The 121,896-nt window shown below is 45.4% G+C and overlaps 5 protein-coding genes across 9 annotated transcripts in view; 4 read left to right on the forward strand and 1 right to left on the reverse strand.

Annotated features, from left to right (window-relative positions):
* Nucleotides 1-17,556, forward strand: part of Cdc5 (cell division cycle protein 21) — a 22,539-nt gene extending 4,983 nt beyond the window's left edge. The window contains exons 5-14 of the mRNA XM_089570409.1: nucleotides 879-1,207; nucleotides 2,261-2,566; nucleotides 4,091-4,271; nucleotides 5,787-5,932; nucleotides 10,238-10,415; nucleotides 11,756-12,069; nucleotides 12,731-12,928; nucleotides 15,248-15,331; nucleotides 15,970-16,098; nucleotides 17,028-17,556. Of these exons, the coding sequence (XP_089426535.1) occupies nucleotides 879-1,207; nucleotides 2,261-2,566; nucleotides 4,091-4,271; nucleotides 5,787-5,932; nucleotides 10,238-10,415; nucleotides 11,756-12,069; nucleotides 12,731-12,928; nucleotides 15,248-15,331; nucleotides 15,970-16,098; nucleotides 17,028-17,147 (1,985 nt within the window). The 3' untranslated portion in view covers nucleotides 17,148-17,556. The remainder of the gene's footprint in view (nucleotides 1-878; nucleotides 1,208-2,260; nucleotides 2,567-4,090; nucleotides 4,272-5,786; nucleotides 5,933-10,237; nucleotides 10,416-11,755; nucleotides 12,070-12,730; nucleotides 12,929-15,247; nucleotides 15,332-15,969; nucleotides 16,099-17,027) is intronic.
* Nucleotides 17,557-20,499: 2,943 nt separating this feature from the next.
* On the forward strand, nucleotides 20,500-83,343 carry LOC149358358 (activating signal cointegrator 1 complex subunit 3-like). Of its 4 annotated transcripts, none has more exons than XM_089570411.1 (39): nucleotides 20,500-20,587; nucleotides 20,818-20,888; nucleotides 21,380-21,518; nucleotides 21,594-21,709; nucleotides 22,114-22,670; nucleotides 24,118-24,300; nucleotides 24,562-24,692; nucleotides 26,480-26,627; nucleotides 26,866-26,991; nucleotides 27,065-27,262; nucleotides 29,194-29,334; nucleotides 30,302-30,466; nucleotides 31,260-31,508; nucleotides 33,695-33,829; nucleotides 35,089-35,280; nucleotides 37,046-37,270; nucleotides 38,063-38,182; nucleotides 42,731-42,985; nucleotides 45,843-46,019; nucleotides 49,754-49,979; nucleotides 51,259-51,509; nucleotides 52,327-52,495; nucleotides 53,208-53,428; nucleotides 55,719-55,971; nucleotides 57,054-57,199; nucleotides 58,119-58,239; nucleotides 58,603-58,745; nucleotides 59,730-59,867; nucleotides 61,209-61,329; nucleotides 62,680-62,812; nucleotides 64,039-64,164; nucleotides 64,355-64,466; nucleotides 65,079-65,269; nucleotides 67,247-67,415; nucleotides 69,300-69,451; nucleotides 71,310-71,418; nucleotides 73,362-73,470; nucleotides 79,882-80,135; nucleotides 83,099-83,343. In XM_089570411.1, exons 3-39 carry the CDS (start codon nucleotides 21,382-21,384, stop codon nucleotides 83,228-83,230), a joined length of 6,531 nt encoding a protein of 2,176 aa, XP_089426537.1. In that variant the 5' UTR covers nucleotides 20,500-20,587; nucleotides 20,818-20,888; nucleotides 21,380-21,381; the 3' UTR covers nucleotides 83,231-83,343. The 4 variants fall into 4 exon arrangements, with proteins under 4 accessions (XP_089426537.1, XP_089426536.1, XP_089426539.1 ...); XM_089570412.1 differs by lacking the exon at nucleotides 20,500-20,587 and adding an exon at nucleotides 20,690-20,708; XM_089570410.1 differs by lacking the exon at nucleotides 20,818-20,888 and having other exon boundaries at nucleotides 20,522-20,587.
* A 623-nt stretch (nucleotides 83,344-83,966) lies between these two features.
* Nucleotides 83,967-95,659, forward strand: LOC149358359 (akirin-2-like). Of its 2 annotated transcripts, XM_089570414.1 has the most exons (5): nucleotides 83,967-84,105; nucleotides 84,233-84,481; nucleotides 89,194-89,460; nucleotides 90,268-90,339; nucleotides 93,864-95,659. In XM_089570414.1, exons 2-5 carry the CDS (start codon nucleotides 84,304-84,306, stop codon nucleotides 93,872-93,874), a joined length of 528 nt encoding a protein of 175 aa, XP_089426540.1. In that variant the 5' UTR covers nucleotides 83,967-84,105; nucleotides 84,233-84,303; the 3' UTR covers nucleotides 93,875-95,659. The 2 variants fall into 2 exon arrangements, with proteins under 2 accessions (XP_089426540.1, XP_089426541.1); XM_089570415.1 differs by lacking the exon at nucleotides 90,268-90,339.
* Nucleotides 94,345-100,171, reverse strand: Fdx2 (Adrenodoxin-like protein 2, mitochondrial Ferredoxin 2). The gene is made up of 5 exons (XM_089570416.1): nucleotides 99,851-100,171; nucleotides 99,354-99,466; nucleotides 99,041-99,173; nucleotides 96,980-97,691; nucleotides 94,345-95,878 (listed from the first exon to the last, which is right to left on the reverse strand). Exons 1-4 carry the CDS (start codon nucleotides 99,997-99,999, stop codon nucleotides 97,592-97,594), a joined length of 495 nt encoding a protein of 164 aa, XP_089426542.1. The 5' UTR covers nucleotides 100,000-100,171; the 3' UTR covers nucleotides 94,345-95,878; nucleotides 96,980-97,591.
* Nucleotides 100,172-104,217: 4,046 nt separating this feature from the next.
* Nucleotides 104,218-115,196, forward strand: Dlish (Dachs ligand with SH3s). The gene is made up of 3 exons (XM_089570417.1): nucleotides 104,218-104,589; nucleotides 108,512-109,249; nucleotides 111,557-115,196. The coding sequence occupies exons 1-3, from the start codon at nucleotides 104,541-104,543 to the stop codon at nucleotides 111,883-111,885; spliced, it is 1,116 nt and encodes a 371-aa protein (XP_089426543.1). The 5' UTR covers nucleotides 104,218-104,540; the 3' UTR covers nucleotides 111,886-115,196.
* The last annotated feature ends 6,700 nt before the right edge of the window (nucleotides 115,197-121,896 follow it).

Raw genomic sequence — 121,896 nt, forward strand, 5'->3', positions numbered from 1 at the left:
CCTATAGCTATGGCTGACAGTCATGTATGAGCATTCACAGTTTTTAGGTTGTCTGGTTGTACCATTTTGTGTAGGCCGCTTGAAAATTGGTGCGAGTAGAGTGATGTTTTGTGTTTATAAATTCTGTATAGGTGCACCCGGAATGTGTAGGCATTTAAAACTGATTACCATGTTGTTTTCTAAACGTTTGAGGTTGTAATATATAGGTATACTTTATCACTGTGTTCGGAGAGACTCCAGGGTGGTGCAGATTTCTAATTCAGGCTTTTTATTTTCATAGTTTGTGGCCACCTGAGAGGAGCCCCAAGGCTGGTAGTGAAAGCTTAACAATTTCTGAAATATTTAATATGGGTCAGGGAGACCTGCACTTCTCTGTGACCCGGAGCAACATTTATGCGAAACTCTTGGAGGCAGCTGTTGTAGGTGGAAAGGTCCTATTTGCACAGACGATTTCTTGAACTTAAGCCGCCGCGGTGGCTCAGTGGTTATGGCGCTCTGCCACTGACCCGAAAGACGTGGGTTCGATCCCGGCCGCAGCAGTCTAATTTCGATGGAGGCGAAATTCTAGAGGCCCGTGTACTGTGTGATATCGGTGCATGTTAAAGAACCCCAGGTGGTTGAAATTTCCGGAGCCCTTCACTACGGCGTCCCTCATAGCCTGAGTTGCTTTGGGACGTTAAACCCACATAAACCGATTTCTTGAACTTTGTTTTTCAAAGCGAAAGGGGACAGTGTGGTCTTTTGAGGGAAATTTTTGGGGGGTGGGTTGGGGAGAGGAATGAGAGGAGAGGGCTGTTGTCTTCGGTAATTTTAGGTGCACGTGAGCAGCACCCACGATACATATGAGATGCCCGCATGTTCGCCAAATCCTGTCGCAGAGCTGGAGATGCTGTCCGAGGCCCGTGCCCGATTGGCCAACACCCAGGGCAAAAAGGCCAAGCGGAAGGCGCGCGAGAAGCAGCTGGAGGAAGCCAGGCGGCTGGCGGCCCTGCAGAAGCGCCGGGAGCTGCGCATGGCGGGCATCACGCTCCCCCCAAGGCGCCGCAAGCGCCATGCCATCGACTACAACAAGGAGATCCCCTTCGAGAAGCGTCCGGCCCCGGGTCTGCACGACACCTCGGAAGAAGTCTACGACCCGACTGAGACAGACTTCAGGCGCCTGCGGCAGCAGCACCTGGATGGGGAGCTGCGCAGTGAAAAGGAAGAGGTGAGGTGGCCGAGCATTAATTGTCAGTAATAAGAATTAGTAGTAAGTTAGTTACGAGGAAAGGAAAGGTGCTAGAACTGTCTCAAGGTGGACACCTGAACTGCCGTGCCATAGGGGAAGGACTGAAGGAGGGAGTGAAAGTGGAGAAGCCCAGATTAATTTCTACCACCTGAGGTTTTTAAACCCAAACCTCCTAATGGACAAATTTGTTTTCTAAAGTGGTACCGAAATAGTGATATAGTACCCGTGCTGCCGTCTGTCAGGAAAATGAAAAAAAAAAAAAAATGCATGACAAGCTGGACTCGTAAGGAGCAAGAAATGATAGTCGGCTTATGACGAGCTTGACTCATCCAGATGTGGTAGGGGTTAACATGTGCTGACATTGCACAGTACATGGCCATCATTTGCATTTTGTCCCCACTGATATGCAACCAGGACGGCCATGGCAGTTATATGCATTGTTCTGCAGCCAGAAATGTGTGCGCAGTTGGGTGAGGCAGTCGTGCTGTTTCTTAAACCAGTCATGTGCAGGGCCTGTGATGAAGCAGTCCGGTGATTGTATTACAATGTGTGTGTATATGTGTTCTTAATTCAGGGCTTACCCCAACACGACGGGAGGGTAACAATTAGAAAAACATGTCTTCATCCCACACTTGCTTTTCTGACATCCATTTTTTTCATAGCGTAAAAAAAACATACAGTATACATACAGGTTCTGGTGGTGTTGTGTTCCAGAATCTTGAAACTGTGATCAATTTATACTGGGAAATGTAATGAGCCGTATCTGTTTCTTATGTTTTACCATTAAGTATTAGAAGTAGAAGTGTTAGCTGTAATTTTCCTTACGGAAAGTAAAGAGTGTATGCACATTGCTCTATAGAGTTGTGAAGCTTGTATGAGCTCACTTGTGGAGACAAAATACAAGAACTACTGGTACTGCTTTTTCCAAGGCAGCACACATCTTGGCATCGAAGTGACATACAGGGTTCGGCCAGGTTGTGACTGTCCCCCCCCCCCCCCCCCCCCCCTTCCTTCTTGTTTTTTTTGTTGTAGCGTGAGCGGCGCAAGGACAAGCAGAAGCTGAAGCAGCGCAAGGAGAACGACCTGCCGCCCTCGCTGCTGACGGCGGAGCCCGTGCGCAAGCGGAGCAAGCTGGTGCTGCCCGAGCCCCAGATCTCGGAGCAGGAGCTGGAGCAGGTGGTGAAGCTGGGCCGTGCGAGTGAGACGGCCCGCGAGGCTGCCCAGGAGGCCGGCCACCAGGCCTCCGAGCCACTGCTGGCCGACTACAGCCTCACGCCGGGGGCCGCAGCCGGGACACTGCGCACGCCCAAGGCCCCCGCGCTGAGCCGGGACACCATCCTGCAGGCAAGTGTGGCGCCATCTGTGCGCTTCTTCCGCACAGGTCCGCGTGCGGCACTGAGCATGGCACTGTACAGTGACAGGAAAGGCAGCACACTTGTTGAAGGTTGTTTGGTTTGGTTTGGTTTGGTTTATGGGGTTTAACGTCCCAAAGCGACTAAGGCTATGAGAGACGCCGTAGTGGAGGGCTCCGGAAATTTCGACCACCTGGGGTTCTTTAACGTGCACTGACATCGCACAGTACACGGGCCTCTAGAATTTCTCCTCCAAAGAAATTCAGCCGCCGCGGCCGGGATCGAACCCGCGTCTTTCGGGACAGCAGCCGAGCACCATAACCACTGAGCCACCGCGGCGGCTGTTGAAGGTTGTGTAGTGACATTTGACATCTGAGAGAGTGCACAGCATTTAAGGCAAAGACTTGGGAAGGGAAGAACCTGACAGTGCGCATCCTGTTTTTTTTCCTAAGCTTTCATCTCTCTTGCCATGTGTTTCTTGAGATGTCTCCATGCCAACTAGCCCAGGGGTCTTTTAGCCTCCCAAATGGAATCCAAATGGCTTTTAAAGGGTGCGCCTTGGCATCTGTGCCTTCCTGCCTAAAATGTATCTGCACCTGCATTTTTGCATCTGCAAAAAAAAAAAAAAACAAATAGCATGCAGATGAACAACCCATCAAAAATTGTGCAGATTCAATTAGTATTGACTGGCTGTATAACGAAACAGTCTGCTAGAGGCACTTACAGTATGATTAGTACCAAAATGGAGTTGGCAGAGGAAATGGGGGGGAGGGTGACGTGTCCATGCATTTAAAAATTTGAGAGCCCACAACCCATTCTAAAAAAAGCCCAGTTTGAGAGCCCGTTGTCTAGTTCAATTGTTTCTACTGCTGCATCACCTTTTGTGGTGTTTTTACGGTGCTTTGTGATGGTTATTTTGTTCTCAAAAGGTATAAACTTTCTGAGGACATGCAGGCCCCATAAAGTGCACTGTGTGATTCATTTTGCTTCAGTTTTTATGGGAAAGTATAGTGCAGGAGGCCTGTCTCTTATGCAAGCCTCCTGCTTGCAACATACCACTTCTGTTTGCCATTTTGTGTTCATAAGTAGAAACACAGTTGCAGAGTTTTCTCGCTTTTCTTATATTTATCAATGCGTGCAGATTAATGCAACAACTCCAGATTTCACAGTATTCATGGAATACTAAATGTAAGGAGACCAGAAAATTGTAGAACCCAGACAGCCTACAATTTTTTGTGCATGCTGCACACAAGGGAAATAGCAAGCGGCACCTGTGGTGAAGGTCCTGCCATGTGTGTTTGTTTTTTAAAGGAAGCATGTGCAGGGGCCACACGTAGTTGACACACAATGTGCTAGCATAGCAACTAGTGTGCTTAGAGTGTGCTAGTGAAGTGAAGTGAATGGCGCAATGTTAGCTTTGTATTTCATTCTGCTGTATTGGGTACCTTTGTGTGCTTTTCATTTCCATCTCCTGAAGACCTTGCTTTGCCCCTCCTGTGCTTGTCTGTACCTGCAGGAGGCCCAGAACATCATGGCCCTGACCAACGTGGACACGCCTCTGAAGGGCGGCCTGAACACGCCCCTGCACGAGACTGAGCTGAGCGGAGCGACACCAAAGAAGACCCCATCACAGACACCAAATAACCTCATTGTCACCCCTTTCCGCACGCCCACCGGTGGACCATCAGACGGTGAGCCTGTTACTCAGCATGCGCGCGTCACAGTCGTCCAGACACGACGCCATGGAGTGAGCACAGATGATAGCAGAGCTTCCACAGAGGCTCATTAGTATGACATGTATGGATGGCTCAGTTACCTTACACTGAAGAGTAGACTGGTGGAATGAGTGCGTGTATAAACTTTGTCGTATGTGCCGTAGACTCCCTTAAAGACGTACTCGGGTAAGACGCATTCTTGGATAAGATGAACAATGTGAAATCATTTGGTTAGTTCCCCGTAGGAGTCAGTGTAAAAAGAACCTTTTAAGATGAACTGTTGCTCATGTGTATTTGTTAAGATTCACAGTGGCCGTAAACCACGGCAGCCCCGCCGTCGTACGTCTCACACAACAAAGCAAGTGATGTGGTTCTATGTGCTACAATCCTTTTTGTACTATAGTTCAAGTGATTCTGCAGCGTGGCGCTGATTTCCTGAGAAATCACTGATTGCATGTTTTAATAGACTTTTGAAGGTGAAAAATTGAGACGCAGCCTTAGATTATAGCATACTACTTTTTCACAGTTTATGCACTTCTGTACTATTTGGGGTTGACTCAGGTTGCGACTGCGACCCGGACCAGGGTTGGGAAATAAATATTTTTTTTCTCTCAGGTTTAACTGAAATGAAAGCTTGGTGCAGCGTTTTATCAGAAACGTAAGATGACATGCTGCACCTGCAACAAAAGCTTAGTGAAGTAAGCAGCTCCAGCTTCACTTGGTACAGCCATGCTCCTTGGCACTGCCATCTTTGCACCTCGAGATTATGCCTAAAATTTCTGGCTTGGATTCTCTGAAAACTCCTAGCCAAACCATATTTTGCATTATTTGCATGTGCAAACTAGTGAACCGCTTTTTGTTTTGGGCTCAGCAAGCGGTCCAGTCCTGTTCTCGTATTTTTCTTTTTAGTGCGGACATCAGTCAAAACCAACTGTGCTTAGTAGTGCCCTAGTCTTGCAGTAGTTTCAGGACCACAAAAAATGTAAGAAAATATAAACTCTCTATTGCTGATTTGCAGGCAAAAAGAGATTTGTAGTCTTCCTGCATGCCAGCAAGTAACATTGCAGTGGGAAATGTTACAGTGCTGCTGAGTACCGGGTTGCTGTGTCTTGACAGCATTGGAGTCGGGGGTGGATTTATGGGTCTCGCTTGGAGGGGGTTCCATTTGAGCCATGTATTTATCTTGTACTTTTTTGGTCGAGAAAGTTGGCTTCAGCGTGGTTTTTCTATGTGAAATTTCTCGCCTAGGGAAACAACTATGCCCCCCCCCCCCCCCCCCCCCCCCCCCCCGCCACTAAATCTGCTCCTGATTAGAGTCTGAAGTTTGGTAATCACTGCTGTATTGCTCGTGTAGATGTCCCTGGCTTCAGTGACAAGTGTTGCTTACTTAGCCAGCAAAAGACCGAAGAGCCAGTGAATGATGCAGCGACGAATGATCAAGCAGGGAATGATCTAATGCAGTGACACCCTTTCATTGTTGTGTCCCCTCAGGAATGACGCCGAGAGGAGCCCGGACACCAGGCAGCACAGTCGGTGCTACGCCACAGACCAGTGCCACACCTCTCAGGGACAAGCTGAACATCAATCCAGAGGACCACTTGGATTTCGACTCCAACCAAACGGCCAAGCACTTCCAGGTCAGGGCAGTGTAAAATGACAGCAGTGCACATTACTGTTGCAGCTGGTCAGTGCACCCAATTGTCATGTGCCTAAAGAAGGCCTTCATGGGGCTACAGCACAAGAGTCAGTCCATTCATACACACTTAACTATTTTTCATGCTGCATTAAGCCATTGAGTCTGTTTTTCTGTGCAGCATGCTGGTTTTTCTAGTGCTGGTAAATCTTGATGGACCTTACATTTGAGGTTTGGTACCTAAACTTCTGTTTGGGGCTTAGCAACCGACACTGTTTTTTTCTGGTTATTAGCTTACATCACATGGAAAAGAATTACAAGCCATCAATCAAAATGAAGAATATGAAAATTGATGTGCCACTTGTTACCGTATTTATTTGCATAATAGGCACACTCGCATAATAGGCGCCCCCCAGTTTGGTCGCGAAAAATCAGATTTTTTTATTTCCGCGCATAATAGACGCACCCTGAACTTCGCCTTGTGATCAATACTGTGCTGCTGCGGACCCACAGCACGTTCAACATTGTGTGGAACAGCAGCACACAGTTTTCAGGGATGCTCACTTTACACGACTGTTTGGAAAGCTTTATCTCCAGCCTGCTGCACGCATGCCATGTTCGAGAGCAAACTTTCAGCCGTGTAGCTATTAAGGTGCCTGCCCGTCGTGCTAAAATAGCAGCGCTTGGCGGCAGCACACGAAAGCCACAACTACGAAGAACTAACATGCTACCACACATGCTACCTCAGATCCCGGGCCTTTGACAGCCACAAGAAAACTGGAACTGGTGATGATGATATGGATAGTGAAAGCGCGCAGTGGAGAAAAATGATGATTATGATGAGCTTGGCCTCGGGCGTCATCCATGGGCAGCACCTGGAAGCCCCTGTGCGCGTGTGGCCTCTGCCATTAAGCGCCCGTTGCTCGTAGCCCGAAGCTGATCGCGGAGGCCAGGGCGCGTGCATTTAGAAGGCTATTCCCACCTGGGTCGTGGAAAGTTTAGGTCGTAGCCTGGAGCTGATCGCGGAGGCCAGGGCGCGTGCATTTAGAAGGCTATTCCCGCCTGGGTCGTGGAAAGTTTAGGTCGTAGCCCGGAGCTGATCGCGGAGGCCAGGGCGCGTGCATTTAGAAGGCTATTCCCGCCTGGGTCGTGGAAAGTTTAGGTCGTAGCCCGGAGCTGATCGCGGAGGCCAGGGCGCGTGCATTTAGAAGGCTATTCCCGCCTGGGTCGTGGAAAGTTTAGGTCGTAGCCCGGAGCTGATCGCGGAGGCCATGGCGCGTGCATTTAGAAGGCTCTTCCCGCCTGGGTCGTGGAAAGTTTAGGTCGTAGCCCGGAGCTGATTGCGGAGGCCAGGGCGCGTGCATTTAGAAGGCTATTCCCGCCTGGGTCGTGGAAAGTTTAGGTCGTAGCCCGGAGCTGATCGCGGAGGCCAGGGCGCGTGCATTTAGAAGGCTATTCCCGCCTGGGTCGTGGAAAGTTTAGGTCGTAGTCCGGAGCTGATCGCGGAGGCCAGGGCGCGTGCATTTAAAAGGCTATTCCCGCCTGGGTCGTGGAAAGTTTAGGTCGTAGCCCGGAGCTGATCGCGGAGGCCAGGGCGCGTGCATTTAGAAGGCTATTCCCGCCTGGGTCGTGGAAAGTTTAGGTCGTAGCCCGGAGCTGATCGCGGAGGCCAGGGCACGTGCATTTAGGAGGCTATTCCCACCTGGGTCGTGGAAAGTTTAGGTCGTACCCTGGAGCTGATCGTGGAGGCCACGGTGCGTGCATTTAGAAGGCTATTCCCGCCTGGGTAGTGGAAAGTTTAGGTGCGGCCCTTACACGGATCTTTTTCTTTTTTGATATTTCCTTTGAGAAAACAGGGTGCGGCCTGTACACGGGTGCGTTTATGTGGTATGTTCAATTTTGAGAGTCGAAAAATTTCTGGAAATTTTACCCCACGTAATAGGCACACCCTGAACTTTGAGCCGGACCTTCTGAAAAGAAAAAAAAAAGCGCGCCTATTATGCGAGTAAATACAGTATTAGACGGAATCAAAATAAACGCTTAGCACATACGCAGTAGAACCTCATTGATAGTTTTCTACATGAACGATCAAGGGCGTCCGCAGAATTTTTTGCAGGGGGGGGCCCATTGGTTGTTGGCGCCGGAGGGGGGGGGGGGGGGGGGGGTATATTCGTAGCGAAAAGGCACTATTTGCGGAGTAAATTTATTTATTTATATATAAATAAAAAATAAGTAAAATACACACATGAAAGAAAATTACAAGCAGCAAATTAAAGCGCGGATTGTAGAGATACATTGGAGTTTATCAACAAAGAAACAATTAAAATTAATAAAAATGCAAAAAGATACTATCAATACTCGAAGTGCTCAGTCTTACTGCATACGGGTTCTCGACTCACCCGAATTGATGACCAGCACACAGCGCAATATGTTCACAAACACGCAACTACAGTCACTCAGTCAGTCTTCCTTGAACAGCAACTGTAGGCGCCTCGGATTTTTCTGGGCGAATTGCGTAGTTACACGGGTGATAAATTCATTTCTGTGCTTCATTACACGCTCTCAGTGCACAGTCATCATATATATTGATTGGAAAAATGGTTGAACGAGTACGTTGAAAACAAAAGATGACTATATATACAACGAAAACTTATTTACAAGATAAATGCACGCTCGCAGCTTCATACACCTCGCTCCATCTTGCTCGCGCATCCGCACAGTCGAGCAACCGCACACACACTGCTCGCCGCTCGTCGTTTTCTCGTCCGCTGTCTTGGTTGTTCTCACCTTCGTTGACAACCCGCCACTAAAAACACCGAAGCACAAACACAGAGGCGCGCACACGTGCAAGGGCTTACTTGCCACAATATCCACGAATGCGCACTTTTGGGGTGTAAGGAACGCCGCGCGACTTCCGAGGGGAAGGGACACCCGCAACTAATTCGGCCGGAAAATTTGTTTTTGTGCTTTTATGGGGTTCAGAGCCCCAAAACGACTCAGGCTATGAGGGACGGAGTAGTACAGAGTTTCGGATAATGTCGACCACCTGGGTCTCTTTACCATGCACTGACACGCACAGTACATGGGCGCTGTTGTGATTTGAGGCCCAGCCAGAGGTGACAGGCGAGCCAGGCAGGCGCCATCGGGCTGCGTTGACCAAAGGCGCTGGTTTTCGGAGAAGACGCAAGGAACGCTGGTGTGGGGGCGCCTCTGGAGACTGCGTCGCCGTGAACAAAAGCAGCTAATCCCCTTTGCCGAAGGTTCTGAAAGCGGCGCTTCTACCGCACCGAGCTCTCCCGTGGATCGGAGGAGACAGCGCGCGGCGGCAGCGCCAACTCGTCGCCCGCTTGCCCCTGAGCAGCCCGACAAAGCGGGGGTGGACACGGCTGATTTGTCCTTCCCCCCTCAAGAATTCATCGGTGGCCGGCGTACGAACGTATCATGATTATAGCGAGCGACCTGTGCCCTGTGCACTGTCTGCCTCCGTGTCGCTATCTCTCTATAGATCAAAGAAACAGACACCCATCTCAAGACGGCTCGAAGCACATGCTCGCCGGTGCCGCTGCATCTCTGCAACAGGTCGTCCTTCAGCAGAGCTGGCGGTGGCGTGGTTTGAAAACGGCGGAACGACGCGCGCCCGGACGCGGCATTTCGCAGATGTGACCAAGCGTCGAAGCGGGGCTGCTTTTACCCTTTTGGCTGAGCGCACCACCGCCCCTGGCGTGCGGCCATCACTCACGGTTCGAGTGAGCGATTTTCCAGGGGGGTGCAGCCGCCCCCCCTTGCCCCCCCCCTCCGGACGCCCATGTGAACGATGTTCTTCTCACAATATTGTGCATTTCCGCCAGATTTTGGTCTGCGCACAATGCGACAGCCATGCCATTTCCCGCATGTAGCATAGCACTACTTTGGAATGCCCCATGGTTTGAAGGCCTGTGACCATGCATTGCTGTGCTGATTTGCTGTCTTCAGGAAGGATGAGAAAAGTTGAGGTGCGAAACTTTGGCTGATAACACTGCACTGGAGTACTCCCCATGTCGTAACCCCCAATGTATCTGTGCACTGTCAGTCTGAGTGAGTTGTCAGTCTGCGTTTGTCCCGTGTGGTTCTCTTTCTCTTGTCCCGTCCTTTTGCGCAGTTACTTTTTGTTCTCATAATGACTGAGACTTGTTTCTAGTCTGAGAGCCAAGCAGCTTTCAAGCAGAGCTCAGAAGCACTAATTTTAAGCCAAAAACAAGCAGCTTATATTAAGCGCATGAGCTGTGTTTCTCATGAAACATTGATGAACATCTTGTGTTGCTCTTTGCAGAAGCAAACAAAGCAGCACTTGCTGAAGGCCCTGTCGTCGCTGCCAACTCCCAAGAATGACTACGAGATAGTGGTGCCCGAAGAGGACCCCAGTGCCCAGGAGCCAGCTGCCCCTGAAGCATTTGTTGAGGACCAGGCAGACATGGACACTGCTAAGGAGCAGGAGAGGCTGGAAAAATGTAAGTGAAACTGGTAGGCTCTGCTCTGCAGTGCACGTGTTATCGGGGTTCATCCTGATTTTTGGGATGGGTTAAAGGATAGTTCGGCAAAGAAGGAAGCCTTAGTTGCTGTTTTCTTTTTCATTCAGATCTCGGTGGTGAATTCCTTGGTTTAATAGAAGTGTCTGATGTGGGCACATACATACACAGTTCGGGAATGAACTTGATGCTGCGATGGGGTGTTGTTTTAGTTAATTCTGATTGTGCTACCATTTCATGAGTACGTTGTTGTAGTAGCTGCTTCTAGCAGGAGATTATTGAACTGAGTTGACTTTGCACAGGAGCCATTTGTGTGTGAAGGCTGGCCATGGATTCATTGCCTATGCCTCTCTGTTGAGGTTGGCAGAAAACACATTTGTAAGCCACCGTGATGGCTCAGTGGTTATGGTGCTCATCTGCTGACCTGAACAACACAGCCTTGATCCTGCCCGTGGCAATCACATTTCAATGGAAGCGAAACGCGAGGCTCATGTACAGCCGCCCACAGACTTGACACAAATGACGGAAAGTGTGGCCTGGATTGCCATTAGCGCCACGAAGTGATAGTCATTGGTGCGAGACAATGCTCTCGGTATGTTTGCGGTGGCTGACGATAGCTGGTGCGCAGCTCGCTTTTACTGCTTTTCCGCTTGTGCCTGATCACCGCATGGACAGCGCGCTCGTCACGGGGGCGTTTCAGAGCTTTTTGCTCGGTGATTTGGCCTCCACGTCCCCGGCAACGCTCTTTGCAGTTTTCTTATCGCGGCAGCCAGGAACTGCTCATTAAGCTGCCGCGGTTTGCACCTTCTATCGTCAGACACTGCAAACATTCCGAGAGCATTATCTCGGACCCGATGACTATCGCTTCATGGCGCTGACGGCAGTCCAGGCCATGCATTCCATGATTCGTGTTAAGTCTGTGGGCGGCTGTACAGTGCAACGTCAGTGCGTGTTAAAGAACCCCGGATGGTCGAAATTATCCAGAGCCCTCCAATGCAGCATCCCTCGTAGCCTGAGTCGCTTTGGGACGTTGAATCCCATAAAACTAAACCAGAGAACACAGTTGTGATAGCTTTTCCTGCGGCCACAACACCTGTTCTTGCTAGTTCCCTGTTACACGGAGAAATTGTGTGATGCATGGCAGCAGTTTGGGTCTTCCTGTTGGTCTTACATGCTGGAATGCATTCGAGCGATTTTGTTTGTAGCATTAATTGTGGAAAGCTGGTATGAAAAGCATAGTTGTTGAAAGCTACTAGATTTCTGCAGTTTGCATGTGCCGAAGTAATTATACGGCTGGGAAAAAACTCTGCCTGGGCACGCAGTGGAGGCCGAACGCAAGCTGCAGTCCCAGGCGGTGCAGCGCAGCCTTCCCCGGCCCTTGGATGTGAATGCCTCGGTGCTGCGGCCGGCCCACACGGAGCCCCCGCTCACTGACCTGCAGAAGGCCGAGGAGCTCATCAAGCAGGAGATGCTGGTGATGCAGCACTTTGACGCCGTGCACAACCCAACCGAGGCCCAGCAGTGCGGAGGGGGAGGCCGCAAGGGGGGCGGTGCCAGCGTCATGGACGAGGCACAGCACCTGGCCTACCTGGATAGGCACCCTTACCAGAAGTTCACGCAGGAGGAACTCACGGCGGTGAGTAAACGGCGCGGCACCCTGGTGATTCTGTTGTTGACGTTAACATACTGGTGGCGTTTGTATCACAGTAATTAGGCCAACCTTGCCCTGCCTTAGTGGCAGATGGATCTACTACTTCTCTAGAGGGTTTGATCACAGACGCTTTTTCCAAACATGTTCACTCAAAAGAAAGCTGAGCACCGAGCCAGGGGAAAGCTTGTGCACATCGAAAAACTGGTGGGCACTGGATGGCTCTGGGAACTGAACACAAGAGCCGGTTTAACCATTTGTTGTGTTCCCTCTAAGTGCGACACATACTGTACATCTCCATGCATAGAGATCTCTATGCATTTCTATGCGTAGGGATGATGGGGCATGTCTTTCTATTCATCATGCTGATGTGTAGGTGAAGTTGGTGCGCAGGTGCTGTGCTGCTGAAAAGGGGCTTTTTCTCATGGATCCTGCCTTTAAACCTGCTGGGTGCTTGGAATGTTTGCTCGGCTTATGGAATCTAAGTGTAACTTGTAACCGTAAAGCATTGAGGGTGCCCATTAGGACATCACATGGCAGTGGAGGTGGGAAACATTGGCACATTGGTAAAGTCTGATGTGGAAGAAGGCTTAGTCCCTGATGGTAACGTATGTGTGTGTGTATATGTTTTGCTGCTGGTGCTGCCCAGGCCCGGGAGGTCCTGCAGTCCGAGATGGAGGTGGTCAAGAAGGGCATGGGCCATGGGGACCTCAGCCTGGAGGCCTACTGCCAGGTGTGGGACGAGTGCCTTGCCCAGGTCCTCTTCCTGCCGGCCCAGAACCGGTACACGCGTGCCAACCTTGCCTCCAAGAAGGACCGCATCGAGTCGCTTGACAAACGCCTCGAGGTGGGCACCCTCTGTCCTGTGCACTGTTTCGGAGCGTCTGGTCAAGCTAGCTGCTCTTGAATGGTTTTCACAGAAGCAGAGGACGTGATAGCGTGTTTAAGGAGACACAAATTACGTTATCATTGATTGCAGTTTTGGTTACAGGAAATGTAGTTTGAGTCTCTGGGCCACATTCAGGGCTTTTTGTGTGCATTAGAAGGACACCAAGGACAGCCCCATACAGTTTTACTGAGTTAGCAGTGGAGTCCTCTCTTGGCTAAAAAGAAGAGAAAAATATGGTGTGTGTACGTGCATTAAAAAAAAAAGAAACAGAGAACCCTCCACCCCAGCGTCAGGAGTGGAAAATGCAAGACCTGAGGCGGGGTTGATATCTGCAGCTTAGTCTATAGCATGTTGCTGCGATCTTCACTGCAGTGCTCCTTTAAATTTATTGCCAGCTTCATAGCTGTTCTGTGCTAAAATGACTGTGGTTCCTTGGTGCCTCTAGCAGTCATGGCCTCCTTGCACACAGTCACACTTGAGGTTTGGTACGGTTTACATGCAGCACCCTGTGTTTGTGGCAGTGATCCCACAAGTTGAAGGCCTTGTCACGTTGATGTTCTAAGCTGTGGGTTACTTTGTCCTGGAAGAGTTTTGTTTTTTGGACACACACTGCATCACATTTTGATAGATTCCTCTTGAAGAAATGTTTGCAACAGTTTTATGCTTTACTCCATCACCATGAACATAGTAGAATAACCTTTTCTGCTCAGTTCCTTTATTCCGAATTTCTAGTTTCATTGGCTGTGCATTTGTGATTCTAAAGAAAAAAAAAAAGAATATGAAATGGCAGTGCTTGTGAAAAGCACCTTTGGCTTCTCTACTTTCAGGTAGCGTTAAATTCAGTGCATGCAAATACCAGACAATAGGGGATGTCCTAAGCATCTCCAGGAGAGTTAAATGCTAGCACCTTTTGCGATGGCTGTGACGTTGTGAAACTTGGGGTGTAATTGGTCTGTCCAGCTCTTCATCACACATTTCATTTCTTACTAAGCAGCGTCATTATCATGAGGTGAAAAATGTAAGGCGTTCCTGTGCAGTCCCGGACCATCCTTTTAGGACATGGTAATAGCTTGCAAGAACATGGACAAAACAGGTTTCTTGCTTCAAGGCAGGTGTAGTTAGGGGCTGTCTGAAGCAGGAAAATTAGAAAAGTGCGGGGGGGGGGGAATTAGGGCTACAGTACAGTTACAAAAAAATGCTAACTGTCCTCAGAATGCAACATGTAAGGCCAAGTATTGGAGTATTGGTAATACAGTAGCCGACTGATTTTTCGGACTTCAATAATTGGGACTTGCGTGATATTTTGGACTTCGCTGAGGAACCTTCGCGCACCTCATAGGAAAGTGTACATTTTCACGACCAATACTTCGGACTTTGTGGAGTCTAAAAGTTTGAATTTTCGGACTAAAATAGACGCCAGCAAAATTGTGGTGATCATTTCTCAACCGAAAGTTCGTTATTTCGGTCTAATATAGCTGCAAGCGAGCATCGCTGTCGCAACCAACTCGTTCCCCACCACCGTGAAAGGCGCCTTCTTGGGTTTAAACGGGATCGGACTGGCTTGGATAGGCTTGGCTATTCGTTCTCCATCGTTGCCATCCGAGATAATGGGATGCTCTCCGTTGGCATCGAGGTGTCCTACAAAGAGCACGCGATCGCATTGAAAACGGTAGCACGGGACATTGGCACAGTTGCAGCGTCCGCCGCGGCTTGGACGACGACCGCCGCGGTGCGGGGCAGCAAACGCGGTAGAGGTGGGAAGGGGGGGACTGCATTCGGAGGCTGTCGCTTCCACTCGCGTCTTCCCGTGGGTTACCCATGGGTTACCTCTCGGTCTTCACAAACATCATTGCCCCATGCAAACTGACTGTTCTTGCTTCGCGCAGCGAGGGCATTCATTCGCGGCCGTGTCGCACTGCCTGGTATCATGATGTGATAGAGTGCGGACATGGCTATGACTGAGATAGAGGCTAATATTATTGCTTGCAGGCGGAACATGGGGAGCGGCGATTTTCGCGATTTTTAAAGCCGGTTTTTCATTAACACGTTTTGGCGGGCTAGTTGGTTAAGCATCTTGAATCAACAGCGCGAATGAAGACGAGCACAAAAGACAAGGAAATGGACGAAACGGAGGAAACGGTTTTTTGTAGCAAATTTATTTTTTTTGTTAAGTTCACGGGTTTTTCGGACTGTTCGATGATTCGTGCCATTTTTTTGGGTCCTGCCGAGTCCGAAAAATCGGTCGGTGACTGTAACCACGTTTTTTTTTTCTTTCAGCAAAACCGAGGCCACATGACAAGAGAAGCCAAGAAAGCAGCCAAGGTAGAAAAGAAACTCAGAGTGCTCCTAGGTGGCTATCAGGTAAGATGCTACGCATTCCTGTCTTTTTACTGCAAGGGAAACTTGTTCTTCTTGTAAATCTAGCTGTCACAAGAGTGATTTGAATGAAAAAAAAAAAAAAGAAAACAATCAATCATGATGTTTATTCTGTACCTACATACATGTGGCCATAGTGCATAAAGGAGGGGTCCCAAAGCCAAGTCCTGGATAGGAGACTGTATGTTAAGGTGTTTTAATTCTCTTGTGTTGTATTAGTGATTAATTTAGCATTACTTGATTTTATTTATCAACTGAACAGTTGATATTTATCAACTGAACAGTTGAACTGAACTGAACAGTAATGTATCAGCGTATATATGTAATTTAACATCATTAATTTAAATAGGAACTGAAAAAGTTCATCTGGTGGAAGCTTCTGTTGTGATAGTATCAGCTCTTTTGCAGTGAGACCTATGGGTGCAAAGCTACCTGCAGCCTTTGTTTTATCATGAGGTATTGCCACTTTTAGGGTGGCTCATTTGGAATAACTTCGTTTCACTTGTCTGCTGCTCATTTCTTTTGAGTGCTGTGCACCTTTCATTATGATTTAAGTGTAGGCTGACTTGTGAAATTGGGGTATGAGATAGTAGTGTCATCATACTGTGTCATATTCATTGCAGTCACGGGGACAGGCATTGATCAAGCAGATCCAAGAACTAGCTGAGCAGATCGAACAGACGCACCTGGAGCTGAAAACATTCCGAGCTCTTCAGGAGCATGAGTCACTGGCCATCCCAAAAAGAGTTGAGGTAAGCACGTCTGGCAGGCTTCTATACCGGAGCGACGGAGGCTGTCTGGGAGCAAGCTTTAAACTGTTGCTCAGGGATGTTCCTTCTTCACAATGAGAAACTGGCCATGAAGAGTGCAGCTTAAGTAGCTGTCAGTAATTCTCACTACTATTTGGCTTATGCTTGGTTGGGGTTGGTGTGCTTGCTTGTTGGGTGGAGTACTGCCGCTGCAGGTTGCCATTGAAAGCAACTTGTCTCCGTGGCTGCCCCTGGGGTCTTCAATTATACATGTGACGCCCAGCCTGCTGAAGTGATTAGGTGGAAATTTCTTAGTGTACCCTGTGTCATGTGTGCCATCTGTCATGCTGGGACAAAATATACACTGGTCACTCTCCTTATCATGAGCCTGCCTAACGTGAGCGTTGCACTTTTGCAGTTCACATTAATGTGCATGCCCTGCCCCTTACCATGAATCGATTTGTGATAAGGAGCGTGTGGACATAGCTGTGATCTCTATCTCTTGAACTAAGAGGGCATTGCTTCCGTAGTATTTGCGAGTGAAATGGCAGCAAAATGTTGATGGACTGTGATCGGTGTGGCGCCATCTTTTGGCAGTAGGATGGACTTTGGTGCAGCTTGCACTATATCTTTTCTCTCATGGCCTTACATTTATGGCGCACACAATGGGAGCTGAGCTCAATTGGGAGAGCTCTTAATTACACAATGCCACAACATCTGCCGGGATTTTGTTCATGAATGGGTAATGACCAGGTAATCGTCCAGTGAGAGCATTTTAAAAAATTTGCAAGGTCATTTGGAGGACTGATGCACAGAAACTTAACCTTTACTCCATTTACTATTAAGATAAGCTTTATGGCTGCAAGCTTGGCTTTGTTTTACCAAGGTTCAATGAGGAATGTGGATTTGATATGATTGTTGAAATTTTGCAGGCCTTGACTGAAGACGTCAACCGTCAAGTGGAGCGAGAGAAGGCCCTGCAGAAGCGGTACGATGACCTGCTCCAGCAGAAAGAACTGATTGAAGAGGCCCTGCTGGACATCAGAGCGTAGCGAGGAAATTTATTGTTGGGGATGAAGTGTGTGTCTATTTGGTTGTCTTTGATCCCACAGCTTAATTTCTTCAATGCTAGCTGTGTTTTATGGCAAAGCACAGTAGCCTGCTTGCGGTATGTGCCATTGCCACGACAGTTCTTTATCGCTCATAGTTATGTGCAGGCCCACACACATTGCTGTTTCATGCACTGTGCTCTTGTGCTCAGTATGGCATAGTGCTGAACTGACTGACATTGAAGTGTGCGCTCATTAATGTGAGCATACCTGATGTGATCAAGAGCAGTACATAAGTAGTGCTATTCCTGAAGCAACTTGCAGTTGCCTTGTGACGTTTACACATTTCAAGGCATGTAAAAGCACTGTACATCATTCATCAGTGACATGAAATAAAGAAAAGCAAACTTCATCTGTGGACTCGGTGTGGTAAATTGTTAGTTTACCGCTGCGAAGTGTGCTGTAACAGCACCCGCAGCAAAGTGTATGATATTCAAGAGTTATCAATGCCAAAACGCCGTGGTACGATGTTCTACCAGCACTTCTGAGCCATTAAAGTTAGTTCATAGGTTGCTTAATGTTCGCAAGTCGTTCCCGACCCCGATGTTCAATAACAAGGCCTTCTTGGATAATTTATGTACGTATTTCTTCAAAAAACACAGCCTGCAATGGAATCGTATGTGGCTTTTTCTTGCCAAGCCGCAAGAAAGCGAAGATAAACTTTATCATTCTTTGCACGGCAGGCATTGACTAGCAAGTTGCGGTGCTGCCTGATATAAAAAGTGTGCCATTTTCATTTAACAAAACATTAGCCTGCAGCTTGTATTTACTGTTGAGGCATTTCATGGGTATTCTCACTGAAAGCAGGAGCACCCATAGTTGCACGATTCATGCTCTGCTGTAAGCGACAGAAACCCAATGAACTATGGTGTTGTGTTGTATATAGCGCATGCTTCCTCTCACTGGAAATTGATGGATGGGGGAAGTGGAGGCACGGTGTATTCGCCAATCCTATTACTGATAGCCGCAATGCTTGCTTTAATGTACGAATAAGAGTTGAAAAAAATTGGGGCCAATGAATTTGATCCATGCGGAGGAAATGTGATAGCATGCTTCTTTCACTCGGCATTCAATTCCAGTTCTGATCCTATTCTAATTCTGAGTTCATTTTCTTTCACTCCCCAATACATTGCAGTTCTGATTCTCTTCAAATTTCAAAAACTCAACTAGGCAAGATGCATCACATTCACTGATCGCGGTGAGTCCTCATAGCACTACCATTACCATGGCGCAGCGGCGATGAACCACTGCACCGACACGTGATGTTTCAAACTCAGACACAGGTTGCTCTTCCCGAGCAATGCTAGAAGGAGCAGCTCCGGCAAGCTTCATTTTTGCGCAGGGATAGTTCTTCGGGATGCTGTATATTTTGCAGGTAAGCCTGCTGTGGTACGAGTCATTTTTTTGTTGTTGTTGGTTTCTCTTTTGCCGAGTTATTCTTCATATGGCCTCTTCCCTACAGGTGGAAAGGGGGAAGGGCAGAGGGGCAAGAGGTCGGGGGGACGGTTAACAGGTGGAATGTGGAAATAGGCGAATCTCCCTAAGCACCACCTAGCAGGTGGAGGCTTCATACGGAAGCTGACGTCGCCGGATAGTTTTCTCCTTTATTGCCCTCCTAATGCTGTCAGAGGAAATACAGAGGAGGGGAGGCGGCGTAAAGTTGCGTCGTTTCGAACGGTAGGCATAGCATACGCACGCTGTATGCAACACAGCTCCGCGTTTCGAAAAAAAAATAGGTACCGGCCTGTTTTGTTTTCCCCTTAAACACGCATCCCGCTAACTTCTGTCCATGACTGCACCTGGCACATGGAGGCAAACTAAATAAACAACAAATTCAAAAGAGCAATGCACCCAACAGCGTCTGCATACAGCGTTCGATACAGTTCTTACAAATGCTGCTTTAGCAGTCCCACGGGGGTTTTACTGCACATGCCGTACTACACTTTCTGAAGCTCACATCTATTTTTATTTTATTTCAATACCCTCTATTTGCACATAGTGTATATTGCCACCCTACTCTGTTCCTTCATTTTTTATTTTCTAATTACCAAGAAATAGCTGTTAAACGCTAGGCAATCTCGCACATCGCTCCCACTGGAATCGTCGTTCGATCGCTTCCCTCTGCATAGAATTGGCTCTAAAAAAATCGTGTGAGCATCAAATGAAGGCAAGTTTTCACAATTAATCAGGTCCGCCGGCTATCGGCGGCAGGTTTTCCTATGTCGCTCTTGACTGCGGTTGCCGAGGTCCTGTTAAGGAAGGTGAAGACCGACACGCCAAGTACCCTGGCCAATCCCCCGCCGTGGGTATCATCATCATCATGGGGGTGGCGAGCGAACGTGAAACGTTCAGGCCTGTGGTGGTACCTTATCTGCGTAAGGTGTCTCATCACCTCAAGAGAGTTGCAGGCAGGCATGGCGTCCCTCTGGCATTTTCCGCGCCGAATAAACTGGCAGCTGTGCTCCCGCGTGTGCGGTGATAGGAGTGGCTGCCTAATCAGGCACGGAACATCGTACATCCCTTGCTCCACCGGGGTGGTATGTGCCTTCCCTCTTTCATGTGGAAAGACGTACATCGGGCGGACAGGGCGGTGCATAAATGAGCGACTCAGGGAGCATGCGAATGAAGTTAAGAACAACACAGACAAAGGTGCACATACTGTGTCCCACCTTACGAGACTGTGATCTTGGCAAAAGCAAAAACGAACACGCGTGGCTGGCCTTGGAGGCCTTCCACATAAAGGAAAAAGCAGAATACTGCATTAGTGATATGTCCGTATCTGTGTACGCAGATCGTGTTTGAGTATGCGTGGTCAGATGTAAAAGTATGCGTTCTTAAGAAGAATAAACCAGTTGTTAGTAGTGCCTGTGTGTGTCTCTTCGTTGTGGATCGTCCCGTGTTTGTGCAACCTTCACCTCAACAGCAACATGTACCAACTAGGCCCTAGCCGAAGTTTTATCGTCGTTACCATGGAAGAGGGAGCGCCTTCGCTGTCGGAACTCAAACCATAGAGTTAATGCACTCGCATCAAGGAGGTTATATATATAAAAACTTCTTATATGCAACCTCCTTGACTCAAACCGATTGAAACAAACCCGCGTTGCTACGTTCATACCCGTGTTGCCCACGAAACCCACGTTCTCGCCGATGTGTTCAAAACTTGCCGACCTCGGTGAAGTGCTGTGAAACCTGTGAATCGATAAGTAATATGCAAGTAAACAAAATCACTGCTCCTAAAGACCAAATTTTGATTTATTGTCGCACTTAGAGCGTTTGTCTGAAGATAACAAAACTGAGAACTTTACATTGCCACGGGTGTCGCCACGGGTGGCGGCGGCGACATCGCGACATCTCGTGCCAGCCGGCAGCATGCGGTAGCAGGGGTAGGTAGCTTTCTGCTTGTTGACTGCATTCCTGCGCACGCTTGTCCGTTGTCATTCTGTCATTCCCCGAATTTTATTTGTGTGGGCTTCCACCCTCAACAGAGCCATTTCATCAAAGGCTGTGAGCCCTCATCTTCCTAGCGTTCGTTGTGAGGTCCACGCGAGTTCCGCGCTCATGTTTCTTTTGACGTGTTGAACTGGTGATGAGTGCATTGCTTGACGTGCTTCAGGTTTGGTCTCCCTTTCTGCTGGAGTGTCAATGCTAGTGGTCATGAAGCGCAATCATCGATCTCACCACGCGGTAAGTGATTACACAGGTCGCCCGCATATGTTCGCATCCACTGCAACCTAGACGTGAACTTAAGCGGTTGTCCGGGAAACATCTGGAGAAACTATCGGTAATAGGGACTTCTGTCACTTCTCGTTAGTCGTGTGCTCCACATTGACAGGACCTGTCATTAATAGAAAACAGGCTTTATGGAAAATGCCGTAGCGTATAAGTGGAAAGGCAAACTTTTGCGTTCACCTTGGGTTTTTTGGCATTAGGAAAGCAGTACTTTTATCTTTATGAAAACAATGAAATGTGAAGAAAGGTGTGTGTGCGTGTACTACTTTAAATGACGTCCCATTACCATGTTATCAAAACATGCACGTGTTATCAGAACACGCACGTTTCGATGACACAGGCCGTATGCATGACTGTCGCGCGTTTGCGAAACTATAGAGAAAAAGCTAGATATTCACCAATAGCTCGATGCATTTATGTGGTCACTTTTGTCTGCTGTCGCGCAGGTATGAATCAGTTGGTGCAGCCACAGTTTTCGGAGACTCTTCGGACATTCTCAGGAGTCGCCGCCAACGAGGCATGTTTCGATGAAGCGCCGGACGCGATCGCCGAGAAGAAGCGCTGCCATTCTGAAAAGCGTCTCAAGTAAGGCCCCGCTTATGCGGCGCACACGCCGCTGACATCGACCGCCAGCTTTTGACCAATTTGCTCCTTTCACAGGAAAAGTAGCACTGTTTGGAACTGCGTCAGGCAGACTGTGTTGTCGGTGAAGGACATACCGGACACTGATGTGGTAGTTGGCCTGCGCGAGCTACTTCGGTATGCCCAGGAATTCTGTGAGTACACTGGCTTGATCTATGGTGACTTAATACAAGTGTAGCTTCTGAACATGACTCTAGCTAACTGAATTCGCTATAAGGGCACCCCTCACCATCACCTAAAGAAGGCAGGTGTGACCAGCCATTGATTAATAAATTAACTTGAGGGTTACCGTTGGCATATTTGGCTTTACAATGTTAGCCTCACTCTACCTGTGTGCTTTGTTCGCGTCAGAAAGCTGTTCTGAATGCTACTCATTGTTGCTATTCATTCATATTATTCATTCAGCCATTCTTTCTAGTCCATTTGTCAAATACCATGCCCCTTGCAACAAAGTAGTAAACATGGCTGGGTTCATGTGCAGGTCATTATATTTTGTCTATTTTGCTGATGTCCTGTTTTCTCATGATTGTTTGCACAGCTGGCGGAGAGTGCCTCGAGGAAGTTCTGCATGCAGCAGCACTACAGCTGTTGGATATTTTTGAGTCAGACGAGGATCATGACTATGTCACGGAGCACCAGAGGCAGCAGCTCAAGAGGGCCTTTGGGAGCTTCCCTCCCGACCTGGCAAAAAAGGCCTGCACCTTGGTGCACAAGATCTTCACATGGCTGCCACCAGAGACGAGGGAGCTACTGCTCGAGCAGAGGAACAGTCTGGAAGACACGTTCCCCGAGAGCACAGAGTTTGCTCGGCGCATCAAAGTCGGTGCCTTTGTGCCATTCATGGACGATGAGGTGGATGCGTGTTCCGAGGACGAACTGTTTGTTAGAGGTCAGGCCTGTCTGGACATTGGCTTCAAGGAGCCCTTAGTGGTGACAGAGAAGCCAAAGAGCCGCTATGATGCCCATTGGCTGAGGAGTCAAGTGCAGACGGCTCTGTGCAGTGGAAATGCTTTGGGACTCTCGGTGGAAGAGTGTGTAAACATAATGGCTCCCATGCTGGACTCGCAACGGAGTGACAAGGAGCTTGAAGCCGAAGTGAGTGTCGTACGCAAGTGTGGTGTTGTGGCTGCTTACTGCTTGTACTAATTCCTTTCTTTCTTTTAATGCACTCTAAAAATGTTCACACCAGGCCCTAATCTACAGGATGTGTACTAGTTTGGAACACTGAACTGACTGTACCAATAATAGTCAAATACAACTCAAGAAAGAGGCGAATGCCCCTTAAAAGAGGCCCACTAGCCCACAAACTGTCAAGTGATTGGACTTAAGCCCCTTGCACCCGGTAGCGTGATGCCAAAGGGCTTTCAGATGCAAGGGGATTTTACCACGGTTTAAGTGGATCAACAGTGACTTCACAGCAACTAGTCTGCGCAATTTGCTGGAGAGCCTGCTTTGTGCAGTATTCGCTCCTTTGTTCTTGAGTTGTATCTGACTATAGTGTAACGCATTTCTTCCAAACATTGGCCTCTCTCATGCCAACTGCACAGTGTTGCACTTTTAGTGGTTGATATGTTGTTGTAGTCGTGTGCTTTATCTCAGGTTAAAAGGCACATAATTAGTAAGCTTGGTTTGGTTTATGTATTCTCGTATTCTCCTTTGCATGTCTCCAGCTTATCTGTATGGAGAAAAATTCTAGCGAACTGATGAGTGAGCTTACTTTGGCTGGGGTTTCAAAGAATTATGTTTATGGTTAAAGGCACTGGTTTGTTTATTTACATGCTTAAGGGGGCTCTGAAATACATTCTGAGGAGAGTACATAAACTCACATTCTGCCGTTGTGAGCACCTGAGCCAAATGATACACTTCTACACATAGCAGAGTACCCACAATTGCATATGAAAGTTTGCGAGTTCTTTCCAGCGACTTTTTCATATTCGCGCCCTCCTTTGTCTCATGCTCCTGCATATGTCTGTTCAGAGATGGCTATTGGTTAGATTCTTTGAGACGTCACGTTGCTCCTGTGAATCAGGAGTTCCTCTCTCCTCCTCCAGAATATTCCGCGTGCTTTGGAGGTGGGCGGGTGGTGGAGTGCCGACCTTTGAGTGAGCAAAAAGTGAGAGAAGAGGGAAAGGCGCAAGGGCACTGAAATTCAAATTTTACCACAGATAATTTGGCTCCTGCAGAGCGCATTAGAAAAAAAAATTCTTGCTGGAGGATATTCCTGAAGCACTGTTCTTCAACATCCCAGGCATACGGCACCTTTATTGAAAGAGTCTTTCAGAACCCCTTTAAGTTGTTAACCGAATACTGAAAAAGCTTATGTGCAAAGAAATCAGAGGGTAGTTTGAAATTTTCTACATATTTGCAGAAGGAATATAGCGGTGGTTATTGGGAAGAGTAAATGCCCAAGGTGAAATAAATGCATATACTCCTTGGAAATTTAACAGCATGCTTAACTGATCACCGTTCCCTTTTAAAAAAAAAGGAATATCTATGCTAACTTGCTGGTTTATTATATCTTGCTGTTACTTTCTGCTTTCAGATGTATGAAATTTTTGGAGCTGAGTTTCTTGGTGTGATCCACAATATCCTGGACCACCGTAAAGAGCTAGTGAAAGCCATGAATGCTGATGCTTTAAGCATGGCCGAGCCTTTTGCTCATGTCGCTCCCACATTCAAGAATCAGCCTTCAAAGCCCATATATGGATGCCAAGTCACTATTCAGGTAATATGTGCGGGCTCAATTACATGGCTGTAGTTTAGAATCAATTGCTTTAAGGCAGCCAAGCATTGGAATGCCTGTGGTTAATCTCAACTGCACTTTTCTTTTCGGGCTAAATCAGATTACAGGTCTTACTATTTGTAACTGGGAGTACTTTGCTGAAACTGCCTGAATGCTGCAACTGTTGTGTTCCTTCACACTGACTATCTAGTCTTCCTTTTTCCTACCTCTTTTCTATTGCTTTTAACTTCTTAATCATTTCAGTCTGAACAGGAGAAGAACTTGATGAAAAAGATACAGAAAGAAGAAAAAAGGATAGGACGGGATCGTACGAAGAACACAAAGGAGCAGGAAGATGAGAACCAGTTGAATGTGGAGTTCCTTCGTAGGCAAAAGTAAGCTGCTCCTTTTTTTTGGCATGCTTTTTTTTTTTGTTGAAGGGACCCTGAAATGATTTCGATGGTCATATTCAAGTGCAACAGATCTGTAGGTGGTCTGTGTGGGTATTCAAGTGAAATGTAAAAGTTGTGTGTGGAATATTTTAAAAAATCGCTGCTTGCAGTAGCTCGCAGCCAATTAGGGCGATACTTCACCTTGTGTGGAGGGGTGCAGGCCCGGCCTGTTTTCTTTATTTTGTTTTCTGGCTCATTGGCATGTATGAGTTGAAGTGGCAATGGCGAGCTTCATTTTTAATTGCGGATATCTTTTGTGTTAATGAAGCTAGCTTAATAATTTTTGCCGTGCAATGATGGGCGATGGAATACAGGTCGCTCGTGCGCTTTTCCTAACCTCAGTACATACTATTTTGTGGCCGCTTTAAATGTGCCTCTAGCATTCATCATCATCATCAGCCCCACTGCATACACTTCAAGACCAGGACAAAAGCCTCTGTCATTCAGCTTTCTCAATTAATGCGATAGTGTTAAGGCTCCTGTTTTCAAAAAATCTGGTGTTGGCGTTGTGAGTGAAAAATCCTCTGAGAAGTAATCGTGGCCCACCTATATCACGTGATTTCGTGGTGTCATCATAACCTGCCCACTGGATTGTGAGCAAACTGACCTTCGTAGTGCATGGCAGTAAAATAAATGATTGGTCGGGAGAGGTTGCTCGGGAAGAGTAACCTTGGTCGCATAAACCTCTCCGGTGGCAGCACCTGCAATCTCAGGGCAGTGGCACATTGCTTAACCGCTCCGCCACTACCGTGCCAGGAGTAGTGTGAGGACTCCCAGAGAGCGACGAGTGTAAAGCCGAGAATGACCAGTTCCGCATATATGGTCATTAACCCATTAACGCTATCACGTCATACCGTTATGATGGAGCTTAAGTGTCCCTTCCAGTTTTTAGCCTTGTCTTGTGTCATCTGTGGCCACCCTATCCCCATAGGTTCCCTTATCTCATATGACCACCTGACTCTACGCTGACCCTCGCTATATTAATAGCCTTCAAACGATGGAGCTTGTGCAAGATTGAAATAGTTAAATAAATAAATAACTTGGTTTTGAGAGAAGGAAAGGCGCAGTAACTAACTGTCTCACTTCTCGGCGAGCTCCTCAGCTATGTCGCGAGGGAAGGGATGAAGGAAGAGAGAAAGTGGCTCTGTAGTGGAAGATTTCAGATTAATTTTGACCGACTGGGGATGTTTAATGTGCACTGGCAACGCACAACGCACAGGTGTCCTTTGACTTTCGCCTCCACTGAAATGTGGCTGTGGCGGCTAGGGGTTTGATGCACACCTTAGGCTTAGCAGCCAAGTGCCCTAACCACTGAACCACTCTAGCAGGTCAGATTAAAATAGCTCTGTACCTGCGCTGGCATTGTGGCTGTTGACCCTAAAAAGCTGAAAGTAAAGATAACAAAAATTTTTGTACTGCTGTAACTGCTATGACTTTGTTCTCAAGGGTAGTAGTGCAAGCATACCGCTGTTGTAACCTGTGTGGCATGTAGAAAAAATGAAATGCAAAAAAAGAAAAATTGGACTGTCTGCACATTCACATAGCAGTTGTGTCAGCACCAGTGGAGTTGCTGTCTATGCCTTTTCAGAGAACATGGAAACGGTAAATTAGATTATACTAGTTCTAACAGTGTGTACTTCATGTTTCCCCTAAAATGAATCCTTTTTCCTTTTTGCACTAGTGTATCTGCTTTATCCGTTTATAAGCTAATGTTATCCTGTTTGTTGCAGGCATGCTGAACTAAATGCTGAACTTATGACTGCCAAAGCTACCCCACTCTTGGCTAGGAGGCCACAAGCTCGTGTGGAGCGGTATCCAAATGTTTATGACTCCTACGCTGAGGCCAAGAAGTCAGCGGCGTTCATAGCGGGAGCCAAGGTGGGCATTTCATTTTCTCCGTATGACATAAAGGAGACCAGTAGGTCGTGAAATGAAGGCCTGTGTACCTTCATATTGTTTTCGTGCCTCAGTGAAGCCAGTTATTCTCCTGCTTCCTATAAATAACAGAAATAGCAAATATGCCTTCTGTTATGTTTTGCACTTGTTCTTTCTTTTTTTTAAATTAAAGTTGCTCGCAAGGACTGACGAAATGCTTTCTGCTCCTCGTATCAAACAGATGACCCTGCCTGCTGACTGCAAGATTACCTCCGCTGGGAAATATGAGGAGGTATCCATTCCACTGAGCAAGCCGCCGCCATCGAATGTTGGCAGCACTCTGGTTGAGATAGCCAACTTGGACGAGGTACGTTAAAATAAAATTGTTTGCCTTGTGGGTTTGTAATAATTTTCTTGTTTTTGGCATCTCCACTGAACAGGTCTGCCAGGCAGGCTTCAAAGGTGTGAAGACCCTGAACAAGATCCAGTCCATCGTGTTCGACACCGTGTACAACACCAACGAGAACCTACTGATATGTGCCCCCACGGGTGCTGGAAAGACCAACGTGGCGATGCTTGCCATTCTGCACGAGGTGAAGCAGCACATCAATGGGAGGACTTTGAATACAAACTTCAAGGTGAGCTGCTGAGTGGTTGGTTCCCATAAATTTCTCTGCTGGACCACGGGGAAATACTAGTGCAGGGATGCAATAATCTAACTGGTCAGCACTTTGCCTTTTCCTTCCTCTTTTATTTGCATTGTTCTGGCACTGTTCTCTCTTGATCACGACCACCTCCACATAGCTGCAATTTCTCTTTGCTTCTTGCACCCACATTTAAAGGCATGGTTTTTATTTCCTCTTAGTAGCTGTGAATACATCTTATGTATAAACTTCAGGCTTCATGATGTCTTCAGTCTATTTCATGCTAGTTTGTTTTACACGCTGATAGGCACTAATGCAGGGCTTTTAAAAGGTGACTGTAAGCAGAAAATAAACTTTTCGTGTAACAGATTGTGTCATCTGATCTTTTAGATTTTTTTTTGTTAATCTACATGTTCCAGAAAGGTTTCAAATGGTTTGACATACAGTTGTGCGCATGGTGTAAATAAAGAGGTTGTTGCATTGACAGAATTGTTGTGGGTGTGCAGGCCGTCTAGGTTAGCTTTTACAGTAGGTAGATATCGCACGTTGTAATATGCAGTTTTTCATGGCAGATTTTTGAGCGTGTGAAAATCTTCACATCAAAGTCAGTCTACCACGGGACCCAGTTATTCTAGCTTTAATGGGTTCATCATATAATTAAAAAAATAATTATTCTAACCTTGATTCTTGGCCAGGGATGAATATCTGTGTAGATGGTGTGCTTGATGGTGTGATTGAAACAAGCTGGAATCCTTCAGGAATCAGATAAAACCAAAGGGGCCCTGAAATATCTATGTGTCAGCTACGAAAAATGCCTTGTGTGTCTGTCATGTTATGCTGTCACAGTGAGAAAGAATTTTTCCAAGAGACACAAGAGTGGACAAATAAGCGTGCAACATTTAGCTTCACTGGTATTCTTTAATTAAACTAATTGTTTTGTCCATTTTTCTTTTCTTGCTGTGTGCCACTGGGAGAAGTGCCCCATCCACCAGTGCGTTCTGTTGTAAACCTACCCTTGCTCACATGAAAAAGCTGCTGAAAAAAAGTAAAGAATAGCTTACTCTTCCCTCTGTTTGTATGTGCTACGAGCTGCCTAGGATGATGTGACTTGGTTAGGAAGTTTATGGTGACGTACTGTTCCATCGCTTAATCGCTGCACTGCTGTGCCAGGAGGGGCATGAGGACTCCCAGGGATCTGTGAGTGTAGATAGAGAATGACCTTCTGAATATATAGGAATTACCCCACTACGCTATCGCATTATACCCTAAAGGCAGAGCTTAAGTGTCCCCTCCATTTTTTTTAAGGCGTCTTGCCGCTCCGGTGCGAATGCTCACTTCCCTTGCTTCTGTCCGCGTCGTATTTCCGTTCTTCCAACGCGCTGAAACTCCACGCTTGTGACGTGCTGTTTACCGTTTGTGCGATGAAACCTCTTCACATGCGACGCCACATCCAAAGAAGCTCCAGCACTACCATTTCGGACAATGAAAGTAGCTGCAGAGACCCTCACCGTTGTAGATTAGTTCTGCTTCTGCCCCTCCTGATAGCATGCATAAATTAAATATTTGACGGAACAACAAGAAATCGCTGGTGTCACGCAGTTTTAGTTTTAAAAGTTACCGCCAAATAAATTTAGTCTTCATGCAAACAGTTTTTGGCAGTTTTTAGGGGACATTTGGATAATTCGGACGTTTTTTACTACAATGTGACATGGCAAAAACATGATGTCTACCAGCAGTATGATCTCTTTAATTCACTATTATGTAGGAACTCAGCCAAGCAGTCACTGCTGATAACAAACGCTAAAGCCTGTTATTGGCATTATGTGTTCAGTGTGTGGAGTCTGGTAAAGGCACCAAACTCACCCATCCTGGCCCCAAAATGTGGAGAAATTGAAGTTGTGTTTTGCAATCCTTCTCTTTGTCAGATTGTTTATGTGGCTCCCATGAAGGCCCTTGCAGCCGAGATGGTTCGCAACTTTAGCAAGCGACTGGACTCTCTGGGTGTCGTCGTCCGAGAACTGACTGGTGACATGCAGCTTAGCAAAGCCGAAATCATGAAAACACACGTGAGTTATTTTTTTCGTGTGTGTGTTCTTGCTTGACAACCGTTTCTCTTGGGCTACAGAATGTCCACTGGATTATGTGTGAATGAAAGTTTATAGTAAATGCTACTTCTGGTTTCCCATGTATGATTCATTAAAACTTGCTGGATAAATCAAACTAAAATGTTTTTATCATTGTGACAAGTGGCAGATGTTTTATCTTTGTGGTCTCACAAGCTTGAAATGAGGAAACTGGAAACTCTGAATCTGTTATATAAGCCATGTGATCATAACTCACACTTCTACTAGCAAAATTTGTTGAGGGGAATCCCCCAAGGTCGAGTAGATCTGAATTTAATCTGTAACGGCTCATCATCATCTACATGAACGCAGCCATACATCTAAAAAGGAGACGTATACAGTCGAGCAAGTTGCTGATTCTGATGAGTGGTTGCCCCTTCGATTGAGTTCAAATCTACTCCACCTTGTGGGATTCCTCGTAAACTTCCTCGTAAACTAACGTCGCTCCCACTTAGAGTTGTTGGTCGTTTCGGACTCACCTTGCCATCTGCTAGCCATTGTGGTTAGCTTAGTAAGCTTACTGTTCTGGATAAGCAGTGGCCTGGGTTCAAGCTCCAGAGCGGGGTGAATTTTCCTTGAACTGCAAAGCGTTTAAGAAAGCTCTGTAGTGTATAGGTTTGCTTTGTAGTGTGACTGCACTAATTAGGTGGGTTTTAAGGGGTTATTACTCCCTTGATTGAATTATGTTCCTATTGCTGGTGCGTTTTCACTGGCACTCATTGTTTGCAATTCAAATCACTGCACAGACTAGCTAGAGCCAAATGTATGTAGCAAGGGCAGGCATGCTTTTCATCTGTATCAAGTACACATTTCATATACACATGACATTTTCTACAGTTTGCAGCTTATCGTTAAAAACGTTAGCAGCTGTTAACTGCACCTTTTTGCCCTGCGGACGTCTGTTTTTCAGATGCTGGTGACAACACCTGAAAAGTGGGATGTGGTTACACGCAAGTCCACGGGAGACATTGCACTCAATCAGATTGTGAAGCTGCTAATCCTGGACGAGGTTCACCTGCTTCACGGAGACCGAGGCCCCGTACTCGAAGCACTCGTTGCTCGAACATTGAGACAGGTACGTTGTGCTTGACGTTGAGGTAAACAAATGTAAGCCATTCACAGCCTCCTTAAGTGCATGGTAAAATGAGGGGGGTTTTTTTATTTCATAATTTGCTGCCATACATAAGGAATATCACAGAGGTGTTCCTAATCTTTCTTTTTACCTTTGCTGCATAATTGTCCATTAAGGTGGCAGCTTGGGCTTGTTGGTAATTATCTCAACAAAAACAGCGCAGGAACAGAACAAGGACAAGCAAGGACACACACGAGTGCTCGTGTGTGTCCTTGCTTGTCCTTGTTCTGTTCCTGTGCTGTTTTTGTTGACATGCATAATTGTGCTGTCTAAGTCTAAATGTGGCATTAAATGATTCTGACAGTTTAAAAATTGATCCATGGGGTAACAACCACCTCTTAGTTGTTCTTCGCATTGGAAGAGAAGCCATATTCAAGCATCGTCCACTTCTCTCTCTTGCCTGTCATTTCATGCCTTCCATTCTGTTGTATTCAGTCATCAGTATTATGGCTCTGGTAAGTCACTTCTTTGAGAGTTGTGAGGTCTAGTTTGATGCTGGAGAGCCACCGTGTGAACTAAGGGGTTCTGGAAAGCTGGATGAAGCAAATGTTAGCAAAAAAAAAAAAATTGGGGTCATTGACTCCCTTCATGAAAATTACATCGGCATGAAGACTATCCGTGCCAAGGAAAGATGATGCTCTTCTTGTAGCTTGTGAATGTTGCATATATTTATAAAAGCTTACATATTGCCTTTCTGTCTTCAACTTTCTTCAACTATTTTTTTCCTCTCAACCAGGTGGAGTCATCTCAGACAATGATCCGCATTGTGGGGCTGTCAGCAACGCTGCCCAACTACGAAGACGTGGCCCACTTCTTGCGCGTGAACCCCCGGCAGGGGCTGTTCTATTTTGACAACCGGTTTAGGCCCGTTCCGCTGGGCCAGACTTTCATCGGTGTCAAGGCAACGTCACCCCTCCAGCAGCTCGCTGACATGGATGAGGTCTGCTTCGATAAGGTGTTCTCAGTCGTCCAGAGGGGTTATCAGGCAAGTGAAGGAAAGACCACTCGCACTGTTTTGCACGCAGGTTTGAAGGTTCAAGGGGCTGGTATGATATAGCAGTTTCATTCCATTTTTGCACCTCCATCCTTTCGTCACTGGCTGAAGTGATGCCATACCCCCTCTGTAGACCTTTCCGACTGGTACATCGTAATATTGCTCGCCAGACTGCATTTTACACCTGGCGCTAGCAGCCCACCGCACCTGTGGCTGGGGAACACAGTGGTTTAGTAGCAGTAAGGTGACGCCGAGGTAGCCCTTAGCAACGTCAGGTGCTAAAAGCGGCCCAGCAAGAATATGGTGGCACACAGGTTAGGAAGGTCTGTTGCTGGACTTGAGCCAGAATTGAAGAGCAAATGCAGGGCACGGCCTTGCTTCGCCCAGTGATGAAGGGCAGAAAATACAAATGTGGAATAAATTATTTTCACAGTCTCTTGCTGTGAAGCTATAGGGGAGGCTGCATATTTCAGGTTTTGTGATAGCTGCCTTGTTACACTCTTGAATTAGTATTCGGAGAACAAACGTTCAGAATGAGTGTTGTCGTCCAGCGTAGCTCCTGATTTCCTTTTGTGTTGCAGTCAGATCCCACTACAACGAAATCACTAGACCCGCAAAAATTTTGCGAAAGCGGAAGCTTCGTTGTCTTGAAACAGGATGAGAAAACTGACAGATGGGACTACCTAGGTAGCTCATGAACAATGTTTATTGCCAAAAATTTGTCATCTTTGATCTTTCATTGTTTTGAAATCAGTGGCGTGGCACAATTTTCATGTTACTTCAGAAACCTCAGACACTGTATGTATTGGTTTAAAAGGGGATGTGGGTATCAGATTGCAAAAATCTCAAAAAAAGTCGATTTTTGAAAAGTGCACTTTTTGGCATCCCCAACACTGTTTCTATGTTGTACTGAAATATTTCACCCAAAAGTGCCCCAAATAAATATATTTGTCAGCATCTACACATAGACAGTGTGTGCTAGCTTAGAACTTTCAGGCTTGTTTTCTCGAAAGTTTGTTTTGAAAAAATTAAGAGAGTCTTGATTTACACCACACTTCTTAGTAAATGTTAAAAGCATTTACAGAGCTGTAGCCTGTTTTTTTGTCATGCTAGGCTTTCCTCAAGCAAGCAACATGGGGACAACATATAAACAATTATAAAAGCGAACCTACTAAAGCTGTCATTGTGAAACTTTATATCTGATTGCTTGATGCTGTTTTAAGCCCGTCTGCCAAATTTCATCACACTTAAGTCAAAAAATGTAAAAATCGCTTTCGATCCCCTCATGCCCCCTTAATAAAGGCGCCTGCAGCACTGACTATCAGAACGTGTTTTTAAAAAGATTGCATTAGCATTAGAACCTCCATGTTGGAAAAATTTTTGCCTGTCCGTCTGAAGCCTCACTTGGCAAGCGGAGAAGTGGAGAGAGGAAATCGCTTCAGGGGAGAAAGAGGATGAAGAGACGGTGAAAGTGCCTTGGAACTAGCCATCGCATAGAAACATCTGAACGTTGTCACCTGTTGCCACAGGTGACAACTTTGTGACAAGGTGACAGAATAACTGTACACTGAAATGAAGGCACAACTGATTTCCAGTACGCGTTCACTGGCGAATTGAGCAAAAAGCCGAAAGGCGGAAAGCCAACTTGCATCATCGGCTGCGGTTTGCAAGTGCGGAGTTCGAGCCCCTGACTGAGTGTTGGCAAAGTGGTCACAGGCAGTCGTGCGCTGGATTGGATCTTTATGCGGACATGTCTGCGATTCTGCAGGGAGTGTTAACAGTGCTACAGAAAATGCTAACTGACTTTGGAAAACATTTTCGTTGAAAACAAATGAGATAGGCATATCTGGACGCTCAAAAAAAAAAGAAAGATTGGCATTTACTCTGATAAAAAATTGTTGGATCGGAGCTTTGCTCAGAAAATTGTTCATTGTCAGGGGAAATAATTGCATTGCCTTGTATAGTTTGCTGAGAGATAATAGGAAATACTATGTTGAAGCAGAAATTTTGCTGTAGTGGTATTCGTTGTAGTGGTGTTCATTGTAGCGGGGTTTGGCTGTGCAGCTGTTTACTCCTGGAAGGCTCTGTTGTTTCTAAAGAAAGTTTTATTTCTGTGAGACGCCTGTGCAACTTCTCAGGACATACTTGTAAAAGTCTGGCCCCTCTGTTGTTTTCAGGTCATGGTGTTTGTCCACTCTCGAAACTCCACAGTGAAGACTGCTCGGACTCTCAGGGACATGGCCCAACAGCAGGGAAAGCTTGCCAAGTTCCAAGTCCAGCAGAGTCCTCAGTATGTAGGCGCTGAGAGGCAGGTGGGTGCATCACAACACTTGAAGATGTGCCAGCTGGTAACCTCAGCTGTCCGACCTTACTGTCGCTGCTAGCCTGTCGAGCAGAAGAGAAGGTGCTTGACAGACTGTCTACATTGACCCGACTCTTTTCTGTTTTGTCACCTTGATATCTCGGCAAGTAGAGCAGCTAGAGCTTTAAATTTCTTTCATGATAAGAAGCTTTGGTTTGGTTTATTGGGGTTTAACGTCCCAAAGCGACTCAGTCTATGAGGGCCGCCGTAGTGAAGGGCTCCAGAAATTTCGACCACCTGGGGTTCTTTGACGTACACTGACATCACGCAGTACACGGGTCTCTAACATGATAAGAAGCTTACTGTGGTATGCATGTAATGCTGGGAGCAAATTTTCAGATTTTAATATGCATAATTATTTTGTTGTGATTACAGGCAATTAGTAGCTATACTTTGAAAGCCAAAATTGATTCTCCTTAAAAATGACTAACAGTGGCCATGTCAAAAGTCTGGTTCCAGCGTAGTATTTTTTAGCATTTCTTGCTGATTTGCCTGTCTGTCCAAGCTTAGAAAATGGTTTTTTTATGGGACGATTTTTCTCCTTTGTGGCCGCTAACACTAGAAAGTGATATCTATCTTAAGAACCAGTTTGTGTTGTACAGTCAAATCCACTTATAACAATACTGAAGTGCCATGGAAATACCATTGTTATAACCAATAATTGTTATAACAGGGTTGTGCCGAAAATACCATAGAACACATGCAAAAGCTGACGGTGCCGCAACTGACCATAGTTATATCCGATATATTGTTATAACCGGTATTGTTATAAGTGGGTTTGACTGTATGTGAAAACAAACAGTGCACATTTGAAATCAGCATAAAAACTGTAAAAGACAGTATGTGCAATGTCATTGATGTTCATCCCCCCCTAAAAAAAACAAACAATTGTGCTCCAAATCGAGTCCTCCAAGTCTTCTGTCTTCCAAGCTCAGTGCTACAAGCCCAGGATGTATCATTGATGTGCTGCTAAAGCATGTGTCAATGTTTGGTATCAGTACTGGAATATTAAGATTGGATTGCCTCAGTTCCTTTGCAGCAGCATTGCACGCTACATAAGTGACCAGTTTTAGGAGTGAAGCGTTGCTGTTGTCTGGCCTAAGTTCCTAGGCTTTGTTATCTAATCCTCTTTGTGTACACCAGTTCCTCTGCTCATTCTTGTGCTCTGAATTGAAAGCCTTCCTGCGCGTTTGGTCTCCTCCATTGCAGATGGCCAACTCTCGAAACAGTGCCTTGAAGGACCTGTTTCCCTATGGCTTCTCTGTGCACCACGCAGGCATGCTGCGAAGCGACCGAAACCTTGTTGAAAAGCTCTTCAGTGAAGGCCTCATTAACGTCCTTGTTTGCACATCAACACTGGCCTGGGGTGTAAACCTGCCAGCTCATGCTGTCGTCATAAAGGCAAGTTGCAGGCTTTTACACAGGCGATGTAAACTAAAGCTTGCCAGCTATGCAACTTATAAACATCATTGGCAGAGCTCCTTGGTTTGGCTTACTATTTGCAAACTGGTGCATTTTTTTTTTATCACATGGTAGAAATTATAATGGTGCTTTGGATCTAGTGGGCGGCTCTGTAATGCTAGCAAAAGTGCCCAAGTAACTACCAAATAAAGAGAAAAATTTGGTACTCTCTCTCTTTTCTCTGAAGTTCATAAGCACTCATTTTTAGCCATGATGAACTGCAGTCAGATGCATTTAAATTCAGATTTAAAATTTTGTAATCGTTCAGGCCGTAAAATTCGGTATTGGGATTGTTGATCTAGTGAGAAAGTGATGTTCAGAAGACAATGCGTGTTCAAGGAGTTTGTCAGGTAGACCTGAAATGGTGAGAGGAGCACAAAATAAGAATGGTGTGTGTCCACAAAAGGTGCAGGATGGCTGTCTGAGAACAAAGGCAAACAAGGCCTGCATCACGACCAGTTGACGACTGAGAGCAGTGTCATATAACTGTTCTCACGTGCATATGAGCACCTTAGCCAAAGAAACAGATTCTTTGAAACTACAAAATATGCAGGGCAGTTGTGGTGTTTTAACTGTTGTAAAGAAGTAACGATTGTTAATTTTCTTTATTGCAGTAGATGTCATATTTTTGGTAGCTCTTGGCCATGGTGTTCTTTGTCATGGTCATATATCGGGTGTTTCGCCCGAGCTATTTCTGCGATTTTTACATATAGGAATTGTAAGTTAGAAGTGCGCTTTTTTTGGCATAGCGTTGTCAGCGGTGTAGCGCGTCAGGATACAGCTAAGACATGCTAACTAGTAGTCTGACTGACTAATATTAAATAGTTAACTTTGTAACTATTACTGCTAGTCTCCTTATTTATTGAGAGGCGTGTAGCGATAATATCCATATCAGTTCGTAGAATTTCGAAAATACATTTACCCTCAGCTCTGTGGCCCAGCAAATTTGGCCGTTGCGACGAGTCACGTGCACTGGAGGGGTTGCTTTGCCTGCAAGCTTCTCGAAAGCGCATGTATTTTGGCGTGATGTAGCCAAAATTTGTTGGGCCAGAATGCCGAGGGTAACTGTTTTCAAAGTTCTAAAAACTGTTATGGATGTCACTTACAGTGAACTACGCGCCGCTCAGTACATAAGGAGACTAACAATAAGTTAGAAAGTTAAAAATTCAGTATTAGTTAACCAACCTACTATTTAGCATATCAGCTGTATTCTGATGCACTACACCACTGACAATACTATGGTGAAAAAAGTGCTCTTCTGACTCAAAAAGTTTATTTACTAAAAATTGCAGACCATTTAAGTGAACCATCTGGTATAGTGCTAGTGTACAAGTCATACACATCGCCGCTCACAGAACCAGAAAGGAAGACAGACATTGCTCTAGCTGAGTTAGTAAAAGCACTAAATGTTCTGTACATGAGTTATCTGTTGAGTCATCGCTAGTGCCATGTTGTCTTTTGTTCTATTTTCTTTCACTTTACTGAAAAATCTAAAAAAATTGTTAATAATAGCAGTTTTTTCGCAGTGGCTGCGAAAGTACAAGTAGTCTTTGCTTTCTTATGCCTCAGTGACGGTTGGCTTCGCGGGCTCTCACTTTATGCACCCTTCATATGTGCATGCTTTGCTCTTTGCTGACGATTATGTTGCCTAGGGAATTTTCTGCGTGATCATCTGACCAGCAGCGGCTTTTTCTTTCCCCAACAGGGCACCGACATCTATGACTCGAAGCACGGCACCTTTGTGGATCTGGACATACTGGACGTGATGCAGATCTTTGGCCGAGCGGGCCGTCCGCAGTTTGACAAAGAGGGCCATGGCACCATCATCACAACACACGCCAAGCTCAACAAGTACCTGTCACTGCTCACCTGCCAGTTCCCCATTGAGAGCAACTTCCACCAGAACTTGGTGGACAACCTGAACGCTGAGGTAGCCAGCCCCCCCACCTATTGCGCCTAGAATTCCAGTTAGCCTATTAGAAATTTATAGTCTATATTGCAGGATTTACCTCTGCACTGCTGGTTATTTTTTGTGTACCAGCAGCCTGTTTCACTTATTAATATTAGTTTCATCCAACTAGTTGCAATTACAGCCCTAAGTAACACTTAGTTGCACAAGCTGTTCTTTGTTATCATAGTTTTATGCCACTCAGGCACTGCAGTCTTCATCCCTGGCATCTAGGTGTTCTCTGAAGTGGAGGTTGTTGCAATATACATGTATATAATATTAACCGAGATGACTAGCTTCAAATCTAAAATGTGCTTATGGGCCTTAAACTTACACAACACGACAAAGTATGTAGCACATATGGGAGGTAACATATGAAATGGCATTGTGCTCAGTAATGCGAAAGCTGTAGTCAACAGAAATCACAAACGGTAGCAGATGCTTTATAATTATTAGCTGAAAACTAGGTCGATTTGATTTGTGACTATTTGCAGAAAACTGGGCTTGAACGAATTGTGCTGCACCGAAACACAGCTATTAACAAGGTTTGACGTGGGAGCATCAATTTCACGTTGACATCGGAAGACCTCAGTGTTATTCTACGAGTTTTGCGATCATTTTGTAGTTCAAGCAACAAGCTTGCATGATACACGATTTTAGCTGCAAAGCCAGGGTGTGTGTGTGTCTGCTTGCCTGCATATGCATCTGCTGTACCTTGGAAGAGAAACGACTGATTAGATTTGAGCAAGGGTGCTTTGTTGTTCCTTCTTCCAGGTCTCCCTGGGCACAGTGACCAGTGTGAGCGAAGCAGTGGAATGGCTCAGCTACACATACCTCTTTGTACGCATGCGAAGAAACCCGCTAGTCTACGGAATCAAGTGTGCCTCGCTTATGGTAAGTCACCAGTGTTGCCTGATCTCCTTCGAGGTTGCTGAAAATAGCCTGGTCGAGGGCTGTGATGCTTTGGCTTTGGCTGAATGCAATACCTTTACATGTCTGAAACGGCTATGACAGAACACTTCTTGTATATCCTTTGGCACAAATGGGATTGCCAAAGTACAGGTACCCTATAAGCACAGCAGTAAGTGCTATATACTTACCACCATATATATTGCCACATAGAAGTCTGTTTTTTGTTTTTGAAAAACAACCATCTTAAAACGGGTGGGGGACATATATGCGGAGTCGACCTATTTGACTTAAAACACTTATAACACTGACTTATATTCAAAGTTGGCCTATACGCATCAGTGTACGGTAGTTTTAGCGTGTCTTTGATTGTACTTGGCTGTTAAAAGGAAAGAAAAAAAAACAAACAAAAAACTATCTCATTGCCAGAAGTCGAAGTAAGCATGAAATGGTTAGGTCTTCAACAGCTGTCCACACTAACAAATGGCCATTGTGTGCTCATTGCAACTGCCATCATGTCTCTGTAGTGTGCTCGAATTTTCGTCCTATTCCTGCATGACTCAAAAGAAAACATTCGACAGAAGTCTGTCTGGTTGGGAAATTTAATGTTAGGAGAAGGTAAGTGACGCCAACCAAGTAAAATACAGGAAAAACACGACGTTTCGGGACCGGCTCGGCCCCTTCTTCACGGTGTGACTACGGGCGAGCGCAGCTTGGCTTTTTAAGCCCCTGTGTGGAGGACCTGCGGGTCAATGGCCGCAGCCCATGGACGTAGGATGAGGGGAGAGTCCCCAGGGAACGATTAACATTCTCTCGTGTTTGCTGTATGTGCCACGACTCGAGAAGAAGCCTCCTGCGTGGGTTAGCTTCCGTTTCCAATACAATGGTGCTGTCGAAGTCAATTGGGTGGTCACACCCTTCACAGTGTTCGGCCACGGCGCTGCGTTGACGATTCATGTGACGGACGTCCGCTTTGTGTTGGTTCATCCTTTCCGCGAAGTTCTTCGTTTCCCCTATGTACGACGCCGGGCAGACGGAACACGGAATTTTGTACACGACGCCCTGGGCCTTTTCTCTGGGCTGCCGGTTTTTTGGGCGGGGGAGAAGGCGACCGATAGTGCTGGTCGGTTTGTGCGTTGTCAGCACCCCTTCTTTTCCGAGAATGCGACCGAGCGTCTCGCTCACGCCTCTCACGTAGGGGATGCAAACACGTTTCCGCTTCTTGCATGCGTCTGAGGAAATAATAGACCGGATTTTGTTTTGCCTTTCTTGTTTCCTGATAATGCGCCGGATGAATGAGCTTGGGTAGCCGTTCTTTTGGAGGTCAGAAATGACTCGGTTCTTCTCCTTCCTTTTATCTTCACTTGAGGAACATATGGAGTCGGCTCTCTTCAGTAATGACGTCACGACAGATGCTTTGTGCGGGATGGGATGGTTCGAATCGAAATGTAGGTACCGTCCTGTGTGGGTTGGCTTCCTGTGCACCGAGGACTGCAGGCCTTTGTCGTGCCTTGTAAGTAGGACATCCAGAAAAGGCAGGCTGCCCTGCTGTTCATGTTCAACAGTAAATTGTATGGCCGGTTCAACTGAATTTAGATGACTCTGGAGGTTTTCTATCTCTGAGGTTTTCACCACACAAAAGCAGTCGTCTACATAACGAAGGAATAACTTTGGCTTGGGATTAAAGGAGGAGAGGGCCCGGCTTTCGACGTCTTCCATGGTTAGGTTAGCCACTGTGACTGAAATTGATGCCCCCATAGCAGTTCCGGTTGTTTGCTTGAAAAATTCTCCGTTGTAGGTGAAAAAGGTACTGCGCAGACAGAGGTCGAGAAGGCGACATACCTCATCGACGTTGAGTGGAGTTCTCTCGTGCAGCGTTTGGTCGTTTTCGAGTGCGCGGCGAGCAACGGACACAGCAAGGGGAACCGGTACGCAGGTAAATAGCGACACCACGTCAAACGAGACTAGGCTTTCGTCTTCCTCCACGGTAAGGTTCGAGACAAGTTGGACGAAATGCCGCGAATTCTGTACATGCGTGGGTGTTCTGCCGGCGAGCGGCGCCAGTACCTTGTGCAGGTAGTCAGAGAGACGTCGCAGAGGAGACAGGGTGAAGTCTACAATTGGCCGAAGGGGGACGCCAGGTTTGTGAGTTTTAGGTAGCCCGTAAAAACCTGGAGCTGAGCCGTTTCTGGAGATGAGGCGGAGGTAAAGCCATTTGAAATCAGGATGCCGCTTGAACATCTCTGCCAGGGTTTTGTTGAGTGTTGCCTGAGTGTTTGAAGTCGGATCCGACTTCAAACACTCAGGCAACACTCAACAAAACCCTGGCAGAGATGTTCAAGCGGCATCCTGATTTCAAATGGCTTTACCTCCGCCTCATCTCCAGAAACGGCTCAGCTCCAGGTTTTTACGGGCTACCTAAAACTCACAAACCTGGCGTCCCCCTTCGGCCAATTGTAGACTTCACCCTGTCTCCTCTGCGACGTCTCTCTGACTACCTGCACAAGGTACTGGCGCCGCTCGCCGGCAGAACACCCACGCATGTACAGAATTCGCGGCATTTCGTCCAACTTGTCTCGAACCTTACCGTGGAGGAAGACGAAAGCCTAGTCTCGTTTGACGTGGTGTCGCTATTTACCTGCGTACCGGTTCCCCTTGCTGTGTCCGTTGCTCGCCGCGCACTCGAAAACGACCAAACGCTGCACGAGAGAACTCCACTCAACGTCGATGAGGTATGTCGCCTTCTCGACCTCTGTCTGCGCAGTACCTTTTTCACCTACAACGGAGAATTTTTCAAGCAAACAACCGGAACTGCTATGGGGGCATCAATTTCAGTCACAGTGGCTAACCTAACCATGGAAGACGTCGAAAGCCGGGCCCTCTCCTCCTTTAATCCCAAGCCAAAGTTATTCCTTCGTTATGTAGACGACTGCTTTTGTGTGGTGAAAACCTCAGAGATAGAAAACCTCCAGAGTCATCTAAATTCAGTTGAACCGGCCATACAATTTACTGTTGAACATGAACAGCAGGGCAGCCTGCCTTTTCTGGATGTCCTACTTACAAGGCACGACAAAGGCCTGCAGTCCTCGGTGCACAGGAAGCCAACCCACACAGGACGGTACCTACATTTCGATTCGAACCATCCCATCCCGCACAAAGCATCTGTCGTGACGTCATTACTGAAGAGAGCCGACTCCATATGTTCCTCAAGTGAAGATAAAAGGAAGGAGAAGAACCGAGTCATTTCTGACCTCCAAAAGAACGGCTACCCAAGCTCATTCATCCGGCGCATTATCAGGAAACAAGAAAGGCAAAACAAAATCCGGTCTATTATTTCCTCAGACGCATGCAAGAAGCGGAAACGTGTTTGCATCCCCTACGTGAGAGGCGTGAGCGAGACGCTCGGTCGCATTCTCGGAAAAGAAGGGGTGCTGACAACGCACAAACCGACCAGCACTATCGGTCGCCTTCTCCCCCGCCCAAAAAACCGGCAGCCCAGAGAAAAGGCCCAGGGCGTCGTGTACAAAATTCCGTGTTCCGTCTGCCCGGCGTCGTACATAGGGGAAACGAAGAACTTCGCGGAAAGGATGAACCAACACAAAGCGGACGTCCGTCACATGAATCGTCAACGCAGCGCCGTGGCCGAACACTGTGAAGGGTGTGACCACCCAATTGACTTCGACAGCACCATTGTATTGGAAACGGAAGCTAACCCACGCAGGAGGCTTCTTCTCGAGTCGTGGCACATACAGCAAACACGAGAGAATGTTAATCGTTCCCTGGGGACTCTCCCCTCATCCTACGTCCATGGGCTGCGGCCATTGACCCGCAGGTCCTCCACACAGGGGCTTAAAAAGCCAAGCTGCGCTCGCCCGTAGTCACACCGTGAAGAAGGGGCCGAGCCGGTCCCGAAACGTCGTGTTTTTCCTGTATTTTACTTGGTTGGCGTCACTTACCTTCTCCTAACATTATTCCTGCATGTACTTACTCCCTGTGGTATACTGGAAGCACCAGGCTTTCTGAATGCACACTGGCACATATTGGCTATGGCTCAATCAGTGGCATGCCAGTGTTGGAATTGTTAAACTGGCACTGATTGCTCACTTGACCTGCATTTTTTTATTTATTTATTTTTCCCCTGTGTTATCTCATGACTGGGATAACAAACTCTACGGGCGAGAATGCGATAGCCTTGGAAACTCTGAAGTAGTATGGAAACCTTGCATTACAAGGGATTAATAGCATTTGAGCACGACCTTGTTAGGCTTCTTAGGAGGGAATATGGGGAAAATGTGGGGCTCTGCAAAGAGGTCAGTAAAACCTGGCCTGTATACAAACTTGTGTCCCTTTTGGAAACATCTCTTTTGACCAGTCTGGTGTTGCTGAAAGGGGTGTTTTCTAAAGGGACAGGAGTTGGGGTATGGGCTCTTATAGACTCCACAAAAAAGTATTTTTTGCTCAAAACTGTGTGCCACCTAGTATAGGTGCATGAGGCTCAGTTGCTTGGCAGTGACACTTGCCTTTCAACTGCAGGAGGATCCAACGTTGTCCAACTATCGGCGAGAGTTGGTGATCCATGCTGCAAAGGAGCTGGACAAGGCACGCATGATCCGCTTCGAGCCACGCTCGGAGAGCCTCGACTCCACGAACCTGGGCCGCACCGCCAGCCATTTCTACATCAAGCACGCCACCATGGAGCGCTTCAACGAACTCATCGAGCGCCAGACGCTCACTGAGTCAGATGTCCTGTCAGCTGTCTCCAAGGCACAGGAATTTGACCAGCTCCAGGCGAGGATGCTTGTGGTGCTTTCTTGGTGTTTAGACACTGCAAAAGCATGGTTCCTGATAAGCTCACAACTTACTAGCTGAATGTGATCTTTGAACTGCAATGGAGGCATGACAGCTAAAAAGGGAATTTTTCTTCTTTGATATGGTAAGTTTACAGTGACAGTTTACGTATGCTGCACGACCTCATAGTACAATGTTAACTTGCTTAAAATTTCTGATAACTAGGAGTATGCACATAGTGAAATTTTAGCTTGAATCAAATTTGATTTCAGTCACGGTGGAAAAAAAATTAGATGTCAAAAATTTACCGTATTTACTTGTGTAATTTATGCCATCATGTAATTTCCACGCCCTAATTTATTACCTGGATTTATAAAAAGAACTGAAGGAGGGGGGGGGGGGGGGGGGGGGGTATGCGTAGACTTATGCTTAGAGTCAACTTTTTTTTTAAGTTGCGGCGTCAACTTATATGTGGCAGTTGCGTGTTTGATCTTTGTACAGTTTTTTTTAGGACGTGTTCACAAACTCTTCACATAATTTGCGCACCCCTTTTTTGAAGCCTTAATTTTAGGAAAGAAAGCGCAAATCATGTAAGTAAGTATGGTAATTCAACTGGCAAAAGTTGGTCACCGACAGTTCTAGTTTGAGCAAGTGTACAAAAAAATTCCCTTCTTACTTTAGCGGAATATAATTTTGGTCACTGCAGTCAGTGTTATAGATTTGTAATCAGACCTTATTTAATGTTAGTCTTGTAATTTCTGTGTGCTGTTAGCAAGACGTGGAGCCTCTGACATATATGTAGGGATGAGCACTGTATTTAGAACGAAAGACAGGGGACATGTTAGGTGATGTGTCCAGGCAGAAAAAAACAGTGGTGATCAGATGCTATGCAGTGTCTCAAACACGACTTATTCTTCATCCCATCTGATCGCATGGCCAAACCAACGGAACCCTGACTGTTGTAGCCTCGCTCCCATAAGCACATGTAGCATCTGCAATAGTTCTACTTGTGTAGCAAGAGTCAAGAGTTAGTTAAGCTGTTCTATAACTCATCACGTTTTGAGATTTCGTGGTGTCTGCTACCACACCAAGATCACAGCGCCATCTGTGGCAGCAACTAATGTTTTGAGATTTCGTGGGGTCTGCTACCACCTTGAGATCACAGCGCCATCTGTGGTGGCAACTAGAAAACAGCACATCTCGCATTGTAAAGTCACTGGAACTCTGAAAGTACCGCAGCTGTTTTCTCTTCGCCGCCGCGCCGCCTATTGGCCAGTTGCGATCACGTGATTAGGCGCCTCCATAGATGGTCCACTCGCGCTAGGAGCCGACGGGGCGCAGTGCTTCCGATGGGGTTGGACTGCGTGTTTTACCAAGTAGCACGTTCAGTATCGCATCTGTGTGCGTGTGTGTCTGTCTGTGTGCGTGTGCGCGCGCGTGTCTGTGCCTCTATCTGAGCGTATGTCTGCGTGCGTGTGCGTGTCTCTGTGCGCGCGCCTGTATCTGTGTGCGCGCAGTGTGCTGCGCGCGCGTTTGTCTGTGTGCGTGCGTGTATCAGTGTATGCGTATCTCTGTCAGTGCGTGTGTCTGCGTGCGTATCTGTGCACCGCGTGTGTCTGTGTATGCGTGTCTGTCAGTGCGTGTGTCTGCGTGCGTATCTGCACCGCGTGTGTCTGTGTGCGTGCGTGTGTCTGTATATGCTCGTCTCTGTCAGTCCGTGTTTCTGCGTGCGTATCTGTGCACCGCGTGTGTCAGTGTGCGTGCGTGTGTCTGTGTATGCGTGTGTCTGCGTGCGTATGTGTGCGCGCGTGTCTTTGTGCACCGCGTGTGTCTTTGTGCACCGCGTGTGTCTGTGTGCATGCGTGTGTCTGTGCATGCGTGTCTCTGTCAGTGCGTGTGTCTGCGTGCGTATCTGTGTGCGCGCGTGTCTTTGTGCACCGCGTGTGTCTCTGTGCGTGCGTGTGCGTGTCTCTGTGCGTCGTGTGTCTGTGTGAACGTGACAGCTATAAATGTCTTCGGAGACGTTTCTTTACGAGATTTCGGAGAGCTCGTCGACTTTAGGGTCGCCCAACTGCCTCCCACAAGCCTCCGACCGGCTACTGACCACACGGAGGGAAGAACAGGCAGCAGGAAACAGTAAGCGTAAAGGGAACGTTTTATACGCAGCAGACTTCCAAGTGAACCGATTTACTAAACGTTTTGTTATATACCGCTGGTAAGTACGCAGCCTGCCGGCTTTAAAGTTTTCCGGGTCCCGAAAACATGCATTTGCGAGCCTCTCGCGGAAGCGATAGGACAAGCCTGCTTCTTGCGTAGTTAGCTCACACCCATGGGCTCAAGAATACGAGAGGCTGCGCAGCTGTCGTGCAAGGCTTTCAAGGTTTTCGAAACCCTCACCTCATCTAAGCTCTCAATCATGAATACTTTCATTAATTTTTGCGCAAAACCGATGAACAAGGCCGCTGCAAGGGAGACTTTCTTCGCCTAGCAGACGACGCGCTCGCCGCGCTGGACCACCTCTGGCAACAACACCCCAATGTTGCCTGCGCGCCGCCCGCTGGTTGCGGTACTTTCAGAGTTCCAGTGACTTTATCGCATTGAGACTTGTAGCGCCATCTACAATAGCATTGTAGAAACAACCACCTGCCGCGTGCCAATGATGAGGTCAGGGTTGGAAATAAACATACAAATTCGTATTTCCATTTGTGTATGTCCCTTTAATCTCATTCATATCAATTCTAGTAAACCAAACAGCTAAAGCTTGTTACTTCAACGTCTTCCAGACGGTGGCGGCCTTTTTTTCTTTATCAGTTATGTGGATATGAAGATGACAGAGTTTTCTTCGCTGTGTCTGCAGGTGAGGGAAGACGAGCTGCAAGAGCTCGACTACCTGCTGGACGCCGGGTGCCGAGTGGTGGTGGCGGGTGGCAGCGAGAACTCCTACGGCAAAGTGAACATTCTGCTGCAGACCTACATCGCCCGCTGCCCTGTGGAGACGTTCTCTTTGATCTCCGACCTGTCCTACATCGTGCAGGTGGGCCCATCTTATCCTTTAGGTGCCCGTGCATGCTTCTGCATGTCAGAACAGCAGCCTGGAACGGTTGCTTCATTGCGCTTGTTTTTCGGCACAGTACACAACAAATTGAGAGCAGCATTCTCATAATGCAGAAGAATGAACATGTACAGAGATTAGAATGGGCTAGGGAAAAAAAAATGCCCTGCCCGCACCGAATGAAAATGTACATAGAGTGGGTTGGGGCAACAGAAAAGGAAATAAAAATAATAAGCCCCTGCCTGCACCACATACGTACATTAGGCTTAAGTGAACATGCAACATGTACAGATATTAGTGTGGGCTTAAAAAAAATAAATAAGAAAAAAGTGCCCTGCCCGCACCGTCTTTCGACACAACGGGCTTGCAACATGTACAGTAAGATCCGGTGGTACAACCATGGCTGATACGAATTTTGGTACGATGGGAAATTTGGTGCGATATGAATTAGTAAAATTCCCTGGCCTGTAGCGCATTGTGTACACTGGTCAAAATTTCAGTTGTTCCAAATGCTCTCTTGTGCCACTGAGGATGACACAAACATGGGAGCTATGACTGCACCCTCTGTACAGGCACAGTATATGTGAAAGGTTTTCAGATGGCTCCCTCAAGCATTCGTGTTTCATGTTGCATTGGTTTCAACAAAGCAAGGTGACAGGGTGCATGTTTTTATTTTTTAGAGCATTTAAGCATTTCAGAGCGCAGCTCTTAGGCGCCCGTTCCCGGGCTGAGCAGCTGCCGTCGTTGGCGTAACCAAGTGCAGAGCGCAGCAGAGGATGAAAGACGGCGATAGCGAAGAGAGCCCAAGGAAGAAAGTGAAGGAGGAGGGTGTGGCAGCAACAAGCTCAGAGATGGCACCAGGGTAGTGCGCGCCGTCTTTCTGTCGCACGAAGAGAGGCTCAGTGGCAGTGGATCGCTGCGCATGCTGCCCAGGCTGAAGCACAGAGCTGCCTTCATTCGGCATTGCCTGTTTACTGTAGCGGGGTTCTACTGTACTACATGTACTTATTTGAATATGGACGTGATATGAGCCAGCAATTGGATGCAAGTTGTTGGGCAGTAACTATGCCATTTATGTAAATTAACTCTCATAGGGGACTGAGCAGTCTCTCCTTCACAGCACTATAGGTAACAAACTGGTAAACAATAAGGGCCATTTATTTTCTTGTTAATGTTAACTGTAGCCATTTCCATTTTTAATACATAGTGCACTTACATACAGTCAAGTCCACTTATAACAATACTGGTTATAACAATATATCGGATATAACAATGGTCAGTCATGGCACCATCAGCTTTGCCATGTGTTCTATGGTAAAATAAACTGCTTATAGCAATGCTGTCAAGGCACATTATTGGTTATAACAATTAAATCTGGTAATTGAGTGTCAACCATTATAGAAAAAAAAGAAGGAAATGCTACAACCACACCAGCAAAACCATACTTACAACACAAAAGCGCGCACGTGTGGGGCCGACCAATGCACTAAGCTGGCGCAGCAATGCCACGAAAGCAAAAGAGGCAGGTGTCATCGCGTCAGGAGAGCTGCTGCATTGCTGCATTGGTTACGCATGCCATGCATACCCCCAATCAGTCGGTGCAGTGCGCGTGCATGTAGCCAGCGCGGTCTTTCTCTTGTCAGCTGTCACCGCACCCTTAGTTCTGCATGCTTCTTGAATTTCCCATAAGAATCACTTCCGGAAAGCCGGCTTGATTCCTGTGACGTGGAGGTGCACGAAGCTCCCGTTGGTACAGTGATGGCGGTGCTTTGGTCACCGGTAAACGGTGAACATTGTTCCGGTTCCCTGAAGTTCGAATTAACCTGATTTTACAGGCATTAGAACAGTCAAACCCCTCCGGGTATTTACTGTCAATAAATGCTCTGAAGTTTGTCATCTTTTCTTTTTTAGGCACAACCCTGTTATAGCAATTATTGGTTATAACAATGGTATTTACATGGCACTTGAATATTGTTATAAGTGGGCTTGACTGTATTACTTTTTGCTGACCGGTGAATATTTTGCAAAGCTGCATGGCCTTTACCTGTTTGCCTGTGGTCATCTGGGTAATACGGGCACAGAGTTGCAGATCAGTATGATGGGCGGCGACTAAGGAGACGACAAGCACCTCACCGCACTGACTTCCAACTATTTGTTCATGCACAGAGTACTACATAATGAGAAACACGCCGTATACCGTATTTACTCGCATAATAGGCACACTTTTTTTCCAGAAAATCCGGCTCAAAGTTCGGGGTGCGCCTATTACGCGGGGTAAAATTTCCGGAAATTTTTCGACTTGCAAAATTGAACATACCGCATAAACACACTCGTGTACGGGCCGCACCCCGTTTTCCCGAAGAAAATATTGAAAAAAAAAAACCGTGTAAGTGCCGCACTGAAACTTTCCATGACCCACGCGGTAATAGCCTTCGAAATGCACGCGCCGAGGCATCCGCAATCAGCGCCGGCTGCGCGCAACGGGCGCTTGATCGCGGAGGCCACACACGCGCACAGGAGCTTACAGACGCCGCCCACGGAGGGCGCCCGAGGCCAAGCTTATTATCAGCGTTTTCCTCCGCCGCGAGCTTTCGCTATTCATATCGCCATCAGCATCACCAGCTCCAGTTTTTTTTTTGTTGCTGTCAAGTGCCGGGATCTACGGTAGCGTGTTAGCTCATCGTGGTTTGTGGCTTTGCCGCCGAGCGTTGCTGTTTTAGCTCGACGGGCAAGCACCTTAATAGCTACACGGCTGGGAGTTTGCTCTCGAACACGGCAAGCATGCGGCAGGTTGGAAATTCGATGTGGCCGAGAAGTGCGGCAGTTGTGACTGTGGCATTCCTAAATTTTCGTACGCGACTCCAGGCGCCGAGGTTTTTGCGGGCTTAAGTCGGGAATGTTTCCGGCTGGAGATGAAGCTTTCCAAACAGACGTTTAAAGTGAGCATCCCTGGAAACTGTGTGCGGCTGTTCCACGCGATGTCGTACGTGCTGTGGGTCCACAGCAGCTGCGACAGCAGCAGCACTAGTGAGGACTAGTAGTCAGTTCAGCAAAAAATTTGTTAAAATAAAGATTGGGGGGCGGCGTGCGGCGAGGCGTCGGCTTGCATTCGTGTAAATACAGTACTGATCACAGTGCCAAGTTCGGGGTGCGCCTATTATGCGCAGAAATAAAAAAATCTGATTTTTCGCGACCAAACTAGGGATGCGCCTATTATGCGAGTGCGCCTATTATGCGAGTAAATACGGTATTCTTGTTTTAAGGTCCAGTCCCCCTCTTTTGGGCTAGATAATCGAGAAAAAAGTAATATATTTTTTTTTAATTCATATATGGGCCACATTTTCAAAAGTACAGTTTGTATACAGTATATACTCGTGTAAGGGCCTCATTTTTTTTTTTTTTAATTCGGGTTCAAATTTTTGTTTGGTTTACCGGGGTTTCACGTCCCAAAGCAACTCAGGCTATGAGGGACGCTGTAGTGAAGGGCTCCGAAAACTATGGTGTCCCTCATAGCCTGAGTTGCTTTGGGACGTTACACCCCAGCAAACCAAACTAAAATTCGAACCCGAATTTAAAAAAAAAACGGTGCGGCCCTTACACGAGTTTGTATACTGTATACAAACTGTACTGTACTGTATAGTGCATGATGGTGGTGTCACAATGTGTTCACTGTCGCTATCGAAGCACTATAGCTAGCCCTTCTTGCACCTTTGCAGAATGCCACCCGTATCCTCCGTGCTCTGTTTGACATGGTGCTGAGAGCTGGTGGGGCAATCATGGCTGGACGCATGCTGACCATCTGCAAGGTGGTTGAGCGCCAGACGTGGCACTTTGAGACGCCCCTGAAGCAGTTCTCCGATCTCAACTACAGTGTGCTGCGCTACATCGAGGAGAAGAAGTTGCGCTTGGAGCAGATCAGGGACCTCAGTGCCAAGGAGATAGGTGAGGCTCTCACCCGCACACACTTCCGCAGAGAGGCCTGTTCTCAGTTGACTCTCTCTTTTTCCTGGCTAGGTTGTGTAACTGTCATATCTACATCTAAAGGCATGCATATCAGTGGCATGCCACGTGGGTGATGGCAGCAGCAGTTGTTGACATCAGAATGAGTGCTGCCATGTAGCTGACCGCAGACTGCTTATTTTGTCACTGGACTGATAACTGAAATGCTGAATTAGACAAAACAGCCATTTCAGCGACCAGTAGATGTGGTGCCAAATAGTGTGTGTGCGTGCGTGCGTGTGTGTGTGTGTGAGAGAGGGAGAGTGAACACTCCTTACCATAATGATGGGGTGGATTTTAACCATTATTCCACCTTTATGAACATGAATAAGTTGCTAGTGCGGTTTGTAAAGCGATTACTGGTAGAAGATGCAGAAAACAGATGCATAGCAAGGCTTTTCTTAGCTACATTGATGCACTAACATGTCGGAGCTACTTGTTGTCATATTGAAATTAAATCAGGGGGTTGGATGGAATGATATTTACTTGAAAATTTTTTAAGAAGCAAAAGAAGGGAAATGGCTGTTGTTTTGAAAGCATTTGCTTGCTTTAATTTTTTTCAGTAGACAGGCATTACACAGCAAAGTCTCTGACTTGCAGCTGTGATAGGGTGAAAATGGCTTATCAAGTTTTGAGCAAGTGTATTCTGTGTAATGCTTTGTTTGCACGTTGTCTCGACACATACTTCAGATGTTTTCTTTATACTGCTTACGCATACGGTACGTACATGACATTCCTTGCTCAGTTCAAACCATGTATGTGTGAATTGAAGGACAACAGCACTTTTAGTAAATTACATGGAGGTCTAGAAAACAAAATGCTGTGAAACATGTTGAACGCAAATGATCCATGATATTGGTATCACCCTGGATTCGAGCTTAGTAGTGAAAAGTAGTGGTAATGCGTGTAAGCAAGTTGTCAACTCCATGCATCCCAGATGTCATGTTAGTGTGTATGGCTGTTCATGTGCACATTATTTTGTTAGGTATTTTCTCCTTAGAGCTTGGAGAGGCTTAACATGAAAACGTGAGAAGCACAAATGATCCTTGATGTCAAAGCAATCGAATCCATGCGTCCGATCCCACAAAGCATGTTATATTTTGTAGCTGTTATGTGGCCCGCATTTTTTGTCAGTCATTTTCTGCGTTTAGTCTGAAGCTTGGAATACCTGTGGAGTTGCTAATAAGCAGTTGGGGTCGTCCTTCTTATCTCTTGCTGACAGGTTTGATGGTGCACAACCAGCGTGCTGGTGTCATGGTGGAACAGTTGGCTAGGCAGATTCCTCAAATTGTAGTGGTGCCTCGCATCCAGCCAATCACACGCACGGTGCTCAGAGTTCACCTGGACATCACCGCTGACTTTCGGTGGTCCGACAAGTTACACAAAGGGGCTGAGGCCTTCTGGATCTGGGTCGAGGACCCGAACTCGGACGAAATCTACCACTACGAGTACTTCATTCTCACCAAGCATCAAGTAGGTGCAGAATGTGGCAGAATGCCCCCTATGCATAGAGTATTGTTGTTTGTGGCGTATTAGGTGTTGCATGTTGCTTGTGATGGAGTACTGTGACAAGTACTGTAACATGTGTAAACAGCATTGTGCCGAAACGGCCTGCTCAAATTTAGCCTCTCTGGGCGTGCTGCAGTCTTTCACAATTTGGTAAAAGCCAAAGCGAATGCTCAGCAATTTGCCAGCAGGGACTGGTGTGAGCTTCATTGAGCTAGCAAGTGATTGCAGGGCTCTTTCTGTGCTCTCCGATCATCTTTCATGTCTGAGCGGTAATGTCAATCATGATCGAGCCGTGCTGTGATGCACTGAATGTGGTTGAAGTAGTAGGCCTTACCTGACAAGCTCATGAGGGCAGCTGCAGGAAGGCCTTTTGGATTAAGATTTCTGGTGTCTGTGGTGCCAAGTTGCAATTTCTGAGGCTGGGTGCTTGTGAGACTGCATGGCTGTTTGATTCACCAGTTCTGCTGGGCCTGTTTTTATTGAGCGCTGCCTAGAGCATCAACATAAAATGTGAAGCTTGGGAGCTCTGGTGTTACCTAAAGCTTCTTATGAAGTAAGTGCAATATACCATACTTACTCGCGTGATTTGCACACTTGAGGAAGTTCGGGGCAGAGACTGGTTAGTTTCGGAAACAGTTCTGGCCGGTCTGGTCACAGACCAATTTCGTGATGGCAGGCTGGGATTGCTGTCTGTGCGGTCTGCTGTGCGGCTGTGCGGTCTCCACACTTTGAGTGTTCTCACGAAATGCCATGTCACCTCACATGATGCACGCCCGTGCAGGTGATCAAGCGGGAGACCCAGAATGTGGTGTTCACCATTCCGATCTCCGAGCCGTTGCCGCCACAGTACTTGGTGCGGGTGGACTCGGACTACTGGCTGGGCTCCAACCAGACCATCCCGCTCACCTTCCAGCACCTCATCCTACCCGAGCGTCACCCACCCCACACCGGTACACATGCAAACCGCCACTGATTTTTCTTACTTTTAGCCCAGTGTGTTGCGAACAGTGGGTGGTGGCGAATGCGTCTGCAGCAACACAGTTTGCAAGAGAAGACAGATGGTACCCAAGCGTGACAAACAAACTTTATGAAGGCATGCAGGGTGCTAAATTTTTTATATTGCCTTAAGTGGCATACACTTAGCTGTGGTCATAGGTGTGTGGCCTAATTGTGGTAGTGTAATAGGCAGAGAGCACTTGGCTCTTTGGGTACCCCACGGGTGGTAGTGGGTACCATTGCTTTATGTGTGGCTCAGTCTGCGAGCAGCTGCAATCATTGCAGGGTCTCAGCGTGGTGGAGTTGCGGTTTCAGTTCTGTGGCACAACTGTGCGCCCATGTGCAGTGCTGGACATTGCTGTCGTAACTGTGCAGAGTGCCGGTCAGTACATTCCAGCCGCACAGTGAAATTACCGCCGGATAGGATTAAAAACTTAAACGAGCTCAGCTTGTTCCTCTCGGAAAGAGCTCACAAGCCAGGCGCAAGCAGTGAAGGCATGTCTAGCTTAAAAATTTGAGGTCTTTAAAGGTTGATTGGAATTATTTTAAACTTAAACCGTTGACCTTTTATGACATTTTACTAAGTGACCATGCTTTGTCCTTCTTTATCACCGTGCAGAGCGTACAAAAAGGTGTCATTCACTAAGAAAGCCTGACCTGTTGCAGAGTTACTGGACCTGCAGCCCCTTCCCGTTGCGGCGCTGTGCAACACCATGTATGAGCTGCTGTACCGGTTCAGCCACTTCAATCCCATCCAGACTCAGATATTCCACACGTTGTACCACACCGACTACAACGTGCTGCTGGGAGCTCCCACGGGCTCAGGAAAAACCATTGCAGCCGAGATTGCCATGTTTCGAGTCTTCAACGTCAGTCCCGAATCCAAGGTGCCCATTTGACTCTCACCTGCTTGGTTTTCTTTTTTGTTTCCCCCTACTTCAATTTCAGCTTCTATTCATTGGAACTCCGTGTTTGCGGTGTTTGTTATGTTCGGGGTGCAGCCTGTGTTTTAAAAGATTAACTGAAGTTGGTTCGTGTTGATAGATTACCGTGTTCTAACGAGAATTAAAGTAAAGCTTTTATAAGGTACAGAAAGCAAAAAAAAAAAATGAAATACAGCTGTCGCCATCACTGGCAGATTTCACAGGCAAATTGCGGTGCATTGGCGCAGTCTTTTTTTTTTTTTTTTTTCGGATCTTGAAGGCCATACTACACTGCCATTCAAAAAAAGAAAACATTCGACAGAAGTCTGTCTGGTTGGGAAATTTAATGTTAGGAGAAGGTAAGTGACGCCAACCAAGTAAAATACAGGAAAAACATGACGTTTCGGGACCGGCTCGGCCCCTTCTTCATGGTGTTACTACGGGCGAGCGCAGCTTGGCTTTTTAAGCCCCTGCGTGGAGGACCTCCGGGTCGATGGCCGCAGCCCATGGACGTAGATGTGTCCGGAAGACAGCAATACTCTTGGTGATGTTGATGTACCGCTTTACTATTTTGGTTTAGGCATCACAGATTTCAGTTGAGTGGTGGAAAAATTTTTAAATGCAGTTTTCTTGGCAGTAAATGTACTATCGCGCTCAATATGAGTTGCAACGTACGGTCATCGACCGGGGCTCGTTCCATGGTGTGCCTCCTCCAAACAGTCGCTCGGAATTCTGGGAGAAACTTTTTCCTGAGCGGGGTGCTGTTGTTTCCTGGAACAGCAGTTCCAGTCGATGACCCCCGGTCGATGACCCCCGGTCGAGCCCCGGTCGATGACCGCGCGTTGCAAATCATAATGAGCGCGATAGTACCTTTTGCTGCAGGACAAACTTAAAAAAAAAAAGTCACAGTGTTACAGAATTTATTTTTACTGAGAGCAAAAATTGGGTGTCCTCGGTGTCTGTTTCAATAACTTCAGGGGACTGCACTGTTGATGCCTTCACTCTAGGTTTCTCCAATTTCAAAACTACACATTTACCCGTCTTCTCTTAGGTAAACATATTCCTAAATAATGATTCCATGTTATGTTGATGCATACTGGAGCATCTTTCAAGTTAAACAAGATAAGGTATTTTAAAGAAGATTAAAGCAGCATAAAGTTTTTGCAGGCCTAGTTACTATTAATGTTTTCGATTACATTTTATCAGGTTAAAAAAACTTGTTAAATAACCGCCACAACACCTTCGTTACATGGAGGTCTCAAATACACGCACTTCAATGGGGGTGGCATTGGGAAATTTAGCAATTTCGTAATATCGAGGAAATCGCTTTGTGGAGTTTCGTTACATCCAGGTTTAACTTATTTAACTTTATCTCACTGAGTGTGAGTAGGATTGGTTAAATGTAACGATTCGCAAGCCCAGTCATAGCAGGATTGTGGCATCTTGTGGCATCCCTTTAGCCAGTGGTGAGGGTTGGGAAATGTCAATTGGAATGGAATTGTCGTATTATACCAACCCAGATGTCTGTATGCTTGCCGAGATGAATTATGAAAATGCCGTCATTTTTTTGGCTTGAGCGTGTTGACCATGAGCACAGAGTTTAGAGAATTCAAATGAAAAAGTGAGCTGTTTAAGTCTTCATTCTTTCCGAAGACTATGTGTGACTGAAATGGTCTCTCATCGGATGTGAAATTATTGATTATAGAAATTATTGTCTGATATTTCAGCTGACTCGGTTGGCTTGAATGTCAGCGGTGGCTCCACGAAGGTGCCAAGCGCATGCTCAGTAAGGAGCGACGCGAGCACCACCAACCATGTAGTGATCCAATTACCAATTGATTACTAATACTGAATAAGTGCTAATTACTTGTACTAATTAATGCAAAATTACTAATTAGTGGTTACGACATACTATGCCACAATGAATTCAATGGTTTCTGGTTACGCCGTATTACACCTCTGATGATGTCATCGGGATGATTGACAGCTATAGTGTGATGGACAGACGGAATGATGAGCCAATAAAGGCTTTCGCCTTAAAATATTTGCTGCAAACTTGTGATCACTCTTGCTTAAATCGTACATTGAACATGGACTTGTATTCTCTAGTTGTACTTTTCACTCTTTCACCCCCCCACTGTAATGCCAGAGATGGTGCTGCGGGTAAATAAATAAATAATCAGTAAAAACTACTTTGCACTGATATGAAAGCAGTCGTTTTCTCACTGCCTTTCGTTTCTGGTCCATATTGCAGATTGTGTACATAGCTCCGCTGAAGGCCCTGGTCAGGGAGAGGATTGAAGACTGGAAGGTCAGGCTGGAAGAGAAGCTTGGAAAGAAAGTGGCCGAACTCACCGGTGATGTGACACCGGATTTTCGCGTGATCACCAGCGCTGATGTCATCGTGACCACTCCAGAGAAATGGGACGGCATCAGTAGAAGCTGGCACACCAGAGGCTATGTCAAACAGGTGGCACTCATCATCATCGACGAGATCCATCTGCTGGGTGGGTGCTTGTCTCGTTTGGAGTCGGGGGCAAGGCAGCGGTGTGTTAGATGTGTGGCGACATGTTAGCATGTTGCACCCCTTGGAGATTATCAAAGGATTAAGGACACCAGGTCTTTGGTTGTTTGCCTTTTTTCTTTTGATGATGTTTAAGACATCATTATACCTGGATTGCCACATGAATTTGCCTACACCTGGTAAATAATTTATGATTGGATTCACTCTCTGCTGTTGGTTTGGTTTGAACAGCCAAACAGTCGCAATGATGTCAAAATTTCGGTTCAGGTCCTGTGAAGTATGAGAGACTTCAGTGTAATTGGGGCTTCATCATTTTAAGCCACCAGCCTTCCCGAAAAGCCGCAGTGACGATCAAGGAAGAAGCAGGCATAATATAGCTGTTTTTGTATGCCTGACATGACCTGAAATCAACTTTGGTGCCATAGGCACCTTTCAGCTCTTGAAACTGAAGCCGAAACAGTGCAAGAGAAGGAATTCAATTATAGTTTATCTTCTGAGCACAGGTTTATGCTTGCCTATGCATTGCGTGTCATCACACAGAAATAACGTGTTACCAAAATAGTGTTTCTGTAATTTTGTCTTGAGTAAAATTGCCACTGAAGAAGCATTTTTACAGGATGCACTTTTTGGAGGTTATTAGTGCTGGTAGTATAGTTGTATAGTCGTTATGAGCTCTGAAAACTTTGTTTTTCCTTTTCTGAACTATATTATTTCCAGCAAGTGCTTGCTTAGCATATTAACAGCAGGTTCATTGGATTTTATTTGAAAAGGACTTGATTGAGCATTTCTTAAGATTGCTAGAGCACCTGATTTGAGTTTTGTATGTCAAGTTTGTATAGTCAAACAGTATTTCACCAGTCTAGTGTGGTTGCACGCTCTGTTTCACAATCACAAAGCATGATTAGGTTGTGACCTCCTGTTAAACTTGCTCGGACAGTTAAATTTAGATTTGTTTAACCTCGAATTATTCACAGTGTGATCGTGTGCTCAGTCGCTTTGGGACATTAAACCTCAATAAACCAAACCAAACCTCTGTTTCATGTCATAACCTGGAACTTGTAACAGGTGAGGGGAGAGGTCCAGTTCTGGAAGTCATTGTGTCCAGAGCCAACTACATCAGCTCCTACACCAACCGCAAGGTCCGCATAATCGGCCTGTCAACAGCCCTGGCAAATGCAAGGGACCTTGCTGATTGGCTTGGGATTGGAGAGGTGGGTGCCGTTTGGAAGCTGTGAATTAAATCAAAATGAAGTGGCAAGCTCAGAAGCACTCTGCGCATTGCATACATTCTGGGCTCGTTCTTGGCACTAGACTAAGGCCTGGGTAACACCTGAGAAATTGTGGGTGCCAGCCAGAAAAAGTGGTGATCACCCAGTTTGCTTTGAAATATGTGACTGGCAAGTGGTGTCAATGTAAAGAGATTATGAGGTCAGATGCGGGTGTCTTGATATTTTTGTGTGAATGAATAACTAGGCAAAACCTGCAGTATTGATGCAAGGACATGCTTTCTTTGCGGGGAAGTGTGCAATTAGGAAGGCATGTTCTTAGATCTAGGCTCCTGCAGACTTTTGAATAAGAAATAATGACAACTTTTGTTGCAGTACTGCATCAAGCTTTTTCTTTCATGGGGAACATGCCCCGTAACATGTTGCTTTTATCCAAGATTAGAGCACATTCACACTGTGATTGATGAGGCACTCTTAGTGGATGCATTGGAGCTCGTTGGGACTGACTGGCATGAAATAATTCCATGTTTCATGTAGCCCAACATGCCATACCATCAGCAGCTGCATCTATGTTGGTGTCTGCGCAGTCATTGTTTGCTACCGGGTGCAGATACCTCCAGGATAGCATTTCTCAACCATTTTGGCAAGAGAGGAAGTGCGAATTCATGCAGAGCAGCTGTTAAATGATGCCCTCTCTATTTCTGGTGTCAACAACTGCTATGCCGTAAATGCTCATCAATGCAGTTCATTTGTTACTTGAGGAACGGTAGGACCAAATAAGAAACTTGGACGCGGCAAAAACTGTTTTGCAACCATGCTGCAGTGGACTAAAATAAGTGCCACTACAATGCAGGTTGGATTTTATAAGTTTTTTTTGACCCATACACTCTGCTGCCTTTGCCAGGTTGGCCTGTACAACTTCAAGCCAGCTGTGCGACCAGTTCCCCTCGAAGTCCATGTGTCAGGCTTCCCTGGAAAGCACTACTGTCCCCGCATGGCCCTCATGAACAAGCCTACCTACAGGGGTAAGCAGCAGGGATACCGGCATCATTCTCTCATTCACTTATGGGGAGTGGCAATAGCAGAGAACCACAATACTATTACATTGTTGTACTTTGTTGTACTTTGTTGTGCTGCTTTGTTGTCTGTTAAGTACATTTTGTTGGCATCAGATTCATTGTCCGTGTTCTTAAACAACAAGCAGTAAATCATTACAGCAGGCTCTGTGTGACTGTCGTCCCAGCCATCTCTAAATAAATTTGCTTGTCAAATGGCAGAAGCAGTTTCAGTGTAGCTTGGTGTTTATTTGAGGTTTGCTCTGCAGATGTCGTACTCTGTTCTGACTGTGATGGGCTGTTGGGCTAAGTTTCACCCCTGCCTCCCTGCAGCCATTCAGCAGCACTCCCCGGAGAAGCCAGTGCTCATCTTTGTCTCCTCGCGACGGCAGACGCGCCTCACTGCTCTGGATCTGATCGCCTTCCTTGCCGCCGAGGACAACCCTCGCCAGTGGCTTCACATGCCCGACCACAAGGTACCCCCACCCTTGTATCCTGCGCATGTTTTCATAACACCGCTCTCTTCTGACCACTCTTGAACTCGTGTGCATGCAATAGACTCTTGATAATGCAAACTAGAAGGGGACCAAAAATTTCCTCAAATAGGGGGAGCCATTTTTTAAAAGCTTTGATGTTGATGATCCTAAAGTGTTGGTTCAAATGAACAGGCTGTCTGGATAAAGCGAGTTTGAATTAACGAGAGTGCAGTGTACTTCGTAAATGCTGGCCACATGGCTGACCAAATTTGAGCTTTATTGAAGAGGCCACAACTACATTGCAACCATCCTAATCCATTTTTTAAATTATTTATTTAACAATACTGTCAGCCCTCTTACGAGGGCCCTTTGTTTTTGCTCAGGAATGCCTCTGAAATTTTTGCAAGTGCAGGGATACATGTAGAAATTGATAATTTGACTGTGAACTTTTTTATTCCCTATTAGTAGTTCTGGTTAATGCATGCTGATAACTGCTTGGCAATGTGGCACCTTCTACATAAAAGGTTTTTTCAGTGATCGAGCGTGCCCCCACACAAATCAGTGATGGTAGTAGTGGAGCACAGTTTTCTAACAAGCTTGATAAGCACCCTTCATAGTAGATAGTCATTACATAATTGAAACTTCAAGGGATTAGAAATTTTTGTTTGAATTATCAGAAGCGTGCCTCAATATGATCCAAAACAGTGTGCCGCAGGGACTTGTCAAGTTGCAGGCTGAGACCACATAGAGTACCTTCCTGTGAATTTGACCCATCCATGTTTTCCAGGCTTCAGGACATCTAGCCTTGTGTGTTCTAGCTGGTTTCTATGGGATGAATTTCCTGATGCCATGTTCACAACAAGCGAGCACATTGAATTTTAGTGGGAAGAAAAATGGAATGAACTTAATGCGCAGTGCGCATTCAAGTGCGCTCTTAAAGGCATAGTCTCACCTGTTCAAGTCCTGCTCGTTTGTGTCATGCAGATGGATTCCGTGATCCAGGGAGTGCACGACCAGAACCTCAAGCTGGCTCTGGCTTTTGGCATTGGTATGCATCATGCTGGTCTGCAGGAGAAGGACAGGAGAATCGTTGAAGAACTCTTTGTCAACCAGAAGATTCAGGTAACCTGCAAATCTCGGGAGATTTTGTTTTTCCTTAACATAATGCCACTGTGTCCACTTATGCATGAGAGCCATATTTCATTACGTCACACAATTGGCTAGTTTTTTTTTTTTTAAGCATCCTTTTTCATAACCATCTTACCCTAAGGGGGGACACTGGTCTTGAAAAAAAAAATTTTATTAATGAGGTCACAGTTACGAAATCTTCAGGGAATATGTATTTTTGTGTGCTGATTCTAAATATGTCATTTAATTTCATGGAAAACAATTCCTTGAGCACTTATGCACTTTTTATGCTAGTACTTTGCGGAGAGTTTTGAAGAAAATTTGCTGCAGGAAACTCGCTGAAACGTATGGAAAGTGTGTATTCCTGTTTCTGAAATGGCAGCTTCAGTACCCTATTACTCAAGTTCTATGAGAGCCAGGATGGTAATTTTACCCTTATTGTATTCCTTGCTGTCAAGATAACCAAATGGCATGCATTTCGGCGAGTTTCCTGCAGCAAATTTTCTTCAAAACTCTCCGCAAAGTACTAGCATAAAAAGTGCATAAGTGCTCAAGGAATTGTTTTACATGAAATTAAATGACATATCTAGAATCAGCGCACAAAAATACATGTGTCCTGAAAAGTTCATAACTATGACTAAATTAATAAAATTTTCTTTTCAAGACCAGTGTCCCCCCTTAAATATACATGCTCATGGTTCGTGTTTTTGGTCTCAGTGTCTTCTTTCCTCTTTCCAAGTGCTGAAGTCATTCATATGAAAGAGAAAAAAAGAGACATCCTTATTTCTCGCAGGTTTTATATGTGTCATTTTACCATTCTCATTCTGAGCTTATATTAGAAGTTTCATGTAAGTCAGTTATGTTTCATTATTAACCACTTGAACTTGTGCGATGCCGACAGAACATTAATTGCTGCCTGAGAATGTTCCTATTCCTTTTGCGTTTCAAACGCTTATGAAATGGCCCAACAACTATTTTTTTGTGTGTAATGCTGGTTGTTTCGTGCTTTATCCTCGTGCCTTTTCTCAAAGCTGCTGTGTTAGCAGGTGCATTATACTCTGCGTTGATTGGTTTCCAAACATCCATGTACATTTCAACAACAGCTGATGCAGAATGATTTGTATTTATTCTGTTGGCTTTGAAAAAAGAAAATAAGGGTTAATGATAGAATGGAGACCAGTGGTCTCTAATTGAGGTGAAGCGTTATGGGTACTGCTGGGACTCAAGTGGCCAGTTGCAAAGGGTTGCCAGACCATTTGGGCATTTTGAGGGACCTCATGCATAAGAGTTTATTTTGGGAAAATGGAGTGCAACGTGGTATGCTTACCCGTGCAGGTGCTGATTGCCACAGCTACCCTGGCATGGGGTGTCAACTTCCCGGCCCACCTTGTTGTTGTGAAAGGCACCGAGTACTACGATGCCAAAGTTTCACGCTACGTGGACTTTCCCATCACTGGTAAGTTGGTGCCTGTCTTTTTTTTTGTTAGGCGGCATTTTCGACTGCAGGGTGCTGTATTTACATGTGTAATGAACCCACTGGCATAACGAACCCACCCCCACTTGTGTCATTGAGAATTTACTTTTTTTTTTTTAGCATTAGCTTTCCTTATGGAATTCTTCAGCGCGCCATCCGCAGCACAGACCCTTAGTGGGAGCGTTTGCGTCGGTGTCTTGCTCAGCGTGCTTCAACGAGCACTTGAGTATCGGAGAGGAGCGTACCAGTTTAAACCAGAAAGCTACAAAGCGTCCTCTGCACTGAAATGCTATGGAGGAAGCAGAACCTTCAGACTCTCGAAAGTTTTGATGAGCTTGAGATCAGCACCTAGAGCTCATTTTCATTACACACTCTTAATAGTTCACCTCGCTTAAAAAGTGCGCACCTGACGTTTAGAACGTTGCTCTATTCCACCACGATTGGCTGGTGCCGTTGACAATCACAAAATCGTCAGATCATGCCATGATGCAGCAAACACCTTTCAAAATGAACAGTGTTAAGCACTGGCTACATAAATGCGTTTAACTGCATGCTTTTGTTATTGATGAATGGACAGAAATATGAGTGGGCAGGCGAGTGGACACGTGACATGAAATTTCAATTTTCCCCAAAAAAATGAGTTGAAACTTTCTTTGCCGTGTGATAAACCCTACCCCCAAATTGATGTCAACTCTTCTGGAAAAAAAGTGGGTTCATTACACGAGTATATATGGTACATTATTTTATTTCTAATGACTTATTAACTTTGAGTTATTGGTGGCGCGAGAAAATTTTCAATTACAGAGCTGTACATCATGAAGAAAAGCCACCAAAGTAACACAATATCCCAACAGGTTGCTTTATACTGGATGTGTTTTGTTTTTCTCATAAAACTCCCGGAGACACTCAGGATCGCAGTTTTAGATGTGTGCTGATCGCATGCCATGATAGAAGCAAGTACTAGACTTGCACTCCCAAAGGCAGGATTTTCAAAACAGGGCGTCGCCTTAGCTGAATTTGTAGTCTGTCTGTTGGTCTAGTTTGATAACTTTTCTATTTATTGTGTTTTTGGTATGGACTTCCGTTCTCGACTTTTCATATTTAGTTTAAAGGGGTGGATAATGTGCTGTCTGGCTGGTGTGCCCTGGTCGGTAGACAGAGATGTGTAATATCAAGGAAAGCGTACTTTTTGCATGCACTTTTTGAATGTGCACATTTAATGAAGCATTAATATGCATTCTATTGAATACAGTGATGCACTTTCTGCAATGGTTTCCATGTTGTTGTATCGGTTCTTCCTCAGCATCGCGCATGCTTGTGTCACGCTTGCAGACGTCCTGCAAATGATTGGACGAGCCGGCAGACCACAGTTTGATGACCATGGAGTGGCGGTGGTGTTGGTGCATGACCTCAAGAAGAAGTTTTACAACAAGTTCCTCTATGAGCCATTCCCAGTGGAGTCAAGGTATGAGCACCTGTAAACTTTCTAGTATGTCAGAGAAGCCTTGCTGCCTCCGAAAATGCCAGGAGGCTTCTCACTCGTACGGTGAAATTTCCTCTCTCTGACAGCTTTGGCTCACTATCACCTGATGCTGGCAGGACTTGTTCTGATAGCACTGAAGAACATCAATTTATATAATGACTTTTGTTTTGTGCTGCTGTGGTTTTTTGCCTGTGGAGTGGGGAATAGGTTGGGTGGACCTAGAAAATGAAATTTGGTCATGAGCAGGAGATATTTGACGCCATACTGGCCTACCTTATTCTGGCACATACTGACAACACGGTTTACATGCACGGGATTTACTTTCATGGGTCAAACAATTGAGCTCCCTTTATTCAGCATGCACCGGAGAAATTGATGTGAGAAAATGTTTCAGTAGTGGGGTGTGTGCCTGAATCGTCCAGAACTGTGTGAGAAAAATTTTGGCGGGGTGCCCACAAAGCGCCCAAGCTTAGGATGTGTTTGATTCTAAATTGCATCCAGTGGGGCTCTAAATTCATGCAGTACAATCTTTGTTTATGCTTATATTGTGAGGATAATTACTAGGACTAAAATAAAAAGAGTGAAATGTAAACAAATTTTGGCTACTTTTTGGCTCTACTTAGTCGTTACAGTTGAGCATCAGGAAGTTGAAACTCACACATGAAACAGTTGAAACTCAGGCATGTAGTTTACTGTTTGCCATGCCCCATGCTGGTGGTACTGCACGGTGTAGCAAACCTAACATGTCTGGCATTTGGTTTTTTTGTGACTTCTGCAATCACCACGAGGTGCTAAAACTTGGGAAACGGTCCCTTCTGTTTGCTGTCCTTTTACTGACTAAATTGCTCTTCTCCTGCAGGAGTTCTTGACGAAATTTTATACTATTACGAATTTCAGCTATCAAACATTTTTTTCCTGTTCACTATAATAAGGCTTGACTTTGATGAGTTCTTTGAACCAAATAGGAAAATACTCTATTCACTATATGAAATTTTCGAATAAGTGCACACCTCTAGCAAAAACTTATAAGCTGCTATTGTGCAGTGTTGAAATTTGAATTCATGAAATTTTAGTTCGAATTGTTGAATTCCACACTGCCGAAATTATTTAATGGTAAAAGTTGCAAGATTTATGTGCATATTTTTTTGGTGTTAATAGCATTGTTTGTTTTTGGTCACAAATTCATAACGAACAACTGCAAATTGCAGCTTGCTTGACGTTCTGCCTGATCATGTGAATGCTGAGGTTGTGGCTGGAACCATCAAGTCAACGCAGGATTGCCTGGACTACATGACATGGACATACTTCTATCGAAGACTTCTCCAGAATCCAACGTGAGCACTTTTAATTTTAGTCCTAAGGCATTTTGTAGCACTTTCCATCATTCAGTGAAAATCTCAAGAATTTTAGTCCCTTGAAAGAGAGTGACAATTGATTAGGATGCATGTGAAATGATGGCACTTCAGGCAGTCGTTTTTTTATATTCCCACTGAGAAACAAATTCTAAATTTTTCATGTTTGCAGGTACTACGGTCTCGAGAACGTTGAGCCGAAAAAAATGAACGTTTTCCTATCGAGCCTTGTGAACAAAGCTTTACGCACATTACAAGACTCCTACTGCCTAGAAGTAGACTCGGTGAGTAGCTCTTCTTTGTTCAATAAATCCTGCCTCCAGATTAGTTGCCTTTATTGTTTGTAGTGCTGTCATATTATGGAAGCATCTGATATGAATGCAGTGTCCATTTTAAAAAGTATGAAATATGGAAGAAGTTTGTTGTTCAGGACATGTGTCACAGAATGCGGGGCGCCTGGATTAGTTTTATGTGGAGATTAAGAAGTGGCCAAATAAGGGATGTTACATCCGTGCAGTAAATACTTAAATTATAAAAGTGCGGAAAAATTTACACTGCACGTATGGGCATGCATCAAGCTGCATATATATGGGTACTGATCAGAGCAAGGTAAAACGGACAATATTATTGGCATACAGTCGGTGATTATTTAGCAGATAAGTGTGTGAAGCTTAGTTTTCAGTGTTCCGTCCTATATTCCTTCTGTTTTCACATGAAAAGACATTGGCAGCGAAATATCCCAGGTAACTTGGATACGGCATTCAGTTTTGGCATTGGCACTGCTGCTTTCATGCATTGATTTAAAGTGTTTTTACACCCACTGCCGTACTTTTCTACCCTGCATCATTCTTCCCTTCCTCCTGATACACCATCTTTTTCCTTTGACCCATTCGCAGGATGACCGCACTTTGATCTCAACAGCCCTGGGCAAGATTTCATCCTTCTACTACATGAGCCACGAGAGCGTCCGGCTCCTCTACGACCAGCTCTGTGTGGACTCGTCCGTCGAGCGAATCCTGTCTGTTCTCACCCAAGTGAAAGAATACTCTGAGCTGCCTGTGCGTCACAATGAGGACCTTATCAACGGGTGAGCTGCTGTGCCTGTGTGGCCAGTACTGGGTGCTCGTGATCACTCATCGGTCAAGTGTACTCTTGAAATCACGAGTTTATACTATATCCTAGAAGCTTGCAGATAGAACTTGTCCAGACAGGCTACATAGTTACTGGAAACTACAGCATGGAAAACAAACAAACAAACAAATAAATAAATAAGCAGTGTTGGGTATTGATATAGTTCGAAAGACAGAACTTTGTGCAAAGAGCTAGGTGTGCATGGTGCGAAGAGCTTGCACAACTGTTAAATTCATATTAATTTTTTTTAGTTTTGATCCTGACTGGTCCCTAACTCCTTTGTTTCGATGGGCCATGTCGCTGACCGATGAGAGGAAATGATGAAAAAGGCATCAAATTGCTGTCAGAAACCTGGCATAAGGCATTTAAAGAGAGAAACTTCTGTTGCGCTTTGACATCCCACCGCTGCCACCACTGTTGGGACTTGGGGCATCTCACCCTAGTCACCGCTGTTGTGACATGGAGCGTCTCAGTCTGCTGCCTCTGTTGAGCAGACCTGAGCGATTAACGGTCAATGCGACGGTTAGTGAACTGACGTTTATATACAATATTTACAAGGCTTTTTACAAGATATGTACAAGGGCCATGACCACAACGGGCTTGGACGAGGCCCTGCGGAGAGCGTCTCTCTGGAACGATGGCGTGTCTGCTGCCCGTCTGCTACTGCGTCTCAGGGTGGCTCTCTTCTTATAGCCGCCGGTGACCGTTGCGTTCCTCTGCACCAGGCGTTCCTCTGCTCCAATAAGGTCACGCCACAGGCCACCTCTCGGATTGGCTCGATCCGATGCTAGTGAGGAGGAGGAGGAGGAAGGGTCTGCGCCGGCCAGCCAGGATGACGCCGTGCCATGGCGGCGAGTCCGGGCCTGCTTTGCGCGTCGGCGGGCGCACAGCTCTGGTTTCCAGACAGGCCAGCGGAATGAGGGTTCAGGCACAACAACTGGCAGAGTACTTGCAACGGTTGATTTTAAAATTTGAAATTCAACCCCATTAGTGCAGTTTCTCAGTGAAGGAGCCCAGAAGTAGGATGAAAATTTGCTGCTGCATTGGTGGTTTTAGAAAAAGATACGTGCTGTGGTTGAAGCAAACAAGGAAGAGTACAAGTTTCAGGATATGTTTTCGAGTGAATTTTTGCCCAAAAACACTGTGCCACATGAGACAAGTGAACAGAATGGAGTATTTTGAGTAACGCTTTGTTCCCACAACATGCAGAAGGCCATTCGTGGACTGGCTAGCTGCGAAGTTGTCGGTTTCTGGAGGTACTTGGCATGGTAGAATAGTGCCTAGGGTAAAACTCTACTGCCTCATAGTGCTGCCACATTTTCGAGTGTGCCTGTGAATGGCTTGTTTCATTTCCCGTTTTAGTAGTAGTAGTAGTAGTAGTAGTAGTAGTAGTAGTACAACACCTTTATTCGGCCATAATTTACAGGCCGAGCATGTCGACCGCCTGGGCGACCAGAAGTCGCTGTTCTTCCTCCCCTTCAGCGCCAAGCCTGTCGAGCCAGGTGGTGATGAATAAAGAAGGTGGGGGGTAGGAACCCGACTGCTGAGCAGCCGGGCAATAGAAGAGGCAATGGGCCAGGTCCGCATAGATACCGGCGCAGTTGGGACAGGAAGGGTCCGATCGATAGCGATAGAGAAAGAGGCGAGTTGGGGTGATGACTGCATTCATTTGGATGTGTCCGGCACCGTGAGTGATGGATGAGGGGGAGGGTAAAGGCGTTTGTCGAGGCGGAGCTCAAGGTAGACCTCTTTTATGGTGCGGCAAAGGGCGAGCCTCCCACCGTCCTCCGAGGGCTTGGGCCAGGGGATCAACGGTGCCCAGAAAAGTGTGTCGCGGGCGAGCTGATGGGCCAGCTCATTGCCGTCAATCCCCGAATGCCCAGGGACCCAGTGGAGGAAAATGATGGAAGGCTGCAATGCTGTCACTTTACAGAGACCTGGCCAAGATGTGCCCCTTAGCGGTGGACTCGAGCACCCTGGACAGCCCGCACACCAAGGCGCACCTGCTGTTCCAGGCACACTTCACACGACTGCAACTGCCGTGCTCAGACTACCTGACTGACCTGAAGTCGGTCCTCGACCAGGCCATCCGCATCCTGCAGGTGGGTCCCTTTTAGGCTGTGTCCATCATCAAGTCACAGTTGTCATGGGTGACTTGCAGGTCCGCGTCTTCCCGTGTGTTCCTTCTTTCGGCTTGCCCCATTGCCTTCTTGAAAAACGAATTTTGAATTTGCCTCTTGTCCAGCTGTGAGTTGTCCTAGGTCTCCGCCTAAATTCTCCAAATATGAAGGTTGGAGCTGAGGCTACATTCTTCGTCTCTCAGTGTGGTGCCAAAATCATACCCGACCGGTGATGAGGATCATACATTGCGGCGCATCAATGGAAGGAAGCTTGTTTGCTGGTTGTTGCGTGACTTGCAAGCCACGCAAACCATTGGCTCTTTTAGTAAGTTTTGAGCTTTTTAGTCTGGTTCTTAGTCATAGAAGAGGTGTGAGGAGGAAAGCTTGCTGCACGCCCCATCATCCTTGATGTGTGCAGACGCCCGCATCCTTGCGCTCATGTGTCTTCTGGTAGGTTGGAAGCCCTTCTATGCAGCACTCACAGTTAAGATACCCCTTGACGTTGCTTTGCAGATAGCTGGTCCACTCTGTAACAGTTGTGATTGTTAATACATACCACATGAGTGATACCGCCTTGCAGCCTCCCTCAAGCACGAATACGACCACTGTGTAAGAACAGTGGCGCCTCATCCGTGAAGTTGTGGCGAACTTTGATGAGTAAATTTAAAACGTCTGTTATAATGAGGTTCTTCATCAAAATTCAAAGATAACTTGTCCATTGTTACTGAATTTCTTCTATACCTGATGTCTATTACAAAAAGATGCCTGCTTAAGGGGGGACTCTGGTCTTGAAAAGACAATTTTATTAATCTAGATATAGTAATGAAATTTTCAGGCCACATGTATTTTTGTGTGCTGATTTTAGATATGTCATTTAATTTCGTGTAAAACAATTCCTTGAGCACTTATGCACTCTTTATGCAAGTATTTTGCAGAGAGTTGTGAAGAAAATTTGCTGCAGGACACTCGTTGAAATGTATGCCATTGGGTTCTCTCAACACCAAGGAATACAATAAGGGTAAAATTATCATCCTGGCTATCATAGAACTTGAGTAATAGGGTACTGAAGCTGCCACTTCACACACAGGATTACACATTTTCCTTCTCATTTCTGAAGCAACAACTTCAAAACTCTATAACTTAAGTTCTATGATAGGCAGGAAGACAACTTCACCCTTATTGTATTCCTTGGTGTCAAGAGAACCCAATGGCATACATTTCAGCGAGTTTCCCGCAGCAAATTTTCTTCAAAACTCTCTGCAAAATACTAGCATAAAGAGTGCATATGTGCTCAAGGAATTGTTTTACATGAAATTAAATGACATATTTAGAATCAGCACACAAAAATACATATTCCCTGAAGATTTCTTAACTGTGACTTCATTAATAAAAATTTTTTTTTCAAGACCAGTGTCCCCCCTTAATTCGAGACATGGTGTGGCCAACCAGGTGTAAGGAAAATGTCTGTTATTTGTGATTGTCTGTTATGTCCATGCCTCTTAAAGCGGGGTTCGACTGTAGCTACAGCTGCATAAAGAAAGGGTTCCTATCCATAAAGCAAACTGCATTTAGTCTTGGATTGTATTAAGGCACATTTCTGATAATTCAAACTTCTTATAACTCAGACAAACACCTCTGGTTCCTTGAAGTTTGATTTAATGAGAGTCTGCTGTAAATGTATAAATAAAACAAACTTATGCACAATTATGTTGACACCTTTGCAAGGAATCCTTTTTCCTGCACTTGTGTTCCAAGTCAGGCTTTATAGTGTGCTGTGCACAAACTTGCTTAACCAGTTTTGAACATCATCAAGCCTCGCTTTATTTTTCGCAAGTCTGACCGCCTCTCTGCACGTGTACATTGCAGGCTATCATCGACATTGTTGCCAACCAGGGATGGCTGATCCCAGCACTGTCTGGCGTTGTGATGCTCCAGATGGTCGTCCAGGCCCGGTGGCACACTGACAACACGCTGCTCACCCTGCCGCATGTCGACAGCTCTGTGCTGGATTGCTTTGCGTGAGTCCCCTGTGGCAATGTTCCTTTCATGTGCATCTCCATGTAGGACTGAATCAATGGAACCTCTATACTAGGTATGCTAATGTGCAGGGAACATGAGCTGAAGTTGGCGAGGAAAATGCCTCTTCTTTCTGTTTTTCGAAGACTGAATGAATTGGATTCATAAGTCATGAACACACTAATGGAGGACACCAGTCCAAGTCCTATTTTCCACATTTTTAGTCCAGTCTTAAGGAAACAAGATCAGACGAAAAACAAAAAGATAGGACTAAGACCAGTGTCCCCCATTAAGTGGAGGATCATTTAGTGGTTTATTGTTGGTCTCTTGGAGTTGGGGAACTTTTCCTTTTGATGACACTTAAGAGTCAGCTGAAGGGCAAACAGAACACTTTGTTCAAATGCCAGATGAGATATAGGCCTCCTACCGTGCCACATGCCTAAGTTATTGTGGCTGCTTCTTCAGCACTGAGAAAAATGAGTGATGAGTTCAGTTTTTCTTTTTCTTCACAGTTTTTCTTGTGTGGCATCCTTGAGTGGAATACTGCTAGGCTTTTATGGGCAGCAGGTTTTCTTGGTCAGCCATGCCTACTCTGCTGAGGCATACTTATACAGTAAAAGCTCGTTAATTCGACACTGACGGGACCGCGAAAAATTGTCGAATTATCCGAATGTCAAATTATCGAATGAACAACAAAAAACAATGGTTGCCGCAACAGGACATACCTTTATTTGGCAAAGAAATCGGTTATCTCCGTCTGCTTTTTCGAGCGAATTTGAGCGACTACGATAGCTCTAGCAGCTGCCAGGTGCTCCGTGGCACACACACCGTCAGGGATTTGTTCACAGAAGTCCTCCCGCACGGACAAGGCTTCTGTGGCTTCTTTCACCATGCGCTTCGGCATTTGGGACAACTGCTCACAATCGTCACTTTCCGAAGAATCGTCATTGTCAGCGCCTGTCGCTTCAATTATTTCATCCTTGGTCAGCTGACAGGACACAAAGGCGAGGCGCGCAGGCACTGTGTTCTACCCACTCGAGCGCAGCGAGGGGAGGAGGTGAAGCAAGCGCGGCTTCGGCCGCTTATCTGTTTTTTCAGCCAGCGTCTGCTTCGGCGGAAGCGGTTGTTGCTGCGACACACGTCTGATCTTTTCTCTTTATCTTTCCTCTTATCTTTTAACTCTCCTTTATCTGCACGTGGCAGCGGTGGTGGCTCGGCTGAGCCAGTAGGCAGGCCCGTGCAATTTCCTTTCACCCTTTTCTCAGCCGCAACAAAACAGCAACAACAAGCAGCGCAGTAAACACGCTGACAAAGCGCGCAATTACCAAAAAAGGCGGCGCCTTACGGTTAAATAACCGCGATCGTAGCAGCAAGAACACGTGGAAACGACGACATACGCCAAAACGAGACTTGCTGTCGACAGGGTTGACTGTCGAGCAGTTGACACCAACACGACTGCTGAGACACAACAAAGCACAAAAAAAAAAGACGCCAGTTGCTTCGGCCACCGCTAACCTCGCTTCCCTCGCCCTCGCTCACGCTGCTGACGACGATGACCATACGGATGGCCTATCAGCCGTACAGTAGCGCCGCTCGTGGCAGTGTTTTTTTCTTTTTGCTCTCGGCACACCGGCTTGGCGGGCTGCGGAGTGAAGTCGAATTAACCGACGCATGGCAAAATTTGTTCGAATTAACGAGAGTTTCGCCCCATAGACTCCTATGTATAACTGTAGAAACCTCGCGTGCACGTCGAATCATCCGATTTTTCGAATTAACGGGGGTCGAATTAATGAGCTTTCACTGTAGTTATAAATGAGTTCACTGAGTTCATACTTTTTGTTCCACTGTCTGTGCTGCCAGGTCGGCCTCTGTGAACTCCTTGCCGGAAGCTGTGCACCTGCGAAACAGGTCACCAGAGGTCCTGGAGAAAGCTCTGCAGGGAAGGCTCAAGGAACGAGAACTGCAACAGGTTGGTCTCATTGTGGTGGTTTGCAAGCGCAGTGTGTGTAGCTATTCAATGAATGCGAAGCATAACCCATACATACATACATAGCATAACCCATACATACATAGAGGTACCTTTTCCTAGTCTGCATAGTGCTTTGCAAATCATGGAAGAGTGCCAGCCAGCCCAGCTTCAATTTATTTCATGCAGCTGTGGTTGAGATGTCCTCACTTGAAAGAAGTATAGACACCTAACTTTTGGGTGGATTGTTTCTTTTTTGTAATGGTGCGTAAGGCATTATTACACATGGATTACCACGTTGTATTTTCCTACGACCACTGAAGAATTTATAATCGAATTTCTTTCTCGTGCTGTTTCGGTTTCAACAGCCGAACGATGAATGACGTCAAAATGTGGTTATAGGTCACCTGAGGCATGAAAAAGCTGCAATATAATCGCTGCTTCCACATTCATTGTCATTCTAGCTCTTGAGAAAGGCTGGCTTCAGCGCTGTAACAAATTAAAATGATGAAGCAGTCATTATATCGACATTTTTTCTGTGCCTTACGTGACATATAATCACACTTTGACGTTACAGCCATCGTTCAGCTGTTGAAACCGGAACAGCATGACAGAAAAATTTGATTATAAATTGTATAGCGGTCGCAGGTGAATACCACATGGTGATTCATGCATAGTACGAAGTGTCTTCCGCATCATTGAAGAGAAGAAAACGTGCCACGAAAATTGGGTGTCTGTATTCCCTGAAGTGTGCGCGTTGGGCATTTGCATCAATGTAGCTTCCCCATGCGCTTAGAGTTAGACCTTTGGAAAAAATTTTTGTCAAATTTTAGTTATTAAATAGCTTCGTGTGTTCCCTGATTTTTTTTCTTTCTTTGTGAATGAGCACAGTAGCCGACCGATTTTTTGAACTCCAATAATTCAGACTTGCACGATATTTTGGACTTCGCTAAGGAACCGTTGCACACCTCATAGGAAGGTGTACATATTCACGACCGATATTTCGGACTTTGTTGAGTCTAAAAGTTCAAATTTTAGGACTAAAATAGACGCCAACAATGTTTTAGAGGTCATTTTTCAACTGAAAGTTCGTTATTTCGGCCTAATATAGACGCGAGTGGGCATCGCTGTCGCAACCAACTTGTTATATTTTATTACTTCTTAGCATGAGCTGAATTATTCAGGTGTTGTAGTGGTTGTAGAATGCCAGCAACAAAGGCTTTATGCACAATTAAATCAGAGGCATTCATTGTGGCATCTCTTGTAGCCAGTTTGTTACCCCGCATACAGTCATATACCAGTATGAGTGCCAAGGTGGAAGATTTTTATGTGGGCCTTTCCTTGCTGAATAAATCTTGCTCTTGCTTTTCTTGCTCGAACACTCTGGATCACATGAAGGCTCCACAGTGAGATGGCTCCCAGGATTGGGGATCCTTTCGGGAGCAGCAAAAAACATGAGACTGCTCACTGCCTTCGGACTGTGTGTTTGCCTTATCACTAATCTTGCATTCAGCCATTTGAATGCATTGCATTAAGAACATCCAAAAGATATTATTGCAGAAAAACGCTCACAGTAGGACTTGTGTAGAAACTGAGGCCAGACAATATGTCACACAAATTTCTTTGAACGCATGGTGTCAGTTGAGGACGTTTTGTTTCATTTGTGCACTGTTGGCTTTGGTAAGTTTTCCAACATGTAATATTTCTTAAAGGAAACTTTGGGCAACCTCCGTTATGTTTTTTTCTTAGCACTCTATAATTTGCAGCATTCAAGTTCATGCAACTTTCTTTGGCACTGTTTGGCACCAATCATTCAAATTCATTTGAGCCTCTGCTATTTGCATGCCTGCCTCAAACATCTTTTTTTTTTTCTAACGTGAAGAAATTGGGAATGTTGGGACTTGGTGGGGCACTATTGATTGTGTTCCACCTCTGCTGATCTGCAGGTGATGGACACCCTTGCGAAACTTCCCAGCCAAAGCGTCAAGGTCTGCATTGAAGGGCTCAGCTCTGCCACCATGAAGGAGTGGACACAGGTCAAGCTGGAGCCTCTGCGTACGTAGTGGACCCTGGCATTGTCAAAACGTCCGCCAGGCGGGGCTGGCAGGCGCTTGGGCTTAGTGCTCGTGCTTTTGTTTAGCGTCCAATGGAGGAGTTAGCTGCAGGTGCCCACAATTTTAAGGGGGGACACTGGTCTTGAAAAGAAAATTTTATTAATTTAGTCATAGTTATGAAATGTTCAGGGCACATGTATTTTTGTGCGCTGATTCTAGATATGTCATTTAATTTCATGTAAAACAATTCCTTGAGGACTTATGCACTTTTTATGCAAGTATCTTGCGAAGAGTTTTGAAGAAAATTTGCTGCAGGAAACTCGCTGAAATGTATGCCATTGGGCTCTCTGCACACCAAGGAATGCAATAAGGGTAAAACTATCATCCTGGCTGTCATAGAACTTGAGTTACAGGGTACTAAAGCTGCTACTTCACACACAGGAATACACACTTTCCTTCTCATTTCTGAAGCGACAACTTCAAAACTCTGTAACTCAAGTTCTATGATAGGCAGGAAGACAATTTCACCCTTATTGCATTCCTTGGTGTCAAGAGAACCCAATGGCATACATTTCAGCAAGTTTCCCACAGCAAATTTTCTTCAAAACTCTCTGCAAAATACTAGCATAAAAAGTGCACAAGTGCTCAAGGAATTGTTTTACATGAAATTAAGTGACATATTTAGAATCAGCACACAAAAATACATATTCCCCGGAGATTTCGTAACTGTGACTTCATTAATAAAAATTTTTTTTTTCAGGACCAGTGTCCCCCCTTAAGGGGCGACAAGGGTTTTGGAAATGAGCTTTTTTTTTTTTTAATGCTGAGCGGTGAAATTTAGCAGCCTTTTTGAAAAGGGGGCTAAATCAATAAATAGAGAATTTCATCAATATACCTCCAGTAGTTTAGACAAATTTTTATTTGCTTCATTGCTATATCAAACTTGGACAACAAAACATAGTAGGTAGGAGCTTGCAGTTCCTGTTAGGTAAATATTTGCCAAAGGAATGGTTTAGGCAGTGACATTCTCCAAATATTTTTATCAGCATGATTTTTACACAGAACATTATATCCATGCTTGCGTAATGCGCTCATTTCGCCACATCAAAGTAGTTTCAATGTAAAAAAAAATAAAGTAATTTAAACAAATAGGAATGTCCGTGCACACAGCTGGCCTCATATGAGCAAAGTTAAATTAATTTAATAAATTTTACTTAGTAGTTGCTGCTTGCTACATTCTTAATTGATCAACTCTGGGAACTCGGTCTGTATTTGTACCGATTGTTTCCAGTATTGTTTCTCTTGATTTGCTTTAGCGTCCCATTTCCAAGGCACACTGTTGTGCAGTGAAAAGGGGCGAATGAAACGACTATACTAATCTTGATTCTTTAGCAGCTGTTCGTTAAATGTGAGCCATAAGCACGGCCATAAGCACACTACAGATTTGGCAGTGAGTTGTGAAACATTGAGGAACTTCACTCTGCCTGCTATCATGCATCACCAGATGGAGGTCAACAGGGTAAGCACAAGTCTATGCTGCAATTTCGAGGCATGGCATAGCTGCAACAGAACATTCTTACACGTGATCTTCACTCTAGCACAACAGAGATTATACAGTCGATCCCGGATATATAGAACCCGGATATATCGAATTATTGCCTATATCGAACAGATGTAGAATCCCCTTGGGAATCTCATGCAAAAGTATAGCAAATTTGTTTACGTTTATCGAACTCCCGTGCACCCTATATTTGATATATCGAACTCCGTGCCATGCCGCGCCCCTGGAAGTGGGCTTCTCCCACTAGCGCACGCTCCTGCAAATGGGCTTCTCCTAATAAGAGTTCACACGGCACTGGCCTTGGACTGTGCGCTCTAAGTCACGTGATGGGAACTTTGTGGGGGGTGTGAAAGGAAATGGGAATGACCAGAGGGCCATGTTAAGGAGCTGCATGCAAGAGGGAAACCGTGCTGGCCGCAGGCCCGCAGACGCCTAATTTCTGCATGCTGGTTGGCTGACTCCGCTGGCGTCGCCGAAGCAAGCGATGTCAGCTAGCCGGCGCCAACGTTTAAGCCATTTTGGCTGTTACTGCTGACGGTGTTGATTCGCACGTGACTGGTGTCGTTCTGATTGCTGTGCGGTCGTCGTTCTTTTCGCTTTGTTCGCGAAGCCAGTGTGAGTTCGCTTGTGACTTGTGCGGTGCCGTGCGTTTTCTTTTCGCTTTGGTTCGTGTTCGGGAGCCATGAACGCGAAAAAACGCAAGAATTTGGACTTCGCAACAAAGGCGGATATCATTCGACGGGTGGAGGCCGGCGAGAAAAAGTCGTTGGTCGCCGATGCGTTTGGAATTCCTCGCAACACGCTGAGTACAATCCTGAAGAACAAAGCCGGCGTGAAGTTGAAGGCAGCGCAATCCAGTCGTCCTGGAGCGTGTCGTATGCGTGCTCCGACCTACGACAAGGTCGAGAAAGCTTTGTACGCCTGGTTCTTAGAGACACGTGCCAGAAACATCCCTGTCGACGGCCCGATGCTCATGGAAAAAGCGAAATGGTTCGCTGTAGCCCTCGGAGAAGAGAGCTTCACTGGTGGCACGGGTTGGCAGCAGCGTTTTAAGAATCGCTACAGCATCGTCGGAAAGACACTCTTGGAGGAAAGCAAGGCTACCAGCAGCATTGTCACGGAGAAGTGGCTGTCCGAAGAGTGGCCAGAAATTTGCGAGAGCTTTTCGCCGTCGCAAATATTCAACGCAGACGAAACAGCATTGTTTTGGCAAATGCTGCCAAATAAGACTCTCCACCTGAAGGGCAGCGCATGCCATGGCGGGAAGAACAGCAAAGTGCGCGTGTCGATTTTGCTCGCGGCAAATATGGATGGTTCATGCAAACTGCGGCCACTGGTTATCGGCAAAAGCAGGTCACCACGCTGTTTTAAAAACACGAAAGGCCTCCCGGTTCGGTACGCATTTAATAAGAAGGCTTGGATGACACGCGATCTTTTCACCGAGTGGCTTCAAACGTGGGATTCCGAGCTGCAGAAGTCGGGCCGCAAAGTTTGTCTTCTTCTTGACAACTGCTCTGCCCATCATGTCGTCTGCCAGTTGAAGCAGATCACCATCAAATTTCTGCCGCCAAATACAACTGCGAAACTTCAACCTCTCGATCAGGGCATAGTGAAGGCATTTAAGGTTGGGTACAGACGGCGACTGGTGCGAAGGCTCCTAATCAACCTTCGGTTGAATATCGATCTCAAGTTGGACCTCCTAGCAGCCATACAGATGCTGGCTGGCGCTTGGAATGACGTGAAGCAAAACACGATTGTTAACTGCTTCCGCAAAGCCGGGTTTGTGGTGGCTTCAGACGACAGATGTCTAGACACAGAAGACGACGGCGCTGGATGCCTGGATAGCGAATTTCGTGAGCTGTCGGCGTTTGCAGGTGCCGTCCCAGACGGCGTAACAGCACAAGATTTTGTCAGTGTTGACGACGACGTGCAAGCCGTTGCGGATCTTGCTGATGCTGACATCGTGGCTGACATCATCGATACCGAGGAAGCGGACCCGAGCAGTGACGAAGATTGTGGCGAAGAGGCCCAGCCGCCATGCACTGCGGCTGAACTTGCATCCGCATTTAGCGTAATTCGTCGTTGTTGTGGTGCAATAGAAGGCACTGGACTTTCTCATTTGGATACTCTCGACAAGCTTGAGGACAGCTTAGTGAACTGCATGGTGCAGAGGAAGAGGCAAGCAAAGCTCACTGACTTTTTTCTTGCGAAATAAAGCGCGCTGGTCGTGGAGTTGTGCTTTCGTTTTTATGGACTTTAGAGGGGTAAATCGGTAAGTTCCCACTTGCTACATCCGTGGGAAATTGTCCGAGATTTGCGCAATTTTAAAATAAGCGTCTAATAGGCAGATTTTATATTTCGAATTATTGATATATCGAACTTTTTCGCGATCCCCTTCGAGTTCGATATATCCGGGATCGACTGTATACCGGGTGTCCCAGCTAAATGTAACCAACCTTTTAAAAAGGACGAAATGTCCTAGTCCAGTGAAACCAACTGAGGGTTGTTCAGAGTCGTGTGGCCTAGTCTTGAGTATTTTTCGTTCTTAAAAGTTAATTAGTTAAGCTTAATTAGCTAACTTTTTAATTATTGACTTCAGGAAAAAAGTGTCAATGAGAATGTTTTAGATCGCCTCGAAAAACCTCTGGCAGTGCTGTTTTCATCAAGGTACGATTTATGTAGCTTTATTTATTGGCCTTAAAAGAAAGTTATCACATGACCAGCTGCTCGCTCACATCTCTGCCCCAATGTGCACCCAAAATCTCATCGAGGAGAGAACTTCAGAAAAAACAGGATTTTATTCCCTAAGGCTCGTCTTGGGACATTGAAGTGGCACCGTTGTCACGGGGAAGCTTTTTCTTATTGTGCAAGTTATGGTTAAAGGCCGGTAAAAAGCTACTTTGCGTAAATAGTACCTGGCTGCAAATGTTTCAGTCAGCTGTTTTTCAAAGCGATCTACAAATTTTCTATTGACACTTTGTTCCTCAAGTCAATATGTCACAACTATCGCCCACCAACCGGCTGCCTGATGCAAGCCGTCGAGGCACAGGGGCCGCTTTACGCTCCCTTGTGGCCTAAAAGCGAGCGTTGTACAACATTTATTTTTTTGAGGTCGGTCAGCCCGTGCGTGGTACACGTGTGTCGGTGCGTCGGTACTCCAAAGGAACTCAAGGGGTTGCGGGTTTAAAACAAATATTTAATCGCATGCAGGAAAACACAAAAACAGGTAAAACGAACAGAGGAGTAGCCGAAAAACTATACAAAACACGAAACGCGACAAGTAGGAGACAGACAATACAAAGAACACACAAATCCAACTACAGAGAACAAGAAGGTGTACAGGGCATGAAAAGAAGTAATATACAAAAAGTTAAAGCTAGAAAAGCAGAAAGTCCGACGGACAATTCACATACGGGGGCTGCGGCGATGACTCTGGTTCGGGTGGTTGTGGATGCGACGATGGCTCGACGGCGGCGGGCCTTGTGCGATGGAACGCGTGCCTCGGCGCGGTAACTCGGCCCTCCACGCCCGCAAACACACCACCCAACCTCTTCAGCTGCCTATTTCCTCCCAACTGTCCCAACCGCCCTCTGCAACCTGGACGGGCCGGCAGATAGCATACTTCTTCCCTCTCCCTCATCATCGGGGCGCTTTTGTCAACGCGGTGACGACGGGGCAGAGGGGACGCATGAACCCGCGAAGTTCCCTCGGAGCGCCGCGCGGGAGAGCAGGAGGGAGCGCTAAAGGTTAATGTCGTCCGTGACAGGCGTCGCCGAATCGGCTATGCCTGCCCTCTCCACTTTAAAAAAAAAAAAACAGTGCACCCGTACCGCCGCTCTAGAACCTTCCACTCCTCCTGGAATTCCAGTCGGCTTCGTTCGCCGATGGCTGAGCCCCGAGAGAATTCCTGACGAGACACATTCCACTGGTCTGTGACACAATAATTAAAAAGTTAGCTAATTAAGCTTAACTAATTAGTAAACCTTGAAGAACGAAAAAAATACTGCCGACTAGGTCACACGATTCTAAACAACCCTCAGTTGGTTTCGGATGGCTAGGACATCCCGTGTTTTTTAAAAGCTTTGCTACATTTAGCCGGGACACCTCGTATATATATATATATATATGAGGGGCTCGTTATAAATATTAGAGAATGAGGGGCTCGTTATAAATATTAGAGAAGCCAACAGCCACAGAAACCAAGGAGCACAGGGGATTTTTTAAAATTTATTTATTTGTTTTTGTGGTGTTGATCAAGTAAGAATATTACTGTCGCTTAAAGCTAATTGATTAGAAAAGCAGAAGAAAAAACAACCACATGCCGCCGGTAGGATCCGAACCCATGACCTCCGAATTACGCGTCCGGTGCTCTACCTCTGAGCTACGGCGACGGCTGTCAAACCTTCTGCTTTCGGGGGTATTTATGTTTGCAAATAACCTAACCTTGAGAGTGGTCATCAGCGCCACCCACGTTCGTAAGCGGCGGACGTGGAACGTCCTGAGTTACCGCTGGTGTGACGTAGAACGCCATCGAACGGCGAGGGTGGAAGCTGCGTGAGAACCCTCTTATGCTTCCTATATATATATATATATATATATATATATATATATGTGGGGCAACTTCTATATATATATATATATATATATTGTGGGGCAACTTCTATTGAATACCCTGGTCTACAGAGAAAAGGGAAGGGGAAAGATGGGGAGGTTAACCAGAAGAAAGTTACTCTCAATTAAGTTTATGTTGGGAGCGCCTTTCCTACTTGTTTTACGATTGGAAAATTTCTATTTGTCGTGGCTGTCTCAACCTTTCATACAAGGTCTTTTTCTGCTGTCTCCTGACTGCAGGGGGTCCCGTGCCGGACGACCGGTGGCTGCCAGTGACCTCGTGCACCGAGTACATGCTGCAGGTGGAGGTGTCACACCGGGACGGGCGCCACAGTGGGCGAGGGGGCGGCAGGGGCGGCTCACTCCAGGCAGTGGCCCCCCGCTTCCCCAAGCCCAAGGACGAGTCCTGGTTCCTCATCCTGGGGCACCGCGACCAGAAGGAGCTCATTGCCCTCAAGCGGACTGGCAGCATGCGGGGGACATCCAAACACCATGTACGCCACGTGTCCCATGTAGTCTTTTTAAGGCTTTGCGGCAAAAACAAAACACCATTCCTCACTTCTTGCACTGAAGGAGTGGTGATATTAATGGCTCAAAAGCAGCTTGGTCAAAAGAGCGCCTTGGCCAACATGTTGTTTGGTCTGCTCGAGGTGGGATCAAAAGACCCAGTGTCCTAAGCATTTCACCCCAATGAAGCCCAGCACCGGGCGAGGGAAAAGCTTGTGCCCATTGGAGAACTAGTGGGTACCCATTGTCAGTGGCGATCGAACCCCTGTTCTTCTTTCATACAAAGCATACACTCTAAGCTGTACCAGGCTGGAATTCAGGATGTCATGGTAGTTGCACAGATTGCAGCTGATGTGGCCATCAAAAGCTGTCACAGCATTGTGCTAAGTGTGGGCATGCCCAAGTGTACCAAGGAATGCACACGTGGTTTCAGAAGTATCCGAAGCGTGGAGGCCAGAAAAAACAATTAGGATTGCTTGGCTTAATTACAAATGAATGTGCTGGCAACAGCTGAGCTAACATGTTTTTGACACTATACTTGTCAGTGTATTTACTGTGTGTATGTTTCAGATATAACACTCAGCGAGGTCGCATTTCACGGGACTTTTGTGACTATTTTGTTTCAGCACATTTGCGCTTAAACGCAGGTGTGTCTTCTTGTGAGCAAACACACTTTGACAGTGTGTCCAGTGTTTCAATTCCCTCAGCATGAGCTGCGGGTTTCTCTGGTACGTTCTTGTGCTGTTATTTAGATCTTATGATGATGCACTTGCATGTGCCGCCTTCGAACGACGAGAACAGCCGGCTTTACTGCTCTAACTGAATTGCCTATAATTGACTGTTACTAGTAAAAAGAAAACAAATTTCCTTGCAGCTTAATTGCACAGTCCTGTTCTGAAGGGTAGCACCTTATAAAGCTGCTATATCGTGCTCATATATTTATGTAAGGCAAGTCGCACAAGCTTCATATTAGCAATGCAATTAAAATAAAAACAAAGGCATTACCAGTTATGAAACGTGCAGTTTTTAGAAACATTATTTTTACCTCTAATATTGTGTGACTAGCTTGTATTGCTTGTAACAGTTTATTTTATCCATGCCCAGTCATGCACTTTGATGTAGGTGTCCCATTAGAAACAGCAGTGTAAAGGGAAACTGCAAAGGTTTTTCGAACATTTGGAAATGGCTATCTTATTGTCCTTCTTGGACTGCCTATCTTAGTCACAGTAAGTGCTTTTTCAAAACATCAAGGAAAACATTTCTAAAACAGCAAAAACCAGGAAGCTGCAACTGGGTTTCGACTAAAGTAAGACGTCACGAATACTGTCGCAAAACCTCTCTTGAGCATGTTGATTGGCTGAATTGATGACTGTGAATGACAGCTGCCATCATTATTTGTCTGCAGTGACCAAAAATAGGCTTGAAATTTTTTCCTTCAACAAACTCAGAGTCAGTATAGACGGGCGTGTAGACCATGACATCATGAATGTGGGATTACAATCAACCGGATTGAGGCCACAAAACTAAAAAAAATTAGATTTCATTTGCGCTGAAACGAAAGGCCACCCGGCTGTGAAACTAGACCCAAAAGATTCATTAACCTTTTATTTGCCAGTGTTCCAATATTGGAGCATATAAAACTCAAATTTTTATTTCATTTCAAATTGCACTCTTCTTTTAATTCTTTCTTTTTTTGCATACTATGTGGTGATTGTGGAAAATATGGCAAGTATAATTTTTATTGTTAACTAATTCTCGCATCGATCATAAATGTGCTGCAACATGCTGAAAGCCGCCAAAGATGGTGGTGGTCAAGTGTCGATGGAGTCTTAAGTCGCCGTTCAGCACACACTAAACGCAGGCTGTCAAAATGCTGGCACGGGGTAAAGCACTACCGCGAATTGACATTTGCGATGTAACAGCAGAGTCTGCATGGGTTTCTGTGGGATCTTGTGCGTGTCTCACGAAAACATAGCAGCCGGGAAAACGCAGCGCCCGGGAATGCAACAGCGGGTCCTACGGGTAAACGGGCGTATTTTGGGCCTTGTCACAGCCGAGTGTTTGTGCCTTCGCAACAAAAAAAAAAAAAAGAGAGAGAGAATTGCAATAAGCAAACAGCAGTAATGACAAATAGTTGGCGTTTTCAGAAAAAAATATAAGACTGAAGCCTTTGTGTATTTCACTAACAGTGAGTTTTATGCAAACGTTCGGGTGTCTTGAGGCTCTCACCTCCAGCTACATGCGGCATCTATGAGAGGCATTTCGAAGCATTTGGGGCATCTCACGACCACATGTCACACGCAGTGAAGGCAAAGATTGCCCCCCCCCCCCCCCCCCTCCTCGATTGACCCCTCTAGCACACATCTGAAGATGACGTGACGTGATCACGGAACTGGGCTATGCGTGTGTTGTCGGTAATGTGCATACCATAGTTATGCTGTAAAAGCCATTGCTCAAGAAATGCTTTCTTGCATACCACAGCTTCTGAAGCGCTGAACGCAATACTGCTCGCACAGAGAAAGGAAACACTGTTCAAGTATACTGCTTTCCTCTGTAGTTTCCTCTCTGTAATTAGCAAATACATTGTAGACAGCTATAAAGTTGTCTTAGGTGGCAAGAAGAAATTCGCATTGCACAGACCATTAGAGCTGTTTCACATGACATTGCCATTCTGTATATGGGACATGGCAGTGTTCCAAAAATGGGTCATCGAAAATGTGGCTACAGTTTTTTTTTCACTGTCATTTTAGAAAGCATATTTGAATTGTCAGTAGGAATTTTCGTCTTAGGAACATTGCTGCATAGTGCGGCATTGAAAAAGGTTAAAAGGTGCGGAGGTCAAGAAAACCCCGGAAGTTGTTCCTTTAATCTGGCTTCACTGTGTTAAGGCTGTGCAATTGCCAGTAGCAGGAGCCTTACATTGTTGACAAGTTCTCCTTTTTATTTTCAGCTTACCTTTCGAGCACCCCAGGAGGTTGGGCGAGTGGTTTATACCCTCTATCTGCTGAGTGATTCCTATCTGGGATTAGACCAGCAATATGCAATTTGCCTCAATGTGCAACCAGCGGGGAACAAGGCATAGCCACTTCCCCAAGGCACATCCACTTCACCGTGCCTCAAGCCAAGGAATTTATATATAAGTATTTTTTTTAATGCAGTACACCTACCAAAGAATAAATATGGTTGTGTGTAGTACACTTGTCTCTTCCTTTCTTTCATTTTCTGCATGCCAACTCTTGGGCTTACCAGGAAAGAAACCATTAAATTTGCTGGTTTGTTTTTTTCTTTTACGTTTGGTTGTATCTATATCGCAGTATGCGAATAGTTGAATTTAATAAACCTAGTAGGTTTCATGAATGTAGAGCCTTTCAAGCAATTTGATCGCACCTCATTGGTACGTCTATTTGTGATCAAGCACTGCAGGAAATGGCTGGATGTCATTTTTACGAGCTTTGGAGAACGCATTGTAACCGTGTGAAGCGACTGGACTGGTTAACGCAGGCTGACGTTCGAAATTTTTGTGTCCAGTTTTCGAAAAACCCGGGTTTGTCCAGTACGTTGTGGTCCTCGATATGAAAGACGCTGTCGATTCTGAAAATAATTTAGGAAGGCTCGCTTATGGCTTGTCCAAATCGGCGTTCAGCACGCTTTTTAATGCTTAACAGCTGGAATGTTGCCGAAATTCCTACAAATTTAAACGTAAGCGTAGAAAGCCATGCTAATGAAACCAGTGCATCGACTACGAGTGAACTAAGCAACTGTAAAACTGTGCTCGTTAGTGCATAAAAGCTACCACCATAAGCAAAGCGAAAAGTTATAATCGCTTTGAGAAATGGCGTGCGTGTGTTCAAAATAGTTGCATAAAATATATAGCCAATCGTAGAGCATAAAAAATCAAAAACCGCCGCTCGGCGCTGTACTTCGGTGGCCATCTTGGAGTTCGAGGGGCTTGTTCTGGTAAGCAGCGTGCGTTTCGATTATTATCTCGTCGTTCTTCTACTTCGTTTTGCGGCGCAATACTTCGCAGAACCGTCGACAGTGCTACGGGATAGCTCCTGACTTCAAGATTTGCCATTGTTTTCAGTTGAAGAGCCGCCTCAGAAGCCAGCAAGCGTCGAAGAAGGAATCCTCTGGGGTTAGGCTTACGAGTGCGGGATGGCTTGCGCGACATTAAAGCGAACACACGACTGGGATCCCCTGCACAGTCCGAACGGAAGATCACCAAAGCGGCGAAGATGTATGCCTTTTTCGGTCAGCCCACCAGCTCCTCCGACAAGGGCGCACCAAATCAATCCTTCGCCTTTCGGCGACGTGCCACCAAAGCTGACTTCAGGTACTGTCCCTTTAATTGATACCGTGCAATCCGAGAAAACGCCTGCGCCTGCTGTCATTTGTTCTTTCCCACCTGCGCTCGTCGCTGCCTTCGCTGATGCATTAGAACGTGAGCAAGTTTATAGACCTTCATCTAGGCTGCATCTTGTGCGTGACGCATTGGTTCATGCGTTGCAGTGTTTGTTGTCTGTGGGTTGTTTTATTGGGCAGGACGGATACAGGATTGTTTCCCGAATTAAAAGCTGTTATGACACGGGCGCTCATCTAAAAGCCGCTTGTTCTCACGCGGGTTCAGGCGACTTCCTTCTGCTGCGAGTTTGGTGTGCCGGTTTTGGTGTAAAAGGGCCGCTGATTTTAATCAATCAGCTACCTAATCGCGGGCGTGGGAACTGCGTCCGAGCAACCGCTGGGATCTGGCCATGCTGACTGTTTGCTTTTGAATGCGTTGTTGGCTTGCCGAAGTTTGTGTCGCATACGCGTGTTATCTTCGTGCGTAGGTACTAATTTGCAATTCGGTGCTTTGATTGCACGGTCGGATTTGAGGGGCTTGGTTGACACTGCTTGCTTTCGCAGTCGTTGCGTCCGTGAACTTGTATGCATGAAATCCGCCGTTGCTCACCTTATGCAAGGAAAGCTTTCGTACGTAGTGCATTGTCCCGCTGTAAATGGCGTTAGTATGATTTTTGTTCTTTGCTTATTGGCTGCACGGTCCAATCCACAGTCCATCCCATTGCGTTTCGATGTCCGCCGTGTGTGCCATGGACGTCTGAAATATTTTTGTTTATTAGCGCTTAGCGTAGAACTTCTTTACGGCATGGGCTTCGAAAGAAAGGACGCAGGTGACGACTGTAGCTAATCTGCTTTAACTAGAGTCGCGTTGGTTTAATTGCGACGCACGCAAGATAGCGTCGTAAATGGTGCGTTTGTCACCCTGGCATTGCTTTTGTGGTGTGTATGCTTTATTTGTCAGTGAACGCCTTTGTTGAATGTTTTATTGTGCAATCAACATTCCCCATCCTTCTCGAAATGTTGACACCATACACTTAAATCAGTCCCAAAACCCTCTTTCCCAAGGCTGGATAGAAAATTTAGCCACCACGGGAAAATTATTCTGCCTCTGATTTTCTCCTCTAAGGTCTTTGAAGTACAGGCCCTTTGATTTGATAGGAACGGGAGCATAGCTTTTGCATTGAGCCACAGCCTTTGAAAAGGCCATGGATAAACAGGATGCCACTCACAGTGGACTCAATATTAGGTCATTTAGGCTTCTACAGGCAGCAGCGACATGCAATGATATTTGTATTTGCCTGTTTAGACGCTATTGATGTTCTAGACCAACTCGAAATTGCCCGAACACTTGATCATCCCGCTGTACATACGCAGAACTTGACTTCGGTCTTATCCAAAGAAGCCATCACGCAGTGAGCTATTGCACTACAACCCTGTTCAATGACAACACTCTTTTTCTAGCACCCTTCTTCCATCTTTACTCTCCTATTGCCTCCCTTACGCAGAGTAGCATGTCAGCGAATATTCGCGCCTGCTAAAACTCCGTTTTTCATTAAAGAGCTCTTTCTCATGAGAATGGAGACATAAATGAACAGTGCTCTGTGTGTGGTTTCTGTTGTTCTAGTGTTGTCATTTCTGCATGCTCATTCCACAAAGGCTTTCGAGCTTAAATGTGCTTTCCCACCTAGCAGCCGCAGGACATGTTTAAATTCGAGATTCTGAAGTCGGCGAAGGAAAGGGCGTGTTATAACTTACCTAGATTTGTCGTGTAAAGAGACAGCTGAACCTTAAATTAATGACCTAAACAGCATTAGATTTTGTAAGCTAAGTTTTTAATGCCATTTGAGCTGCAAGCCTTATGGTTGGCATTTAGTAGCAAAAGAATTAGCCAAAAATAAAATGTTTGCACGAGCCACATGTCAATGTCAGTATGCTAGGCTAAAGTGTTAGGCAAGGGAAGTGGACTTTATGTGGCACTTGTTTGACTTGCAACATTTTGAAATTTCATGCAATGATGGCAAAGGCAGTTCAGTGTGAAAAGCAGCACCTTCTTGCATTCTGCTGACTTAAAAACATGCATGCTCTAGTTGCACATGCTTCTACTGTCACTGAGTTGGTTTTTTTTTTTTTTTAGGCCGTGATAAGGCCTTGACCGACCGTTTATTGGGATCGTAGAGCAAATGGTTGTTAGCGGAAATTTTGAAGGCTGTTGTATGTTTGCAGCTAAACATGCACTCGGATCCACACACTTATCACCTGTGGTACTTGAGTGCTTACAGTGTCTCACTTTTTCCTGGTAACTTGTGTGACACTTAATGACTAAACCTGCTGGCACACCACAGCCGTTGGCTTTCTTCAGTGTTACATTTTATTCTTTGCCTCCCGGTCCAATGCCCAAATTTCCCTTGGACCGGCCTTAAAATGCTGGGTGATGATAAAAACCTTTTACTTTTAGGAAGGGGTTACCAGGAGACCTGTCCTAGTGGGCGGGGTTCTCAGTCCAGGGCTTCGATAGCTTGTGCTATCCTGCGGGCCTGTGCAATTAGCCGTTGCTGATTGCTCGAGCTGGACATAGCAGCTTCCCAAGAGGAAGCAGTTGGGGAGGTTTGGGCACTCCCATGTGGAGTGGTATTATAGGGCGGGTTGGGCACTGTCCGGTAAACCAAAGTATTTTGGTTCCCGGTAGGAAGTATGGTGACAAAGCTGAAACTTAGAAGTAATTGATGGAAGGGCACTGCCAGAAGTGGAGCCTACAGCTTAATTTGACTGAGAATACCTACCTGGCCCGGACACTGGGAGGATTGCAGATTGAGAGAGAGCTCTTGATTCGGTGGTTGGTGGTGCATGGTAGTTCTTAGTTGGTGGAGTGATTTGTCTGGTTAATTACGATAACGAACGAGTTGCGACTCTAGCCTATTAAATAGATGTGGGGTTGAGTGTTGGAGTGAAGCTTGTTTGCAAGAGCGCTGTTTTTGTTTTCAATATCACAGGTGCACATTATTGTTTTTTTCTTAAATCATAGAGTTTTAAATTATTAACAACTTGGGAGCACGTTCTCTGTACCTGACTAGTAAAGAGCTGTTATTAGGTGTGAGACACCTTAGCTTTCTCGTATCACTTGACACCAGTGGTGATCCTGGGGGGGGGTGGGGGGGGGGGGGTTGCCCCCTCCCCCCCTCCCAAAGTCTTTGCACACTTTCCTGAACGTCCGTTTTCTCCTACTTTGTACGTTCGCCGTGTTAGCGGCTGCCTTATTTCACACAATTCCACGTTCTGCACGTTGGTAGTTACACGAGCACAATTCGTAGTGATTGTCGAGGTATCGTGGTCCTGCCGTGCCCCCACCGTTGTCTTGCCATGCCGCCAGCGCGGCGACGACGGCGGTGCCATTCACTTGCGGTTGCGGTGGCCAGCAACCTCGTCAGGCGGCAAAGAGCCACCCATTCATGTCTTTGTCCCACCATGGGGCACCACAACGCCAGAGGGGATCATCCCTTTTTGGCTTGACAAGGAGCGCCGACCAGCCGCCTTGAAGGAGGGTACTGAGGCGGAACAAAGCCACTTCCTAGAACTGAGTAATGAAGGCCACTAATCCCACTGGTGAAATGTCCAGGCAGGTGCTTTTACCTTCGTGGACATGCTGTGGTGGGATATCTCAGCCGTCTTTTTCCCCTGGTATCCAAATGAATATTGCTCGCATAAACGTTAACATTCAAATATTGAGTAATGGTATAACGTCTGTACCGTTCGCCATTTATTTTTCCACAACAAAGCGCACAAAATTTTTGTGTAAATAAAATAAAAAATCATTTTTTCTTTTTTTTATATATATACGAAATCTGCCCCCCCCCCCCCCCCTAAACCATGCTCTGGGACCGCCACTGCTTGACACCTGCCAGATATTTATTTTTTTTTAGACTTAGGCAGTATTTCAGAAATGTCAGCTGATTCAACTGAGCTGATCCCAACTGAAGAGTTGCATTGGTAGCCCTCCTCCTCTGCAACACCCTGTCAACAACAGTACAAAACGGAAAAATCGGCTTTCACGTGGAGTTTTCCCCCCAAGTACTCCTAGGTTGTTCTGCGTGGCTATTAACATGCATATAAACAATAAAAAGGCTATAAACGTGTAGCTGCTATTTTTTATTGTTGAGAAAAGTGTACCAAAACATGCCTTAAAACACATGGGAAGCATAGGGCTTATTACCCTCTCCTCTTAAAACACTATTTGCAATGTAATGTTGTGGCAGTCCATCTTTCTCAAGATGTGGTGCCCTCTAGGGAGTGAGTGAAAATTCGTATGCTGCGTGAAAGACTGGCTGAAAACAGCCGCACATGGGTGGCACCGGCTTGACCTGCTTCCACGAAGTGTGCATGCAAAGTGGCAGTTGCATGCTTGGCAGCTGCTGCCATCTGTTACTTGCATCTGCCGCCAGTGCATATGTTCTAGAGCCTGGGAGTTTGTGTTTCCCACTAGGGAAGCCCGGGAGAGTGCAGAAGGGGAGAGGTGCGCATGCACAGAGCAGCCATGTGAAAGATGCGGATTGTTTATGCAGTGTTTTTGTGTCTACTTGTGTCAAGATTTTTGCCATAGGATACTTTTGGATGCTGTGATTGGTTGCAAGATGATGCTGGATGGCTTGTGCCTCCTCGATTGTGTGGGGGAAGTGTTAACTTTTGACCTCTGGCTTTCTCCTTGCGCAGAGGAGATAGCGGCCAACATCCGTGAGGAGATGCGGCGGCTGCAGCGGCGCAAGCAGCTCTGCTTCCAGGGTGCAGAAAGCCCCCCCGAGGGCTGCTCCCCTGTGGGCTCCCCCTCCCAGCACACCGGCGGCCTCCTGTCACCCGTGCGCCGAGACCAGCCCCTGTTCACCTTCCGCCAGGTGGGGCTCATCTGCGAGCGCATGATGAAAGAGCGGGAAAGCCAGATACGAGAGGAGTATGACCAAGTGCTCTCCACCAAGCTTGCAGGTAAGGAGGAGGCCGGCCGTCGCCGTGCTATGTGTTTGGCTCGCGCAGAGGGAACATGTGGCAGTGACATGCAAGCCAAGTAGTGTGGTGCGAGAAATGGGGGCACCAGTGGAGTTGTATGCAGAACACCAAGACTCGTTCACATCATAGTAAATTTATTTGGCAAAAATAAGGGCTGTAGTTGTCTGCTTTTCAGATACAAACTGCGCAGCGACGCCGATTTTTCCGAATGTCAGATGCATTTACTGCGTCATACTCAGGATTGTTAGCACACAACTGCTCCAGAGTGATTGCCTCCTTCACGGTGGGACGCAGTAGCAGTGAAGAGGTGCGTCACTGCACTAACTGGAAAGCGTGTGACGAGCACGCAGTTTCAGCCCTACTAAAATGCGTGCGGAACCAAGGACAACGTGTAGCTGCTGGAGCAGCGAGACACCTTCTGGCGAGAAAATCTCATTCTTAGATCAACTCTTGTAGCCGTCATAAAATGTGTGGTCCATATTTGAGGCTATGCCAGGCTTACTGCCCTGTGCATGTGGAAGAGGTCAGGGATGGTAGCAGTAGAGTTCTCATAGTCCAAATTATTGTGAGCTGGTACTGTATGGTTTGCCCATCTCACAATCAGTGCAACAACTGCATTCTTGATGGTGCTTGGGATGTCAGTGGAGATATCAGGCCGCATGAATGGATGTGAGAATTTCTGACGGGCAGGGTCACAACTGAATTAGTCTTGTTGCTTTCACTGTAATGCGTCTAAAAGCAGTGCACTCAACGCCGTTGCATTTTCTGCTTTTTTTCCTTTTACAGAGCAGTACGACACATTTGTTAAATTTACCTATGACCAAATCCAGAAACGGTTTGAGGGTGCCACACCCAGTTGTAAGTATTTCGTGCATTTAACACTGCCTGAATTCCTTGCTGTGCTTTTGAGTTGCTTGGTGCATTGTTAACTTTGTGGTGGAGGGCTGCAGCAAGAGATGTTGTCGGGCTAGTTGGCTTGATAGTTGTAATGCCATGAAAGGTTATGCGCAAAAAAGACGTCACGAAGTCGGAAGACACGACAGGACGAGCTCGTCCTGTCGTGTCTTCTGTCTTTGTGTCGTCTTTTTTTGCGCATAACCTTTCATGGCATTAGTACAAGTGGAGAGCTGCTTTGCCACTATGTGGGATTAGGTTTAATAATGCGCATAGTGGGACTTGTTAATATCAACTAATATTGTGTTTCCACGATAGCAGATGGAAGAGTGGATGGTAGGTGGATGTTTGGTTTGGTAATCTGCTTTCATTGTTTAGTTGTGCTTCATTTCACATCTCTCCTCAACAGTAGCGCTTAAATGAAAGCAAGCGTTGACTGTTGGTAGATGACTATACTTAAGTGGCCCAATTGAAGCTGACACTTTCAGCCACTCTTTGAGAACCCTATTTTGAGGGGAACTGTAATTCAGTCTAGCCCCACAGAAAGCTGCTGCAGCTGTGGCAGTGTTCACGCCTCAAATTTATGAACACTTGTTGGAAGTTGTGCGCAAACTGGAAATGTGTGCACTGGCAAAGTGTTGCTTCTCCGCGTGGGAGCCTAGTTCTTGCTACTTGCCACTCCACTTATGGCACAGTTTTGGTGGGCAGAGTGGGAGACAAGGTTGTGGCACTCATTGAAACGACAGCTGTGGCTGCTTGAGGCCAGTGTGAAGTTGCAATGTTTACGGTTAGAATAAAGGCACGTGACTAGCGGGGCAGCGATAGGTTCTTGTGCCGCATTTCATGGGTGCTTTCTCTAAATGATAATGATGCTTGGGCAGCTGAACTTTCTCACCTGTCATGTTTACTCGTGTAAGGGCTGCACCTTTTTTTTTTTCAGTTCTGACAGGATGCGGCCCTTGTATAGGACTAGCATCTTTCAAACAGCAGCGGAACCCTGATTACAACATGCATGCTGCAGCATGTATTTTTACTATGAATCAGAGTAGTTCCGGAGAATCAATGCATTGAAAGCATGGGTAATAGGACGCGCATGCCCGACGATCGGCGCGAATCAACCACGCAGAGTAAAACAGTTTACTGGTTTAAGATCAGTGTACTGGTGAATTTCATGTGATTCTAAGCTATTTAATGTGAGGTTATTGTGCAATGGTAAACAGGTAACAAGGTTAGACCCTTATATGATAAACTGGCTAGACTTAAAGCTCTTTCGTTGTGGCTTTGATGCAAAGCATACTGGGCCTAGTGGCACTGGGTGAATGGCGAGCTCCTACGGTGCTTGTGCCGCCAGAGCCTGGCAGGTGGCGCAACGCCGCAAGAAAACGCACTGCTAGCATGGGTACACAAGACGAGGTAGCAGTGCTGAGGCATCGTGTGTTCGCAATATCAGGCAGAGTCCTGCACGCAGAATGACATGTCTGTAGTCGTACAGAGTTGCAGGCAGTTATCGTCCTCTATTAGCTCCCAGAAAAATGTAGCATGTGGGCAAAATTATGTAGTCATGAAAGTTTTTCTGGCTGTCAGATGTTGGAGGTGCGGCTCTTGCATCGGTATAAACAGTATTTTATGCATTTATTTTATCAACTCCTGGCATTTCATTTCTTAGTTGCAGATGGCTAGTTGGAACCCTGCCATTTGTTCTCTGCAGACAGTTATATATGTCTTTTTTTCTTTTTTTAGCGCAGGCAGTCTCAGTTGGATCAGTGAACTTATATTTTATGTCGGTGCATGGTGTCAAACCTGCCTATTTATGAGACAAACCATGATAGGGCCGACCACGTGCATACATAAGCTGCCTGACATGTTGATTTACGGACACATGTGGCTGGCCCATTCATGATGTGCCTTTTTCTGTTGTCATCTTTGTACTCTGTGTTCTGTTATTCATACACCACTAAAAAAAAAATAAACTGCTTCAAGCCACAGAGTAGCTTGTTTTATCCTGTTCATAATGTAGCATTTCATTGACAAAAATCCACAAGGCTCAGCCATTTGCTTGTTTTGCAAGTCATATCAGTCGTGGTGCAGGAAAGTGTGTGGTCAATTGCTGCAGGTAGTACATGCAATTATGCTCCCCCATCTTCTTTTTTTGACAAAGTTCTGTTCTTGGTGAAACTTTCTTGTTTCACACCTTTGAAAGGTCTGTTGGATGTGTTGATCTAGACTGACATGGTATTGTGATCTATTCCCCTTAAGTTGTGAACAAGCACTTTAGTGTGATCGGCCTCATTGCTGAATTTTGGGCGTATCTTGGAAATGGGCTACTTAGAGCCTTCTGTATCTCTTAGCGATCACAAGCTAGCCATTTCGGCACCAGCAATTTGAGAAAACTGACTGATTCGCAAAAATGACACCTTTGTTTGGGTTATACAATGATGACCGTTGTTTATTGCTGTAGGGCTTCTCTTATGAAGAGAGTGTACATCATTTAGGTTGCCAGATTACAAACTATAATATGCTAAAATAAACAGTTTCGTCAAGCCAAAAGCAACCTAGAGTATCATTTCACATATTATTGGTGCCAACGCCTTTTCTATAGCATTATTTTGAGATAATTTCTTTGGACCAGATGCCTACAGTTGCGGAGTTGATTGGGAAGACCTTGGCAGAAAGAGGAAAGGTCGAGAAAAATGTTTAAGCTGAGATGTTGAACCCATTACATGTACAAGACAGTGATCTTAAGTGTTTGAAAGGCCAATAACTGGAGTGGTCTTAAGAATACGGGTGTAGGGCATCCTCCAGACTATTGTTGCAATGGAGCAGTGAAAAAATAACTGCAGTGACAGCGCTGACAGAGTAACCCGTGAATTTTTTGTAGACTTGCTATGTTGTTTGCGTTATAATAAGTGTCTCGTGCTGTGGAAATGCCACCATTAATGGGCTGCTACTTTTTGTAATGAGCAGAGCAGTTCATGCGTCACCCTCCAGTGAGCACCGAGACTTTTTCTTTTTAACCTTTTGTCTTCTCTTAAAATATCATCTGGCTGAAGCAGAGCTGAAAAAAGAAAATTAGGGATTGTTTCTTTTTTCTCTCGATGAGCCAAATCTACCTTGAGAAACTGAGGAAAAGGTTAAAGTTTTGTTACCCGCAGCAGCTGTAACGCATTGCAAGCTGTTATGTGATATATGCTTTTAAATTCTAGTTATTTGGGTGTGTGTTAACTTGCCATTACTGCATAATTTCACTTAACTTCAGACTCTGGATGTGGCTCATTTCGAAAAACAGAAAAATTTTTGCGCTGCATTTCGGTTAGTCTTATGCATGGAGCATGCATGGATCTTCGCTGGTAGCTGTGGTGCCCTTCATTTAACTGGCCCTCTTTATTTTGGGTACAGAATAGGCATCACGCAGCTTTGTGGTAACCAAGTGTGGTTGCCCTTCTTTCTGCCGTGTTTACCCTAACACACATCCATTTTGCCTCTTTCAGATTTGTCGTAACAAGACCATGGGCATCACACCTCAAAAGAACTAAAAGTGGGGGAGATGCGGAAGTTGTGTGCTAGTAGAAGCAACGAGGGAAGTTTTAAGGCGACGAAGCACTGTGCATTTTGGCTCTGCAGGCAACGACGGCGACAGCGGCAACCAGCGTCAAGCCTGATTGAGTGCATGCTGCAGTGGTGTGTCCCATCAGTGTATTCCCCCTCCCCCTCCGACCCCCACGCCCTTCAACCCCCCGATTCTACCCAGTTCTTTTCTTCCCTGCCCTCTTCTGTGTTCCTTGCCATATCTTTTCTTCCTCTATTCCATTTTCTTGTGACTCGAAGCAAACTGCTGGTGCGTTCATTCCTGACAAAAAGAAATGAAAAGGACGGACCTCACCAAAAGAGAGAAACGGATCATCTACAAGCCCTTCCACTTTGGGATTTAATAATGAGCGGGGACAGTGTATCTTTTTTTTTTTACCTCCCCCCCCCCCCCCCCCCCCCCCCCTTTTTGCTTTGCTGTTGCCATCTCGCCATAGGAAACCTGTGATGAGTGGAAAGCGTCGAGTGATATGCAAAGGTTCTTTTCTTTATTTTATTGTGGGTGGTGGATGCAAAAGAACTGCTTTTGTATGCCAAGGAGTGAAGTTTAGTCACATTTATTTCGTATGTGAGGAGAAAGAGAAATGAGGGAGTGACGTACATTGCAAAAGGTTTATATGGCTTTTTTTTTTTCTTTTTGAATGAGTGGATTGCCTGTATGTGTTTAAAGCTGTTTGCACACTGCAACTTGTGCGCATGGCTGCAATTTACATGGTGAGGTCGTGGCGTACAGAGAGCTTTGCCAGGTTTGGAGGAGTGTATCGTAAGGTGCACAGTGGGGTGTGTGTGACGGCTTTACGCTGTAATGAGAGCAAGCTGCAGGTGCTTTTGCGAGTTAAGTACTCAGGCTTTATACTTGTATCTGGCTGAAGAGTATTGATACTGCAGCTCATCCTTATTACCAAGCAGTGACTTCAAAATTAGCTTAGTGTACAGATGTATAATATATAAATGCACTACAGGGTGTGTCTGCCTAGCATCTGTCTTGCGTTAGTTTTGTACCGCTGCGTGTGTCGTTTTGGCTCTGCTTTTCAAGACGATCCGACTGTTGGCTGGTGTACATAGGCTTGCACACAGGCTTTGCCATATCGCTTCCTTTTGGGTGCCGAATCCATAGACGGGGGTTTTGGGGACGAGATAATAGCTGCAGTGTTTGTGGAATGCCCAAACAATGCGTCGCTGGTGATGCTTTGTGGAGGTTGAGAACTGGAACTTTTCTGGTTACATATTGAATGCTATGACGAGACACGTATGCACGGAAGAGGTCGTTGAGAGTGGTGAACATGTACATGCTGTGGGCTTAGCAGTACTAAAGTGCATTACAGAGAAGTATGGGATATCAGGCTGAGCCGTGCGCTACTCTGCGCATGGTTGAGGGGGTTAGTTTTGTGTACGCGTGTTACCATGAAATTTTTTTTTTTGTAGATGCCTGACCGGTCTTTCATGCCCATTCTGAGACGTGCTGCACATACATTGATTGGTTGCTTGCCGATTAGTTGTGCTTTCTGAAATGAGGTCAACACAAATGGTCATTGAAGTGCTGTGTTGCGAGTATGTGCAATGGAGCTTTCTTTTTTTTTTTATGTAAACATAATTTAGACTCGCAATTTCTGGCATTACATTGCTCTCTTCAGGTGTGTTCACCAAAAAGTGTTTTCGAGTGTATCTGGATGGCTATTAGAATAAAACATTGAGATAACTTTTGTCGCATTTTAATTGTAGCACATTGAATATTTGTGAACTGTAACAAGGAGTCCACGGCAAGTGGAAATGCACAGCTTCAGCACAAAAGATTGCTCATGGATGTTCCCGAGCTGTCCATGCTGGTCCTACTTCAGCTTCGGCGTCTTCCCTTGTCGAGCAGCACTGTGAGACAGGCTAGTAGCAAAAGCCCAGTCTTTTGTGAGGTAGATGCACACTACAAGAGAACGTTCAACGAGCACTGCTTATGTCACATCTGTTGGTCTGCTTCATGGATCCCACACCCAAACATTTTGTGGTTGGCTGTTCAGTAGCTGTAGTGTGTGTGCATGCCTGCTGCAGAATACTGGGATGTATACACAAAACTTGTAGCATCTCTTCCAGAGGCTTTGCATAGGCATGACAGAGAAGGGTAGAGCAGGAATTGGAAGCAGTGACCAGGTTTAGACAAATTCCATCTTTTACCACTGTTAGCACAAGCAGAGTTCTGTTATCTCAATGGTACAGCTCCCAAATTTGTTAGCAGTGTTACCCTGTGCCTAACACAAGAAAATTTGAAAGTAATTGAGTGCAGTTTGGAGAAAGAGGTTGGTTCTAGTCTCTTATGTGGCACAATAGATTACTGTTCTGTTCCGAAACACTAAACAGGAAATCGAACCCCCTTTGAAACAATTTTTTTAACAGCAACAATTAAAAAGCCTATCAAATTGTTTTCAAAGTGGATATCAGATGCGTGCATTATGAAGAGTAAATACCATTGAACATGCATGCCGCGTACAAGGCCTAAAAAATGAATAATTTACAAATCTTCAAAAATTCTACAATGGTATTTCGATCGAATGCCTAATGACATTCTTGGCGTCAAATCATAAAAGGGCTGCGATAGGCTTGCCATAAATTGCACGGACGAACGTTCATGGGGGAAAAAGGTGGTGGGGGAGAGGCCAGCTGGAGATGGCACCCCTTCCCCCTACCCGTTCAGTCTTCTCTGAAAGTGGACAGGGAAATTTCCCTCTCCACTTTGCCTCCCCTCCCCTCCCACTTTTTTCTCCCCTGAAAATTGAGCCATTTCCCTCTACATCCTGATGCTATTTTTCTACCACAAGAATCTAGCATATTAAAAACAATCCAGCCAAGGGTGTGAAGCACTCTCTGCCATTTTTTTTTTCTTGCCCCCCTCTGGTGTAAGAACAGAGAGAAAAGAAAAATGGCAGTTTTTTAACATTGCATATGTGTGGTGCTACCCAGTCTAGATAGACAATTTCTGCAGGAGAATGATGGGGCAATTCAGTACGATACAGTCTTTCACTTTTCTTACCCTCGGTGCAGGCTGTTTCAGGGACCCTTTAGCTGCACACAAATCATGCACTGTATCTCCTGGGTGTGTGATGCCTTTTAGGTCGCACCTGAGGTGCTTTTTGAGCTAAAAAAAAAAAAACCATACAGAAAGCTGCAAGATTAACCAGACAGCAAAACAGCAACACTCAGCATGCAAATGATTTACTGTCTCCCCTGGGCGTGTGCTACATTTTGGGTTGCATTTTGAGATGCTTTTCTGTGAAAATCACCATTTCAAAAGCAGCCCGAGGAACCAAGATGCCAAACCAGAAGTGGGGGAACTGTACCGGTGAGCGAACAGGATTAGGCGTCACCGAAGTGCTAACAGTGCAGGGGGGAGCTGCGAGTAAAGCTCTGAAGTTCAGAGGATCTGATTGGCACACTATGAAATAATGCTCTTGGAAGACCGGAGTGTAATGATGCATTATGGCGGGATACTTGCAATGAGGCCAGCCTCTGTTAATAGCCTTGTATCTGCAGGAAGTGCACGCAGTGCGAATGCTGGAGGCTCGGTAATGAAAAAATATATGTGTATTTCAAGGTGAACCTAACAGACTCCTAACCAACAGTTGTTTCTATTGGCACCGCAGTGTCATGTGTCTGCAGCCCTGGCATCGTTGACACCAGCAGGTACTTTGATCTCCATGCCACTCAGTTCTTTGGTTAAATACACTTGACAGGCAAGTCTGGACCTGGAGAAAGAAAAAAAAAACAGTAGGCGCCCCAATGAATGACATAGACGTTTGCATGGAAATAGCGGAGCACATGTGGCAATAGCCATTATTTTTTTTTGTCATAGTCGCACAGTTCACTAAACATTTTTTTTTTCAGCCAGCTGTAGCGAGAAACTACGCTGGTGCCCACCTGTTTTATTACAGGAGTCTTGCACAAGTGTGCACTCGACAGGGAGCACAGTTGTCTTTGCTCCTGCCTGATAAATTATATCATCCGATTGCTGTTCATTTATCTTCACTGCTGCAGGCGGAATTTTCATAGCACATGGACTCCTGCAGGCCTTATAAAGCTCTTTACAATATTTTTCTCGTTCTAGTTCTTAATCATCCAACCATTACACAGAAATATTAGAACCATTAAAACTACATTTACGACTTCAAAAAAAAAACAATTATACTGAAGGCGAACTGAACCTGCTTGCTGTATTTATAGTTGCGGCTACAACCTACTGTACGGGCTACACTTTGGTCAGGCAAAATTAGACGTAACAAAAAGTCTGAGAGCTAAACTACTGCTAATGCAGTTCAGCAGACCATGATTTCTGCTGCATGCACTAAAGGAGGGAGTAGTTTACTGCAGCAAGATGGCACTTCTTACATCCCTTATGCCAAAGCTTCAAACTTTTGTACTGACTGCTCAACAGCATTGCAAAAGAAATTAACAAATACTGTTTAAAGCCAAGCACACAATGCAATATAACAGACTATTTCTTTTGGGAGGTGGGACGAGATTAAAAGGACACGATTTTATCAATCGGCAAAAAAAATTTTGCTCCATGAAACCAAGGTACAAAATGCATCAGTTCGTACGTGGTCTTCCAAAGAGATTTTGATTTCCTTTGTTGTTGTTTGTTACTTGTAACATGCCAGTTCAGGAATATACACTGGAACTAAATTAACCATTAGGTAAAGCATGCAGTGGTTATAATGCTCACAGTAGCTTAATGTATATGCAAACACTCCACCTCAAAGGCAACAAGTGAGGTTTTGCAAGGAAATGGCACTCCTGAACTCCTTGTTAACCAGCCAACACTTTGGGATGTTCAGATAATCAAGTGACGCTACTTTTTGTCTTTCCTATCCTACATTACGGGAGCACCATTTATGCTCACCTTTGTTTCAAACACACACTATACCTCCTGAACAGGTTTTTCAGCTCTTACAAAGCAGCCATTTCAAGCACACGCTTCAATGCAGTCCAAGTCTACGCAGGAAGAAGCGTTTCCTGCTCCACTGTGAGCAGTATGTGAGCAGCAACACCATACCAGCCATGGGTATATATTACAAAAGCATCCAACGTTAATTACGTTTCACACAGTCCGTAGGCTAGGTCTAGCATGTCCTGTTCCTCGTCTGAAGCAGTCTCCTTGAGCCTCTTGAAGTCCTTCGGATCAAATATCAAGTGGCACGTAGAGCAAGCCAGCGTGCCTTCGCAGGCGCCTGCAAATATAAATCACAACGAAAGCGAAATTGGCTTTGGGTTGAAATGGCTCTATTACGAAACCTTTCATGAGCACACCACATGCATTGGCGCCATAAAGTGATTCCATCTGCTGCCTTAAGATGAAATGGCAGTACTGGCGCGTAGCATTTAGTGATGATGTTAATGCTTGCACTTACCGAAACCATCGAAGTCCAGGTGGTTGTTAATAATGACGTCCAGGAGACTGTCTCCTTCTTTTCCTACTGCGCTGACCTTCTCGCCATTTTCTCGGACGAATATCACATCAAAACTGCAAGAAGATATATAAAAAAAATGATAAGATCATATGAAACGGCAATTCAGTTATACGTAGTCTGCTACCGAATCCATTCAAACTTTCCAGTCTAACTTTGTTCAAAATCAACAAGCGCGTGCAGACGAGTAAAAGAAAATACTGTCATCGTACCAGCTTCTCTTTATTATCCCGTAAAGTATCGGTCAATGGGGGGGTCCTTCGGTGTTGTTGAACCTTGACTTTATCACGATACCCTCTTAACAACTGCCTATGGACGGCGCGATAAAGCGAGAACGCCCGTTCCAACGGAAACCAAGAGCGGTGGTTGTAATATATGGTTCTGAAGAAGCGAAACGTAGTTATAATATGGCTTAACAGAGAAGAACTGGCAATACATACGTTTCTTTTTTTCTGACGGGAAACGTGGTTGCGAGGCGCCGGGTTGATGTGAGCGCCGCTGGTCCATGTAAGCCCTGTAAACTTGCCAATAGCTGCGTGCTCCGTGTAACTGGAAACTTCGTTAATCCTACTCGGAAAAATATCGACATAATGAATCAGTATTTCCGTACTTTTCGGTTCTTAATTCTTAGCGATGAGCGGCGAGGATAACGTACAGGTACTAATATGTTGCCATGGAGGAAGGAAACCATAGGAGAGGCCTCGCCGCTTGACAAAAAACGTGTGGTTTTTTTGCACTTGGATTTGCAAGGCTTACTGGGATTCCTTGGCCGACGGCGCAGCCAATAGCAGCGTTGGGCGCAGCGGCGTCGTCTGCTTCACGCATCACCCATGTCGGCAGAGCCGGTCGAGTAGAGTTGGAAATCCGCATTTTTATTCAATCGTTGTGGTCCGCGGGAGGCACAAAGTTCCAGAGGCCTGCAGTCGGTGCTGGTCTTCACTGCTGTGCGCTTAGTTCATTCAGGATGCCGTCTCGACGAAAGCGGTTGTTTTGGAAGCCCGCGACAGCTTTCTCTGAAAAGGCTTGGCGCTGCAGCTTCGCTATTCTCTTTCGGCTTTGTGCGGTTGCGTCCCTCAACGCTGCTAGTCTTGTTCCAAGGAGAAATTGACAGTGCCGACGGCTCATAAAGCGATAGACGACGGTGACACGCTGGTTTATGGTTACAGCAGCGCGGGAAGAAAAAGCAATTTGCGAGTCGGCGCTTGTTTGGTGTATGTATACGTGTTCCTTCATTTTTGTGTATTTTTCCCGCGCTGTTTTAACCACGAATAAATACAAACTCGTCCAGACTGTGTCCTTGTAAGTATACCGGTTGCGTCTACATTCCCCTATGCATGACGGAATTGTTGGCGACCGATATGCGTGGGCCGCGGTGTGCTCACCGAAGCGTGCAGTGCCAAGAAAGCCGCTCCGCATCCGATGGTATCCGTCAGCAAAGCGATACGCGAAGCAGTCTGAAGCGTACCATATGTTTACTGTACGCTGTGCGAGCGATATGTCAACTGCGTGCAAATTTTCTCCGATATGGACCCACTGGATCGACCGACGTACCCGCGCTGCTGTCTCGATCGAGTGCTGTTGTGCGAGCGTAAGGACACAAAGCCGGGTTTAGGAGGCGGAGTGTTAGGTTTAAAACATTTGCTCTTGAAAAAAAAAAAAAGAACTGCACCAAATGGAAGGTGTACTGTTTGTTCAAATATAAGTTGTAAGATTGAGTGTACCTCGCAACTTACCGTTTACCGAGATGCCGAGTCGACCTGCGACCACTTCGCCGAGTTGCACTTTCTTGCATTCAGTTGATTAAACGCATTAGTGAAGTCCAAAATTTGTAGTTTATTGGAAAATCAAAATATGAGCCTTGAAAAGGCTTGATACAACATGACACTTATTACAAAACATAGCTTGCTACCTGAAGCCAGCAAAATCTTTTAACAAAAGTGATAACACTCGTGTATGGAATGAGAACACACATAAAAAGGATTCAACAAAAAGACTAGAAAGAAGAAGAAATGCACAACTGAATTAGATCACTTTGTAACCATGAACTATTCGAACAGAGAGAGTAAAAACATATAGGAAGGCAGTAAATGAGGGCTTTGAGACAGAAAAATATTTGTGGACCGATCTTGCCAAATTGTGTGAAATCTTTCATTTCTCGGTAGTTGTTTCTGTATCACAAAGTTGATAAAATTTATGCAATGTAAATGCAAAGTAATTGGAGCACTGTGTGGAATTAAGTGACTTGAGAAATTGGTAACAGTTGTCACAGCTGGTGGAAGAAGTGAATCATTTCCCTCCCTTCTGCTTCATGTATTCCTTTCTGTAATATATATGTAAAGAAAGAGAGTACCCTGCTGACACTATTTCTATTGTTGCATTGTTGTATTCCACTCTTATCTGCCTAGCCTGGAACAGTATAGAAATAGCATAGTTTTCTGTCCAATTTTCTGTTCTGTTTGTTGTGTGGTATGTCGTACTTGTGTGCACATGCTGTTTTATACTTGTCAAAACCGCGAGCCAACCAACATAGTCTGCACATAAGACGGGCATTTGAGCTGTGCACAACTAAGGCATGATGACAGCTAAAGAATGATTAATATAATGCACAAATTGCGGCTGGTAGAATGATAAGGTTTTCCTCTGTATGCATATGTACCAAGTGCATGTGGAAAAGTGTTTTCATCATTTAAGAACATGAATTTGTTGCAGGTTGCAAAACTTATATTTTTTATTTATTTACATATACTGCAGGCCAATGTTTTGGCCCAAGCAGGATGGGCATACAAATGTAGCATACAACAAGAAGAACATATACAATGCGAGGAAGAACCCATGGGAAACAACACATTTCTTAAAAGAACAACTATGTATGATAAAACTAACATTGGGTAATAAATGGCAACAACACACCTCATGTATGATATGAATGCAAAATGCATCACAAATAACTCTTCTGGAAGGAAAACAGGATATGTTAAGTATGCAAAATATGGCTTTCTAGTCCTTTCACAAAATTTTTGCTCTTAAAAATGTTGGGTGGTACAGAATCCCCTTATATGCTAGAACTTATATGCTAGTGCTTACTCTGTTGCTGCATGCAGTGGGATGATCACCCCCTTTTGACACTACTAGTATGAAAGGCCAAAATCACATTCAGTTGTGTTGAATATCTAGAACTAAAATTGTAAGTATGGTACACTAATTACTTTCTTGATTATTCCGGCTTCTATAGTATGAAAAACATGCACTCCATATTTTTACAAAATACGATACTTCAGTCACCCTGTACCATAAAGGACAGTAGTGCAGGCACGCTAAAGAAAGCTCTGGGAGACTGCTAGCTGCAGCCTTTATTCTTGAACATCAGTGACCAATAGTACATGTCCATCTGTGAAGCTACAGCATATAGATTCATGAACAAGAACTAGCATTTGCACTCTGGACATGTACTGCTGATGTTACTTAACTGACTTCTTTTTGAAAATGTGCGTATCGTTCATTTACCACAAAAGACAAAAATCTGATTTTAGGAAGCAGGTAATTTCTGGCTGATTCAGTAGCAATCAAGCTAAATCAAAGCCCTGATTACTCTTGAAAAAACTGACAGTGACTGCCATCAAGCATGAGCCTAAGTGTACATACATGACGCATTCACATTACAAAGCTATTCTTTTCAATACTCAGTATGACAGGTTATAATGTACTCTAAATTGTGAGCGGCCGTTTGAATAGAATTTTATTTTGACAAAGTCAGACATTTACAGTATTTACACGTGTAATTTGCGCCCGCACTTAGATTGTGCACCCCAAAAAGTTCAAGATTAAAAAAAAAATACTCGCATATTTTGCGCACTATGCTGAGCCAGACCACCAGCATGTGATGAAACTATCAGTGATGAAATGAGCACAAAAGGTGTGTGTGGCTGCACAAAAATTATCAGTCTCGAACATTGTTCTTAGAAGAGTGGAAATATCAGAGAAGTTGTCTAGTACACAGCATTGATCAAGGCTAGCTTGCCATAAGAACAAAAGCACGTTGCTGGGATGAGCATAAAAGGTTGTCGTGAAGGAAAACCGCCTGCTCCACATGGTCAGGCAGAAGTAGTTCTCTTTTAGCTGAAAAGACTTCTCCAGCCACAGAAAATGCCCTCTCAATTGGCACTGAGCTGGCACGTATTGCGAGGTATTTCGTGCACAGCTCTGACTATACCAGAAGCTCACCAGCGCAGTCAGCTACTGCATGGCCAAACGTTACGCATTGCTGTGGGCGCCGCCATGTTGCTATGTCTCTGTCGATAGGACTTGCGGACCGAAATGAACGCCGGTGTTCGCAATAGAATATTCGGCTATATACGAATATTCGCGTCGTTAGAATATTAGAAACAACACGAATACTTAGATTTCGAATCGAATACAAATACTAAAAATATAATATTCGAATTATATTCGAAAATTTCGAATATTCGCACACCCCTAATAATTAGTGAGAGAGCAGCGTAAGTATCGTATACGAGAGACAAAGTAGCACTTAATAACTACTATGCTCATATAACGCAATTAATATTAAAAATATCACTGTCAACAATGATCAACATAATGCTTTGTTACACTAAGCTTTTCTGCCTAAAATGCATATAGTCACTTTTGAGGCGGCTGTTATTTGCAAGTAAATAAATGTTATTTTAATTGGAGTCTATTTCATGTTTTATTTAATTTACTAATTAATTTGTTGTTTTATATACAATAATGTGATGATAGCAAAGTGAGGGAAAAAGAAACAAAAAGTAACAAACGAAAAGAAGTGCCGCCATTTGTGTTTTTATTGTGAAGAGTGCATTTTGCGTAACCTGTCGTTCGGCAGCAGAACTAGGCAAGGAATTTTTGTGAGTGCCGCACTGCCGGTAAAAGAAAAGTTGTTTCGAGGCCGTCAAGGGTTTGCCTCCGTCGATGTAGTACGTCCCAATTAAAGCGCCTGGTCTTGTGTTGTGACCCCGAACTGTTGCGCACCCACGACGGGAATGACATGGCTGGGCGAGATTTTCTGGTGGGAAAGAGCCACATGAAAGCTGTCAAGCTGGCATAAGCCTCGAGCGGGCACAGCGTTTGCGCACCTGTTGCTTCGCCGCTGTCATGGCGTTTCTTTGCCCGGTGAGAATACGACGAGGGAAACGAAAGAAAGGTGAGATGCTGCTTTAAAGCTAATTAGTGTGAAACGTGGTAATCGTGTGTGGCTAATGACCCTTCGTAAAACCGAGGCAGCGCTACGGCCTGACAAGTCGAGCTACATTTTTTTTCTTCTCAAAGCCCGGTCCTTTCTGTTTGCAGCAAATGCTCTTGCTGGAAAGTACAGAAGTCAATGTCTCGCTTTGGTTCTTTCATTTATTAGATCTCAGCCGATAATCGCACCTCTATTCTGTGCACCGTTTCATGAATGAGCTGGATTATTGCGCCAGCAGCAGCCAGCAGTCACCCGCAGCACGCAAACGGATCGTTTGAAACGTCGGTCGCTTTCTTTATTTTGACACTTGCCTCGAGTACTGGACTCATGTCGAATATTTCAGTGTTGCAAGTGTCTGTGCGCTACATTTGTTGTTGCCTAATTAATGCGGTGAACCGGTCTGATATCTATGTCAAGCTTGGGGAAAACGCAGCGATCTCAAAGCCTCGCGCACCAATGCGAGCGTGTGCCTTGCCAGCTTTTCTCTCACTTTAGCGCACGTGTGTCTGTCGCCCTGCTAAGGACCTTTTCTTTATTGCAATTTATTGACTTGAAAGCCTAACGGAGAAACGAAAAACGCAGTTTTTTTTTTTTACTCACATTGCGGAGGGTCCGTACCATGAGTGGTTTACAGTGCCGATGTATTCAAAATGCTCGCATAGCTGGCGTTTTGCCAGGTTTTCATACTTCAGCCGAGCACTTTGATAGCTGGTAACTGAGTTTAGTCGTTCGTTCAGGGGATCTCGAGCACACATGTGCTCATGATCGAAAAATTTCTTAATATTTGGAACTGCTCATTAACCGTGAACTTTGCTTGTGTCAAGCACTGGACTTTATAGTGCTGAGCCCTAGTAAACCAAGTTTTCGTGGAGCATTCGTGAAACGTGTCAAAAAAACAGTCATGGGGTCTTGCACAATTGTGAAGACCGAAAGTGTCTTCAGGTATGATGTTCTGCAGTAGAATGGTTGGAATGCATGGCATAGCATTGAGGTGCTACAGACTTGTCCACACCAGGCCTAGTTTTTCTAGTGCCGAGTTGAAAAGCAGAAAACATATGTGACAGCTTTGGCATGTGTACTTTTATCAGTGTATACATAGTGCAGGCCATTTTCAGTACTAAAGAATATAGTGGTGTTGGTTACAGTGGTTACTTACTACAGTATTGATAAACTGCTCACTGCTAAAAACTTGAGAATTAGTTTCTCACTTTTCACTGACATCATGGCGGCTTCCATCTTTGCATCCAGAGAGCTCATCAAAAGCCTGGGCGTTTTGCTAGTCGTCTTATTAAAAGCCTCCACAGCTTTACACTGGAAGCTAGCCACAGCACCAAAAAATGGCACCCATAATGTCACGAGAAAGCTATCTACAGCATGATGTAATGACTCATTATGTGTACCATCACTGGATGTATAAAAAGAGTCAATAACCTGTAACTTCAAGTCTAAAATCTGGAGCATCATGGCAGCCACCACAGGTAATGCGCCACATTCCAAGTGTCCCTACTGTTTTCCTTATTACTAGTTCCGTTAACATATAGATGCTATTGTAGATGAGCAAATAAAGGAGTTTGTCAGTGCAGAATCTTGCAGTATGGGTGGAGCAGCTGAAGTGATTGCTGTAGCAATGCATTGCCGCTTGAACAGGTTATGCTGTTTTGCATGTGCACTTTCATAGTGTAAGGTGTGTGTGTGCATCCAGATAGGTCACACCTGCAAACTGAAGCTTGCATGGGGGCACCGGAATACCTATCTCCTGACAGGCATTAATGCTTGTGCCTTCGGATAAGTAGCAGATGCAGACTGTATTGGTAGCGAGAGACTTCACGGAAGTTGTCACTGGGAGTGCACACAGATTTGCCATGGCTGGGGAGAAGACCTCTCACACAGATTAGAAAGAATTTGGGTTTCAGCGTAGCTCTACCATTAGTCAGACCTTTTGAAAAGAAACCTTTCCAAAAGCATTCCTCCATCAGTGCTTTAAAACTTTGTCTTGATAGAAAAGATAACGTATGAGAAGGTACTTTAGCAATCCTTATAAGCTTCACATGTTCCTTCCAACGGAGTCATGTTAACTGAAATTCAGTAACCTGTGCTTGCAGTTAGAAACCACAATTGCCTGACATGTTTCGTGTAGTCCTTGCTACTAACCGTCTAAGTCTCCGTGTGTGGTCAAATATAAATATTCATTTCATCAAACTTTGGGTTAGCCAAGAAGTGCTCACATACTTCATCTCAATTGACTGGAGGTAATGTCTTCATTCCAGGAATAGAACACTTTGCAGGTGCACACATTTTCATTAAAGTTATCATTGTGTGAATTAAATGGATGCCCATTGCAACCGTGAGAGATGACTGCAGAATGGATGCATGTTGTATGCTATTGTCCCTGCAAGCTTGTTTTCTCATTGGTATCATCAGTTGAAGGATCCTGAACCACAAGTGTAGAATACTCCATGAGATCCTTTCTTTCAACCCTCCATGCACAAACTTGCTTTCCTTCTAACAGGCACTGACACCATCTATCGCTGACATACATGAAGTGTTCCACTGCTCTGCTTTCACTACTCATTGCGGACATTGGTATTGCGGGAGCGTGTCCCGATATTCACTAGGGAATTTTATGTCGTGACTCTGGCAGTGACAGTTATGTCTCTGTAGCTACAAGCAAGGAACTGCATTTGTCAAGGCGGTGATGGCATAAACTATAAGCAGGAGGAGGAAGCATTCTGTAATCGTGCCTGGAAATGTTAGGCTGGCTGTCTACCTGGCAGGCTACTCTGGATGAGGGTGAAAAAGACCAAGTGAAGCACATGCACACAAAACTATCATGCTCGCACACATACACACAGGATTTTCACAGGGTGCATTTAGGACCTGTGTTCATAAGAAAATTTAAGAGGGATTTTCATTCTAGTAATGCCTTGGTGTGATGCACGCACCAGGGTCCACGTACATACTCCCAGCTGAGGGTAGAGAGAGGGTAGAGTTATGTACACATAATTTTTAATGTTCTGTGTTAATTAACTGCATCCACATTCGGAGCGCAGTGGGTTGCTGGACGGTCCAGTTTTGTATAAGAAGTAGTTAATGTAGGCAACACTGAAGGAAATCCTTTGGAGGCAAGTGTGGTCACTCCTCTTCAGATTATGCGGCATGTGTGAAGTTGAAAGTGGGGTCAATGCATTGAAGACTACGGTATCGATGGTGTGTTGCGAGCACCAGGCTGGAGCAGCCATAGGTCTCGCTTCATTGCTCTCAAGAGAAAGCAGTGGGGATCACCATGGGTGTACAGCCATGCATCGCTCTCGCTGCGCTGTAAGCGTGGTTGGTCATTAGATGTCGCAGTGAGCAGGCAACCACTGCAGCACAGTGGTGTGGTGTAGTCCACAGGCTCCTTTGTATAGTCTATTAATACACACAGAACACTACAACAGGATCCACCGGGCATAAACCAGGAAATGTGTTACTTCACAACTTGCTTTTCTTTCTCCACCAGTTTGGCCCTTTATGGTATGTTGATATTGTGGCTGTGGCATTTAATTCTGACAGGCTTTAGCATTGTGGGCATTACTAGATTATTGCAGTTTTCCACTCTAAGGCAAAGTGCAGTCCCCAGTGGAAAAAGCAAATGACAGTGCTGGGCTCGTTTTCTGTGAACTCTGTGTTTTCCTGGTACCCACTTGCTTTGAAGTGGTGATATCTGTGGAGCCCAGTATTAGTTGATGTGTGTCATTGCAGCAATGGACATGTTATGAAATCTGCTTTACAGCCTTTTTTTGCATTTCCTTGGGTGTATTAGCAGCAGTGCTGCGTTTCAGTGGAACAGCAGTAACCTGAACCCGTAATGTGCCAAACAAACAATTTTCTCTCTGTCACGCAGAAAGCAACGACAAACTATCCGCACGCACGCCAAGCATTGGCCGCATCACAGGCAGCGCCAGCATCGAGACCCTGGTGCGTGTCGGCATTGAGAAGGAGCATGGCTTGTCACCGGATTCCAAAGTGGTGGTGCTGCATGACTTCACACCCTGCGTAGACGATGAGCTCGAGGTGCGGCGGGGCCAAATAGTCAATGTGCTATACCAGGAGAATGACTGGGTCTACGTGATTGCTTCCGAGACTGGCCACGAGGGTTTCATCCCGCACTCGTATTGTGCGCCCTATGGCAGCCAGCTTGGGGACCTGGCCCTGACGGTGCGCCACAAAAAGCTGCCACGCGGTGCGGATGATGAACTCCTGGACCAGGCGTCATCGCGAGGCACGCACTCTGTCGACAGTGGCCAGCAGTCGGACGCTGAGAGCTTTGGTGCCGCTGCTGGAGCCACCAACAGCGCCCAAGAGCAGCGTTCCAGGGTTCCTTCAGGGCCGGGCCACTCAAGTTCGTCGGGGGGACCCCTGCCAGATGTGCATCCGTTCTTCAAAGACCCAGCGGGCCGTTATGTGGTGCTGTACACGTTTGTGGCACGTGACGAAAACGACGTAAGTGTAGAGCGTGGTGAACTGGTGACGGTGCTGAACCGTGAGGACCCAGACTGGTTCTGGGTGCTGCGCTCCGACAACCAGGAAGGGTTTGTGCCCAGTGCGTTCGTGTGTCCAGCCGTTGCTGATAACGTCCAGGGTGAGTGACTTTCCTGTATGCCCTGCCCTGTACTGTCTTTGCCAAAAGTAACCAGGCAGCATGGTTTGCTTCTCACTCGTATAGTGGAGCACTTGCTGCTTCCGTAGAGATAAAAAGTCTGAAAAGTGAGCACAAGGGTTCACTTTACCTTACAAAGAGCGAGAGCTTGGGGGCTAGCATAAGGGCTTCACTACACAACTGGAAAGCAAACCATGCATCCTGGTTACTTTTGTCAAAGGCGGTGCCTGCTAAAGCTTTTATGCATTCTGTCTGATACACTTGATGTGCACATTCAGTAGCCAGCGGTGCACAGTGTCTTAATCGATTCGTTCGCTTCCACAGTCCGACCGAGAGGGCAGAGCACGACTTGTGTTACTGGGGAGGATTTGCAGTAACTCTCATTAAAAAAGTCACGTGCAAGAATTGTTTTTGATTCAGCTCTCAGGACAGTCATGAATCTAGAGCAAGTAAAATTTTTTTTGTTTGTGAAAAACCTTTAAGCAATCAGGTGTGTGAAGTGCAAAGTGATATTTGTCGCACTCCCAACCACTTTTGTTTGTTTCTTTCCTGGACTTTGTGCACTAAACATCTGCATAATTGTTTCTGCTGTGCTGTCATTCGAAGGTATTTGGCGATCAAAATGGTGCCATTGACAAGCCTCTAAATGCATTTTGGCCGATTTCTTTTTAGCTGATTTCTCGTGTTTTGTATCGGGGGAACACAGCCACGGAAATGATGTTTTCGACGTGATAAGCTTTCCTCTCAGTGTAACATATTCTTTTCCAGTCACTTTTGGTAGAATATGTAGCTGATATAAACAGTGAAAAACATCACATTGATGAACATTTCTTTGGAAGCTTTCAGATTTCCAAGCTGGGACTCGAGCTACATCTGAGGAGTAGGTCTCTGGTGACGCCTAAGCCTCACCTTGCAGATAAAGCCACACTCACTGCTTTCAGTATCATCTTAAAGTGTAGGCTATTTTCAGTCCGCATACCCCTCGCTCCCAAAAAGCAACGCAGAGCCCCTGAAACTTCAATTTTTCCGCAGAGCCAAGGTCGTGTTGAAAACAAGCGGCAAGAAAATAATTTTTTTCCTGCAATATATTTTCTAAACTAGTGAGCAACTAGTGCCATGTGGCGTGAAAACCGGTATCCAAAAATAAGCTGTCAGGCTTGTGGTGCGCTCTGTTGTGCATGTTTAGAGCGAATATTTTAAAGCAATGACTGTGAATCACCTTCTTTGGAAGCAAATGGGTTAACTGTGCAACATGCGGCTTGAGGCAATGCTGGAACGGACACAAACATGTTTGCTTAATGTCAAATTTAAATACAGTGTGCAGATCCAGGAAATCTTTGCCTGTTCTGCTCTAGTACTACATACACCTGATACATGCCATTGTCATGTGCCTCTCGTAGCCGCACTGTACTGTGGGTATTACTTAACAGAAAGTGAGTACATATGACAATACCTGAGTCTTGCATCAGATGCAGCAACAGCTCTTCCATAGCACAGAGGTTAGGGTAACATGAAATTTATATTGCAAAGGTGTTAAGAAGTGAGAGAGCACTTGTGGACTGTGAATGAATCCTACACATGTTTTCGAGTTGTGCTTGCATGCTGGCGTTATTGTCATTTTGCATTTACTTTATGTGCTGTGAGGACTGCCATATTATAACTTCTCCGAATCCCCTGCCAGTGCACATGTGCGCGCCAGCCCCACGCGCACACGGACTTACTTTCTCTCACTACGCTTCGGCGGCATGTACCACGCCAGCGCCTCACATTTAGCGCAGTCGAGAGCAGTACGCGCATATCCGGAGGGAGTCCGCTGGCTTGCTAGGCCAGTCGGTTGAGTGCCACCGGGCTCGCCGGACGCCCATGCCTATTCTCAAATAAGCAGTTTTACTTTTGCACCTGTGCCTTCGTCTGCCCGGGCACCCATCTGCCTCACAGTGCACATAAGTCATGCCTTGTTCACTGTGAAAGTTGTGTCGTGCCAGAACATTGTATACTGTAACCCCACACTTGGTATGGAAGGAACCCGTGTGGGATATATTTTTGTTGGATCCTGAAGGAAAAAAACTGTTGAATACCTGCACAATTGCATTCTTGCACTTTTCTTATCAGGCTAAAACGCGCATGTTCTATCCTCTTGAGTTCTGACTGACAATTCTGCAGACTTCTGCAAGCAGTATATTTAAGCTTGTAGTTGGCCTAACTAACCTTAACTATATATGTAGTCTGTCAGGGAAAAAAAAATAGGAAGGGTGCCCCTTACTCATGCTTTAGCTTTCTTGGTTTCAGAGAGCCAGGGAACAGTACATGGTGCCATGCAGCAAGGTGGCAACACCGGCCTTGGCGTCTCGGGGCACACCAATGGCCATCACGGCAACATGGCAAACACCACGGCCACCACAGAAGAACTGCGTTTTCATGGCAGTGAGCTGGTGATGCTGTACGACTACAAGGCTCAAGCACCCGATGACTTGACTGTGCGGCGCGGTGACTGGGTGTACGCTGACCTCACTAACCAAACGGTAGAAGGGTGGCTCTGGGCCTATGCGCCCAAGGTGCATAAGTATGGGTTCATCCCAAAGGCCTATGCTCGGCCACCCGCTATGACTTCGCTGTGATCCCAGTGCTCTCGAGGCCGTCTATAAAGCGTACAAGTGAGACCACTTTCATCCGTGCAACAGAAGTGACCCTGAACACATGACTGTCATACAGTTCTTGAAATGGTGCAAAGATAACCAAGTGATTGCGTTTTGGTTCACGTGGCTTGCGATTGCCAAGCGAATAGCTGACCACATGAGTTGTGCATTCCTGAGCATCACCTGTGGGATGGTGCCGTCTCATCTGAGAATCTCCTGAACTACGGCTGCTTTTCATTTCAGCTCGAAAAAGAGTGTAGATCAATAATTGGTAGTGTTGTGTGGGGATGTGGCTGGCTTTCTGTCTACCTCATTGTTATCAACACGTGATGATTCAACACCTTCACAGCATGAAGGTGTCAAATGGAAGTGCGGACAGACAGGTCTTGTTGGCATAGACAGAGTTGAAGATAGCTATGTTCTTAAGGTGTATAACTAGAGCAATGTAACATTTATTTGTAGTGACATCGACTAATTACGTCTTCATGATTGCTTTTACTGAGGAGAGAAATTAGGGCATCGCTATTAGCAGCGGAAGAGTTGCGGAACAGCTCTTTCCTTACTTTACTCGTTAATTAGAACAATTCATTACACATGCTGTGCATATGTGGTTATTGTTCATTATATAACTTCATAATTTCTTTTGTCTTTTTCAGAGTATGAGCCATGTCTGTTAGATTCATCCATTTGGATGCTGGTATGTACAACTCGGCAGTTTGTGTGTAGCCAGTGTGTGTCAATTGAAACCCCTTGAATGTCAAGGTCTTCTTTAGAGCTACCCAGAGGTTGATTTATCCTCAACTAAATTGTGCAGTTGAACCTGGCTATGACAAAATAATGGATAAAGCATAGGAATATTGATTCTCTTTGCAAGCTCCCATAGAAGCCCTCATATTTGATATCTCGTTTTTATGAAGTAAAATCCTTCTACAGCGGGATATAACAAACCTCCGCTCAGCCCCCTGCTGGCCATTTCACACTGAATATGCCGATTTGTGAAAGTGCCCAACCCTTCTGTACTGATTCGATGTGGCAGACTCCAGGCCCCTCGTTCTCCAACCTCTTTGCTGCACAAAGCTCACTGCAAGCACGCTCTGCGTTCTCGGTTCCATGCGCAGTTTAGTTTCCGCTTCTGCAGCATTGTCACACAGTTAAAACTGCTTGGCAATGCATTTGGTATGCTTGACGATATCATGGTCTCCTGGTTTCCCAGGTCCGGGCAGCAGGGAAAAAAACATAAAACTTTTAACGCCAGAGCATTACGAAGCTCTTGAGGCAGAAAATTCAGTGTCATCTTCATTGCCATAGGCTAAAGCTGCTGTGGGCTGACCTTGGGCTCCCACGGCTCCGTCGCATTGTTTGTGGTGAAAAACGTAGCGCAAGCTTTTCACTTCTAGCGGAGGCCAGCAGGAGCACTGTGAGTGAGTGTGACGTCACTATTCGTCCTTGAGGAAGCGAAGTCTAAAGTTTCATTTGTGCACGAGGGCCTCTAGGAGCAATGTGAAGTGATGCCGTCATGTGGATGATATAAAGATCAGGTGCTTGCTTACTCCTGACACACTTGTGTGATGGAGCCGGTAACATCTTCTAGTGTTGGCCTTTCTTCTGAGTCTGTGCCTTCCCTGAATGCTGATGTGCAATTACATCGACGGCACTTGACTACGAGGGAACGCCATCGCGTTTCACTCTTAAAGGGACCATGCAAAGAATTAAAAGCCGCTTGTAAATGTTAGAAGTGATGCTCAGAAGCATTGACACCAAGTATGAGTCTTCGGAACTGAGTCCGCAATTTATTATGAATTTTTAAAAATCGTGTTTTTTAAAATTCGCGGGCCATTCGGTGTCTTCGTAGGGAGCCATTTTGGAACCAAAATCGGGAAAACAGACGTCACTAGTCCCATGACGTCGGCATGCCACCACACGCTGTCGCTCGCTCGAGCCGCGGCAGCTACGACGTCACGGGCACACTTCCGGTAGCGGTGAAAATCGTCTGCTCGAGCCACCGCGCGACCCCCTCGGGCAAGCGCGAGGCAGGGCATTGCCTTCGCGCATATATTTTCAATTTACCTCTGCCGCCTCTTTCTGTCGCGAGTTCGGGAGCCAAGAAAACGCAGAGACCGAAGAGACGCTGCCGACGCACGCTGCTCCTCGGGAGTGCGACAACCGGAAGTCGTAAACCGAACGTCAGCGAATGACTTATTCATGGGCGGTGCCCAGTCCCGGAGCTGTTTTGTTTATTTTTTTATGGTGCTCCGCGCGTACGAGTTGAGGGGGGAGAGGAGGAGCGTGATTTTTAATCGTATATAACTTCGTTGTTATTGATGCTAGCTCAAAAGTTCTTGCGCTGGGGTGACGAGTGATGGATTGCCTATCTTTACGTAATCTCAATAAATTTGTTTCTTAGTCCCTTTAAGGTGGAGCTTAAGCTTCGGATCTCGAGTAGTTTTCTTGGACCAGAAGGTGGTCTTCATCAAAGCCTTCGGTCTGGCATGTGCATTTTCCACAAGACATTCCAGTCATACGAAGAAGTGTTGTGGCCCTTGTGCTTATGAGGTGTGCGGCAAAGCCAACCAACACAGATGCTTACGACGAAATTGCAGCTGCGGTGCCCTCTTTCATGGAGGTCCTACCAGCTACAACACCAATAAGATGGAGCTGAATATTCTGAATACATCTCTTCCTGACCTCTATGACATTCCTGGAAGACCCATTTTCTAGGCTCCGAAGCCCATGCTGGCTGCGGAAGAATGATGCTCATTGGCAAGGCTGACATAACCTGTTAGTGTACATATATTCAGCCCCATAATGGGTGTTTGACGTGCATGTCCTAGGCTCCTGCGACACACATTGGCGGCACACTAGACACCGGCTTGTTTGTTCTCATTATACAGAGTGGCAGATAGCACTCTGGCATGCAACAGTTGCAACTAAGGTTGCATACCACTATAATGAAGTAATGGCTATAATGAAGAAATCGCGGGGCCTCTTCGATTTCGTTATAACAAGGTTCAACTGTATATGATACTGGACAAAGTTTTGCTACGTGTATAGACTCAACAAATGTGTATTGACGCTCTCGCAAAAACCTTGTTAGCCCTCTTTGTCAGTAATGTGCCTTTGTGGGAGTAATTCGTCAAAAACATTGAATTAATGCCATGCTGGATTCCTATTTGTCTATTTTAGCCATTTTTATCATCATAGACAGAATTATACATTTCTGAAAGGTGTGTATTTAAGGTCAAGGAATAAAAAGCACGTAATTTGGATTGGATTTTGTAAATCATGACCACACACACGCACAAAAAAAGAAATGTTTGTTACTTGACTGTGAAAGGCTACCATATTCATCTATTCAGAACATCATAACATTTAAGTATCATATTTGAATTGGTAAAGAGTGTGAATAGCCTGAGTTTGTATCATGAGCCATGAAACCTTATGTCTGGGATGCTTCCTCTCACTTCTAGTGATGTGTAAATGTTGCTGCTAATGCAATCTGCCCCAGTGATTGCTATTTCCATGGTTTGACTATTGTCCTTTGATAACCTTACTGGTCATGAAACTTCACCCGAACTAACATGAAGTGTCATGAAGGAAGCATTAGTGGTAAAGTTCAGTTGAAACAGTACAGCTAAGCAAAACATCTTTGGAGTGCTTTTGCCTATGTTATACATATAAGAAGAAGTCAATGGCATCTGAGCTATATGTTCAATAAATCGTGCGGATCTTGCTCTGATTGAAGGTCATGTCAACATGCCATGTCTCCATGCAGCCATGGAAAATCTCTCCCATAGTGTAATGAAGAAGTTTCATGATCATTGAGTGTCAAGAGGCCCGTATGCAGCCATCAAATCCTGCTAACTGGAAAGCTAAATGGGGCTTAATTTTGCCAGGTACGTTTTCTCGGGTTTTCTCTGCTGTAAAGCAAACCAGGTGTCAAAGGGATTTTCCTGCCTACGAGCTCATTCCTTTTCTCTGTTTTCCAAAATGATGCATTATTGCTATTGTAGAATGCGCACACATCTGTGATAATATTTCACTCAGCAGCTTTTCTGTGCCTTATTCCCAAAGGTTTTCCGGGTGCCTGTACACAGATGTCAAGCTCAAATGCACTGCCATAGTATTGCTTGCAGCACAACCGCTAGGTCACATGCACTCAAGATGGTTCTTTTTGTCTTGTGTGCACGATCCTTGTAAAATGAAAAGATATTTTTATTGTGCAAATGCATCTTTGTGAGATTTGTTTCTCACTTTTCTTTTGATATTGTTGGCATTTTACAGGTCGTTCGTGGTATGAAAAAATGTACATAGTTGGCTTTTTGGGAAGCGCTACCTCTTGCCAATTTACAATGAAAGGAAGTCATTTTCCTAAACCTCAGAGTCATATGCTCTCATCTCCACAATACCAGCCTTGTTTGTCTATATTGAATAGCACTGCTGCCAGCGCACGAAACTTACTGCATTCTTCCTGTGTAGTACATGCAGAATGTAGCCCAGACAAAACTGTAACCTAGGTAAAAAGTCTTGGCCAAAGGATTTGTGCAGGATTTCTGCAGTTGAAGCATTTAATTCTGACAGGTTTTTAGCACAATGAACAAAATATCTGTTCTGGCTGAGTAGTCCGCACATCCTCCAGGCTTTTACCTTCACGGTACAGTTTCTGACAATAATAAGGCCCATACATGCATTAACAAGCACCACGCCCTTTCTGTATTAATCTCATTTAAGTGTCTAGGACCCACCAGTTTTTGCATGCTGCTTATGAAACCCAGAGCCCTAAATGAGTGTGCTGTCTTGGAGATCGTTTTGCCTCTCTGTGAGATGCCGCTAAATGTGGTGGGGCTTCAATGAAGTGCAGCAGCCATTTTATCAGCTGCAGGTGTACATGTGGGATATATGGATGGCGTCCTGGAGAATGTTATCTCTTATTCAAGCTAGGCCACTGTCCCTGTCGGCCTGGTGGGGCCAGCATCATGTTAGCATTCACTTAGTGCTGTTGTAGTCAGATAAGGATCCGTTTGTGATTTGACCTGCTTTGACAAAGTGGTTTAGGAAAATGAATTTTCTTTTTTTTAAGTGTTTTATTTATTGCACAAGACTTAAATGTGCTTTGTCTTTTACCAGAATGAGTGGACTGCCTTCTATTGAGGCTCATCATGTATGTGTGCTTATTCTAGGGAATTTTCCTTTGCCATTTTATGCGATTTTTTAAACGATTTATCTGCCTGTGGTGTTTCTGGGAGCTTAAGAAGTCGAGCTTTGTTCTTGGGCTGTTAACCAGGTGTGCAGAAGGTGCATTTTGGTTGAAAATGCATATTCCTGCCAGCAAATCTCAATTTACTAAAAACAACGCCTTTCTGTGCCATGTGATGTTCCCTTTTGGGTGACTACTCTGTACAATGAAAGTTTTTGATCGCAACTGTATCAAAGATATTTATTCGCAAGATTTACCTCTGGAGTATTATGATGCACTGTGCATGTGCAGTTGTATATAATTTGTGGGACCACTCTTGTGGCGTGCTTTATTGAGACTGCCAAACCTTTGGATGCAAAACTTCCATGCAGCCAAACTTCTGTGCCTTCTTACAGTGGTAATAAAAAAAAAATTAATCCTCACTTAAGTTCGCTAAGAGTGCCCTCATTAATTTGATACAGTTGAACGAATGTGTTGCAAGGCAAACTGAAATGCAGTTTGCTCAGTGTGTTCCCTTCCTTTCAAGCTCTTTTGAAGAAACATTGTTGCACAAGCACAGAGTTATGTAATGCTTGTCAAGTGCAATAGTGCTTGAGATTATAGGTTATGCTTGTGAAATATTAGTGGCACAGTTCAATAGGCTGTGTTTCATTGGTGAGCACACTCGTATTAGTTGCCGATTGTTGTCAGCTTGTTTAACTCGTCTGAAATTCATATAAAGGAAGCCAACAGTCACCGAAACCAAGGAAAGCATAAGGGGATGTTTCTCATTTTTTTGTTGTTTTAAATTTGTCATGTTGCTCAATGGGAAATATAGGTGTGATTCATCATCATCATCAGCCTGACTATGCCCACTGCAGGACAAGGGCCTCTCCCATATCTCTCTAATTCACCCTGTCCTGTGCCAGCCACGACCACCTTATCCCCGGGAACTTCTGAATCTCATCCGCCCACACAACCTTAACTGCCCCCGCTACGCTTGATTTTTCTTGGAATCCGGTCCATTGCCCTTAACGACCACCGTTTATGTTGCCTTCGCATTACATGCCCTGCCCAAGCCCATTTCTTCCTCTTGATTTCGACTAGGATGCCATTAACCCGCGTTTGTTCCCTCACCCAATCTGCTCTCTTCCCGTTTCTTAACGTTGCACCATTCATTTTCCTTTTCATAGCTAGCTTCGTTGTCCTCAATTTAAGTTCAGTTGATCGTAATTACATTATGACTTGAAGATAACTGATTAGAAGTAGACAAAAAAACTACCACATGCGGAGGGTTGGATACGAACCCGCAACCTCCGAATTTTGCATACGGTGCTCTATCAACTGAGCTGCAGTGGTGGCTGTCCAGTCGTCTACTTTTGGGGTATTTATGTTCCGTGTGACCTAAACTTGAGAGTATTTACCAGTGCCATCCTCGTCCATAGCGACAGATGCAAGTTCTGCATTACTGCGAATGTCGCGTGGAACATGATCGGATGGAGAGGACCGAAGCTGTGCGAAAACCTCCTTATGCTACCTATGGCATCAAGAATGCCAGAACCAAGGCCTCGTTAAGCTATTGAGCAGAAAAGGGTATGGAAATGAGGGTCTCGTTATTACATACATATGAAGGCAGCCAACAGTCACTGAAACCAAGGAAATAAAGGCCTCAAGTTCTTGTTACTGATCTATAAATTTCATATGCAGTTTAATACATATAAGAGAAGTGCGTAAAAAATGTCTCCATGGTCATCATGCACATAGATTGCATTGTTGTTACAGGTCAGAGTGAAAGAGTGCTATCCTGCCTCATCCATTGCTGCATTTTGATAACCAAGCTAGTCCTTGTTGTTTCATTTTCTTTTTCCTCACTGCATCTGCTCTGGCAAGGCCAGGTCGTGAAGCATGGTTAGTAATGTTGAAATTTGAGTTTGCAAGGGCACACGTTGGTGGCTTTGCTGTTTCTGTCGTGGCTGCACTACCACTAAATAATTCATTTTTCAGTGCCGAGAATGCTCAGCACTAAGGCTATTCTGTAAGTAAGAGTAACGAAATGAAAACTAAAGAATGGTGCCTCACAAAGGTCCCAGAGCAGCATGTGCTTAGCAAATCATTTCATTGATACAACTAGAAGACTGACCACCTACGTAATATTGGGCACCTTAAAAGCCAATTCCGGGGGTTTTTCGAACATATTCAGTTGATAACCCCATCACATTCTTTAAAGTCCCTCGCTCCGGTACAAAACCTTGTTTTTCAAGATACCGAGTAGAAGAACTTTTCAAAAAGATCAAAAACCAGGAAACCAGAACTGGGTATCGACCAAATGATGATGTCTCAAACCTACCGTGCACGTTCATTGGCTAAATTGGCGAGTGTGAGAGCTTGGGTCATTACTCGTCTGAAATGACCAAAAGCCAGCTTGAAATTTTGTCCTTCAGCAAACGCAGAGCGAATATTGATGGTTGTGCATCAAGTGACGTCAAACACGAAAGGTTGCTCGTAGAAATCTCCTTGATTGAAACCACGAAATGGAAAATTTTTAAATTAATCTGCACTGCAACAAAACACCACCCCACTGTGAAACTTCGCACAAAGGACCAGAAAACGTACCATGAAAGTTTCATTAAAATTAGGTGGCGCAGAAAAACGCCAGAGTTGCCCTTCAACCTTCAAAAGCAGTAAATCATTACATCACTGCACCAACATAATGCTAAAAAAGCAGGTGAAAACGAATTGTTGTAGAAAATCTAAATTCACCTTTAATTTATATGTTGCATGTGTGTGTAGGTGAATGTGTCTAAAGGAGTCCTCTCTGTAGCCAATGCTGTGCAGAGCTCAGCATTTCTCAGTGATACTTTGTACATGATACAATGCAGCATGCTGGTGACATAAAGTGCCACAACCCCTCTGTACTAGACATAACTTCCTTGTTACCCTCTGTACTACTAGAGTGAGGGCTAATACTTTGTATAGTGGTGCGTAGTGGTAAAGGAGGGATGTTTTAACCTTTTCAGGCATCATTTTTTGTTGCAGTTGAAAACAAATATGTTTCCACCTAGGTAGTATATTCAAGCCTCAAGAAAGACAATTAGCTAGTTTTTCAGTGCAATATACCAGTGGTTTATGTTTTACACAGATAGAAAAAATTTTGTTCAAAGTGTCATGCCGGTTGGAAATAGATCAGATTTCCAGGATATGGAACAGTCTAGGGGTCGTTGAATCTTCTTCAGTTTCAAAGACACACATTATGCTTGAAACTGAGAAAAAAAAATTAAAGAATGGTATTACTGGTGACAAGATCTGTCTGCCTAAAAATGGCAGCAGCCATGCTACCAAGGTCGCTGTTTTGAAAAATATCATTTAGTATGTTCGCTAGTGAGCACAAAAAAGCAGCATAACTGCTAAAGGAAGGATGCTAAGTTCACCCAAAAGAAAAAAAATCACTGCTAGGTGCATTTAAGAAATGGCTGCGAGTTTCCTCTGTACACTTTTGTGTACAAAGAGCCTTAAAAGAATAAGGACACAGGGTAGGCCCTATACTTCCCATGTATTTTGAGGCATATTTAAGATCTTTTTTGTCAGCAATCATAACATTTGGCTCGTTCTGGTTTGGTGTATTTTGTTCCCCATTCTGTCTCCTTCACTAGTATTATGGTTTTGTCGCAAATATTCAAAGCTTTGTCATTTCTTTTCCCGGAAAAATAGTTTCTGTTCTGTTTTAGAATGAAACTCTTGCAGAAAAAAAAATGCTGCAAAGATAAGTACCATTCCAATTCAGTAGTTATGCATCTTTATGTAGACAGAGCCAGAAGAAAAAAAAAATCGTCATTCTATATTTTCATATTTTCGTAGTAATTTCGGCAACTGTAACAACGATGCATTAAATACTCAACCTTTTAATTAGATTTGTACACAGTTGTGTTCATTCCGAATTCAGAGCTTTTTCTGGGACTGTGTTGCAGCTAGCAGAGATTTTTTAAAATTTTGCATGATTTTAGCATCTTTTATATCCTAAACAGTGCGCTTTTTTTGTCAGCTAGTGAACACAGTACATACCGCAATAATTCTCAAAGTGGGCCTGGTAGCATGTCTTCCGCCATATTTACACAGATGTGTTCTGTCACCCCTAACAATATGACTACTTCTGCTATTCTAGCAGCATGCCCATTTTTGAAATGAACAATGCGGATCCCGTGATTTCTCATGTGCTTATTAGACAAATCATGCTGTTTCGATGGTACAATTCCGATCCATTGCGACACTTTGTACTAAATTTTTTATAAGCTTGTAAAATAGCGGTAAAATAACTGAACAATGAAAAAAGAAACATAAGCAACAGCAAAATAAAATTTTTGAAGAGAAATGTCGAGCAGTACCTGAAAACAAGCTCAAAGGCAAAATATATATTTGCTTCAATTAATTGGCACGCAATGACAAGAACAGCCACTAGCTGTGTAATCAATGCCAGTGTCAATTTTACGCTTCTTGATTTGTCAGTTTGATTCTGGTTCACGGGGGTTTGACATCCCAAAGCGACTCAGGCCATGAGGGACGCTGTTAATTTCGCTGGAAATTTCGACCACCTGGGGTTCTTTAACCCTTTCAGCCCTGAATTTTTTTTACCACTTCGGGAATTTTTCTAAAATGTTATTTTGCTTCACTGCCACTCAAGGAACACAAAAAGGCAAAAAATTTCTCTAGGACACCCTTGGTTTCAAAGATGGCACCAGGGCTTAGTGGTTGCAAGAACAAAAAAAAAAGCAAAGTTTGGTGCTACTCTTTATTTTCAAGCTTTCACAAAAATTCAAATATTGAAA

This window comes from Amblyomma mixtum, chromosome 2 (genome assembly GCF_055824585.1).
Source record: "Amblyomma mixtum isolate Tamu chromosome 2, ASM5582458v1, whole genome shotgun sequence".
Taxonomy (NCBI): Eukaryota; Metazoa; Arthropoda; class Arachnida; order Ixodida; family Ixodidae; genus Amblyomma; species Amblyomma mixtum.

Coding starts and splice junctions, on each gene's coding strand:
- LOC149358358 (XM_089570411.1), top strand. CDS start 21,382: ATGAATCAGTTGGTGCAGCCACAGTTTTCGGAGACTCTTCGGACATTC. Junction 24,301..24,561: donor GATGCCAAGTCACTATTCAG/GTAATATGTGCG, acceptor TAATCATTTCAG/TCTGAACAGGAGAAGAACTT. Junction 29,335..30,301: donor CCGAAATCATGAAAACACAC/GTGAGTTATTTT, acceptor TCTGTTTTTCAG/ATGCTGGTGACAACACCTGA.
- Dlish (XM_089570417.1), top strand. CDS start 104,541: ATGGCGTTTCTTTGCCCGGTGAGAATACGACGAGGGAAACGAAAGAAA. Junction 104,590..108,511: donor ACGAGGGAAACGAAAGAAAG/GTGAGATGCTGC, acceptor TCTGTCACGCAG/AAAGCAACGACAAACTATCC. Junction 109,250..111,556: donor CGTTGCTGATAACGTCCAGG/GTGAGTGACTTT, acceptor TCTTGGTTTCAG/AGAGCCAGGGAACAGTACAT.
- Fdx2 (XM_089570416.1), bottom strand. CDS start 99,999: ATGTCGATATTTTTCCGAGTAGGATTAACGAAGTTTCCAGTTACACGG. Junction 99,467..99,850: donor CCCGTCAGAAAAAAAGAAAC/GTATGTATTGCC, acceptor ATCTTCTTGCAG/TTTTGATGTGATATTCGTCC. Junction 99,174..99,353: donor CCTGGACTTCGATGGTTTCG/GTAAGTGCAAGC, acceptor TTATATTTGCAG/GCGCCTGCGAAGGCACGCTG.
- LOC149358359 (XM_089570414.1), top strand. CDS start 84,304: ATGGCTTGCGCGACATTAAAGCGAACACACGACTGGGATCCCCTGCAC. Junction 84,482..89,193: donor GCCACCAAAGCTGACTTCAG/GTACTGTCCCTT, acceptor CTCCTTGCGCAG/AGGAGATAGCGGCCAACATC. Junction 89,461..90,267: donor GCTCTCCACCAAGCTTGCAG/GTAAGGAGGAGG, acceptor TTCCTTTTACAG/AGCAGTACGACACATTTGTT.